This window comes from Cryptomeria japonica, chromosome 4 (genome assembly GCF_030272615.1).
Source record: "Cryptomeria japonica chromosome 4, Sugi_1.0, whole genome shotgun sequence".
Classification (NCBI taxonomy): Eukaryota; Viridiplantae; Streptophyta; class Pinopsida; order Cupressales; family Cupressaceae; genus Cryptomeria; species Cryptomeria japonica.
This window is the reverse complement of record NC_081408.1, coordinates 121,422,493-121,566,671: the sequence shown is the minus strand read 5'-3', so window position 1 is coordinate 121,566,671 and position 144,179 is coordinate 121,422,493.

Genomic DNA, 144,179 nt, shown 5'->3' with positions numbered 1-144,179 from the left:
ATGGATAATGACATTCATAGAGGATTTAGAAATAATATTTTAATTGTTTGTGAAAAGATTCATATGTGCAAATTGATAATTGTTAATTGAGTTTCAGGGCTAATATGTGTTGCATGAGTTCCGCTTAGCGTTACAACTTTCGAGAGTAAGTCGGAGCCTAGGGGGGAGAACTTAGTGCCCTTACCCTAGTCAACTTTGTAAAACCAATTTGACCTTGGTTGAATTTTTTGTGGCATTCTTGAATGGCTGATTTACCGTTATGTAATGTTGTAGTCAGATATTGTGATTACTGTGCGTACCTGTTAATGTGCTTTCACATCAACTCTTATGTAAGTTTAATTGTTCTCCTGATTCTTGTTATTAATCTCGAGCTAACACTTTTATTATATATATATTTGTATGCTTGTGTGACTAATGGTTGCAGGAGATTGTAGGAACAATACCACCTAAGTGCGAGGTTCGTCTTCATTGAGATTCGTAGGGTTGAGTATACCTCTTTCATCCTTAGAATTTGGGTTAGGTGGTTGTAAAACCATCGTGTTACCATAGTCATGCTCAAGTGAGTGTCACCTGCAGTCCATCAGTTTCCCTTTTCATTTGGGTTTGCGGGTCATGTATTTGGTTAGCATTCTTGGGTTGCATGTCTTGCATGTGGTAAAAATTGAGTATTTTATCCTACGTGTTTAATTTGATTTAATGTGTTCATTTACGCATTAGTAATTGAGGAATTTAAAATAAATAGGTTTCTTTTATGTGATTAATCATTAATTAAAAAGATCGCTCTATTTATGTTTGTAGCAAGTTTAAGTATTTAATTCGATTTAAGGTGTTCACTTACGCATTAGTAATTGAGGAATTAAAATAAATTAATGTTGTAGCAAGTTTAATTTAATCATTAATTTAAAATCATGAATTTATTTAGTTTATGCACTTTAAAAAGGGAAGATTTAAAGTTATTCAAAATAAAAATAATTTAATCCCTTTTTGCTGTTTGGAATAGAAAGGTTAATTTTAATTATTTAAGAAAATCAATTTTTATTAGAAAGCAAGTTTAATTTATATATATATTTGATATAGTGTGAAAGATTGATTTTGGGAGTTTAATTTAATTAAAATATTTTACCTTCATCAATATTGCGAAATATAAATGTTAGCCTTGTTAATATTGAGAGAATTAAAATTAAATGAGAAAGAGGCATTTTAATTTTAATTAGAAAAGAAAGTTAAATCATTTAATAGTTGAAAAGAATGATTTTCTTTCTTTTTTATTTAAAAAGTGTTTAAATTCAAAATTAGGAGATTAGGTCAAATTTTATTCCATTTAACCTAGTTTGGAAAATATTTTTAGGGTTGTTGATTTTTTTTGGGGGAAAAATATTTTTGGATGGAGAAAATTGGGGATTTTGGGGAAGGAAGGATTTCTATAGCTGCAGGTTGGACTCGTCTTCAAAATCTTGCCAGGAATGCGAAATGAGGTAGGATTCAAATGCATCTCTTGATTTTTTGTGATATTGGGTGTTAAATTTTGATACTAAATGTAAAGTACTAATGCCAATAGCTAATAAGATGAGAGGGGGGGGGTAAATCATTAAAACTTAATCTTCCATAAAATCAACAGATTCAACCTTGGTAACATATACTTCAGCAATATAACCAAAAACTGCTAAACATGCAAACACATATAACACCAGATTTAATGTGGAAACCTAGATAGGGAAAACCACTGTGGGATTTTGGACCCACTAAGAAATATACTCTTCTAGAGTATGCTCAGTTAAAAGTAAATCCTGTTAAAGATTACAAACACATTGCTAGATGTGACCCGGTTAAGGGATTTCCCTCAGATCTGTTAGGATCTTCACTTTGTTAGAAGTGACCTTGTTAAAGGATTTCAAACACTCATTTAGAATGTTACCTTGCTAGAGGGTTTACAAATAAGACTATTAAGTCCACTCGGTTAAGAGATTTTCTATCACTTACAAAATAACAGTAATAAAATATATCTGCAACTTCACATCTAAAATGCTAAAGCAGATTCTTATTTGCTCTAAACAATCTACTCATAAGACTTATCTAGTCTTCTGCTAGGCTCCTTACTCTGTTATTCAAATAGGTATCCAAGCTTCTATGCTCGGTAATCACTATGTAGCATCCCTATGCTTACACTTGCCCACATTCCTTGTTCATCAATGATTTCTTATTTATAAACAATTCTAACCGTTTAATCTCCTTGATCACATTTCCCATGATCAATCTTAGCCATCAGATATTCAAACTTGACTAGGTTCAATGCATCCTTCGATCTGAAAATGTTTTACCTTGCCTAGGGACTTGTAGTCCTTTCTTGGAACTTGTGCAAGGTTATTGCAGTTCAATCTGCATTGTAGATCTTCCTGTCGATTTTTCATTGCCATAGATCCTTAACAAACTTCATGCACGGCATACCAATCATTTATACATCTCCAGCTAATCATTGTCCTTCATTAAATAATGCTTTCATTCATCCAATGCACTCTATCATAACTTAGTTGCAACTTAGTAAATACTAAACTTTACTCGGTAGACATTCTGCCTTCATTAACTGATATTAATAACCTTAGGGTTTACCGACTAGGTTCTTTGTTCGGTGACATAGTATAGTATTAACCTTACAATCAACAACATTTGTAGGATATCAAAAACAATCTAAACATCATGATCTCATCATTGTCTAACTTAGTAATAGTTGCCCATTGAATAACTTATTTCTCCCCTTATTCATCACATTCTTTCTGTGTCACTTACCGACCACTTAATACTCATCAAAATATGCTTCTTAAGGTATGGCAACATCATACTAAATTAGAAAATCAATTTCTTGACATCAATGACAAAATAATGTTATAAATATAGTTATCATCCTTTTTTAGTTATATCAATAATCTCTCTTTTTACTGAAAATGCCAACAATCTCCCCCTTTGGCATTGATGGCAAAACCAACTTTTAAATGGTAATACCAACAAGATATTCAAATTGATTTGGATTCAAATTGTTGTAAGACTTCTCCTGTTAGCCTTGAGTTGTAGACTTCTTTCTGAAATCTTCTCCCTTTTTCTAATCTTCTTCCCCTGTCATTAGTCTTTCATTCTTCATTTAGGGCTTTATCATTTAGTCAACCATTTAGTCTTCTCCCCCTTTGACAACAATGCCAAAAAGTAAAAGAACTAAATCATGATTTCTTCCTCTGTGAAGTGATTTGCCTTGTTGTGTATCTTGTCTCTAATTCCTATTTCCTGCACAACTTTAGAAGACCTTCTAAAGTGCATAAATCAGCATCAATCCACACATATTATTCTATAGATTCATCAAATTGATGCTTTCACTGAACTCTATCAGTGAGTAGAAGATAGGGGTAGGACCCCTAACTTGCTTCTGAGATACTCAAAAGTGTCCCTTGGCAGTGGCTTTGTGAAGATGTCTGCTAATTGCGAAGATGTCTGCTAATTGCTCCTTTGAACTGATATATTCCAGCACAACTTTCTTCTCTTGAACTTCTTCCCTGAGATAATGATACTTTATAGATATATGCTTTATCTTAGAGTGCATTACCAGGTTCTTTGAAATGTTAATGGCACTAGTATTATCACAGAATATAGTTACTGGCTCGATAACTTTTTCATTTATAGCTTCCAACAATTGTTTTATACATGCTATATTTGTGCAATTTAATGTTGTAGCAAGATATTCAGCTTCTGCTGTTGACTGTGAAATACATCCTTGTTTCTTGCTAAGCCAACTTACTAGTCTTTCTCCTAAAAAGAAAGCTCTACCACTTGTGTTTTTCTTGTCATCTATGTTGCCTACCCAATCAGCATCAATATAAACTTTTAAATCAAAATCATTTCTCTTTTCATATACTAAGCCATAGTCTTCAGTGCCTCTTAGGTATCTGAAAATTCTCTTGATTGTTGTCCTATGGGTTTCCTTAGGATTTGTAGAAAATATTGCAACAATACCTACTGCATGTGCTATATCCGGTCTACTATGCACAACATATTGTAACTTCCCAATCATAGATCGGTAAAGTGTCTCCTCAACAGATGCAGATTCATCATTCTTTGAGAGTTTACAGTTAGTAGTCATAGGAGTACTTACTAGTTTAGAATCCTCCATTCAAAATTTCTTCAATATTTCCTTTATGTACTTGGATTGAGTAATGAAAATCTCATCTTTCATTTGTAGTATCTGTAAACCTATAAAATATTTTCTCATCGATTAATGACATCTCAAATTCTTTGCTCATTTCATTTCCAAAGTTCTTGCAAAGAGAGTCATTTCCATAAAATATAATGTCATCAACAAATATGGTTGAGATCAGTATTCCATTATCCTCATCACTCTTCATGTACATGTTGTTGTTTTCACTTGTCCTTATAAAACAAATCTTGATCAAATAAGAGTACAGTCTCTCATACCATGCTCTAGGTGCTTGTTTCAGACCATATAAAGCTTTGTTTAGTTTACATACCTGATCTTTACTCTTGTCTTCAACAAATCCTTCAGGATGTTCAATGTAAACTTCTTCTTCTAGTATACCATTCAAAAATGTAGATTTAACATCCATTTGATATACCTTGAAATTTTTGAAAGCAGCATATGCCAACAATGTTCTTACTCCCTCAAGTCTAGCCACAGGTGCAAAGGTTTCACCATAATCTATTCCTTCTTCTTGAGCATAACCTTTGCAAACTAGTCTAGCTTTGTTATGAATGACCTCACCTTTTTCATTAAGCTTTTCTCTAAAAATCTACTTTGTACCGATTACATTTTTGTCCTTCGGTCTTGGAATCAATGTCCATGTATCATTCTTCTTGATTTGATCAATCTCTTTTGTCATAGCATTTACCCAATCTTCATTGTTAAATGCCTCTTTTACTATTCTCGGTTAAAATTCAGATATCAGACATGTGTTCTGTCTCAGTTTGTTCCTTGTCATCACTAGATCATCCTTATCACCTATAATCTGACTTGATGCATGATGTCTTTTGACATATTTGGCTAATATAGGCTTGGTAGGTTCTGTAGGATCTTCTTCATCACTCGGTAACTGGACATTCTCTTCATTTTCTTTAGTAGCTTTCTCGATAGGACTTCTTAGTTGAACATAAACAAATTCCTCATAATCTTCTGGTTCTTTGGAATTTCCTTAATCATTTCTTTCTACAAATTTATCAATTTTTACATTTGCACTTTCTACTATTTTGTTAGATGATTTGATCAGACATTTAAATGCTTTACTTCTAGAAGAATAACCTAGAAATGTTCCTTCCTCACTTTTCTAATCAAACTTTCTATTTCTGTCATCTTTGTGAACATAGCATCTACTTCCAAATATTTTAAAATAACTTACATTAGGTTTCTTGTCATACCAGATCTCATATGGTGTCTTCATAGTCCCTTTCTTCAGTTGAACTCAGTTCAGGGTGTAAACTGTAGTGTTGATTGCTTCTCTCCAAAATGTTTGAGGTACCCTCTTTTCTATCATCAGGGTTCTCACACAATCTACAATTGATAGGTTTCTTCTCTTGGCCATTCCATTTTGCTGAGGTGTTCTTGGTGCAGACACTTGCCTTTTTATACCATGATCATTGTAGAATAAGTTAAATTCATCAGAAGTGAACTCTCCTCCTCTATAAGATCTAAGACATTTCAGTTGTCTCCCGGTTTCATTTTCAACTCTTTCCTTGTACCATTTGAACATTTGAAAAGCTTCTGATTTTTCTTTTAAAAACATAACTGACATCATCCTTGAGTAATCATCCACAAATAATATGAAATATTTATCACCATAATAACTTTGAACTTTCATAGGGCCACATAGATTAGTGTGTACTAGATATAAAATTCATTTAGAAGTGTAGGACTTACTTGTAAAGCTTGATCTTGTCATCTTACCCATCTGGCATCCTTGACACATGGCATTCTTAGGCTTTTCTAGACTTGGTAGACCTCTTACTTGGTGCTTCTTACTTAATTTGATCAAATTATCAAAATTTACATGACAAAACCTTTTATGCCATAACCAGGTATCATCTATCTTTGCATAAAGACACTTGTCTGAGTTGAGTCAAATTGAAATGTATTACCTTTTGTTTGTGTCCTAGTAGCAGCTAGCTTTCCATGCTTGTCATGAACTTTGACATTTCCTTTTTGAAATTCTATTTGGTATCCCGTATTGTTTAGTTGTTATACACTCAACAAATTGTATTTCAAACCTTCAACCCAGTATACATCATCACATTTAGCATTGTCAAGAAGTGTTATAGATCCTTTACCTTTCACCAAACATGGTGCATCATTACCAAATCTTACATAGCCTCCATCATAGTCTTCTAATTTAAAAAAATTGTGTTTATCACCAGTCATGTGATGTGAGCATCCATTGTCTATGATCCAAGAATTATTATTATGTATTTGAGATACTAGGGATTTCTCTTCATACCTTTCTTCATCAAATCCATCTTTAATAGCCACATAAACAACTTCCTCAGTATCATTTTCATCAGATTTGTCATCGTTGGATTCTTCATCAGCTATTAAGCATGTCTTTCTATCTATCCTTCTAAAGTCTCGGTGCCCTCTGTATTGGTTGTCTTTCTACCTATCTTCTCAGTATTCTCTCTTTTCACTAGATTCTTTGTCAGGATAGTTAGAAGCCATATATCCTATTTTATCACAATTAAAACATTTAAAGGTAGCTTTCCTTTATACTTACCTTTTCCTCTCGGTAACCTTTTGGCTAATAATGCTTCAAACTCTTCTTGCTTCTTGATTTCCTCATACAATTTGTGCACTTTTTCCATGTTCTTGTGAAATCTTTCACTTGCTCCACTATGATCCCCTTCAGAGTACTTACTCATTCTATCATTGTAATCATCAGATTCACCAATATGAAAAGAGCTGAATGCAAATTCTACTTTATTTACTGAAGACCCACTGTTATCAAAATTACTTAACTCAAATGCATGTAGCTTACCAATAGTAGCATCCAAAGAAACTATCATGTTAGGTACAAACCTCAATTGATTGATTGCAGAGACTCGAGTAGCATAAGCTGGTAGAAGGGTTCTCAACAACTTACTTGTTACATCCTTTTCTTCAATAGTTCCTCCTGCTCCTTTAATTTGATTGACAATCTCCTTTAATCTTGTACTATACTGGGTTATGTTCTCACCTTCATTCATTCTCATGGATTCAAGTTGTCCTCTTAGACTATCTACTTTTTCTCTTTGAACATGTTCATCACCGCCATATACAGATGTGAGCTTAGTCCACATTGCTTTTGCATCATTACAACCTTCTAGATCATTAAACTCCAAGTTGGTCAATGCTGATGTTATTTCAATTATAGCTTGAGTATGTTCTTGCTTTGCCTTTATCTCTTCCAAGGTCATTGGATTAGTGCTCGGTGTAATGTAATCATTCTCTAGATAATATGTTGCATATTCTCCAATTCTTTATAAATGCAGCTTCATCCTTTTCTGCCATGTGGAGAAACTTGACTTGTTCAGCTTTGGTGCATCTCTTTTATACATCTTCAGATCTTTGCCTCAAGTACCTTTAAACTTTTCTTCTAGAGTCCAAAGCTCTGATACCAATTGTTAAATTCTGATACTAAATGTAAAGTACTGAGGCTAATAGCTAACAAGATGAGAGGGGAGGGTGAATCATAAAAACTTAATCTTCCATAAAATCAACAGATTCAACCTCGGTAACATATACTTCAGCAATATAGCCAAAAATTGCTAAACATGCAAACACATAAACATCACAACCATCAAAACACATATAACACCATATTTAACGTGGAAACCCAAATAGGGAAAAACCATTGTGGGATTTTGGACCCATTAAGAAATATACTCTTCTAGAGTATGCTCGGTTAAAAGCAAATCCTGTTAAAGATTACAAACACATTGTTAGATGTGACCGGGTTAAGGGGTTTCCCTCAGATCTGTTAGGATCTTCACTTTGTTAAAAGTGACCTTGTTAAAGGATTTCAAACACTCATTCAGAATGTTACCTTGCTAGAGGGTTTACAAATAAGACTGTTAAGTCCACTCAGTTAAGAGATTTTCTGTCACTTACAAAATAACAGTAATAAAATATATCTGCAACTTCACATCTAAAATGCTAAAGAAAATTCGTATTTTCTCTAAACAATCTATTCATAAGACTTATCTAGTCTTCTGCTAGGCTCCTTACTCTATTATTCAAATAGGTATCCAAGCTTCTGTGCTCGATAATCACTATGTAGCATCCCTGTGCTTACACTTGCCCACATCCCTTGTTCATCAATGATTTCTTATTTATAAACAATTCTAACTACTTAATCTCCTTGATCACATTTCCCATGATCAATCTTAGCCATCAGACATTCAAACTTGACTAGGTTCAATGCATCCTTCGATCTAAAAATGTTTTACCTTGCCTAGGGACTTGTAGTCCTTTCTTGGAACTTGTCCAAGGTTATTGTGGTTCAATTTGCGCTATAGATCTTCCTGCTGATTTTTCATTGCCATAGATCCTTAACAAACTTCATGCATGGCATACCAATCATTTATACATCTCCAGCTGATCATTGTCCTTCATTAAATAATGCTTTCATTCATCCAATGCACTCTGTCATAACTTGGTTACAACTCGGTAAATACTAAACTTTACTCGGTAGACATTCCACCTTCATTAACCGATATCGATAACCTTAGGGTTTACCAACTAGGTTCGTTGGGGTTTTACCGACTAGGTTCTTTGCTCGATGACATAGTATAGTATTAACCTTACAATCAACAACATTTGTAGGATATCAAAAACAATCTAAACAACATGATCTCATCATTGTCTAACTCGGTAATAGTTGCCCATTGAATAACTTATTTCTACCCTTATTCATCACATTCTTTCTGTGTCACTTACCGACCACTTAATACTCATCAAAACATGCTTCTTAAGATATGGCAACATGATACTGAATCAGAAAATCAATTTCTTGACATCAATGACAAAATAATGTTATAAAGATAGTTATCATCCTTTTTCAGTTATATCAATAATCTCTCTTTTTACTGAAAATGCCAACATTGGGTTTGTCTCTTCAAAAAAAAGAGGGAAAGGTTTTTCTTGAAGATTTCTTGCTTTAAACCTCCATGAATGTTCTTAAAATTTTGGTTTTAGTTTGGAAAAATTGGTTGTTTTTGGGTGAAGATTGTTAAAATGGAGTAGATAAATGGGAGTAAATCCATGTTAGGAAGCCAAATATGTTTTGTGGTTGAGCAAATCTTGCCCATTTGAAAGTTATTGTGTATTTGGAAAATCATTATCTTGCTGGGAAAATTTCTCATATTGTTGTTTTTTGAACATTTTGAAAAATAAATGGGACTGTGAATCAAAGGAATTGGGGGTTTTAGTTTATTATTGTTTTAGTTTACTTTTATTTCATTTGAGGGTTTTGTTTGAGATTATCAAAAAAAAAAACATATACATGTCTGAAGATTGAAAACGAAATTTACCTCTCAGAAAATTCTGAGTTTGAGACTGCAAATTTGGGGGTATAGTTTATTTTATTTTATCCCATGGGGGGTTGTTGTTTTAATTTAAAATTTTATTGATTTTAACAAATAAATAAATAAATAAATAAATAAAGTAGGGTTGGAGGGCAGAGGAGCTGAGGGTTCTACCTGCACCCTCCTCCCTACGAAATTCCGTAGAGACCTGCACCCCATGGTGGCCGTAAGGTTTCCCTACGCTCGCGGTGGCCATAGGGGCCTCTGCACCCACTGTGGTGGCCACAGGTGGGGGGAGTTGTGGTGCCTTCCACCACTCCCATGATGGGAGGTGGGCCCCACAGGGTTTCCCCACCCTTTTTTTTAAAGTTGTTTTCAAAAAATATATATATATATAAATAAATAAAAACTTATTTTAATGAAAGTTTATTATAATGGTATTTTTATTATTTTCTTAATTATTAATTATTATTAATATATAGTTTATTAATGAGGGTTAATAGATATGTATTAATTAATAATTAATTTGAAGGTGGTGTATTATTAAGTTATTTTTAATATATACAGTTTATTAATGGGGATTAATATAAATATATATTAATCGGTATTTAATTTGGAATTGTGTATTAGTAAATTATTAATGGTTATATGTTATTATCCAGGGGTTAATAAACATTTACTAGTTAATAATTATTTTGGGTAATTGGAAAATAGGAATATTATATCATGGGGTATTTTGGAAACTTAAATAATATACTTTTGGAAATATTGGGAGTTAAATAAAGTATCGTTTGAAAATTTTGGCAAGTAAATGAAATTTTTATTTAGTAGAATAAATTGTTAATTTATATTTTTCTTTGAATTGGGAAATAGGCAAGATTGAACTAGTGCAATTGTGGTATTGAATTTACCTTGTAATGGCATTTTGTTTCTGTTGTTGTATTTTGAGAACTTAGATCATTTAGAAAACTTGATCAACATTTAGTGTTTAAATCAATAAGGGAAAAGATTGCCTCTACCGATTAATGCCTATGCAAGTTTAATTTTTGTATTCGCTTTTGCTCAAAGTAATGGCAAGACCTTGATATGTTCGTTTGAACCCTGTCATCTAGTTGACCTGTGGTTAGTCATAGTTGGTCAGGTCCCTAATTAGAGTATCGTTAGACAAGAGACCTTTGTAATTTCTTTTAATATGTTCCGTTGGATCCGTTTCTATGTAGGGATCATTTATGTATTTATTGACCGAAGTTGTCATTTGTATATTGGTTATGTTCACTTGAATGGCAGGATTGTAAATAACGTGAACCTTATGTACCTTAAACTTATTTAATTGTCAGAGGGGTCTTGCAGTTGAGAAGACCCAGAGATGTAGCCCTCTAGGGGTGAACTCTGAGATCATTTCAGTGTTATGTGATGCTTTTGTTTCTCATGTTTCATGGTTACTGCTAGCATGTATGGATGACAATTTGATAGAATATGTAAGTGGATTGGATGAGATTTATCATAATACTTGTATGCAGTCATCTCTTAAATGTGATAAATTGGATCATGAAAGGATGTAGCTTTGAATAATAGAATGTAATCTATTTCAGTTATTGATAATGCAATTAAGAATGCATTTAAAGAACTCACTAGGTTATGAAGAAATTAAAGCATGTAATGAAATTAAATGCATGGTATATGGTTAAGGAAAAGTTTGAATGAAATGACTGGATAACCATTGTTGGATGAATTCATCTTATTAGCTATATTTTAACTATAATGAATGAACTCAATTGGTTACCTATATTTTAACCATAATAAATGAACTCCATCTTATTAGCTATATTTTAACTATGATGGATGAACTCAATGGGTTATTTACATTTTAACCTTAATAAATGAACTTCATCATATTAGCTATTTTGGTATCTAAAATGGATGGACTCATCAAGTTAACTATATTTTAACCTTAAGGGATGAATTCATATGTTAGCTATGTTTTAACCTCTATGGGTAGATATCCTCATGTTAGACTCATCTTCAACCATAATGGATGAGCACGTCCTACTATCTATAATGTTAATTTACTAAACAAATTATATCCATATTTTAAATAATAATATGTAATTAAGATAACCTGCTTAATTGGATCTAATGTCATGAATTTAGTTAGGTGTTAAGTTACGTAATCACATTGGGAAATCCTTTAGGTTTGTTTAGGTCTTCCACTGTGTTATCGAAGCTTTAGATAACTCCAATGTATTTTAATGTTGTGTCTTAAAAAATAAAAAAAATAAAATAAAATAAAATAAAATATTGCACTCCTTGAGTGTGTTTTAGCTTTAACCCTATGGGGTTTCCCGGTGAGGCATAACAAAACTGATTTAGTTTCTAATGTAAGAGCTTAGAAAAGTTTTGATTGAACTCAGTGATTGATAGAAAACTGTGATTGATAGGATTTTAAATGATTTGATAGCTTAAGTTGCTTCAATTTGATTTAATAGATAGATAGCATAGATTGCTTCAGTTTGATTTGATAGATAATTGATGATTTGATGATTGATTGATTTCTCTTGATAAAATAGGAGAAACTTTTTGTTCTCCATTGTTGGGAGAAATTACCGACAGTATGACATTTAGTTCCAGAGCTGACCTAGGCTAATATTAGACATATAGATGTCTGTGGTTTATGCCATTTATTGTATATGCCTGAGATTACGCACAATGGAGGATTATTGACAGCGTTGGCCAAGAGATGGCACAACGAGCATAACACTTTCCACCTGCCAACGGGTGAGATTAATGTTACCCTTGAGGATGTCTATAGGATTCTGCACATCCCAGTGACTAGTGAGTTAGTGCAGTATGATTTTCAAGATCATGTTGGTATAGAGGCTTGCAGAGTCGTGTTTGCTGATGAGAGCATTGGTAGAGGAGAGATCCGATGGGTTGATATGGTGATGTATTACGAGACTCTTCCTATGATTCTTGCTGGTTTGATTGGAGGATTCATTTATCTTGATAGGAGATCACAAGGTTTTTCCATTGGATGGGGTGAGATTCTCTTGAGTATGATGGAGCATTGTACTCGATATGCATGAGGTGTTTGCATGTTGGCACATTTATATCATGATCTTCATCAGGTAGTGTATGATGAGAGTGCGAGTTTGTCTACAAGATGCACTTTATTGCAGATCTGGTGCTAGGAGAACATTATTGTTACGCAACCTATCCATCACAAAGTTCATGGAGAGAGACAACCATGTGTATTTCTATGCAGGTATCCTTACTCAACATAAGCTGGGTAAGATGGAATATTGGCGTTGGGTGTTAGATTCATTGGATAGCATCACTTGGAGACCATATATTGATTGTGAGCCATGGATGGATGATGCACAGACATTACCATTTATCATACAGAGTAGATATCTCATTGGTCTAACACCTTACATTGTTGAGGGATAGTTGATTGGTAGTATTTTGAGATAGTTTGGGATGATCTAGCCTATGCCTACTGGTGTGATGATATATGCTCGGCAATATAGAGATAGGAGAGATTGGGGACCTTTGTTGTCATTTGAGATTGCTCATGCAGAGTTTGTTGCTATTCTGAGGGTGGATTATGATGAGTTACATATTCCTCATCCTAGGGTTACTGCAGATCATGCTTAGTATTTATTAGCTCATCCATTTCCTTGCATTACTGATCCAACAAATCCTCCTCCCAGCTTAGGAGATGAGGATGGGGATGGAGGTGGTGGTGGTAGGGGATTGAGAGTCCGTGGAGGACCATTTGGACCGTCTGGTAGGATTGAGAGAGTATGTCCTATAAGTGAGAGGGATGTTGGATGGCTCGGGAGAGATCATGGTAGGGAAGGCATGAGATTACTAAGAGGATTACCATTGATAGGAGGAAGGGTAACTGGACTGGATTGGGGTTGTGGGAGAGGTATTGATTTTGGATAGATTTAGCGAGATCCTAGGGTTATTGCAGCACATGGTGGAGATGATGAGGATCCTAAGGATCATGTTCCCTTTATTAGATGATGGATTCAGAGAGTTACTTGAACCAAGATTCCAACAGTTGGCTAGGTTGGTGGTGAGGGGATTGGGGTTCATGCACCACAGCAGGATTTGCTAGTGCAAGATGCACCAAAGCATGATATGCCAGAGCAGGATGCACTAGAGCATGATGTGCCAGAGTAGGATACCATTGATAGTTTGAGAGCACAGATTGATCAGCTTCAAGCACAGGTGTAGACTCTTATGACTGAGAGGGATAGAGTTGTTAGGAGATAGCAGGATACTCAGGGCCTTCTTGATCACATTCAACAGATTAGATCGGGTACTCTCTTGGCTGATACTGTTAGAACATTAGTTTGGGCTGGGAAGGAGATTTCCCACTAGTGATGATGATATGAGGAGGTAGTTGCAGAGAGCCAGAGAGCAGGTAGTTATCATACCACCGTGTTGATGGACACTAGTAGTGGTGGGGTCATGGGACCTCCTCAGAGGAGTGGTGATCATGGGAGACATGCATCTGGAGGATCTTCTCTTCCACAACCATAGAGATGGACAAAGTCAAGTGGTAGTGGTATAGGACAACCATGACTTGGTTTGGAGCATTTGTATTGTTTATCTGATATCATTGTATACTTCGACTTTTATTGTTTTATGATGATCTATATGCAAACATGGACTCTATATGATGATCTTTCTTTATGCATGTTACTCTATTTTATGATGATCTATATGCTTTGATTATATGGATGTAGTGATTAGATGGATGATTATATTTATGTATGTTACTCTATTTTATGATGATGCTTTATATGATGATGCAATGATAAATTCTTTTGTTGATTTTTTGATTTTTGATGATCTTGGATGCAAATGAAAATGATTACTAACTTAAATGATATGTAAATGATTCAAATGCAACAATCTATATGGAAATGCAAATGAATGATTGATTGTTTTAATGTTTATGATGATGTAAATGAATCTAAGTGCAAAGATGCAACTAAATGATCTGTATGAAATGATAATGCAAATAGTAATGATGATACACTACATGATGAATGAAATGCACTTAATTGAAATGCAAAATTAGGTAATGATTAAAATGAAACTAAATGAAAATGGATGATGATTGAAATGATTGTAAAGATGAATGCACCTATAATGATCAATGCAAATTGTTTTTGTTTGTCCAAGTATACTCAATCTTTATTTATGACCATTGATTTGTTAATGAAATGATATGCTTATAATGCAACTGACAAGTGAATGCTTATAATGCAGATGAATAGTAAGCTAACTAAAAATTGTACTACCATTCTTCATATGCTATCTTATAATAGTGCTTGATTTCATCATTGAGCTTTAAAATGTTGTAAGAAAATACAAGCAACTTGACATAATGATTCAAGATGACTTGAGTATTTCTTACATGGATTATGATATAGCAAGTTAATACAAGCAACTTGATATAATGGATCAAGTTGACCTGAGTATTGCTTGCAAAATAGACAAGGATTATCCCCTTTCCTACATGCCTTGGAACATCCTCCTTGATCTTTTGTTGATTATATCCTTAGACAAGTACATTTCGTAGTAAGAGATAAACCACAAACAACAGTCAAAGAAAAATAATCATGCCCCATCATAGCTTCTCTAGTCATAGACATCCTTGAGTTGTATAAAGTACATGATTAGCAATAAAATCAAGATATAAACACTGAATCTTGCATGTCATTCACATGTTCTAATGGTCATTAACTGATATAATCATCTTGATGAATGATCTTTGATAATCCTTTATTACTTGTTGATTGATTCTTCATTTTCTAAGTTTCACAATTTAGTTGTTGATAAAATGCCTTGATTGACTTGTTGCTTTGTTGCTCGTTATCTGTTTCAAAATCCTACGTGTTTTTGGTTTTTCTAAGTTTTTCAAATGTTTTGGATTTTCAAAGATTTAAAATATCACCTTAGCAAAAGGAAATAGGATTTTGCTCCTAGTGGAAACAAAAATTTATTATGGATGTGTCAATTGATCAAGATCCAAATCATGGCAGGATACAAATGCAGATATTATTGATTCTAGTAAAATCTAAGGCAGTGACTATGACAAGTGTGTCAAAGATTGATAGTTTTTAGTAAGCTGCATGTTTCTTGCTAAATGGTTCAGAGCAATGGATGCAAAAGATGAAATGGATAAGCTAAGATAGATAAAAGCGATAGATGTTGTAGGATAGAGTGGATATGTGTGCAAAGTGATCTCATAGATGGGGGAGCTTGCTTCTTAGACATTGCCTCTTTACCAAGTTTTTACCATCTAAATTTATTGCATTTTTGGATTTTATATGCTTTTTATTGATTTTTTTTTCAGGACTTTATATGCTTTTTATTGATTTTTTTCAAAACTTTATATGCTTTTTATTCATTTTTTCAGGACTTTATATGCTTTTTATTGATTTTTTCAAGACTTTATATCTCAAGCATAGAATTTCTTGAGATGGATAGAATTAATAGGTTCATCAAACCAATAACCTTTAGGGGTAGATAACTTGTATGCTCCTGATCTACATGCTACTACTATGACAAAAGGTCCTAGCCAATTTGGTTCAAATTTTCCCTTCTTTTCTCAGTCTTGCTGATTTCTTGGATTCTCCCTTAGAACTATATCTCCAATCTAGAAAATATGTGGCTTGACTTTGTGGTTATAGCTTCTTGCCATTCTTTGTTGGTATACTTTCAAATGTTCTATTGCATTTTGGCAATGTTCTTGGATCAATTCTAATTCTTGGAGTCGAGAGACTCGTTCTTCTTCTTCTGGTATAAGACCATGCAAGGATACTCATAGAGAAGGCATCTCTACTTCTATAGGTAATATGGATTCTGATCCATATACCAAACAATATGGAGTTTCCCCTATTGGAGTACGGACACTAGTTTGGTATGCCCAAAGAGCAGGATTTTTGTTGAATGTGCCAATCTTTTCCAGCTTCATTAACTATTTTCTTCAATATTTTTAAGATAGTTTTGTTTGATACCTTAGCTTGACCGTTTCCCTATGGATAATATGGCATAGAGAACCTATGTCAGATATGAAATTGTTCACATAGCTCTTTCACATCTTGATTTTTGAATGGTCTTCCATTATTAGTGATAATGGTCATAGGAACTCCATAGCGACAGATTATGTAATTCAAAATGAATGGTGATATTTTTTTTCCTGTCACTGTTGTTAAAGGCACTGCTTCAATCCACTTAGTAAAATATTCAGTAGTAACTAGAATGAACTTATGTCCATTAGAAGATGAGGGATTGATGTTTTCCACCAAATCAAGGCCCCAATGTGAAAATGGCCATGATCCTGTCATAGGATATAACTCTTGCACTGGCACATGAATTAGATTTCCATGGATCTGACATTCTTTACATTTCCTAGCATAGGTGAATGAGTCTGTTTCCATAGTAGGCCAGAAGTAAACCACTTGCGTGTGTACCACAAATATCTGCATGAATGTCATTAAGAACTCTCTTAGATTCATCTTTTTCAAGACATCTCAATAATGTACCATCTAGACCACGCCTATATAGGATATCAACAATAATGGTATAGTGAGAGGACTGATGGATAAAGTTTCTTCATTGATTACAAGATAATTCAAGAGGTAGGATACGATCTTTCAAATATTTATAGGTTTGTCCGTATAAGGATTGACTGGTTCCTAATATATTGCAAATTCGATAGGTATGTTGGGATTGAATGGTAGGGGTTAAGATATCTTCCATGAGAAATTTGTAATGCTGTTGATTCTCCTTATTTTGCAAGAGAAATGCTATTGTAGCCATTGCATCTGCTGCTTTATTCTAATTTTTGGGAATCTAGGTGAATGTGATTTCTTTAAAATGTCCTTTAAACTCCTCCACTAGCTATTTGTATGGCATAAGCTTATCATCCTTTCTTTGATATTCATCATTTATTTGATTAGTGATAAGTTGTGAATCACCATAGACATGGAGTTCTTTGACATTCCATTCAATGGCCATTTTAAGCCCTATAGCCAACGCTTCATACTCTGCAATATTATTGGTGCATGGAAACTGTAGTCTATATGATTTCAAACTTGTATGTCCTTGAGGTGTGATGAAAAAGATTCCTGCACCTGAACCATATTGGGTATAAGAACCATCAAAGTACAATTCCTAAAAGTTTGTACTTACTATCAAGATATCTACATCAGGAAATTCAATGTGTAAAGGCATGTCATTTGGTAGAGGTGCATCAGCTAATTGATCAGTGATGACTTGTCCCTTGATAGCTTTCCGGTCAACATATTCTATGTCAAATTCACTTAGTATCATAACCCATTTGGCTAGTCTCCTTGTCAATGTTGATTTACTCAATAAATATTTGAGAGGATCTATCTTTGCTATTAGTTTCATAGAATGAATTGACATATAATGTCACAGCTTCTTAGTTGCAAATACAATTGCTAGACATATCTTTTCAATTGAGGAATAATTTAATTCGTAGCCAACAAGTGTTATACTGATATAATAAACTGCTCTTTCCTTTCCTTCATCATCATGCTGAGCTAGAAGAGCACCTAATGATACACTTGTTATGGAGACATAGAGTAACAATGGTTTCCCTTTGGTTGGTGATATCAATACTAGAGGACTCATAAGATATTCTTTTATTTGCAAGAAAGCTTCTTCACATTTTAGATCCCATTTGAATGGAACATTTTTATGTAGAAGATGGGTAAATGGAAGGCATCTATCGCCCAACTGAGAAACAAATCTCTTGATTGATTGCAATCTTCCTTGTAAAGATCACAATTGACTTATGTTCTTAGGTGACTCCATCTCCATGATAGATTTGAATTTTTCAGGATCTACTTCAATGCCACGAGCTGATATAATGTACCCAAGGAGCTTTCTAGAGGTTACCTGAAATGCACATTTCTTTGGATTTAATCTCAATTGATATCTTTCTAGCCTATCAAAAATCTTGCTTAAAATGTTCAAATGTTCTTTTCCTGTGTGGGACTTTGCAAGTATGTCATCGACATAATCTTCCTTGAATGTATGCATCATATCATGGAAAATTGTCATCATAGCCCTTTGATAAGTCGCTCCTGCATTCTTAAGCCCAAATGGCATAACATTCCAGTAATGTATTCTCCATGCACAAGTGAAAGTTGTCTTCTCTTGATCTTCAGGTGCGATTCTTATTTGATTATATCCCAAGAAGCCATCCATTAATGAAAACATCTCATGTTCTGCTGATAAGTCCACTATGATATCAATGTTTGGTAGCAGGAAATCATCTTTTGGACATGCTTTATTCAGATCTCTAAAATTTGTACAGATCCTTATGCTCTTATCTGGCTTTGACACTGGTACAATACTTGAAACCCATTCTAGATAAGCAACTGGCCTTATGAAACCCACCTCTAATAGTTTCTTCAGCTCGGTTTTTACAAGAAGAGAGATGTACGAATGCATCTTTTTTAGCTTCTGCTTAATGGGTTTTGCTTTTAAATCCACATTAAGATGATGCATGATAAGATCTGGGTTAAGTCCTGGCATATCTGCATAAGACCAAGCAAAATTTGTTTGTCTTTGCGTAAATAATTTCATGTATTCTTTCCTCTCTTTTTTTGATAATGAGGCAGCAAAATGAAGTATTTTAGGATCCTTTGATGTACCAATGTTTACTACTTTTGTTGGTTCTATCAGGATAGAAGATCTCTCTTGAAAATATGCAGGAAGAATGTCAAACCTTTCATCTTCTGGTGCCTCAGAGAGGTTTTCAACATTAGATACATCCTTTGTTTTCCCTTTTGATTGATCTAATGTTGCCATAAAATGCTCTTCAACAATAGGTCTCTTTCCTTGTTTGATTTCATTTTTGCGACTGGAAAGTTTGGCATTCTCCTGACTATGAGAAATATCACTTGATTCTACAATGGAAGATATCTTAGGATGGATAGGTTCAATAGCATTAAGGTACACGGCTAAATCATGATCATTGAAAAAGACATCCAGTTCAAGGTTGTCTAGATTATCCCAATCAATTAGTTCAGGATGAAGAAGGGGTAAATCATAATCATTGTCATCATTAGGTGTTTCAATGTTCATGACATAATGATCATAACTTGGCGTAGAATAGGTATTGTCATAGATTAAATGTTTTTGAGAATTTTCTTTCTCAAGCATTTCTGAATTAGTCTTAAAAAAATTTATATTAGCATTTTGTAGTTCACACTCATGTGGTTCTTCAATTGACATTTGTCCCTTAAATGAATGGATTATATCCACACGCACATCTTTGATACTACAAATTCCTTCTTGATTGACCTCATTTGCATTTAAAAGTTGACATACTTGTGCACATAGTAAAGTGGATTCTTTTTATAAATTTTGTCTCTTTTCAAACTCAACTTCTTCTGGACTAATAGTCAATCCAACTTGACTATCTCTTAGTTCTTCTATGGTTCTTCCATATCTAATCTTTGTTTTCTCTTCTTGTGGCATTGCTTCCTTGTCTTTTTTGTTCCCTTTTCTTTTTGCATACACCTCTTTTCTCTGAATTCTGAGTTTCTCTTGTCTTCTTTCTAACTTCATCTTTTGTTCTGCAATAGACAAGTCTTCTTTTGTGATGGCTACTTGATCTTCATTGTGTTCCTTACTTTATGTAGTGGATAATGCATCTGGACCCCATTCATATTCATTGGAATCTATTTCTGAATCCTTATCTAAAACTACTCCACTATACCATACTGGAATATCATATGGTGCAAAAAGTTCTTTGATTTCTGTCATTTCTATTTTTACTACTTTTGGAATATCTTTTTCAAATTTTGCCTTTGTTTCTATTTATAGAACTTGTTGACAAGATTTTTCTTTATCTTTGATGGTAGTCTCCTCTTCTTTCTTTTCATGTTCTTCTTGCTTCTTTTGTTTATTGGTTACTATTTCAGCTGCTTGATGTAGCTTTTCTTGCCAATTTTCTTCTTTAGAAACTAATTTCTTTCTCCATTTTTGTTGTTGATGATTATGTTTCTTTTGATTGGATTTTAGATATCCAAGTCCATATTTATCTTCTATGGATTGTGAGTGCGAACAAATAGGTTATGAAATACCTTGATGTTTCTTACCAATTGGTCCTTTTCCTTCATATCCCATCTTTTGCATCATTTCATATCCTTTGCCATATTGTTTTATGGGAATATTGACTTCTGTTGTTGTTTCTATAGTTTCATCTTCATCCTTGTACAACCAACCAAGAATGTCTTTGTCTTCATTTTCTTCTTCAAGAGTTCCAGCACTAACAAAGGTTCCTTTAAACATATGTTTTGATTTTCCTAATATCTTTGATTGAATATCTGTAGGCTTTCCATATGACATAGGGGAAAGTGGAAAATTTTGCAAAGAACACTTTCCCATTCCTTTATCATTTAGCTTGAGCTTTTCTTCAAAATTTTCCCATAGCTTTGCTTGAATTTCTTTAGTAGGATATACTGATTCTTTGTTATGCAGAACTCTTGTATCTTATGATGGTTTCAAATTATTGTAGTATTGATTGGAATCTGCATTTATAGTGATTTTTTTTCCTTCATGAGGAAATTTCACACATTGATGATGTGTAGAAGGAACTGCTTGCATCTTGTGAATCCATGGTCTCCCTAGAAGAATGTTTTAAGAGAGGTTCAAATCTAAGACTTGACATGATGTATCCTTTTCCACTGGTCCTATTCTTATTGGTAGTACAATAGTTCTTTTAGAAGAACGCCTTGCTTCATCATAAGCCTATTAGGATTCCCACAGATACTGAGAGGGGGGGTGAATCAGTATCTAACCGATGAGTTGATTTTCTTAACTTAAAACATGTAGAACAAATTAAAACTATGTACTGGTAAACAGAAAGTAATGCAATGAATAGAGATAGAAACAACAACATGAAAAACACACCATAACACAATAGTTTAATGAGGAAACCTAGTGTGGGAAAAACCTCAGAGGGATTTGTGACCCATAATATTCACTTACTAGCCAATAAGAGAATATTACTACTACAAGAGGGGCCTGCACATGCAGGAAGGCCAAGTGCCTAGAGCTCACTGCTCAATTACAAAATGGAAGTCTCACTGACTTAAAAAATGGATTATATAAATCCAATGTGATGTACTGCTTCAAAATAGCATCTACTATGCCAGATCCAGTACCAGTTTATAGCTCTGCTTCTTACATAAACCCTTAACCTATAATTCGCATAATAGGTCTGTCTTATTTCACCTAATTACATTCCTCCATGCTTACATAATTATTCTTACAATGTTATATGATGAACTCTCTTATATAAGAGTCATTTTACAATCTTGCCAAGTCGACTTACAATGATTTTAAAATAATAAACAAAATATATTATCAACAAAATTCCTATCGGCTTCTGTGTCAGTATGCTTCCTTTCACTACCGGTGCTGATGGTCTGTGTGCCGATGTAGAGTCTAATCTTGCTAGTGCCGTTGGATTGCCTTGTCGATGTCATAGGATTGTAAGGTTGCCATCAATGACAAAACCTTCAATCACCTACAATGTCTCATTGGAGTGTGCATTTGCCAACAATCTCCCCCTTTGGCATCGATGGCAACACTTACGAGAAAATTCAAAAGTGTATCCAAAAATTGAAGTCCAAAAAAAATGTTACCAAAAATGTGTACCAAAAGAATATGTGAACTCCCCCTGAGCAGATGAATCTTTTGCTGATTATTTTCTCACAACACTACTCCCCCTTTGGCATCAGTGACAAAGGTTGTCAAGGTGTCAATAGAGTGTGGTTTCCTATCTTAACCTTGTAATCAGTTGGTTACAATTTGAAAAAGATTCGCCAAAACTAAATTCAGGCTTTCAAGAAACTTTTTACTATCTTTTATTATTGCCTCTGTTCTTTGAACTGTACCGGTGAGGTGTTGCATTTTCTCTGCCGGTGTTTTCTGTCCTTGTACTAATGCATTAGATATTTCTTTCCTTAAGGATGTGAGGTAGTCCAACTTTGGACTTAATCTCCATTTCAGATCCTTTGCCTTACTTTTTATTTTCTCCTTTTCTCTTTCTAGCTTTAGTAGTTCTTCCTCAAAACCTGTTATCTTCTGCTCAAAAACTGATAATGAATCAGATGAGTTAATAAAATTGTTAGTAAAATGCAATAAGAATTTGAAATGTCTATGATTGGTGAAATAAGATTCTTTTTAGGATTGCAGATTTCACATACTGACAAAGGTATATTCTTGAGTCAATCTAAATACTTAAAAGAGTTACTAAAGAAATTTGGGATGGAAAACTCTAAACCGGTAAGCACACCTATGACTACAAATGACAAACTATCTTTAAGGGATGAATCTACACCTGTTAATCCAATAAGGTACAAATCTATGATAGGAGGTTTACTGTATTTGACACAAACAAGACCTGATATTATGAATGTAGTATGTATTGTTTCAAGATTTCAGAGTAATCCTAGAGAAAATCATGAATCAGTAGTAAAAAGGATTTTCCAGTACTTACAAGGCACTACAAATCTTGGATTATGCTATCCTAAAGATGAAAACTTTGACCTATGTGCGTACACAGATGCAAATTGGGCAAGAGATGTCCATGATAGAAAAAACACCACCAGCGGAGCATTTTTTCTTGGAAGAAGACTAGTTTCTTGGTTGAGTAAGAAATAGAGTTGTACGTTTTTATCAACAGCAGAATCAAAATATGTTGCAGCAACAACTAATTGTACACAGGTACTATGGCTTAAAAAAATGTTGAAAGAATTAAAAGTAAAATGCAAGTAACCTATAACTATCTGTTGTGACAACACAACAACAATTGATATATCTAAGAATCCGGTATTACATTCTAAAACAAAACATGTTTCCATCAAACTAAATTTTCTAAGGGAAAATGTTGAAGCAAAAGAAATAAAACTGGTTTATGTGAATACTTAAGAACAACTTGCAGATATTTTTACTAAACCTTTGCCAAAGGAGACTTTTGAATATCTTACAAAACAGCTTGAGGTCATACCCCCACCGGTAGATACTTAGAGAGTTGATCTGTCTATCATCAACTGGTAGAATTAACAGAGAAATATTTTTACTCCGTCTTTGATGAGGAAGCTACTTCTTAGGGGGAGTAGTTGGTATTTTGAAATTAATTGGTATTTTGCATATGAACTTGGTTTGGTTGCAACTTTGGCATTTGATGTCAAAGGGGGAGTGATATCTATAGAAAAACACATTATCTTTTGGGAAGAGATTGGTACAAAAAAACATAAGGAAACTCATGTTACTCTCAGGGGGAGAGATTGTTACTTCAGGGAGATTGTTGGTTTTTGTATTTGGCATTTCTATTTTGACACTTTGATGGTTTTTCCATCTTGTGTTACCATCAATGCCAAAGGGGGAGATTGTTGGTATTTTGGTATGGTTTTGTCATTGATGTCAACACCTACTAAAACTCTAGCACTTTGGAGATCCAACAACATTCACTGGCAAGCGACTTTTGCACAGTCACTGGTATATGGTACATCGGCAGGATATAATGATCACCAGTACTTAGAATGGCATGGAAAACACCTGGTAATGTTGAAGACATTGTTTGGACATATTATCTTTGAGAATTGTTTATTGGCATATTCATATTTGCATATTTACTATTACCGAGAAATAGGTCCAGGTTACACACTGGTAGGTTTATCTTTTCCAGATCAGCACGACATGCTATGGAGATAATTAATTATTGTTGTAAATGCATTAACCTGACATGTTAATCGATTATTACATTGGATATTATATTGTTTTTAAAATGATTTTATTGTAAATATCTTGTAGAGCCGACCTACTAAAATTGGTCTTAGGTTATGGTATAAATGTAAGATCTTATTTGTAAGATCAGATGAGGAATGTGAAAAGGATTTATAAGGAGGTATATGTGAGATTAAGCAGAGCTATACATGCAGACATAGTTTGAAGGTGAAGCTAGGTTTTTGTGAAAGCATATCAGAACTACACCGATACTGAATCCAACATATGAAGATGCTTTTTTGAGTAGTACATTCTTATTGGATTTAACCATCCAATTGTAGTCAGTGTGACTCCCATTTGTGTTTGAGCAGTAAGCTCTAGGTGCTTGGCCTTTCTGCATGTGTAGACCCCATTTATGTACACTTACTATCTTTAGTAGTATCATGTGATTGTGGGTAAGGTTTCCCACCATGGTTTTTCCCCTTACAGGGTTTCCACATACAAATATTGGTGTTATGTGTTGTGGATGACTTTGTCTTTTTTTCATGCATTAATCTTTACTAGTATTGCATTAATTTGTTAAATCTGTCCACCAGTATAATAGACTGGTTCACTAGTATTAAGCAGTAAATTGGTTAAGTTGTTTTTGGTTTAAATTTATTAAGACAACGTATTCACCCCCCCCCCCCCCTCTCAGTTGTCTCCGGGACCTAACAAAGCCTTAATGGTTATTTTATTTTTCAGGTCTACTGCATTCTCTAAATATCCCAATGCTTTTATCAAACTTAATGCACAAATGTTTAAGCTGACTCCTCCATCTATGAGCACACGTTTGACATGATTTCTATTTATGGAGACTTCAACATGTAAGGGAGCATTGTGAGGATGTTGTAAGGATGCATCATCATTTTCAGAAAATGATAAGCAATGAGGAGCTATAAGGTGTCCTACCATATTTTGGAACTGATCTACATCCAAATCTTTTGAAACTGTTGTTTCCACTAAAGCTTTCTCCAAAATGTCCTTCTACATAGGTGAAATCTTGAGAAGTTCTAGAATTGATATTTGAGCAGGTATTCTTTGTAATTTCTCTACTAAATTGTATTTTTGTGGATTGGGTGTTGGGTCTTTTGTTATACCTAGAAAGGTAACCTTTGCTTTGCTTCTCACGATAACATTGATTGGTTCTGAAGATGAATTTTCATTAACAATGATTACATTCACCACATCATCATATGTATAAGTGTAAATCACTTTGGCTTTTCCTTTGTCATCTTTTAATTGGGATGATTCGCCTTTGTCATAATTTGGAAGTGGAGTTTTGAAAGCCAAATGTGATTCATTTGTCTTATGGATATCCACTGTAATGGTTCCATTATCGATTAGATCTTGGATAAGGTGCTTCAATCACTGACAATCATTTTTTAGGTGTCCTTTATTCCGATGATAATTGCAAAATTGATTGTCATTCCACCAATTAGGCTTGACTGGTGGTTCATAATTTCTTGCTTCTGGTAGAACAATTAATTTGTTGGCAAGCAAAGTTTTTAGAGTTGATTCCAAAGATTCTCCAATGTTTGTGAATTTCCTTCAAGGATTGGAGAAAAAGGACTTAGCTTTATTGTTTTATGGATTGTTATTGCTTGGGTTTTGACTTGATAGATTGAAAATTGGTTGTTTTTGTTTTGTAGTACTATTATCATCATTCCCTTCATTGCTGACATTTCTATTCTTTGACCAGGACTTGGGTTTGTCATTGTTGTTGTTGTTGTTGTTGTATGAATTATTGTAGATTTTTAGTTCTCCTTTCTTTACCATTGTGTTCTCTATTTTCAGACCATTCTAAATCATTTTGGCAAAAGAGGGAGGACATTGCATCCTTAGTCGATAACTCATTTCATTGATAAGATTATCAATGAAGATGTCCATCTTTTCTTGATCAGGTACATCTTGGGGATACCTATTAAACATGCGCTTCCATTATTGTAAGAAAATCATAAAAGATTCACCATTCTTTTGTTTAACATTGCAGACATCCAACATTGTTATTTCATTCCTTATATTATATGAGTATTGTGAAATAAACCTATTCACAAGTTCTTGAAAGGATTTGATTCTGGATGGTAATCTTGAAAACCACTCCATTGTCCATTTAGACTCCTAGGAAAAAGACACATAAGGTAAGTTTCATCATGAGAAAATTCCATGCTCATAGTACAAAACTCCCTAATGTGATCTTGAGGATCAGATTTTCCATCGTATTTGTCATATTTAGGAATCTCGCAATGTTGTGGAAATGGTATCATATTCAGATTTTTATCAAAAGGATATGGGCATATATCTTCTAATGAATACTTCTTGGAGCTTGTCCCATTTTGCATGTCTTGTATCTATTGTTGTAGAGTTTGTATCTGTTGAGTAAGGTTTGACAACAGATTATCCACATAGTTTTTCTTTGTTTCTTCATGAGTTTTCTTATCACTATGCTCTTTTCTTTTGTCATCCCTTTCTTTCCTTATTTCTTCATTGTTTTCTTTGTTCGCATCTTTGTTATTTTTCTCATCCGTGTTTTGGGTGTTACTTGTCTCCACATCTTGTTTCAAGCTTTCTATGTTAAAGTCTTGTGGTAGTTTAGCTCCAGATTTTGCCAACATCAAGAGATATTTTTCTTTTTGTTTTGCTAACAATTTTTCCATTAGCCTATCAAATTTGAAATCTTGCTCAAGGTCTCTAATGGTGCTATTGACTGCTTCTTCATCAACAGCGGTAAATCCAAAAGTATGGAATATAGGAGTATCTTCTTCCTTCATTTGTTGTTGTTTTCTAAGTTGTTCATGTTGGGCTCTAGTCTAAACTAGCACGCGATTATCTCAAAGTTGTTGAAAGTTTTAAAGGACAAAGTCAATAGATGATTATTGGTTTTGGAAGATATGCTTTGTTGATCTTACCACTATTGTTTGTTCATTGGGATAGAGCATCTCTTTGTTGAAAGGCACGTCTTTGTAAAGTTTCACCGTCAAATTCTATATTGTAGCCACATAAGTAGTGAGGAAAACAGTGTAGGAATGTCCTATGTTTCAATAAGATCTTATGATTGATATACAAGAATCTTATCCTTTTTTAAGTAGCTTTATAACTGGGTTTTCTTTTCTTAAGGTGATACTTAAAAGTCATATAAGCATTTGTCAATTCACAAGTTTGTTTGATTCCAATGTTGGTGCGATTTTGGTTTTGATATAACCTAGGTTCAAAATAGGAAAGATATATCCAAGATTAGGAACCTAGTATAGATTTTATCAAGCTTCGTGATAGAGGATTTGATTATCCTGATGAGAAACTTTGACAAAGATGTTGATTTTTTTGCACTTAAGATAGTTGAATCAATAGCTTGTTGAATGTTGATGTTTATAGAAGCTTTTGAGTATAACTTATTGGATTAGTAACCTAGTTGTTTGAGCTAGTTTTGAAAAGTATGTGATGGTTTAGAGACAAACCTACTTCAAGAATTATTTTGATGTTGATGTTTTGACACTTTGATTTTGATCTGGTGTTTCAAGTGTTGGAAATCTTTTTGTATTCCCCTCTTCGATCAAACTTTTTCAACAATTTGTTGGATTTTTTCTAACTTGTAGATGATAATTTTCTTCAATTTTTGACAATTTGGAACGTGTTACAAACATAGAAGACACAATGTTTAATAAACAAAATGCACAAGCAAGTACAATCCCTATGGCAAGTTGAGACAATAGTTGTTGAATCTCACATGGGGTTTCCCCTGAGGCTATGCTATTCAAAGTGGATATTTAGATGCTTGACCCCACTGGTTCCACTCTCGGTACTCACTTCTTTGGGGCAGCCAAGCACCAGTTTCCATGAAAACTACCCATGGCAAACTTTATATCTCTACTAGGAACCATATGTGTGTGAGCCGCTTCAGAGGTCCGACCTCCTGTGCCAATAACTAGAAGGATTTTGGCAGCTAGTACAAGTGGTTTTTAGTAAAGGCTTTCAGTCATGTGGCCATACATGCAGTACTTTCAGCTCCGTAAATACTGAAGGTTCCTAGCCTATAGAGGTTACGCTCCTAGGGTTTATGGGGAAACATAGTGTCGGTATGAAATTATTAGCACATGTTGCTTGGGACTTTCGTCAGAACACGATTTATTTTTAGTGGATTGGAAGGACTCAATATTAGCCTGTTTCCACTTTAGGTTGTTCCCCTCTCACTGGCCCCCTCAAGGCAGCTCAAGAAGGCAGGCCCTCTAAAGGATTAAATTTCTTCAAAGTAAAGAAAGCGTAAAAGAGTGGGTTTGGCTTTTTGGTCACCCAATTAAGCGAAGAGCATATACCTACCACTTTCAAGACACGAAATACAAGTGTTATTTTTAACCTTTTCAAAGCAATTTGTTGGCTAAGTCCTATTTGGAGATTTTTCTCCAACAAGCATGGTGTTTGTTTTAGCCCTTTTAAAGTCTATGTGCAACTATTTTAGAGAAAATACTAAAAATGCAAGTTGCATGTTGTTAATTCATCCTCTTAGTTAAACTAGATGAACAAGATTATGATATATTACTTCCCAAATGAAGACTTTTAATTAACTAGATGATGAAATGCATAAAATCCACCTTAAATATCATCCTGCACATGCATGTTAGTAGTCTGTAAAATCTAATTTCTTGGACATTTGGACATGCAAAAAAAATTGTCAGTTTATAAACAAAAGTGCTAATCTAACATATGCACTGTCTTTTTGCTCAAAAGTGCTAACCTATAGATCAAAAGTGCTAACCTAGACTACAAAAGTGTTGCTCTGTGGATACAAAAGCGTGATTTTTTTGATGTATGCACTAACCTAGGACACAAATGCGTGAACTTGTAATGTAAATGCATAGATTTTAAGACAAAAGCGCTAACCTAGAATGCTTATGTGTTAACCTATGCTACAAATGCGCTAGCCTAGAAGGCAAATGTGCTAACCTCTAGAACAAAATCATTGTGAGAATTCACACATGTGTGAATCTACATTACAAATGCATTAATTTTACTATTTACGAGATTTTTAAAGGTATATGCAAGGTCTATAAGCCCCACGGTGGGTGCCAAAATGTGTCAACTTGAATTTCATCCTCAGAATGCTTCCTGCAATAAGTTATTTTCACAAAATACAAATGAAAATGCTACAGGAAATCCAAATTTCAACCAATGAAACTACATGAAGTACATATGAAATAAAATACTAATATTACTGTCAGGTAGGAAATAGGAAATCATCACAAGCGAGTATCAAAATACTAGACATTAACTCAATCACGAAAACACATCATGCAATGATCTAATCCTAAACAACACTCAATAGAGACATGAGATAAAAGCATTCAAAAACAAAAGATTATGCAAACCATAGACATGACTTGAACGCTCCTTCATGCAGCTCCATTGTTCTTCTTTCCTCTTCAAATGGTTGGATTGTGGATCTCACCTACAAGTGCACACACACAATTGAAAGCAAGTAGACAAGATTACTGATCAAGAGTACTAGAAATTCGATAGTCTGATTACCAATTAGCAGCTAGGGATTTGATTGAAGAAATTCATCCAATTTATAGAAGAATTGGAGAAATGACAAGATTAGCATGATGCAATTCAAATTGAAATTGCAAATCAACATGACAAATTATGACAAATTATGACAAATTGACATGAAAATTAGGAATTAAGAATTAGGTAAATTAATTAATAATTTGTCATTTATTAATTAATTCACAAAAAGAGGAATAATTAGCCAATTAAATGAATATTTAATTGCAATGAGAAGACTTAGGATAAATAATTAATTTATTAATCCTAGAGGAAGAAAATGACACACAAGGTTAAATGATTAAATCATGAAACCCTAGAAGATGAATTAGCAATGCGAGAATGACAATTAGGTCTTGACAATAGATAATTAATGTCGATTCAATCATGATTTTGAATTGATAAATGACCAGTGTTGATAAATGATTTGATTGAGGTTGGTTGACAAAAATCAATGACAAATTTACCAAATTGACATGATTGAAAAGGACAAGGATCGATGACGAATCGATCGCAATACGACAAGATTGACAAGTTGATAAGAGATTGACAAGATCGACCCAAATCATGACTGAAGATTGTTGTCGACAAGACCAAATTCGAAAGTGAGATAGATGAAGAATGTAGAAGAATGACTCGATGCTCACAAATGATAAAAACCAAGTGCGAATCATAGGAGAAATGTTAATGCGACGCAAAAACCTAAAATGAGGCAATGCGCAAATGTTAAAGAATGACCTCACAAGCATTGACCATTTTTAGGTGTCTAGATAATTAATGTCGATTCGATCATGATTTTGAATTGATAAATGACCAGTGTTGATAAATGATTTGATTGAGGTTGGTTGACAAAAATCAATGACAAATTGACCAAATTGACATGATTGAAAAGGACAACGATCGATGATGAATCAATCGCAATATGACAAGATTGACAAGTTGATAAGAGATTGACAAGATCGACCAAAATCATGACTGAAGATTGTTGTTGACAAGACCAAATTCGAAAGTGAGATAGATGAAGAATGTAGAAGAATGACTCGATGCTCGCAAATGATAAAAACCAAGTGCGAATCATAGGAGAAGTGTTAATGCGACGCAAAAACCTAAAATGAGGCAATGCGCAAATGTTAAAGTATGACCTCGCAAGCGTTGACCATTTTTAGGTGTCTACATTTTGCCCCTCTTTGAGACAATGCAATTTTAAGCGTTGTTTCAAAGAACAATAATGAAAATGCCCCAAACAATGACAATGACATATGCATGCCCCCTCGAGGAATTGGCTGGAAACATGCAAAAAAGAGGCCAATTGATCGATAAAAATGATAGGATTGAACGGACTGACAATCAGAGATCGGATACATGAAGGACAAGCAATTTAAGATGCACAAGACCACGACCAACATAAGATGGAGAGGATGCATGTCCATCTATGCAATGACAAAGAGCTATAAATGAGACCAAGAGAGTGAAAATTGCTCATTTGCACTAGCTAAAGAGGAGGATTTGTTGCTCTGGACAAGGACACTTGCAAAGAGATGGCAAACATTCCAATGGTGGATCACCTTGGAGAACATGTACGCACATTCAGATGACCGAATGATGCAAGAGCCGCGGTATGGATCTCAAAAACCCATGTTTTCAATTTCGTGAATTTTGAATGCTTGCGGGACATTGCGGGGATGAGGAGGACAGAGGGAGCACCCAGTGATAGAGGCACGTACTCCTTAGGACAGACAGATGAAATATGTAGTTTGATATTATGTAGTCAGCCTGCGGGCCATACTTAGGACAGACAGTCCAATTTTGTACTCTGATTTTATTATGATATGTGATATGATATGCATCGATATGATGGGATGCAATGTGTTATGATTTGTAGTTATTTTTCTATGGATGGATGATTTATGCACTGTTTATGAACATGTATGGATGTATTTTTATGTATTTTTGATGTATTTATGAAATGAAATGGATAAAATGCTTGATGTAATATGTGATGGAATGCAAATGTACTAACCAATGAATGCAAGATATAGCATATGTGTTTGGATATCGGAGCACTAGACTGAACTGACTATCCGGACTGAAGGAAGAAATGTTAGCAAGAAGAAATGAGATAGGGGAGAGTTAGAGACAAAGAAAAACTTGCTTTTAGTAATGCACTTTGTAGGTGAGAACCTTTATTTTTATGTAGCAAAATGGATGCGTAGCATCATGGCATTGAAGGCCAGAGCTGAAATGCAATCCTTTTTGCAAAAGACAGACACGTCACAGACAAAAGACAATCACAATCAAAAAAGAAAGAGACCATGAACCATCCCAGTCACTCTAAATCACTCAGTGACATCATCGAGCAACATAGGAACATGATCGAAGCCAAAGATAAATCAATAAAAGGATAAGATACACAAATTCAAGTAAATCAGACAAACATCTTGATCTTCATTGTCAAAAGTTGAAAGTGCTGATAGGACGATCATGCTGTCTGGTTTCAGGAAATGCGGTACCCCGTCTAAGACAGGACACAGTCTGGTTTCGAGTATACCACACCCTGTATAAGACCCATGATAATAGGAACAAGGACAAATGATTTTGATACTGATATTCGATTGATATGACAATTGTGATCAGTTTGAATGTTTGGTTTTGATTGAAAAAGTTCATCTATTTAAGCGTGATTTCATTAAAGCGCAACGTTGGATTGCGAGTCATTGGAGGAATGCTTCAGTGATCTGTCGATGCATAAAGGGAATACTTTATTGCAAAATGCGTGTTTTTGTGAGTTTTATAATTTTTTGTTCATTTTTTTTCAGGACTTTATTTGATTTTTAGAGATTTTTTCAAGACATTTTTCAATTTGTATGACTTTTTTTAGGACATTATTTGATTTTTATGAATTTTTTCAGGACATTATTTGATTTTTATGAATTTTTTCAGGACATTATTCGATTTTTATGAATTTTTTCAGGACATTATTTGATTTTTATGAATTTTTCAGGACATTTTTCAAAATTTTTTTTTGGACTATTTCAGGACATTTTTCAATTTTTTTGAATTATTTCAAGACATTTTTCAAATTTTTTTTGGATTTTTCTTAGGACATTTTCCAATTTTTATGATCTTTGCATGACATTGTTTGATTTTTATGATTTTTGCCCCCAATGTCTAGCAAGGCAAGGAATATGACAGGTGAATAAATAGGCTTGCTGAAATGTTGGTGGATAGAGGGAAGACAAAGGCCTTTTATTATGGAGACAATATGGATGCAATTTCCAAGGGCTATTGCGTGATGGGACAAGAGACTGGATATGACAATGTAAAGCAGTGACATAGCATGAGGGACATGTCAAGAGGTTTTTGAAACCATGTTTAAATTTTGTGTCCTTATGTCAGATCAAGATCAAGGAATGAAAAAGAGGGTATGGATAGTGATAAGATATGGATAGGATAAGAAAGAACAAGAATGGATAAAGGACATGGACTGAAGGTCGGGATTGGCTAACGGATAGTGGCAGAAAGTTGCAATAAGCCAAGGAATATGGATGAAAGGTTGTAATAAGCAAATGGATAAATGATCAAAAGCTATGATGGACTGAAAGCTACAAAAAAGATACATGATGCTCATGAAGATCGTCAGCCTTGTCAAGATCAAAGGTGGAAAGGGAAAATGGACATGAGGGATGATAGGATAATGAAGGGCAATAGGATATGAAGGAGGAAATCTGCCCCCAAGTGTGGTGTGCAAGAAGTTCATAAATTACACATGACGCCTGCTTGCCAGGTTTTCATCATGGTACTACCCAAGGCGCCTGTTTACCAGGTTTTCACCAGTGGATGAATTATTTTTCTTTTACTATTTTTTTTCTTTTGTCTTTTTTTTTTTTTTTTTTTTTGTATTTTGACTTTTCCAATAGAAGATGGACACATGATAGGGGATGGAAGAAGGACTCAAGCATCTTTTTGTTTGGATAGTAGCCTTAAAAAAAAAAATGGACCATGACCTTTAAAAGTATGCTCAAAGACGTTGGTAGGATAAGGACATGGAAAATAAGATGAAACTAAGGCAAGGATTTATGGAAAGGATTGGACCAGAGGGATGGAAGGATGGAAAATATGCATTGGATAATGGATAGGGTATTAGAAGAATTGGGCTTTAGTGGATGGAAATGAAGGAAAGATCAACATTGGCACACACCTTGAGGGGTAATGGACTGATGGAGGAAGAGTGGGTTTTGGATATGGAGATTTTGATGAAGGAATAGCTAGGGATTTTGGCACATAAGGGCCCAAAATGGATGAAGGAGGTGATGTAGAAATAGACTTGGAAGGTTTGGATGGAGGAATAGCAATTTTGGATGCCAAGTTTGATGTTTTTCTTTGTGCTTCAAGGAGCTTCTTGGGAATCCACATGGTTTTTGATGTTTCATGCTTTTGTGGTTCCTTGGAGTGCATTACTTGCACAAGGGATTTAGAATCCCATATATATTTTGACTTTGCTTTATTTTGCTCAGTGGGCCTTTGTGGCCTTTTGGATATTTCCTTTTCTTTATAGATCATATTTCTCTTTATTTTAACATGTCGATTAGATTGGACATGTTGATCCTTGAATACATGTGGATTTCTAGACTTACGACTTTTATGCTTGGCATCCAGATTGCTTGGAAGAGGGAATGAATGTCGGTGTGGATGGGAATGATATGGAGGCCTGTGGGATTGATGGAAAGTTCTCCAAGATGTGTGCCTTTGCTGATGTTTCATAGGAGATGGAGGGATATAGGGACCTAGAATGGATGGAAGTGATGATGGGGAAGGTGGACATTTGGATTTTGACTTTGAAGGGATACCAATGCCTTGAGTGTGAGCTTTGTAGCCATGACCATTAGTATACTCTTTGATATGAAGGGGTTCTTGCTTGTGAAGGTCTACCCCTTTGCCATTATGAATATCTTGACTTGTAGGATACTCTTTTCTTTGGGAAGAAGATGCGAGTCCATTATGAGTTGGATATGATATGAGAGAAATAATGAGATCTTGAAGTGGATCAGATTGCACCAAAGTGGAAGAACCCATTATGCATGTCAAGGGTTCATGAACATCTTGCACTGACATGTTAGAATCATGAGGGGTATCAGGATCATGAGGGGGATTAGGATCATTTAGTGGACATGGTTCAATGATAGGCTCTTCAAGAGATGGAATGGGAGAAATAATGGGATCATCAAAAGAAATGAGACCTTGGAGTGTATATGGAGCATTAAGACAAGGAGATGGAGGAACAAGTGGATCTTGTGGAGGATCTGAAGGAATAATTTGATCTTGACAAGGAGGAAGATCATTGGAATCCTCTTTAAAGGTGCTTTGCTCTGGACTTTTAATGGGATCATCGGAAAGGATGGGAGGGATATCTTGATCTTGTTTAGGAAGTGGAATGTCAATGGGATTTGAAAGGACATTTTTTTCATGAAATGGAAGGGGATCGTTTGGGATTGGATGGACTGGGATATCTTGATCTTGCTCGGGGAATGGAGTGTCAATAGGACTTTGGATAGGATGGAAAAGAATAGGGGAATTATCATGAGTGTCTGGGGAAATGGGATCTTGGTCAACAATTGGATGGGATGATAAGGTTTCAAGATCTTGATCTTGATCTGTTCTAAGACATGTTTCTTTATGCTCTAAATTATCCTCTTGACATGGGGTTAGACTTTGGCTATGCATGGAGGATTCTGACAAGGAATCAATGTTTTGGCACGAAGGGGATGCACTTTGAACATTTGTGATGGATTCTGGCAAGGAATCAATTCTTGAACATGAGGAAGAGGGACTTCGAGTGGGGTCCTCTAAAATAGGTAATGGCATTAAAGTGCATGGTGGCATTCGATCTTGTATTTCTAAAACATGACAAGGATGTGCATCATGAATTGGATTATATTGGCAATCAATTATGGATAGCTCTTGGATAATTGCATCCTTGGGTGTATTGTTTGATGAGGACAATATGGAAGGTTCTTGTGAAACTTCTAAAGGTGTAGGGATAGATGCCACTGGAGAGTCAATTTGTTTATTGGGGGATGAGGCATTGCTAGACATAAGTGTATTATCTTGATCTTCCTCAATAAACTCACTTGGTAGTTTCCCTAAGAGCATTGCAATAAAGCCACCTTTCTTTCAAGGTTTTGACATGGTTGTATCTGGAGTTTGAACTTGTTTGGCAAGAATTTGGTCCTAGTTTAATGTCATGTTTTGATATTGGACTAGATTCAATTGTTCCAACATGTTTGAAACTTTGCTTGGTGTGTGCTGCAACCTTTGTTTTTGAATGTTTGGTGGCGGTTGTTGACATTGATATGTTGATTGAACTTATTGATATTCCACCATTGGTTGAACTATTTGTGGACAATGTATAGTTGGTTGGACATATTGTTGAAATTGGACCATTGATTGTGTTGGTTGCATATGTTGGACCATTGGTTGTGATGGTTGAAAATCTGATTGATAGTAAACACCTTGTTCTTGTTGTGGAGGCACATAATGTTGAAATTGATGTTGTCTCCTTTCTTGTAATTGTTTCATCATCTCTATTTGGGAGAGGAGAGCTGGTATGTCTGATCGTTCAAGAAGAGATCTTACATCAATTGACTCAATCATTGGATTTCGACTTGGAATTTTTCGAAACATTTTGGACATTTGTGATCTATTCTTCTCAATGTTTTTCACTCTTTGTTCCAATATGTCTTGTTCTTGAGCTAGCTTCTCCTCTAATTTTTGTATTTGGAGACTTGTTTCATCATAAAGAGTTTGATCAATATAGCCTTGTTGTTGGGTTGGATAGAAGTGTGATTGCATTGTCGGTTGATATGTCAAACTTTGTTGCATCATTGGTGCTTGGAACCTTGTTTCAATAGACATGTCACTATGCAAATGCAATATTTTTGGAAATTTTCAAGGATAATGTATGATATGCAACTAAATGCAAACTAAATAGATGGAAATGCAATCTATGGCAAGAATGCAATCTATGTTTTTGGTTGCTTTTCAAGATTTTGATAAAAATTTTGGAATGTAAATCTAAAAGAGACCCTTAGGAAATTGAAATGATGTCTAGACCTCAAAGGACAAAAGGACCAAGTGACAAAAGGACAAGATGACAATGTCTCCCCTATATTCTTGGATACTAAGCTAGGTTTGACCAAATGACATTGATGACAAAAAGACAAAATGTTTTGATAAGGTCTAGACTTCCTAACAATGACTTAGGGTTTATCAAAGATTTGGATTACTCAAGTATGACAAAACCTAGCTTTGAGACTATATGCAAAAGGACAATTAATATGCAAATGATCTTAATATGATATGATAATGACCTAAGCTTAATGAAGAAACCTAGGGTATGCAAATATGAATGTATGACAATGGTGTGACTTTAATGCAAGAGGACACATGCAAAATGGATGACTCTTATTGATATGCAAAGGATTATGACTTAGGTGAAATCTAACCTTGATACTTGACAATGAGCTTTGCAAAATGCAACCTAGGATGAACCTAAATGTAAGTGACATGAATGTTAAGACAAGATTTGGAACAATGTTTGATCATCATATTGGAAGATGTGCTTTGAACCTTGTTGAACTTTTGTTGGTGAATGTCTCTTGTGTTTAATCTTATGTTAGATCAATTTGTTTTGCTTTTTTTTTGAAATGGGATGCAATTCAACTTTTGACAAGCAAAGAATACAAGATATTACAACTTAGACTCAAGACAATCATGCTCATTTCCACATTTCTTATGGTAGGCAAAGACATTAGGTACTTGAGAGGTAGACTCATTATGAGATTCAAGGAGAATACATAGATGCTTGACCCCACGGGCTCCCCTCCACGGCACTCACTTCTCAGGGCAGCCAAGCATCAGTCCCCATGGAAATCTCCCCATGGCGAACTTAGTATCTCTTCCAAGTATCCGAATTTGTCCTTCTCAAGCAACTAGAAGGGTTTTTGGCCTCTAAAAACAAGGTATGTAGTAAGGATTTCTATTAAGCGTTACTCCTTGATGTCACGCAAGCGTGATTGAGACATTAAGCCCATCAAGATACCAAACAAATGTAGTCGCGCAAGCACGATTTAGACCAAGAGGCCCTACTTAGATGTTGATATGAGAAAGAGTCCAAGGGTCATCACTTCCCAAGTAACTGCAATTCCCATGTAACACTTCCTTCAAAGCTTTCGCTCATCGGGTATTTTTTTATAGTGAGTTATAATGCCAAGGAATTCTAGCCGTACTCACTTTGGGTCATTCCCTTCTCATGATTATCACTTGCTTGCAAAAGCAAAGTGGTCGAGAAGGCAGGCCCTCTAAAGGAGACACACAATCAACAACACAAGCATGGTATCGAAGATCTGGATTTCTGATCACCCTAAGAAGGATGAGAGCATACTCTCCTACTCCAATGTCATACTCAACAATCAAAGCAAACAAATGTTCATTCCAACCTATTTAAAAATCACTAGGTGCCTAAAAATTAAATACAAACACAAAGTTTGATTGTTTCTCCAAGGCAACCTGCAAAAACCCAAGTTAGAAGTTTGATTTGTTGTCTTTGACTATCGATTCTGCATAACACATTGTGTAGGGGAAAAAGCGAGACTAGGTTAACATGCCCTAATCCTACCTTTTGACACACATTACGGAATACGAAAGAGCCTAGAGGTATCACACAATTGGCTACTTCTTCTTGTGAAAGAGAGAGCCACGAGCTACCTATTAGGATTTCTATTCCTTTGTTGTAATTAAAAGATAAAATGATACAAGTTCAAGTCCTAATCCCAAAATGCATGTACGAACTAATAACAAGATTACAGAATTGAGATTAAACAATGAACAGCTATAAATACAAGGATGAAATAAGAATGCAGATGCATACCCAGAGTCAAAATCTGATTGAAAATATTTAGGACAGGGGCGCGGGCACCATTGTCCTGATACTGTGCCGAAAACTGCACCTGAAACTGCTGTCTTGCACTCTGGAAACTGTCAAAAATGCTATCTGTCAGGAGGACCAGGGCGCCCAGTGCCTCTGTCCCAGGAACCAGGGTACCCCACGCCCCTGTCTAGGTCTTTTACTCTACAATTTGGTGTGGAGTGTTGTCTTGACCTACTTTTCCCGGATCTGTAACCTGCAGCGTCGTCCGAGTCCCGAAACCTACACTTATATCTGAAAAGGGTGTGGGCGGCTATATAGGGTTTTGCCTTAGTCAAACCCCCACTTCGATGATTTCCACCTCCATGAATAGCCAAGTTGTATTGTACAATGTATTGTGTGTGCAGACCTTGTGTGTGTGCAAGATCCTAAAATGCAAGCAAGCAAACTAGAGCAACCTAAAAAGTAAACCCTAATTGCTTGTAAATGACGATGTAAATGCTCTAAATCGAGGTGAAAAGTGATCTAAAGAATGAATAAGTGATGTATTGAAGCCTATGCAAAGACATGAAAACAACATGAAATCATACCCAACCCCCAAGGGAAGAGTACAAGCCAATCTTTAGTCGGTAATCTCCTATTGTTCTTCAATGTCTTCCAAGCCCTAAACGGATGAATGAAATTGATAAATGCTTGATAGAGGGATGTTGAATTTTGTTGAAGTCTTCAAAGATCTGCTCTTTCGCTACATATGAGGTTCTTGAAAACAAAATCCGATCTCTTCAAATGAAGAAAGAGAGCTCTTATGTATGAAACCCTAGGTCGTAATTTCATCTTTTGGCCAACCTAGAGATTGAATTTCCCACCAATTTCTTGGGGTTAAGCTTTATTTTATGATTGGATTGTGCTCCAAAAATTTTGGGAAAAATGTCTGGGACCATGTGCACTCCGGGTGCCACGGTCCTGACAACTTTTCACCAAATTTTCAGGGTCGTCGGATATGATGATTTTAGAGAGAATCCCGAAGTTACAGGTGATTTCGAGATGTTTTGACCCCTGAAACTAAGCCCCCAAGTTCAAAATAGGACTTAATTAGGGTTTTTGATTGAATGATGTATTGGAGGAATAAAATGAAAAGGGCACACTTTAACGAAAGGGCCCAACTTTATGATGTAGAGGATGATGAAATAGGACCTTAGACCTAATTAATTTGATTAATGAAGTGCTAAAAGAGAAATGCAATGCAAAATGTAAAATGCACCAAGGTGGGTGCTAAACTAGGTGTGAAATTGTACCACCCTAGCAAGTGCGTACAATTTACGACGCTACATTTAGCCCCCACTTTAGTAGTCATATGAGTACTACGTGCATATGCAAGCTAAAGTACAGAAAAGTAAACATCATTTGAAAAAGGATATATCCATAAGTTGTCGGACAAAGCCCCCAGTGGTATCTATAGTACACAGTTAGGAACCGCACCCTACAAAACACAAGTTAGATCACAAAATCACCTAATGCTTACTAAGGAAAGTGATGAAATCTATGAGTAGCTATATGCCCCCCCTATTTCGACTTGCTTATTAGGGAGGTGAAACAGGGTAGCATGTTTACTTATGACAAATTGTGTAAGAGAGTATTGATGAGGGATGTTCACTGAATAGGCTTCGTCAGAGGACTTTTTGGAACATCCCGAGAGTAGGGGAATGAAAATATGATTCCTACGCAACAAACGGCTCAAAAATCGCATCTCCCAAACTCAAGTTATGATGAAATGAGTGATAGAGGAAAATTAGGGTTTCGAAAGTAAAGGTAAAGGAATGAAAGTATAAACTTTGAAAGTGACATTTGCATTTGTCACTTTGTTGATTTTAGAATATTGTTCATTGCAACGGAGCCCACATAGCCATCATCATGCCTTCACAATGACCAAAGTGTCCCACGAGGATTGAGATCCTGCACCAGGTCGTGATCGACGATGAGCCACTAGACAAGGTGAGTTGACTGAACATTGACTTTTGATTTCCTGCATTTGACTTTCTATGATCATTTGCGAGCCCTGGAATCTGACCCTGGGTCTCACCCAGGGTGCCATGGTCCCTTCAGGGCACCATGGTCCCTTCAGGGCGCCATGGTCCCTGATAGGGTGCCATGGTTCCCTCAGGGTGCCATGGTCCCTGACAGGGCACCATGGTCCCAATCAAGACTTGGTGAGAGATATCAGGGTTAGCATACGATGTTTGACAGTTTGCATGAATGATTTTGATGATTGAGTACTGATTATAGTTATGATTTTGTGTTGTAGGGTCTCCCATACATGAGAGAGCATACGGCGGGATAGATTCTTCGCAGTCTGCGAGATTAGATTCCCCAGCTGACTCAGGCAGAGAGAGACACATTGTCGATTGTGGGTTTATGGTATGCGATCCTCATGCCAACCATTCGGTTCCATCCTGCAATGCTGATGGCACTGATGGAGCGATGGGATCCTAACACATGTACATTCCATCTTCCAGTAGGGGAGTAGACGGTTACACTTGAGGATGTGTACCACATACTTCATCTTCTTATTAGAGGAGCTATTGTGACATATGCGACCGATCGGTCTGTGGAGGACCATCAGAGGGAGCAGGTATATTACATAGGGAGAGTCATGCCGAGCAAGACAAGAGGTCGCATCATGGTCAGCTGGCTCTTACATCCTACGGGAGAGGTACCCCTTATGAGACGTCTTATGATCGCTATCATAGCACTAGCTATCTACCCTAATGGGCGAGGTATGCACATGCATGGGGGTCTCACATGGTGCATCAGAGCTATGGAGAGACATAGGAGAGTGTATTCTTGGGGTCGGAGCATGCTTGCACATCTCTATCATGACCTTGAGGAGTATATGTTTGGACAGGGTTGTAGCTTGATGACATGCACACTTCTGCAGGTGTGGATATTTGAGCACTTCACATGCACCAGGCCTATCGGCTTTCCGATGTGTATGGCTAGTGAGCGACCTAGGGTGTATGGAGATTTGCTATATTGGAGAGTGATTTTTGATAGATTGACAGCCGAGGTGACCGTATGGAGACCCTATCTGCGGATGCACAGATGGGATGGGATGGAGAGACAATTAGCATGCCTACAGAGGAACCGCCTACTGCGGGGATGATTTTCACATATCATAGTCCCATTCTACTTCGACCAAGTACAGAGGTAGTTTGGGCTAGAGTAGTGCGTTCCAGCCGATGTCCCCATCTATACTCGACACTCACGAGTCCTTCCCAGACCTAGAGCAGTAGCGAGACTGATGATAGATGACATCAAGACTATAGATATAGAGGGATCTAATCAGGATGTGGTTACTGATTACTCTGCAGAGCCTGGAGCATAGCGCAGATATGTCTCATGGTTTATGAGATCATATCTAGGGCCTATCTTTCCACTAGATCACCTGACAGGCCATCCAGGCCCATGGAGACATGGAGACTAGGATGAGGACCAGGGATCCAGGTCAGAGGAGCTAGAGGAGGGAGAGGGTCATGAGGAGGTAGGAGATCCTGATCCACCCATAGGAGATCATCCTAGTGCCGAGGAGGAGGAGGATGATGACACAGATAGAGATGAGGAGAATGAGGATGCAGGTGAGGATGTAGATGAGGATGAGGATGAGGATGAGGATGAAGATGAGGAGGAGGAGGAGGATAGAGATGATGAGGAGGGGTCAGATGCAGCTCCCCACCATTCAGGAGATGATACCATAGCCCTGGATCCTCCTCTTATTCCCCAAAAGGGGGAACATGAGGCGATACAGAGACCTGTTTCTAGTACCGTCCAGCCTACACCCATCATGCATAGATTATTTGAGCATGGGGAGCGTAGTAGTTCCCAATCACAAATGCTACCATATCATGATCCCTACTAGCGTGAGGGAGATCCAGGTATAGTAGGTTTATATTGATTGACTAATGTTTTGATGATATAAAATGGTACTAATACAAAAATCTATTTTACTGCTACAGCTAATGTACAGGAGTGGCGTTCCTTAGTTTAGCAAGCAGTGACAGACATTTCCACGATGGCACAGATCCCTAGTTCCTCCTAGATTGCTTATAGGCCTCAGGGGAACGCAGGTCGGCATGAGGACTTGTTTTCCCCATTTCGAGTACAGGTAGACATATGGAGGGAGAGAGAGAGAGTTCTATCGGAGAACCTTCAGCAGGCACAACGAGATCTAGCAGCAGCTCAGGCCGAGGCTACCTCCTATCGCGTGATCCTTATGGATAGGGATCATAGGAGTTCCTCTCGAAGTCACTCGTGGTCTACATCATGCTACACACCTATGGGTCCACCTGCACGACCGGATCAGGAGGGAGCATCTAGTCGTCACTCTCCAGCCACCAGCCCTAGGGATAGGAGATGATTTTATGATGTAGGATAGGTCATATTTTGGATGTATAATGACCTACATTTGTATACAATCCACACACATATATATATATATACATTCTTCTCTTTTGTCTCAAATGTCTTATCCTTAATGCCTAAAACCATGTATATTTTGCTTTGATTAAATCTAATACATTTGGTAGATGTACATGTATGTTCAGGATTTAATTTCCATGTGGTTCATTTCTCAATGCTCCATGATTAAATGGATACATGTGTGACTTAATTAAAATATTTAATCAAGTACTACATTGATGATAGGGAAGAAATATGCATTAAGTCTAAGAATCATATAACTAATGTGATTTAATTTTGAACTTAAACACAACATGATACGATTCTACTTAACACATAAAGACATTGTATAATATGCTAGCATAATGGAAATGTAAATCTTTTACAATTTACATAAATGAATTCAAGACAAACTATAAAGTAAAGAAACACGCTTGTCAAGAACGAAGCAATATAGATTAAACACCATGACATTTAATTCTATTTTGCTATAATTAGGAGATACTAACATATTACCCAATGTTGAAGAACTAAAAAGAAGATAAATAAGGAATGAAGAATTAAGCATAATATCTACGCAAGTGCATAGCATTGATAGGTTCTTTAAGAGGCATACCGTCTACATCCGCTATTTTGTAAGCACCTGATCCATAATCTTCAATAACGATATATGATCCAAGCCAATTAGGACTAAATTTTCCCTTTTCTGCAGGTAAGGCATTCACATTGCGCTGATTCTCATAGAGGACTAAGTCACCTACTGAGAAGGAATGTTGAATAACCTTATCATTATAGCTTCGTTGTAGAGTTTTGTGATACGCTTGAATATTCTCAAGAGCATTTATATGCTCTTCGTCAAGCATCTCAAGCTGTTGAAGTTATTGTTCTCTATAAGAGTCATCATCTACTATACCTTTGAGAGAAACCCTAAGTGATGGAATCTCTAACTCTAAAGGCATAATAGCGTCAGCACCATAAACAAGATTATAAGGAGTAGTTCCTGTAGCAATTCGTACACTCGTTCGGTATGCCCAAAGAGCATAGATTAGCTGATTACTCCAATCCTTACCATGCTTATTCATGGTTTTGCGAAGAATTTGTTCAATTATCTTATTGGATGATTCGGCTTGACCATTTGATTGAGGATAGTATGGTGTAGAAAATCGATGTTTGATATGATACTTCTCGAGGAATTTCTTCACGTCCTTGTTCTTAAATGATGTCCCATTATCTAAGATTATAGTGGAAGGTATCTCGAATCGAGAAATGATGTTTTCTAGAAGAAATTGACAAATCACTTCAGCAGTAGTAGAGCGAAGGGGAATAGCTTCTACCCACTTCGTAAAGTAATCTATTGCAGTTATAATGAAGGTGTGTCCTTGAGATGAAGGAGGAGAGATTTTACCAATGAGATCCAAACCCCATGCGGAGAAACACCAAGAAGCTACTTGAGAATGGAGTTCTTGGGCAGGAGCATGAATCAGATTATTGTGTTGTTGACATTGATGACATTTCTTAACAAATGAAAAAGAATCCTTCTACATAGTTTGCCAATAGTATCCCATACGAAGCAATCTTTGAACCAAGGATTTGTGTCCAAAATGCCCCCCACAAGCACCTGAATGTGCCTCTTCAAGAGCAACGGGGATTTTTGATTTGTTAAGACAGCGAAGGAGAAGACCGTCATAACCCCTTCGGTAAAGGACATTAGAAAGAATGAAATATCTAGCAGATGGCTTGCGGATTCTAGCCCTAGTGTTCCTATTGGTGGAATCAGGAAAGGTACCATCGGTCAAATATCTTATGATATGCGAATACCATTCATCTGAGTCTACAAAGTCACAACATGTTACCAAGCTAGAATCGTTTACAATAGCTGGAGAAATAAGGTTGTGAATAACAAATTTAAGATCAATGACAGGGTCCTCTAAAGATACAAGAGAAGCCACACATGCCATTGCGTCCGCATGTCAATTATCTTTTCGAGGAACAGGTTCCATGGTATAAGAATCAAATTTTTGTAATAAAGAGATAGCAAGATCTTTATATTGTGATAATTTGTCTTGTTTTGCTTGATACAGTCCTGTTACTTGTCTTATAATCAATTGAGAATATCCATAAATATGTATGTGCTTTATATTCAGAGCTAAGGCTACTTTTATTCCCGCTATAAGAGCCTCATACTCAGCAATGTTATTGGTACATAGGAAATTTAGATGATAGGATAAGGGAATAGATTTCCTTGTAGGAGAAATCAGAACAACACCTGCCCCCGATCTTGTACGACACTTAGAACCATCAAAGTATAATTCCCAAGTTTCATCTTTTTCTATAGAAAAAATGAAGTCATCGAGGAAAGACTCAGAATTAGGGAAGGAGAAAGGTGAAGGGGCCTCAACTAAGTGGTCGGTCAATGCTTGCCCTTTAATTGCTCTTTGTGAAACAAATTTAAGGTCAAATTCAGTTAACATCATAACCCACTTAGCTAGGCATCCTGATAAATCAGTTTTAGAGAAAAGATGCTTCAAAGGATCAAACTTTAGCATGACGTGGACTTCTGAATTTAAAAGATAATGTCTCAATTTCTGAGTCGCAAACACCAAGACCAAGCATTGTCTTTCTATCATAGAATATCGGGTCTCATAATCGAGTAAGGTACGACTTATGTAATAAACCAGACATTCCTTACCATCTTTATCATGTTGTGCCAACAATGCTGCGAGAGCATGAGAGGAAGCAACTGTATACAGAAGGAAGGGTTTAGAAGGTTCCACAGGTTGAAGAATAGGAGGACTAGCCAAATACACTTTTAAATCTTCAAATGCTTGCTGACAATCTTCATTCCATTGAAAAATGATATTCTTTTTGAGAAGTTGAGTAAAAGGAAAGGTACGATCCACAAGTTGAGATACGAACCTACGAATAGCTTGAATCTTTCCTTGTAAGCTTTTAAGTTGAGACACATTTCTAGGAGGTGGCATGTTGACAATAGCATCTATTTTCTTAGTGTCCACCTTGATCCCACGATGTGAAACTATGAATCCTAATAGTTTTCCACTATCCACACTAAAAACACATTTTTGGGGATTCAAGTGAATGTGATATTTACGAATTCTTTCAAAGATTTGATGAAGGATTTTAATATGATCTATGTGAAGAATGGAGTTGGCTAAAATATCATCAACATAATCCTCTAAAATCTTATGCATGTAATCATGAAAGATAAGGGTCATCGCTCGTTGATAAGTTGCACCGGCATTTTTAAGTCCAAAAGGCATCATTATCCAACAAAACCTACCCCAAGGGGTGGTGAAAGCGGTTTTGAATTGATCTTGAGGGTTAATGAAAATTTGATTGTATCCTGAAAAACCATCCATGAAGGTTAACAAGGCATGTCCTACCACAGAATCAACTATCATGTCAATGTTTGGAAGAGGGAAATCATCTTTTAAAGAAGCCCTATTTAAATCTCGAAAATCAATACACATTCTTATTTTATTATCTGGTTTAGCCACAGCGACAATATTTGAAATCCATGGGGAATAGTCAATAGGGCAGATAAATCCAGCCTCCAATAACTTTTCAATCTCAGCCTTAACAAGCAGAGCCACCTTAGGATTCATTTTTTGAATCTTTTGTTTCACGGGCTTAGCATCAGGAACTAAGACAATATTATGAGTGACAATCTTAGGATCTATACTAGGCATGTCAAAGTATGTCCAAGCAAAGATCTTGGGGAATTCATGCAATAAATCTTCATATTGTTTTTGTTCCTCTTCATCCAAACATTTTCCAATTTTAATGACTTTTTCTTTATTGCAAGGATCCATCTTAACATCAGTGATGTCACTTATAAGAAGATTACTTTGTTGAGGAGTATCCTTTAACTGAGGGAATTCTTTCACAATCTCATCATTATCGATCTCTTTTCCAAAATAGGCTTCAGTGTTCAAACAATAAGGGAGTCCCCTATTGTGATGATAATGAGGAAGAGTGTCATATGCTCCCAAGAATTCAGCTAAAGCATCATCGGTAGGGAAGACATCCAAAGCATAGGCACATGAAGGATCCCCATCAATATACTCAGGGTGTTGCATTGATAGAGATGTAGAAATAGCATTAACACTAATGCATGGTCTTTTAGAAGCTTTAGTGCGTTTGCAGGGATTATAGCCAAGTCCAAAGGCATAATTGTGAAAATTATTCTCTAGAGGAACTTTTATCCCTTGTTCGTGAGCACCACAACCATTTCCATGATACCCATGCTTAGCAAAAATGCAAAAACCGTGACCATAACGATCAGCCATTTCAGAAAGAGAAGGTGGTTTTTCATAAGACAAAGAATCAAACTCTTCAGAATTAGAGGTGTGAGGAGAAGAAGTTTGAGAAGCGGCCACAAAATTATTACTCATAGGTTCAGGTAAGATTGACTAATTTTTAGCTTCTTCTTTCTTTCCAACTTTAAGCTCTCTAGAAGGAACCTTATATTCACCTACAAAGGTGGGATTGAAATCAAGAGATCCCCAATCATCTTCTGTGAGAATCTTCTCAGGATCAAAATCCTTCTTATGTGTAGATTCAAGTCGAGAAGAATCTTCTTCAGGAGCTCCAGACTCATCCAAAGAATTTTGATCATCAGAGAGAAAGGATTCATCGATAGGTATCTTGTTTAAAGAGTCATCACTAGATGAGGATGGCTTAGAAGAACCCCCTTTGGAAGTAGATGTTTGTAGACAAGCTTGGAAATTAGTATCACCTATCAAGGTATATGTCTTGTTGTTATAAATAAATTTAACTTGTCTATGCAATGTAGAGGGGACAACTTGCATACTGTGAATCCAAGGTCTCCCTAATAACAAGTTGTATGTTAAATTTCCCGACATAACATGGATAGGAGTAGGCAAAGTAACAGGTCCCACTGTGAGAGGTAAGGTGATAATACCTAATGAAGTCTTAGCCACATTGTCAAAGCCTCGAATGGGACGAGAGTTAGGCTCAATGAGGGATGTATCCACATTCATTTTATGCAATAGATTAATGCTACACACATTAAGGCCAGAGCCATTATCTACTAGTGTTCGTCTTATAGCAGTGTCTTTCATGATAACCACAATCATCAAGGGATCATATTGATGTTGAATTTCACTTGTAGGCAACTCATCTTGGGTAAACACAATTTGAGCCTTAGGATTCATCACAGAGTTAACCAAAGATGCTATATTACTAGATGTATTCGATGGAGGAACATTCAAATCTTTCAAGGCATCTTGTAACATTCCATGATGAGCGGAAGAAGTTTGAATCAAATCCCAGAGGGATATCTTAGCAGGGGTAGCTTTAAGTTGTTCTATGAGATCATATTCCTTACCCATAACTTGTGAAATACGGGGAGCTTGTGGAAGAATTGGTTGAGGATTAGGAAGAGAAACTAGAATAACAGGAGGAGGATTAGGCTGCCTATTATTTCTGGTGTGATAAGTATGGGCAACCACATGGTAACTCTCTCTAGTTAATTGCTTGGCATAACTATAAGGACTTATAGGTTTTCTTCCCTGCATAGTGATGATTGGTTTATTCAGAGTACGAAAGGAATCATGATCATACCCTCCTTGGACAGCAAGGAGAGGTGATTTAGGAACTTGAAAGGTGGGAGAAGGATAAGCACCTTGGACTTCAAAGAGAGGCTTATTATTCTCATTCAAGTTTATCATGTTAACCAATTTAGAAGTCTTGTTCTTGTTTAAAGATTTCGATAAAGCCTCAAAGTCATCAAGAGCATCATCCAACAAAGCATGATCATATCGATTAAAAGGTTTATCTTTTGATTCAAAAGGAGACATCTCCTCATAGAGGGGATTATTGAAAACAACCATGTTACTAGATTTAGTGGAAGAGTTGATAGGAATGTACCCTTGAGAGGAACCATTCAACTTATCTTTCTCATCACACCTAAATGGCATAGTAACAAGGTTTATGAGTTTTTGGTAAAATGAAGGTTTGGCATCTTTAGGGTTCAAAAACTCATCTAAAGATTCATCTAATTCATCTTGGCTATACTCATAATAATCATCATAAGCATGAACATTTTGCAAATAAAAATCTGACATTCTGAAATAAAGGTTGCATAAAATTTAAACACACAATGCAAAGAAACACACACTTTTTTTTTTTTTTTCTTTTCTTTTTAATGAAAATGAAATGAAAACACACTAAATCTAGATCTAGATCTAACAAATGCAATGCAAGAGGAAGAAATGATAGATTCACGTCGGGTTCACCAAAATGTGTAGGGCAAAAAGCGAGACTAGGTTAACATGCCCTAATCCTACCTTTTGACACACATTACGGAATATGAAAGAGCCTAGAGGTATCACATAATTGGCTACTTCTTCTTGTGAAAGAGAGAGCCATGGGCTACCTATTAGGATTTCTATTCCTTTGTTATAATTGAAAGATAAAATGATACAAGTTCAAGTCCTAATCCCAAAATGCATGTACGAACTAATAACAAGATTGCAGAATTGAGATTAAACAATGAACAGTTGTAAATACAAGGATGAAATAAGAATGCAGATGCGTACCCAGAGTCAAAATCTGATTGAAAATGTTCGGGATGGGGGCGCGGGTGCCACTGTCCTGATACTGTGCCAGAAACTGCACCTGAAACTATTGTCTTGCACTCTGGAAACTGTCGAAAATGCTATCTGTCAGGAGGACCAGGGTGCCCAGTGCCTCTGTCCCAGGGACCAGGGCACCCAGCGCCCCTGTCCTGGCAGGACCAGGGCACCCCATTCCCCTGTCCAGGTCTTTTGCTCTGCAATTTGGTGTGGAGTGCTGTCTCAACTTGCTTTTCCCAGATCTGTAACCTACAGCGTCGTCCGAGTCCCGAAACCTGCACTTATATCTAAAAAGGGTGTGGGCGGCTATATAGGGTTTTGCCTTAGTCAAACCCCCGCTTCGGTGATTTCCACCTCCATGAATAGCCAAGTTGTATTGTAAAATGTATTGTGTGTGCAGACCTTGTGTGTGTGCAAGATCCTAAAATGCAAGCAAGCAAACTAGAGCAACCTAGAAAGTAAACCCTAATTGCTTGTAAATGACGATGTAAATGCTCTAAATCGAGATGCAAAGTGATCTAAAGCATGAATAAGTGATGTATTTAAGCCTATGCAAAGACATGAAAACAACATGAAATCATAACCAACCCCCAAGGGAGGGGTACAAGCCATTCTTCAGTCAGTAATCTCCTATTGTTCTTCCTAAACGGATGAATGAAATCGATAAATGCTTGATAGAGGGATGTTGAATGTTGTTGAAGTCTTCAAAGATCTGCTCTTTCGCTGCATATGAGGTTCCTGAAAACAAAATCCGATCCCTTCAAATGAAGAAAGAGAGCTCTTATGTATGAAACCCTAGGTCATAATTTCATCTTTTGGCCAACCTAGAGATTGAATTTCCTGCCAATTTCTTGGGGTTAAGCTTTATTTTATGATTGGATTGTGCTCCTAAAATTTTGGGAAAAATGTTTGGGACCATGTGCACTCCGGGCGCCACGGTCCTGACAACTTTTCATAAAATTTTCAAGGCCATCGTATATGATGATTTTAGAGAGAATCCTGAAGTTACAGGTGATTTCGAGATGTTTTGACCCCCGAAACCAAGCCCCCAAGTTCAAAATAGGACTTAATTAGGGTTTTTGATTGAATGATGTATTGGAGGAATAAAATGAAAATGGCACACTTTAATGAAAGGGACCAACTTTATGATGTAGAGGATGATGAAATAGGACCTTAGACCTAATTAATTTGATTAATTAAGTGCTAAAAGAGAAATGCAATGCAAAATGTAAAATGCACCAAGGCGGGTGCTAAACTAGGTGTGAAATTGTACCACCCTAGCAAGTGCGTACAATTTACAACGCTACACACATGTTAGTAGTTTTATTTATTGTCTTTGCCATGCGTATGCCAAGATTTTGCACAGATAATTAGTACCAAAATCCAAAGCACAGAAAACAGAATGCAAAAACACAACAAATTTCAAGTAAACACTGCATTTTTTTACCTCTGTTCTGGACTTTACATAGGCACAGGACTTATGACACAGGCGCAGAACCCATGACAGAGGCACAAAATATCCTCTACACAAGTGTAGAATGCTCAACATAGGCGCAAGTTGTCTTACACAGGCGCAGAAGTCTCTAGAATACCCTGCATGGCCCTTTTTTTGGGTTTTTGACCTGCAAATCAACTTCAAAGCACTCAAAAACATAGTAAAGGGATTAGAAGGTTAGTCTTCATGTCGGGTTCACCAATTAATGTGAGGTAGGAAATAGGAAATCATCACAAGCGAGTATCAAAATACTAGACATTAACTCAATCACGAAAACACATCATACAATGATCTAATCCTAAACAACACTCAATAGAGACATGAGATAAAAGCATTCAAAAACAAAAGATTATGGAAACCATAGACATGACTTGAACACTCCTTCATGCGGCTCCATTTTTCTTCTTTCCTCTTCAAATGGTTGGATTGTGGATCTCACCTACAAGTGCACACACACAATTGAAAGCAAGTAGACAAGATTACTGATCAAGAGTAATAGAAATTCGATAGTCTGATTACCAATTAGCGGCTAGGGATTTGATTGAAGAAATTCATCCAATTTATAGAAGAATTGGAGAAATGAAAAGCTTAGCATGATGCAATTCAAATGGAAATTGCAAATCAACATGACAAATTATGACAAATTATGACAAATTATGACAAATTGACATGAAAATTAGGAATTAAGAATTAGGTAAATTAATTAATAATTTGTCATTTATTAATTAATTCACAAAAAGAGGAATAATTAGCCAATTAAATGAACATTTAATTGCAATGAGAAGACTTAGGATAAATATTTAATTTATTAATCCTAGAGGAAGAAAATGACACACAAGGTTAAATGATTAAATCATAAAACCCTAGAAGATGAATTAGCAATGAGAGAATGACAATTAGGTCTTCACAATAGATAATTAATGTCAATTCGATCATGATTTTGAATTGATAAATGACCAGTGTTGATAAATGATTTGATTGAGGTTGGTTGACAAAAATCAATGACAAATTGACCAAATTGACATGATTGAAAAGGACAAGGATCGATGACGAATCGATCGCAATATGACAAGATTGACAAGTTGATAAGAGATTGAGAAGATCGACCAAAGTCATGACTGAAGATTGTTGTCGACAAGACCAAATTCGAAAGTGAGATAGATGAAGAATGTAGAAGAATGACTTGATGCTTGCAAATGATAAAAACCAAGTGCGAATCATAGGAGAAATGTTAATGCGACGCAAAAACCTAAAATGAGGCAATGTGCAAATGTTAAAGTATGACCTCACAAGCGTTGACCATTTTTAGGTGTCTACAATTACCTTCATGGCTTATGTCCCATTGTGCCCTAACTCCACTGTTCTTTGTTGTAGATGGTGTGTTCTCAGACAATGCACTGATGGCTTCCAAGATGGCATATGAGGAATGGACTGATAACTTGTAGTTAACTGGTACTATGATATGCAATACTACATGATTATGCTAAAATGCTAATTGCTAAATGCTAATTGCTATTTTCTATTTTCTATTTGCTAATTGCTAAATGCTTCAAAAACTCACGAACACATAAGATTGATTTGAAGACTAACTCTCTCTCAACTGAAGCTCTTGGTTTTATAGACTTTGAGAGGATTAGATGATGTGGCTCAGATCAATGGTCATGATCAAATCTATAGATTTGGATGGTTGTGAGAAAAGGTGAAGGTTGAGAGAAAGGGGAAAGGAGAAGACAAGTGTCACTCATCTCACCTTGACTAGGTTGCTGATTGAGAGAATCTAGAGATGGTTGGAGGAAATTTAGGCATGAGAGGACAAGTGGACTCAAGTCCTTCCTAAGATGTAGGGATGTTGGAGAGAATATAGGAAATGGTTAGGAAATATGTGTACATACACAATTTTCATTAATTTTGGAGGTTGAGGATAAATGATGAATTAATATTTAAGAAATTTTAATTTCCTTAGCCACATGTTTGATGAGTTGGCAAAGGGAAGATGAAGTAGAGATAGAGGGTGAGTTGAATAAGGGATATTAAATAATTAGAAATTATTTAATATTTGAGACTATAGAATATGAGAATTGCTATTAAATATTGGATATTTATTTTCTTGGAGAAAATAATTAAATATTAGATAATTAACTTGGTTAGAAGGATAATTAAATATTAGATATTTAATTAATTAGAAGAATAGGAATAATTAAATATTAGTTATTTAATTAATTAGAAGAATAAGATAGATGAATTAATTAATAAAATATTAATTAATGGATATGTGCACCAAGTTGTGGTACCAAAAGGGGGTCTTAAGATGCCACTTTTTTTCTGAAATCAGCAAATTCTGAACTTCAACGACAAATTGAACATAGTTACACTCCAAATTAGAATATGCAACAAGAACAAGAGTTAGAGTGCTTCGAGTCTTCTTTCTAAACTACTAATTTTTTTTGAAAATGGTGGAGATTAAGGGCTTCAAAAAGGGGGGCCACAAAAAGTGGTCCTATTTTTATACAAAAAACATAACATAGTGTCTATTGCGGCCCCCCTAAAAATTTAACTTTTTTTTGAATTTTTAAAATCACTTCAGTGAGAAATTAGCTAACACCTTGTAGTTTATGTCAGAGTTTTCAGCTAATTTTTTAATGAGTACATAATTTTTCACTAATTTTCATAGTGGACACACCTTGAAAAGTGGAAATTTGAGCGTGCTCCGCCTGAAAATCATTGAAAACTAATTGAAAATCAAATTTTTTTTTTTTTAAATTGTGTAGAATGGAGTCTAGTTTCTAAAAATGTATGTTTCTTCAAAATCCAATGAACATGTAAAAAACTATAACCAAACTAGTGCATGTTGGTTTTTGACAAAAAAAGGACACACTAACAAAAGAAATTATAGATGAAAGCCTTAATGAAATCAAAATGTGAAAAAAATTACATGCTTGGATAGCTAGGAGAGAGCTTGAATTTGCTATGGTGTTTTGTTTTAGTTTCATTGAAACACATACAAACTTGATGGAGAGCATGGCCAAAAATATGTTAAATTTTTTAATCTTCTGATAAAAACACATCTTAGGCCTAAAATGGTCGTCCAATCCTTTGGGTTGGATGCCCAAGTACAATCCAACCCAAAGGGTTGGTGGTTTCCAAAGAAAACCATTTGGCAAGTGCCAAATATGGTGCTCTCCCTATTTGGTGCTCACCAAATGCTCTGCATTATCCAATTTCATATTTTGGGAATATTTTTCAACTTGGGCACAAGTCATACCCACCTGACAGGAGAATATATACATGAAATATAACATTTAAGTATAAGAAAGGACTTATACTTTAAGTTATATTACATGTATATATTGGCAGGATGTTTGAGAGTGGTTTTAGCTCTATAGGAGTTATAATGTAGATTCTACTTTTTAGAGCATCATATTAAATTTCAGACTTAGTCAAATTTCAGTAATCAACATGCTCCTATTAGCATTTTTTATCTCTATATCTCACTCTCTTTATCTTCCCAAAACTCTAGACCTATCTCTCTCCCTCTCTTGTCTCTCTCACTTCTCTCTCCCTTCTCTAGGTATATCCCATCCTCTCTACCTTTCATTCCTTCCTTATATCCCCATTTCTATCCTTAACTCCCTCCCTCTCTCTTCTTCTCTCTCACCCTCTTATTGTTTCTCTCCCTTCCCACTACTTTCTCTTGGTCTCTACCTATCCCTTCAATCCTCTCTATCCCCATACCTAGGGCTCTCTCTCCCTCCCTATTCACCTCACTACCTCTCCCTCCCTATATTATAAGCCACCTCTCTCTCCCCCTCTAGGTTTCTCACTTATCTAATTGTCCACCCTCTAGTTCTCTCCCTCCCTCACCACCTTTCTCTCCCTTCCCCTTACCCCTATCTATTTATGAACTATATCCCTCTCTTGTCTCTCTCTCCAAACCTATCTATCTCCTCATTTGCTAGGTCTCTCACTCCCTCCATGTCCACCTCTCCATTCATCCCCTCTTACCCATCTCTTTGTTCTTATATCTCTTCTCTTCTCCATCCTTCCCCTCTCTAGTTCTCTCCCTTCCTTTCTTCCCCTCTCCCTCTCTATCTCCGTCCCCCCCTCTCTTCTCTCTTCCTCTCTTATTATCTATCTTCATTTTCTAGGTCATTACCTCTCCATTCCACCCTCTCTATGTTTCTCCCCTTCCTCTCCACCTATCTACCTCTACATATAGGTCTCATTACCCACCTCTCTTTATCCCCCTCTATCTATCTCACTCCTTTCTTGCCATCTAGGTCTCTCACCTATCTATACATCCCCTTTATAGTTATCTCCCTCCCTCTCTACCTCTCTCTCTCTCTCCCTCCTCCTTAACTCTATCCCTTTATGAACTCCCTCCTCTTCTCTTCCTCCCCTTACCTCTTTATCTCTTTCTTCCATAGGTCTATCAATCTCTCCATGTCTAACTCTCCATTCATCCCCTCTTACTCCTCTCTTTTTTATTTTGTTTCTCCTCTTCTATCTACCCCCCCCCCTCTTTAGGTATATCCCTCCTTTATCCTCACCCTCTCTATCTCCTCATCCATACACACCCCCATATATATCTCACTCCCCCACTTTTTTATTCTCTCTCTACATTCTAGGTCATCAACTATCTCTCCCTTCTCTAGGTTTATCACTTCCTTCTTCTCCACCTATCTACCTCTACATCATGTCTCATTACTTACCTCTCTCTCTCCCCCTCTATCTATCTCAATCCTCTCTCTTGTCATCTAGAGGTCTCTCATCTCTCCTTCCCCATATAGTTCTCTCACCTATAAATTTGTCCCCTCTTTAGTTCTCTCCCATTAGGACATCATATGGTCCTAAGGGGTCATATGGTATCCATAGATAGACCTAGATAGGGAGAGATAGAAGTGACATAGATAGAGGGGGATATAGAGAGGTGGGTAATTATACAAGGATGCATAATTAGAGAGGTAGAGGGGAAGGGTGTAACATAAAGAAGAGAGAGAGATGAGGGTAAGGAGGGATGGGGGATTGAGATGGAGAGAGGAAGAAAGGGAGAGAAACCTAGAGAGGGCAGAGATAGGTGAGAGAGAGAGAGATAGAAATAAGTATCAATTCAACCAATACCCCCAACCTTATGTAAGGGAGAGACTGAGAGACCAAGAGAGGGAAGAGGTAGATAGGTAAGGGAGGGAGAGAAGAAAATAAGAGAGAAAGAGGGGTAAGGAGTTAGAGAGGAAAGAATTATAGACATAGATAGGGAGAGAGAGAAATGACATAGATAAAGGGGGATATAGAGAGGTGAGAGATCTAGAACCTAGGAAGAAAGAGGTGAGAGACCTAGGGAGGAAAGATAGAGGGATCATTTGGGGTCCTAAGGGGCCACACGTGTTAGAACACCATATGACCCTTTACAACACCATATGACCCATTAGAACATCATATGGTCCTAAGGGGTCATATGGTGTCCTAAGAGGTCATAAGGTGTTTTTAGGGGTCATATGGGGTTCTAAGGGGCCACTCATGTGTTAAAAAACCATAAGACCTCTTAGGACACCATAAGACCCATTAGGATATCATATGGTCGTAAGGGGTCATATCATGTGCTAAGGGGTCATATGGTGTCGTTAGGGGTCATATGGGGTCCTAAGGGGCCACACGTGTTAGAATACCATATGACCCCTTAGGACATCATTTTGTCCTAAGGGGTCATACGGTGTCCTAAGGGGTCATGTCGTGTACTAGGATATTAAAATGGGTCATATGGTATCTTAGGGGGTCATATGGTGTCCTAAGGGGTCATATTGCATCCCTAGGGGTCGTGTGGGGTCCTAAGGGATCATATGGTTTCATGAGGGTCATATAGTGTCCTAAGGGGTCATATGGTGTCATTAGAGGTCATATGGTGTCCTAAGGGGTCATATGGTGTCGTTAGGGGTCATTTGGGGTCCTAAAGGGCCACACATGTGTTAGAACACCATATGACCCCATATGACTCCCTTGCTTCTCTCTCATTCTCCTCTCTCTTCCCTCTCCAAGTCTCTCCTATGTAATATTTCTTTCTCTCTCACCTTCCCTCCTTATCACCATATTTATCCTTACCTCACTCCATCTCTATTTATTCTCTTTATCACTGCCTCTCCCTCCCAACTTCTCTCTCCATCCTTATGTTTCTCCTTCCCTCCATCTCTACCTCTCTACCACTCCCTCTTTGTATCATTACGTAGCTCTCTCTCCCCCTCTATCTCCCTCACCTCTATCTTTCCATCTCTCTTCCTAGGCTCTAGATCTCTCACCTCTATATCTTTCTCCTCTCTAATTATTTCCTCTCCACCTCCTTACCCATCTTTCTCTCTTTGTTAACTTATCACTCTTATTTTCTTCTCTCTCCCCCTCACCTATCTACCTCTTCTCTCTCTATCTAAATATGGTCATATGGTGTCCTAAGAGGTCATATGGTGTCCTGAGGGGTCATATGAAGTCCTAAGGGGTCATATGGTGCCCTAAGGGTCATATAGTGTCCTAAGGGGTCATATGGTATCCTCAGGGATCATGTCATGTACTAGGATGTTTAAAGGGGTCATATGTTTTCCTAAGGGGTCATGTCATGTACTAGGATGTTAGAAGGGGTCATGTGGTGTTTTGAGGGCTCATATGGTGTCCTAAGGAGTCATATGGGGTCCTAAGGGGCCACACGTGTTAGAACACCATATGACCCTTTAGGACATCATGTGATCCTAAGGGTTCATATGGTGTCCTAAGGGGTCATATAGTGTCCTAAGGGGTCATGTCATGTACTAGGATGTTAAAATAGATCATATGGTGTCCTAAGGGGTTATACTATGTCTTAAGGAGTCATATTGTGTCATGAGGGGTCCTATGGGTCCCTATGGGGTCGTATGGTGTCCTAAGGGGTCATATGGTGTCATTAGGGGTCATTTGGGGTCCTAAGGGGCCACACATGTGTTAGAGCACCATATGACCCCTTAGGACACCATATGAACCATTAGGACATCATATGGTCTTGAGGGGTCATATGGTGTTGTTATGGGTCATACAAGGTCGTAAGGGGCGACACATATGTTAGAACACCATATGACTACTTAGGACACCATATGACCCATTAGGATATCATATGGTTCTAAGGGGTCATATGGTGTTGCTAGGGGTCATATGTGGTCCTAAGAGGCCACAAATATTTTAGAACACCATATGACCCCTTAGGACACCATATGACCCATTGGGACATCATTTGGCCATAAGGGGTCATATGGTGTCCTAAGGGGTCATATCATGTACTAGGATGTTAAAAGTGGTCATATGGTGTTGTTAGGGGACATATGGGGTCCTAAGGGGTCATATGGTGTCCTCAGAGGTCATATGGGGTCCTAAAGGGCCATACATGTGTTAAGACACCATATGACCCCTTCAGACACCATATGACCCCTTAGGACATCATATTGTCCTAAGAGGTCATATGGCATGCTAAGGGGTCATGTCGTACATACCAAATGTTAAAAAGGGTCATATGGTGTCCTGAGGAGTCATGTGGGGTCCTAAGGGACCATACATGTGTTAGAACACCATATGACCCCTAAGGACACCATATGACCCCTTAAGACATCATATTGTCTTAAGGGGTCATATGGTGTCTTAAGTGGTCATGTCATGTACTAGGAGGTTAAAAGGGGTCATATGGTGTCTTAAGGGGTTATATGGTGTCATAAGGGGTCATATGGTGTCATTAGGGGTCATATGGGATCCTAAGGGGAGGGATATGTGATGACCTAGAGAGGGGAGGGAGAGAGAAGAGGAGAGAGGGAAGAATAAAGAGAAAGAGAGAGCTAAGAAGAGCGGGAGAGATGGGCAAGGAGTGATTGAGAAAGAGAGAGGGAAGGGGTAGATAGTCAAGGGAGAGAGAGAAGAAAATAAGATATATAAGTTCACAAAGAGAGAAAGAGGGGTAAGCAGGTGGAGAGGAAAGAATTAGAGATGAGAGAGATATAGAGCTGAGAGACCAAGGGTAGAAAGATAGAGGTGAGGGAGATAGAGGGGGAGAGAGAGGTGGGTAATGATACAAAGGAGTGGTATAGAGGTAAAGATGGAGGGAAGGAGAAAAATATGTATGTAAAGAGAGGTTGGGAGGGGTAGGTAGTGATGAAGAGAACAAAGAGAGAGTGGAGAGAAAAAATAGGAGGAGAAGAGAGATGGAGGGAGGGAAGAATTGATATGGGTATAAGGAGGGTTGGTGAGAGAGAGGGAAAAAGTATAGGAGAAGCCTAGAGAGAGGAGAGAGAGAAGAAATAAAGAGAAGAGAGGGAGAGTAATAGGTCTAGAGTTTATGGGAGATAAAGAGGTGCTGAGAGAGATAAGAAAAGGAGAGATTTCATAAAGGGAGATGGGTAAGAAGCAATGGAGAGAGAGAGAGAGGTGGAGAGGAAGGGAGAGAACTAGAGAGGGGATAGATAGAGAGATGAGATATGTAGAGGGTGAGAGAGAGGTTAAATACCTAGATGGGAGAGAGAGGTGAGAGATAGATAGAGGGGCATAGAGATAGGTGCCTAATGAGACATGGATGTATATATATAGAGGTAGAGAGAGAATGAGGGAGAAACCTAGAAATTTTTGAGAGGGAGGGAGTGAAAGTAGGAGGGAGAGGTGATGACCTAGACAATGGAGAGAGGGAATAGATAAAAGAGGAAAGAGATGATTAAAAGAGCATGGATGGAGAGGTAGACACAGAGGGAGTCAAAGACAGTGAATGAGGAGATAGATAGGTGTGGAGAGAGAGAGAGAGAGAGAAAGTTCATAAATGGATAGGGGTAAGGGGGAAGGAAGAGAAAGGTGGAGATAGAAGGAGATAACTAGAGGGTGGACAATTAGATAGGTGAGAAACATAAAGGAGGAGAGTGAGGTGGGTAATAATATAAGGAGGGAGGGAGGGAAGGTGAGACCTAGATATGGGGAGAGAGAGCATAGAAGGGATAGGCATTAACCAAGAGAATGGAAAGGGAGGGGAAAATAATATTAAGAGAATGACAGAGAAGAAGAGAAAGGGAAGGAGTCAAGGATAGAAATGTGATAAGGGATGAAAGGTAGAGAGGGTGGGATATACCTAGAGAGAAGAGAGAGAAGTGAGAGAGATAAGAGCAGGAGAGAGATATAGAGATAAAAAATGCTAATAGGAGCATGCTGATTACTGAAATTCGACATGCTGAACACTAAAATTTGATTAAGTCTGAAATTTTATATGATCCTCTAAAAACTAGAATCTACATTGTAACTCCTATAGAGCTGAAACCACTCTCAAACATCCTGCCAATATTTCATGTATATATTGATCTCCTGCCCAGTGGGTATAACTTGTGCCCAAGATGAAAAATGTTCCCAAAATGAAAAAATGGATAATGCAGAGCATTTGGCAGGTGCCAAATTTGGCGCTCACCAAATGCAAAAAAATTGACTTTTCACATTTGGCGAGCGCCAAATTTGGCGCACGCCAAACATGAAAATTCAAAATTTTGAATAGGGCGAGCACCATATTTGGCGCTCACCAAATAGTTTGCATTGGAGAATACGAACCCAAAGGTTTGGATGACCTTTTCATGTCAATGACACATTTTTGTGAAAAGATAAAAAGTGGTACCTTTTTAGTACCACAACTTGGTGCACATACCCTAATAGAAAGACATGAAATGAATTAAATAAATTAATCTTTTCAAATTAACTATTTAATAGAAGAATAATCATTAAATAAATATAAAATATTTATTTAATCACTCATAGCCATTTTTATGTGTATACAAACTTAATAAAGATGGTATGGTAATCACGAACAAAGAAAGATTAGTTTGTAAAGGATATTCATAGAAAGAGGGAATTGATTACAATGAAACCTTTGCACCGGTAGCTATAATTAAGGTAGTTAGACTATTTCTTGCATTTGCAGTTCATAAGAACTACAAAGTTGATCAGATGGATGTAAAATGTGCATTTTTGAATGGTGATCTTGAAGAAGAAGTTTACATTGAACAACCTGATGGATTTTCAATGACCAATAATAAAGATATGGTTTACGGATTAAGGAAAGCTTTGTATGGATTGAAATAAGATCCTAGAGCTTGGTATGCTAGATTGGAAAAATATCTTTTTAAGCTTGGTTACACTAAAGGTAATGTCAACAAAAACTTATATTACAAAGTGACTAATGATGACATCTTGGTTATTGATGTTTTTGTTGATGATATCATTTTTACAGGTAAAGATGGATTATGTAAGGAATTTTCTAAAAAGATGGAGGAAAAATTTGAAATGTCTATGATTGGTGAGATAAAATTCTTCATAGGATTATTGATTTTGTTAGGATTCTGAAAGATACTGAGAGGGGGGGGTGAATCAGTATCTAACTGGTGAAAGGATTTTCTTGACTTATTAAACAAAATGCATTCCAAAATAGTGTACTAGTAAACCAAAATTAATGCAGTAAATAAGAGAAGTAAACATAACATAGAAATCACACCATAACACAATATTTTTGGCGAGGAAACCCGATGGGAAAAAACTTGTTGGGATTTGTGATCCACAATATTCTCTCACTGGCCAATAAGTGAATATTACTAACAAAATGAGGGCCTGCACATGCAGGAAGGCCAAGTGCCTAGAGCTCACTGCTCAATTACAAAGAAGTCATACTGACTTATAAAGATGGATTATACAAATCCAAGATGATGTAATGCTACAAAAGGGCATCTGTTATGCCAAATCCAGTACTAGTTTAAGCTCTACAATAATCATAAACCTTACTTTACAATCTGCCTAAATATTCGTACATAATATCCATCACATATCCTATTACAAATGTTCTACAAGATCTCATACTTATATATGAGCCTTACTACAATATGCATTGTCGACTTTCAAAAAGATATTACAATTAATTACATTTTGCAATAAATAAAATCATGTCGACCAGGGTGTCGGTAATCAATCTTTTCAGTGTCGGTGAACTGTATGTTGGTGTAGAGTCTATTGGTGCCAGTACCTGTCAACATCATATGATTTTAAGGTTGCCATCAATGACAATACCTTCAATCACCTACAATTTCTCATTGGAGTGTGCATTTTCCAACAATCTCCCCCTTTGGCATTGATGGCAACACTCATGACAAAAACCCAAAAAGTGTATCCAAAAAGCTGTCAAAACTGTGTTACCAAAATGTGTTACCAAAATGTGTTACCAAAACTGAGTGCTCCCCCTAAGAAGATGATCTGTCATTTCCTTTTTCTCATCCTCAACTACTCCTCCTTTGGCATCAATGACAAAGGTTGTCATTCAATGTCAATTGAGTTTAGTTCCTGTTTGGTTCCCTATAATCGGTGGGTTACAATCTGATAGATGTCCGCCAATGCAAAATTTAGACTGTTGTTGAACCTCTCATTGTCCCTTATTGTTGCTTCTGTTCTCTGAATTGTACTGGTGAGTGTGTGCATTTTCTCTTCCAGTGTCTTAAGTCCTGGAACAAGAGCCTCATAAATCTCTTTTCTCAAAGAGATGAGGTTATCTTTTTTGGGACCTAGTTTGCACTTCAAATCCTTTGCCTTAGATTTTATTCTTTCTTTATCTTTTTCGAGTTTTTCAATTTTCTCATCAAAAAATGCAATTTCCAGTTCAACAACGATTATTGAATCTGATGAACCTATAAAATTGTCTACAATATCATTTATTTCCTTCTATGCTTTGCTGATCTCTATATCAATGTCCTATGTCAAAATGTTAGTTTTACATGTATCTCTATACAATTTCTTGAAATCCAAAATTGTTCTACCAAGTTCTGATAATAATGTAGCTATATGTGCCTTATTCTTCTTGATTGTTTGCTCAAAGAATTTTTCCTTTTCCTTATTCATTTTCTATCTGAATGTGTCTTCATCTATTTGGTCCAGTGTTATTAGGTTGCCGGTTATATACTTAGACATGGTGTCTAATTGGCTCAAAGAATCTTTATTTTCTATGTTACACTTAGGAGCTATCATCTTCAAAATTGGTAAAGTGTCATCTATAGCCTTATAAGCTTGTGCATTACACTATGTGATTTTATTTATAGAATCTAATAGTACCTCTGTTATATTTGTTGGCCTAAATTCAGTCATGAATGTATCGGATGATTGTCCAACTATTTTTACAATCTGTAAACCGCTGGTGGTAGTGATAGCTCTGCTTTCCTCTTTCTCCAGAGGGTCAGTTTGAGTTTGCATTTCTACTACCAAAGACTTAGCCTTGTCAGATGCAGTACCAATTTAAGCTCTACAATAATCATAAACCTTACTTTACAATCTGCCTGAATATTCTCACATAATATCCATCACATATCCTATTACAAATGTTCTACAAGATTTTATACTTATATATGAGCCTTATTACAATATGCCTTGTCAACTTTCAAAAAGGTATTACAATTAATTATATTTTGTAATAAATAAAATCCTTTCAGCATCCTTTTGGTGTCGGTGAACTGTATGTCTGTCTAGAGTCTGTCGGTGTCGGTACCTCTCGGTATCATATGATTGTAAGGTTGCCATCAATGACAATACCTTCAATCACCTAAAATTTCTCATTGGAGTGTGCATTTTCCAATAGATTTCACAAACTGATAAAGGTGTATTCATATGCCAAACAAAATATTTGAAGTAACTACTGAAGAAATTTGGTATAGAAAATTCTAAACCAGTAAGTACTCCTATGACTACAATTAATAAATTGTCATTGAAGGATGATTTAGCTCTGATTAATCTGACAATATACAAATCTATGATTGGAGGTTTAATGTATTTGACACAAACAAGACTTGATATAATGAATGAATTTTGTATTGTTTCAAGATTTCAGAGTAATCCTAAAGAAAATCATGAATCAGCAGTAAAAAGGATTTTCCGATACCTACAAGGCACAACAAATCTTGGTTTATGGTATCCTAAAGATGAAAATTTGGATTTATGTGGATACACCAATGCAAATTGGGTAGGAGATGTGGATGACAGAAAGAGTACCACTGGTGCAATATTCTTTCTTGGTAGCGGATTGATTTCATGGTTAAGCAAGAAGCAGAGTTGTACATTGTTATCAACAACAGAATCAGAATATGTTGTAGCAGAAACTAATTGTACTTGGGTATTATGGATTAAACAAATGTTGAAGGACATAAAGGTAAAATGAAAAGAACCAATAATCATTTACTGTGATAATTCAGTAACAATTGATATATCAAAGAATTTGGTATGTCACTCTAAGACTAAGCATGTTTCTATTAAGTATAACTTTCTGAAAGAGAATGTTGAAGCAAATGAAGTGAAATTGGTTTTTGTGAATACTAAAGAGAATATTGCAGACATCTTTACAAAGCCTCTATCTAAGGACTCTTTTGAATATCTCAAAGAGCAGCTTGGAGTAGTACCCTCACCAGCAAAGGCTTAGTTGATTGAAGACTGGCATCAAACCGATAGAAACTAATCAAGAAACCTTTTTTTGGCTTTGATGGAGGAGAGCTACTTCTTAGGTGGAGTAGTTGGTTATATATTCTGATATACTTTCTTTAATGCTTTGGAATTTGATGTCAAAGGTGGAGAGATATCTATGGAAAAACATTATCCTATTACAGAGATTATTCATTGGGGGAGAGATATACACTCTTTGCATTTTGGTTTTTGAATCTTGGTATTGATCTCTATTTTGGGAGACTTTGGGTTTTTAGTTTTTGGCATTTAACTTTATCACTTACATGTTTTTCCATCTAGTAGTGCCATCAATGCCAAAGGGTGAGATTGTTGGTATTACGGATGTGTTGCATTAGTTTTGTCATTGATGTCAACACTTATCCTTTTGGAGATGTATGTGATGCAGAGCCCTCCTTGTATCCTACAAAACACTCCAATATGTATGACACTAACCCCTCAAGACTTCAATAGGATCCTATCAAGGCAAGGTTATACAACATTAGTTCAACATCTCACAATCTCCAAGACTCATACTTACTCAAATTGGGCAATTTACTCCATCATGCACCATGAAGCATCCAAGGGTTCCTGATCATTACCACACCTATTTTGGGTCAGACATGACTCACATGGCCTAGATCAAACACTGGTTTTAAGGATTCAACACCATACCCTATAGCACCTTTACTACTAAGCCTATTTGCTAGTATCCCTTTGAAATGGGTAAAGGGAACTTAAGTCCAAAGTTTCCCAAACATCCTAGAAAAAAATCATAGATTCAAATACCCTTTTTAGTCTTACACAATTCCCCAAAAGGAAAGGTCAAATCCTGACAAGGAAAGGTCTGAACCTGATGAAGGACAACTATCCTGAAGGGCTAATTAGGTCTCTATTTATGAAGAAAATATATTCAAATGAACAAACCATATAAGAAAAACCCCATGAGAATGTGGGAAACCATAAAATATCATGGATTCCAGGGTTACACACCTGGACTCATCGTCATTTGTCTTCTAGGGTAGCTTTACTATTTAAGGACTAGGTAGCCACATAGAGATGTCTACCTAGGGTTGGAACAAACACACACCTCCCTTTCTCCTCCTAAAAAATACTTTTGGAATCTTAGATTAAATAGGCCAAAATTTAATTTCACTCAATCCCATGAGTTTTAGATAGATAAAGTGAAATTTATGGCCATGGAGAAGCAAAACCCTAGGTAAACCCTGGTTTTCTGGGTACCTACAACAAAATTGGAATAACATGAGAAAAACAAACAATATGAACCTCAAACCAAATCCAAATAAAATGTGATTCACTAATCTAACAAAATCACATCATTAGGGATTAATCCCAATCTGTACAATGTCGTACCCCATGCCAAAACTCCAAAATTGCAGGAAATACTTATAATTTTATTAGTTTGCAGTCATCAACACTTCCCTCCATATAGTATCACCTTGGGAATTGGATCCTAAAGGTGTATATACCTCTCCAAAACTTCTCTCAATTGAAAATAAGAGGTTAGAGCTATTGGGCAAGTTCAAACAAACAAAAATTCAAAAATTGCATAAAAGTTGCTAATGACAAATTTGGACAACTTTTGACAAAGTTGTCAAAATGTTATTCCTTGCCTCCTAATGCCTTGGGTTAAGACTAACCCCTCCTAAAACATCCTAGAAGCACCAAAACCACTAGGATAACTATTTCCTACACACACTTGATCCTCTTTTGTCCATAAGTCTTAATTGGCTTATCAAGATGCTAAAATAGGAGTTTGGCTCATAAGATGGGGTCTCTTATTACAAACACACAATGCATGATTGAAAAACATGTAAAACATCCTAAGAAATGTTTGATTCCTTATCCTTCCTCCTCTGAGCCTGATTGATCAACTTGAATGGTTTCTCCTACACCATACTCCCCGAAAGAAGAAATTTCAAGTCCACTTGAGATGAGAGCCTGCAGGTCTACACCATGGTCTTTGATATGTTGTTCTATCATCCAAATTGCTTCAAAATTAGGTTGTCCCTTCCAAACCATCAAATACTCCATATATACATTGTTCCTTATTCTCTTTGCAACCTTCATGTCTAAAACCTTATGCAACTTTGGCGGTTCATGTTTAGGAATGTCATCATCCGCCATAACCTAAATTGTTTTTTCTCCTACATCAACACTACATTTGTAAATAGTTAAGTCACATACATTAAAGATAGGTGAAAAACCAAGATCTGGTTGGAGTTGAAGTTCATAAGTATTTTGGCCACATTTTTTCAAGATTTGACAGGGTCCAATCTTTCTTTGCGTAAGCTTTGTATATCTGCCTTTTGGAAGTCTTTCCTTCTTCAAGTGAACCCATACCAAGTCTCCCACATCAAATTAGACATCTCTCTTCTTCTTGTTAGCATGAGCTTTATATCTTACTGTAGATTGTTGAAGGTGAGATTTAACTTGGTCATGGATCTCCTTTATGGTGGTAGCAAAGGTTTCCCCATCAGCACTAATGACTTCTCCTTGAGGTAGTTCTCTTAACTCTATCACACCCCTTGGGTGGATGCCATTTACAACCTGGAAGGGTGATTTACTAGTACTTATGTTCACTATATCATTATACGAAAAATATGCCTGAGACAATATGTTATCCCATCTCTCTCCATGTTGTCTAGTCAAACACCTTAGCACATTTCCCAATGACCTATTTACAACTTCAGTTTGGCCATCCATTTGGGGATGGTAGGCTGAGGAGAAGGCCCAATTTGTACCAAGCTTATTCCTAAGGGTCCTCCAGAATTGTCCAATAAATTTCACATCCCTATTAGAGACTATGGTCAAAGGCAAACCATGTATCTAGACAATCTCCTTGAAGAACAAATCTGCAACATAGGAAGCATCACAAGTGGTTTTACATGGCAAGAAATGTGCCATTTTACTGAACCTATCCTCCATTAAAAAAACACTATCATATCCTTTCCTTGTCCTAGGCAATTCTATAAAAAAATCCATACTTATGCTTTCCCATGGTCTTGAAGGAATGTGTAAAGGCTAGTATAGTCCTGCATTTGTGGACTTCCCCTTTGCCTTTTGACATATCACACATGTCTCCACAAACCTCTTGAAATCCATCTGTAGTTTGGGCCAAAAGTAGTGCCTCTTCACCAAATCTAGTTTCTTGTCAAAGCCAAAGTGGCCTGCCATTTCTCCACAATGTTTCTCTTTGATTATATTTAGTCTCATAAAGTGTTTGGGTATGAATAACTATGCACCCTTAAACAACAATCCATTTTGAATAAAAAATTTAGAGAAATCAACATGAAACCACTCATCAAATGAAGCGCATACCTTATAGATCTCTCCAAAGTCTTCATCATCCTCATACATGGCTTTCCAGGAGTTTGTTCCAACACTCTCCAACTGGATCTAATTTGTAGTTAGGACTTTTCTGCTCAAAGCATTTGGCACCTTATTCTTGACCCCTTTCTTATGCTTAAGAGTGAAAGTGAAGGATTGTAGGGTCTCCACTCACTTCATATGCCTATGATTCAACTTTTCCTGGCTATTTATAAAACCAAGGGCTTGATTGTCTGTGAAGACTATAAATTCTTTTGGTAACAAGTAGTGTCTCCACTTTTTCAAGGATTGTACTAGAGCATACATCTCTAGGTTATAGGATGAATACCTCCTCTTTGCCTCATTTAACTTCTCACTGAAGAAGGAAATAGGCCTTCCTTCCTAACTAAGCACTGCCCGAATACACATGTGACTAGCATCACACTCCACCTAGAAGATCTTTTTAAAATTAGGTAGGGCAAGGACCGACTGCTCTGCAACTTTTCTCTTCAATGTTTCAAAGGAGTTATCTACCTCTTCTGTCCAACTGAACCTACACTTTTCTCCTCCCTTTATGGTATCAAGCATAGGAGCACAACTATGGCTAAAGCCTCTTATAAAATTCCTATCAAGTGTGCCTAAGCCATGAAAGATTCTATCATTCATTATTCTAGGTGTAGGCCAAGACAATATGGCACTCACCTTTTCTTGTTCTATTTTCAACTCACCATATGAGATTACAAATCCTAAGTAAATGATCTCTTCCTACATAAAGAAACACTTTTCCAAATTGATCATTAATTTTTCTTCATACAATCTTCTTAGGACCAGGTCTACATGTTTTAGGTACTCTCCTTTGATTTGACTAAAAATTAGAATGTCATCTAGGTAGACTATGACAAATTTTCCTATGAAATCCCTCAAGACTTCAATCATTAACCTCATAAAGGTACTAGGTGCATTAGATAAGCCAAACGGCATTACCTTCCACTCATACAATCCCTCATTTTTTTAAAATGTAGTCTTCCACTCATCTCCCGACCTAATCCTAATCTGATGATAGCCACTTTTCAAGTCAATTTTTTTTAAATATCTAGCACCCCCCAAGCAATGTAACAAATCCTCAATCCTAGGCATTGGAAATATATACCTAATAGTAATTTTGTTGATAGCCCTTGAGTTGGTGCAAAGCCTCCAAGTGCCTTCCTTTTTGGGTGCCAAGACTACAGGGACTGCACATGGGCTCAAACTTTTGCCAATCAGTCTAGACTCCAACAATTCTTCAACCTATTTTGCCATCTCAACATTTTGATCCAGTGTGAACTTGTATGCTGCTTTATTAGGAAAGGTGGATCCAGGTATAAGATCTATGCAATGGTTTATATCCCTCATGGGAGGTAGTGACCTTGGCATGCCATTAGAGATGACACCCTTGTATTTGTTTAGTAGTTGTTTAACTATAGGGTCAACCAACCTCAATTTGTCTTCTTTCTTGTCTTTAGACTTCTCCACCTTTGTCACTATTGGACTAGGAATAAGGGCATAACAAATAATGCCTTCATCTTCTATGTTCTTCATGAATTTCTTTCCTCCTAACACCAACACCTTGGGCTCCTTTGGTTTGGTTTCCTCCTCACTCTCCATCAAAGGTAACGAATCAATCACTTTACCACCTCTGGTGATGGAATATGTGTTCCTATCACCATCATGTTGTGCCTTCAAATGAAATTGCCATGGTCTCCCAAATAGGAGCTGGCAAGCATCCATATTTGCAATGTCAAACAACAATCTATCCTTATAGGTTCCAATATGGAATTCTACCCAAGCCTACTCTTCCACAATAGCTTGCTAACCTTGGGTGAGCCATGAGACCTTGTACGGGTAAGGGTGAGGTAGTCTCCTCAACTTTATCTTCTCCACCATTTCTAGAGACACAAAGTTTTTAGTTGAACTGCAATCTATTAGAACATTGCATACCTTTCCACCCGCTTTGCAACTGGTCTTGAATAGAGACTTTTTTCTATGGGGGCTCTTTGTCAGCCATCTTCATGGTAGTTACTGATCTTCAAATCATCAAAGCTTCACCTCTTTCAGGGTAGCCATAACTATCATGGGTATTGACACTTTGGTATGTATTTGCACTTGCCACACTTTGGCAATCAACTTCTAGAACCAAGATACTTCTCCTTTCCCCCATGGAACTAGTAGGCTTGTCAGGACATCTGTTGGCCATGTGCCCTTCTTGATTGTAGTTATAACATCTGATTGGACCTCTACCTTGAGATCTTCCCCTAAATGGTGGTCTTCTTCCTCCGAGGTTACCTCTCTAATTGTATCCTCCATTGTGATTGGAACTACTCTCTCCTTTAGTGTCTTCTCTATTGGTTTCACCTTGGTTTCCAAAACCATTTCCCTTACCTCTGAAAAAACTTCTTCCAAACCTCTACTGTCTTCCTCTTCCTTTATTGTTCTGCTCTTGCCTCCTTTTGTTTTTCTCTTCCACCTTGATGGTGAGTTGATGTCATTTACTAATTGTATCTGGGCTAAGGAGGTTTAGTTCTTCTTGAATGTTGTACCTTAATCCATTTAGGTACTGGGCAAATTTTTCACTCTCTTCCTCCTTTGTCTTAGACTTCATATATAGCCTTTGGAACTCCTCAATGTAAGAGTTCACATCCATCTCCTTCTTCTTGATATTTTGTCTCCTTGTATGAAGTTGAATTTCATAATCCTTGTGTACATAGGCCTCCTTTACTAAGGCAACCATCCTTTTCCAAGAAACAATCTTGGATTTTTGTCCTTCTCTCTTTCCTCTTGGAAAAATTTCCACCCAGTTAGGGCAACTCCCTTCAATTTGTACTTAGCAATATTCACCTTTTGGTGACCTGGAACATCTTCACATTCAAAGAAACTAGACATGGAGTCTATCCAATCTACCACTACATCTAGTTCCATATTCCCAATGAAAATTGGCAAATCAATCTTCTACTCCATGGTTCTCCTCTCCATGGATTTTAGGGCATTAAGGAAGTGCCTCTGGTCAGGAGGAATCATCTCTTCCTCTGGTGTAGGGATCTCATCTTCATCCCCTTCTTCACCACTACTAGTGCCTCCATATTCCTTCACATCTACTCTACACCTCAACCTCTCTAACTCCTTTTGCATGGCCTTGTAAGCATTGGCCTACTCTCTTACAATCTTTTCCAATTCCATGTTGGTGATTGGTCCCCTAGGTACTTCTTCTTCTCCCTCTACCATTTATCATATCTCTATTTCTTTACCAAAGCTGTTACTAGCTCTGATACCACTTTATGTAGAGCCCTCCTTGTATCCTTCCAAACACTCCAAGATGTATGACACTGACCCCTCAAGACTTCAATAGGATCCTATCAAGGCAAGGCTCTACAACATTAGTTCAATATCTCACAATCTCCAAGACTCATACTTACTCAAATTGGGTAATTTACTCCATCATGCACCATGAAGCATCCAAGGGTTCTTGACCATTACCACACCTATTTTGGGTGAGACATGACTCACATGGACTAGATCAAACACCGATTTTAATGATTCAACACCATATCCTATAGTACCTTCACAATTAAGCCTATTTGCTAGTAGCCCTTTGAAATGGGTAAAGGGACTGTAGTCACATAAATCTGTCCATTTTAATTAAATGAATATTTCGTATTTATTTGATTAAAAATCCACTAGCCACCAGTTAATTAAATTAATATTTAATTAATTCATCCCCAAACATTCTTCTATTAATTAAATAAATTATTCAATTTATTTTAATTAATTCATTAAATCCAATTCCAATCAATTAAATAAATAAATCAATTTATTTAATTAAAATCCCCCTTTCCCTCTTTTAAATAAATTAACATTTATTTAAATCATTTTAAATCCCCACCCCACTTGCATTTTCCTACAAATGCAACTTGCACACATTTATTGAAATAAATGAATTTTTATTTTAAATAAAATCCTATTTTCCCTCACCCACCAAATCCACTTGCAAAATCTAATCACCTTCTAGATTCTTCTAACCCCTTCCTAATTAGCCTAATCCATCCCCTAATTATTGTCACATTCCTAAGCAAAATGGAGTCACTTCTCAAAGACCCCAAAGTCTTGGATAACCATTGAAGGTTTTCAACCTTCAACCACCAAAAACCCCAAAGTCTTTGAAAACCATTGAAGGCTTCCAACTTTCAACCACTTGATCCCCCAAAGTCTTCAATAACCATTAATGGTTAATTCAACCCTCCCACATGGTTAAAACATTTGTTTGACTCAACCTCTATCCAACCACAAAGGTCTCATCAAGCATTTAATACTTTGACCATGATTATCTCTTAATCATTTGCACAAAGGTTTATCCTTAGATTAACTCCTAATCCAGTGGGTAATCCTAATTTAGGCTTGACTCTTAGCCTTTAGATAACCATGAAGTCTTCTCAAGCATTCAATGCCTCCAACCTCTTCTCTCAACCCAATCCTGTGTTGACACTTGTCACTATTTTATTGGTGCAAATTGTGCACATGGATTCCCAACTTTCAAGCTTGACCCTTGATTAAACCATTCAATCTTGGCCATCCATTGCTCCATTTTTCCTATAAATAGAGCCCATTCCTTCATAATCCAGATCCTGAAAACTTGTAAGCATTTAGACTATAGCCATTTTAGAGAGCATTTAGCATAGCATAACTAAATATTGTCTTTTGGTTAAAACACATCATTTTAGCATTAAAATAGCTTTTCATTTCATGTTTAGAGCTATTCTACAATCTCAATCCTCCATAAGCATCCATAGTGCAAAAAGCTGCTGAGAGCTACACTATTTTGGAACTTGGAGAGGAGAGGAACAAGGGAGAAAGAGCTAATATCATGTTAAGAGATAGTTGGAGATATCTCATTGTCTTACTTCTTTAGTTAGATTCATTAACATGTTTTTAGTGTCTCCTTTGGAATGCCTTCGTATGTTTTGGTTTTTTATTGATTAACTCTAACATCTTGTGTGATTTTGTGTTGTTTGATCAAGAACTAACCTTGTGCCATTTAGGAGGGCATCATTTGGTGAACCCGACGTGAATCGAACACGCAACCTTCTGATTTTTTTTGTTAAAATTAACATTTTGCTTGTTGAAATTGCCACACAGGTCACGCTTCGGCGCTATTGAACGCGTTTTAGCGCTTTTGCAACAATTTCTTTTAGCGCTATTGACCCTAAGATAGCGCTATTGAAAATGTTCCAGCGCTATTGACAACATTTCAGCGCTATTGTCCAAGTTTCAGCGCTATTGACACAATTCAGTGCTATTGTCCAAGTTTCAGCGCTATTGACACAATTCAGCGCTTTTGTCTTCTCGGATTTATTTCTTCTTTCAGCGCTACTGTGTATAATAGCGCTTCTGATACCGCAGATTAGCGCTGTTGTATAAATTAGCGCTTTTGTAAAAAAAAAAAAAAGCAGAATAGCGCTATTGCGACAGAGTGTTGTCCAATTTGCTTTGTAACCCAAAATCAGCATTTAGGCTTGTGTAAGCCCACACTAATGTTTTGACTATTGACCAGGTGCAGGTTCTAATCTTTTTGTGTGCAGGGAAAGGAGTTAGTAGATGCTTTAAAAAAATCTTTCTTTTTACTTTCTTTAAAAAGTTGGTTAAAAAGAATTCATTTTTCCCTTATTGCATAAGTTAAAATAAACCTCACATCTCATTTTGGAGTGCATAAAATAAACCTCAAATTTGTTTTTGGTGCTTAAAACAAAATTCATCTTTCTTTATTGCAAGGTAAAAAGAACAACAAAATTCAAACATTTGTTTTCTTGCAAGTTAGGAAACACACTTTATTTGGTGCTTAAAACCAAACAATTCCATTTTCTTGCATCAAATCTAAAAATCACAAGCCACACTTCAATTTTTGGTGCTGTAAAAAGAACAATCCACTTGTCTTGATTTTTTTTGGCAAAAACAAATTTTCCTTCAAGCAAAAACGTGTTTTTCATTAAGTTGACCAGAATTTCCAAATTCTAGATTACAAAACACATTGCCTTTGGAGTTAAAAAGAACACCATGGTTGTTGGAGCAACATCTCCAAATAGTTAGATCATCTTTGCAAATGTTGGATTAAAAAGAACAAGTGAATTTCGCGTTTGGCACGCTTGTGCACAAAAGTCAGTCGAGTGGACCTACTTCTAACACACACTATCCTCTCCCTTGGCTCTCGTGGTCCTAGGTGCAAGAGAAAAGTTTTAGTAACGCTCAAATTTTATCTTTTTAAGAGAGGCCTGCCAAGGGATCGATACTCTTGGGAACGACCTCGAGCGGTAAATCCTTCGAGCCGCTATAGAAATCAGGTGAGAGCGAAAGCTGTAGCCTTGGGTATAGCTATTCCTATAGTGTAACTGGTCGAAAGGACAAATGGGCCCCACCACCAGTTACAAGGCTCTTAAGTGAGTCACTACAGAATGAACTTATGTCCAAAGCCATCGAACATGACTAAACACCTTTAAGTAGTAGCCCACCTGTTCTATTGATTGAGGATATTTGAGGTATAATTTAGTGCAAGAGCATAGATGGTTTTGCTCCCAAGATACTCACCATACATATTTCCTTGAGTAGAAACATAGCTTTTTGAAAGGTCACTTGTGGCTTGATAAAAGTGGTGACTCCCCCATCATAGGGATCATCTATTTGTTATGCTCGCGCAAGACTTAGTATATCACATCCTTACCTGCCACGGCGGGATTCATAAGGTATGTAGTACCAAAGTTGAAGAAATATCAAGATGTGGGCTAAATTTATCACAACTAGCCATTTGACCATAGGGATAAAGAGTGTTTGAAGTGTGTTCGTTTTACAGACCTAGAGTAAATTGAGCCGACTTCAGGCTTTGGAATTACACCTTAAAATACATCTAAAGGAAGGGTCAGAAACAAGTCCAAGGATTGGGTTAATCTAGACCCATACTCATTTGTGCCTTTGAGGCTACAATCTTGTGTTTGTGTGCTTGCTTTGTTTTTTTGTCAAAGAAAAATCAGAAAATCAATCCCAAAAACAAAGTATTCATCCAACATCTGTCAACACAACCAAAAATACCAAAAACAAAGTGCAAACAAACAAAGAATCACATTTTATGACCATTCTTCACATCTTGCGAAAGAAGAACTGTCATCAGAATATCACCTTGAAAAGGAGACCATTGAGCTCAAAGGCTTTAATCAAAAGGAGGAAATTCTTCTATATCAATAGACAAATATTTGTCTCACATAGAGTCTTTCTACATCGCATGCGTCTATACCTTCAAGGTAAAACAAATGAGTTTGATTCAGAATTATTGAACCGCAGAGCTTTTATGCAATATAGAGCTTTGAGTTATCACAAAAATCAAGGAGGAAAGATTAATCCCAATTTCTTCCCAAACATCTGTATCACCTACAACACAGCTCGAGAAGTGCCACCAACCCCTGAAAGGGAAGAAGAAGAGTTTGTCCCATTTGTGACACAAAGTTTTTATTGAAAGTTGAAAACATTTTCATCCATCATCCCACTCATACATCATCACTTCATCATCAATTCATCCCAAAACTCTCAAAACATTAAGAGGTTCTTGTCCCAAGTTCTCTTTTAGATATTGCTTGAAATCAAACACATCACATCACTTTTTAGATTGTTTCTACATCTAGGATAAGCTCATCCTAAGAGACACATCTACGCAGGTTAAAACTAGTTCATGAGTGAATCCTCTCATTGCTAGGTAGTCAAAATCTATAACACATCTCAGATTTCTCTACACCTTATCACATCAAAACTTATCAAAACAAACAAGCAATTCAAAGAAAGAATTTCGGTTACATTTACCTTTAGAGTGTTAGAGACCTACATACCACCAATCCACTAAAACATCCATCCTTCATCAAACAACTCATCATCATCTTCAATCAACTTCAAAAACAAACTTGCAAACAAAATGGCTCAAACCCGATCACGATCAAGGCAACGAGAAATAGAAATTGAGGAAGAAGAGGACAACCTCAATGAATTTCAAGAAGCACTTGGAGGAAATGTGAATGATGAAAACCCAAGTACTCCCACTCCTTCAACAATCGAAAGGGTTCAGCATAACCCTCATTTTAACAGATTATTTGATGAAATATTAAGGAGCAATGCGGATGCTCACTTTTTAAGACTCGCTCAAGAAGGAGCCAAACTCCCCTCTGACTTTGATCTTCCTCAATTAAGACAAGCATCAGAAAGACAAAGTCACCATGAGGAGGAAAGGCGTAGAGATCCCATCAGATATAACATCCCTCGAGGTAACCCACCACCTCCTCCTCCTAATGAAATGGAGATGTTGCGACAACAAGTTGAGAATCTCGCCCAACAACTTCATAGTGGTGTTAAGACCAGTCAATTCTCACTTAATGACATCTGTCCCTATCCCTTTGATAGGAATCTTTATATGCCACCCTTTCCACGTGGGTTCGAAACACCAAAATTCGAAAAATATAGAGGAAAGGGAGATCCCCGCGATCATGTCCGAGAATTTCATTCCGCTTGTCTCGAAGTCGCATATGAAGACACATACTTAATGCGCCTTTTTCCCCAAAGCTTGGGAGGAACAACCACATCATGGTTTTCCCGACTACCAGGTGGCATAAGAACATTTGAGGAACTCATCCAGAAGTTCCTATCTCATTACTCTTATAATATTGAACGCGACATCACCATGGCTGATCTATGCAACACCAAACAAAAACTAGGTGAATTATTCTCAGTATTCCTGCAACGATGGCACCAAATGTCTAGCAGATGTTCTCTTCAGTTACCTGAATGAGAACTAGTGGAAATTTTCATTTCCAACTTAAACGAAGAAATGGAATTTCACCTGGATGTCAAAGATACCGATTCTTTTAACGATATGATCACCAAGGGTATAAAATGTGAAAGGGAACTCATCAAAAAAGGACTCATCAAAATCTTTAATGAACCCAAAGATGGTCCTCGCCCGCGTTTCAATAGTGATAAACCGAACTTCTAGAACAAGAATAAGAATATCGTCAATGATGGGGTTGTGGATGCTCGAACTATCCAAAATGCACAACCTGTGGTTCGATTTGCAGGACAAAATCCTCCACCTCAAAATAACACAAATGTTCCTCCTAATCAAGGTCGCATCACATCTCATGATGAACCAAGACCCCGTCCACAAAAACAAAAATGCACATACACTCCCTTAGGGGAACCCATTGAAACAGTGATGCGACAACTCATTTCTCAGAATTTGATCACTCTACCTAAGCTATCAAACTATGAGCCTCAGGTCAAACCGGCATGGTGGAGAGATACTGAACATTGTGAATTCCATCAAGGAAGAGGACACAAGACAAGTAATTGTCATCGATTGAAAGATCTCATTCAGGATCTTATTGATCGGGGAGAAATTGAAATTGAAGGGCATGACCCAAAAATGACCAATAATGATCATCAGATGTTCAAGAATCCACTTCCATCGCAAGATCAAAGGGGTCCTTCCACGTCCAGACGAGGTCCTGATACCACTGATTATACGCAAGCTGCGTATAATTACACTGTCAATCACCTGTATGATGCCAGTGAACAAATTGCAACTATCACCTTCAAAAATCCCACCTCAAATTGCAATGTTGTTACACGTCGTGGCAAGGTCACCATCAAGGCAGCTCCACAAGGCACCACCTCCATCCCAAAGCAGTACAATCTTGTGGAACAATTAGACAAAACACTTGCGCTTATATCCATTTTGGAGCTATTGCGTCTATCACCCTCTCATAAAACTATCTTGGATCAAGCACTCCAAGAAGCGTCAGTCCCTGCAAACCTGAACACGGACCAATTTCAAGCCATGGTTGGAAATCTAAAGTCATCACCTTGTCTCACTTTTTCCGAAAGTGACAACTCTTCTTTCCAACAACCTCATAACGCCTCACTCCACATTGAAGGCTTTGTCAACCAACACAGGATCAAGCGAGTCTTGATCGATAATGGAGCAGGCCTAAACATTTGTACACTACAATTGGTCACAGCATTGGGATATGCAATAGAATCAGTGGATCCTCGCAAGAAGATCACCATCAAGGCCTATGATGATGCAGAGCGTTCATCCAAAGGAGCTGTGGTACTAACAATCCGAGTGGGCCCCGTGGTAAAGCACATAATTTGTCAGGTTCTGGACCTTCCTCTGCCATATAATCTATTATTAGGGAGACCTTGGATACATGCCATGCAAGCTGTGCCATCTACCTACCATCAATGTATCAAGTTCCCACATAACGGTACAGAGATCACAATCCTGGGCGATGCAAATCCTTTTGCATTTTGCCATAATATTAGCCATCAACCAGAGATTACTGTTCCTAATAATAGGGAAGCCATTTCCTCCACATCATATGTAAATCCCGCCTCTCTTGCCAGTTCAAACACCCCTATACCCAAGCAAGAAAAGCTTAAGATGAAAGTCGCAGAGGAAGGTCCTGGAGAATACAACTTAAGTCAGCTCTTTTGTGTGGGACAAATGCCCACTTCTCCTAGAACACATGGTAAACCACAGCAGTTACTCCAGCAACCACTAATCACGCCTGCATGTGCCTTAACGCCTTTCATCCTTGGAAAGAGTCAAGAGGAAGAGACACAAGATGAGGACCTAGCAGACTGGATCTACAAAGATCCCATCACCACTGACAAACCGCAAGTTACACTTCCTACAGAACAATATGGCAAAGGCCTCCTCATTATGAAAAGAATGGGGTATGATGGTCAGAGTGCTTTGGGATCCTGCAAACAAGGACGACATGAACCGCTGTTGCCAGAATTCAAGCCCAAAGGTAATACAGGCCTAGGCTTTGAAAAAGAAGTCCTTCCTAAACTCAGATTCAAAGGAAAACCCAGCAAATCATTTTGCCCACCTACTACAAAGAGGACACCTTTTATAATCAAAGCACCATCAAGCACTATCCCCACTGCCCCATTAAGGCTCACAACTCCACTGCAACCATCACCAGTGCCAAAGATCCCACCAAACGAACCAGTAATCCCATCAGCAACACCATTTGTAGCAACAACTGTATCAGAACCCGCAGCAGCATCTATGGCACCAGCCGTTCCATCAGCAGCCACTGAGTCATCATTACCGATACTTCCAGTAACAAATCCTTTAAACCTCATCACGGTTCCTGCAGCACCGATCACCACAAAGATACATAAACCAATCACACCTGCCGTATTCAACTCCAAAGACATCCCAGTATGGTATAGCAATCGGATGCTGGAAAGTGATTCAGAGACCGACTCACATGAGTGGGAATTTGATTCTGTATAGCTTAACACTTCAGATGAGGAAGACACATCACCACCTCCGCCATGCAAAGACATCCCTATTTACGGAGAAGCACAGATAAAGACCACTTGGGTACCTAAGCTGGAAACATCTTCCACAGACCCTACGTCTCATCCTACACCTGATTCTGACAGGGAGAGTACCATCAATGACCTTCACCACACTGTCTTAACCCTCACTGATACATCTCCCGCACTTAACCTAATCGATGAAGTAATGCCCATTATCCACCCTGAACTCATTGAATGGAACCAACCAAATCCCCCATGTCTTGACCTCTTCCAGAATGATGAGGCTATCATTGACTTTTTGGAATTAAGGGATAATCTACCAAGCGGGGATCACAAAGCTGGATTCGCCATTCAACTTAATAGCGCAGCATACTTCGGGGTGGATGCCAAACCCTTCAGCTGCAAAAATATAACAATGAAACATGGATCTTCCAGTGAAAACCACACTGTGGCACTGTTTGATCCCACAAAAGTAAAAAGAAAGAGCGTATCCAACGGTGAAAACCTCTTTGAGGCACCTGAGGATGAAGGGTTTGACATTCTCCCTGCTAATGCACAACAGGAACGATCTACGATTCTTATTGAGGAGACCAAAGAATACAATGTGGGGACTCCTGAAAATCCTCATATCATACATCTGGCATCTCTTCTCACTCCAGAGGAACAGCCTCAATTTATAGAGTTCTTCCAACAGCGTCAGATCAACTTTGCATGGTCATATGCAGACATGCCTAGGCTTGACCCTGACTTAGTCATGCATCATCTCACAGTAGCAAAAGGAGCCAAACCTGTCAAGCAGAAGCTTCGTAAGATGCATCCTCAGATTGTCGTGCTAGTCAAAACTCAACTTAAGAAACTCCTGGATGTTGGTTTCATTAGACCAATTGATTATGCAGAATGGATCTCCAATATTGTGCCAGTTGGCAAACCAAAAGGGGGCATTCGCATTTGTATAGACTTCAGAGATCTAAATAAAGCATGTCCTAAGGATGATTTCCCCCTACCAAATATTGACATCATAGTGGATCTAACAGCAGGACATGCCATGCTTTCACTCATGGATGGCTTTTCAGGATACAATCAAATAAAGATCGCACCAGAGGACCAACATAAGACAGCCTTCACATGTCCATGGGGCACATACTGCTGGAATGTAATGCCTTTTGGTCTAAAGAATGCAGGAGCGACCTATCAAAGAGCAATGACCACCATCTTCCATGACATGATGCATACTATAATGGAAGATTATGTGGATGATTTACTAGCAAAATCACTTACTAGAGAAGGACATCTTCACATCTTAGATAAAATCTTTGATAGACTGGAACAATACCATGTTCGACTCAACCCAAAGAAATGTGTCTTCGGAGTGACCTCCGGGAAGCTTCTAGGATACATTGTCTCAAGCAAAGGCATTGAGGTCGATCCAGCAAAGGTTAAGGCAATCATGGACATGCCACCTCCAAAGAATATCAGTCAGCTAAGGACACTACAAGGACGGCTTCAATCCATCCGAAGATTCATTGCACAATTGGCTGATAAGTGTCACCCATTCACACACCTTCTACACAAGAACATCCGCTTTCAATGGGATGACAAATGCCAGCAAGCATTTCAGGAACTTAAAGACTATCTCATGAATCCACCATTGTTGATGCCACCAGATCCAAGTAGACCGTTGTTACTCTATATCTCAGCAACAAGTACAGCACTGGGTGTACTACTGGCACAACATAATGTAGAAGGAAGAGAGTGTGCTATATACTACATCTCTCGTACACTGATTGGCTATGAACTCAATTACACACCTATTGAGCGAGCTTGCCTAGTAGTAATCTTAGCAGCCACAAAATTAAGACACTATCTGTTAACACAAAAGGTACAACTCATCGCAAAGATTGATCCACTCAAGTATTTACTCAGCAAAGCAGCATTGACAGGTCGCTTGGCCAAATGGGTAATGATTCTAAGTGAATTTGACATTGAGTATGTGGACCGTAAAGCTATCAAAGGGCAGGTCATTGCAGATCAGTTGGCCGATGCACCACTCATAGGTGATCATCCTCTCATTTCCAATTTCCCAGATGAAGAGATATTCATGATTACAGAAGCACAGTCATGGAAATTATACTTTGATGGTTCATACACTAGGCACGGCTCGGGGGCAGGCATTCTGTTTATCACACCTCAAGGTGATAGCATCCCGAAGTCTTACAGGCTCACATTTCCATGCACAAACAACATAGCAGAGTATGAGGCCTTGATCATAGGACTCAGATTAGCCATACAATGGAAATTAAAAGAATTGCAAGTATATGGCGATTCCCAACTAGTCATTCGACAAGCAACCGATGAGTATCAGACCAAAGATGATAAACTCATGCCATACAAGCAAATGGTGGACACTCTAAAGACATCATTTACTACTATCACTTTTGAGCAGATACCAAGAGATCAGAATCGAGCTGCTGACGCTATGGCTACTATCGCATCTCTCCTAGATCTTCCACAAAATTCACCACGCTACGAGTTCTTGGTAGAACAGCTTTGGATCCCCGCTTATGATATCCCTGAATCTGAAATGATATGTCGCCTTGTTGGTTCTGAATCCCCATGGTACGGTGAGTTCTACACCTATCTTCGCGATCGTACCCTTCCTCCCAACCAATCAAATAACCAACGAAAAGCCTTCATTCGCCAAACTGCTCGATATACCATTATTGCCGAAACCCTATACCGACGTAGTCTTGATGGTACTCTCCTTCGATGTCTGGAACAAGGTGAGATAACAAAGGCTTTGGAAGAGGTACATGAAGGAATTTGCGGGACTCACTCAAGTGGTCCATCACTAGCCAAAAAGATCATGCGAGCTGGATACTATTGGCCATCTATGGAAAAGGATTCCTACTACTTTGTCAGGAAATGCAAGAAATGTCAAGTTCATGGCGACCTGATACATGCACCGGCCCAGGAACTGCAACCAATCATGACACCATGGCCTTTCTGTCAATGGGGCCTTGACCTTGTGGGTAAGATTCATCCATCTTCATCCAATGGCCATAAATTCATTATTACCGCCACCGAATATTTCACCAAGTGGATCAAAGCTGTTCCACTTACCCAAGTCACCGGCAAGCAGATCGCCTCATTCATCCTCAATTACATCATCTGCCGGTATGGTGTGCCCATGTCCATTGTCACAGATAACGGTCTCCCTTTCAAAAATCAGGATGTCCGTGAACTTTGTGAGAAATTTCATATCCAACACCGCTTTTCCACTCCCTATTACCCACAAGGCAATGGTCAGGCCGAAGCGTCCAATAAAAACATATTGAGAATCCTAAAGAAGACAGTCAATGATGCCGGTCGTGATTGGCATGTTCAATTGAATCCAGCATTATGGGCATATCAAACTAGCATTCGAACCCCTACAGGTGCAACTCCTTATTCATTAGTCTATGGTGCAGAAGCTATCTTACCTATTGAGGTTGAGATACCATCATTATGAGTTTCCTTGCATAATCTCATCGATGATGAAGCATACAGAGTATCCCGTCTTCAGGACTTAGAGTTACTTGATGAGAAACGACAAGCTGCATACAATCACCTCAAAGCCTATCAGCAGCGCATGAGTAGAAGTTACAATCACCGAGTTAGATCTCGTACATTTGAGGTAGGTGATCTTGTTCTTCGAGAAAATCCTCGCAACCAACCAAACAAAGAACATCAAGGCAAGTTTGAATCAAACTGGCTGGGCCCATATGTTGTCACTGCTGTATTCGGGTCTGGGGCATATCAGTTGGCTACTTCAGAAGGAGAACCGCTCACAGATCCAATCAATAGCATGCACCTCAAACGGTTTTATACCTAAGGTGTACAGAGCATCAGGATCTCCCGCATATCAGAAAATATCAAAAACATTCAGAAAATGTCCTGAAGAAAATACAAAAACATTCAGAAAAGTAAAGAAAAATCATGCATCCAAACGGTGAACAAACACTCCGGTGGCACCTTGGGTAAGTACGATGGTGAAAACCTGGCAAACAGGCGCCACTTGTAAAAACAATGGCTCCAGTATCTTTCAGGCTCGTTGCGATCACATTCATGCACATACACATCCATCCAAACTAGGGCTTGTTATTTGATCTGCAATTAAGAAAGTACTCCACGCGTCTAGCATCCCACCTTTTCATAGTCAGGTCTACAAACTGGGGGCAATACCCTTACCCTCGTGATGGAAGTGGATTCTACATTGTCTTATATATCATTACGCTCTTCATTCAGGCAATCATCAGAAAATACCAAAAATATTCAAAAATGACTCTCAAAATACCAAAAACATTTAAAAAAGACTCTCAAAATACCAAAAACATTCAAAAATGACTCTCAAAATACCAAAAACATTCAGAAAATGTCCTGAAGAAAATACCAAAAAAACATTCAAAACAATTCAAAATCCAAAAAACATCGGAAAACCCATCAAAAATCACACAAAAACATGGCAACACCTTGTACATATTCATCCTATGCAGATACCAAACAAGCATTGACAAACTACTCACACACTGACCATCTACCAATCAAACCAACACAATCAACATCAACAATCCAAAACTATCTTTAAAAACAAGGATGCATCCTTCCTTACCAAAACAAAGACAAGATGACATTTTCTTTGACAAGAAAATTATGTTAAGCTATCAAATACTTGGTTGATTTGTGAGTACAATCGTTTGTTTATCTGTATCGGGATCTTTTCAGCATTGTTTTGTTTTGTTTGCACATCATTTCCGATGAAGTTTTGGGGCATGTACTACTGGTGTCTACGTGGGAAGTTCACTACGCTACGTGATCTTATGCAAAAAGAAATCATAGATCACTACGGCTTGCTGACTACAGCGTATACCTCGACCATATGGACATGAACCATTACCAAGGATCCTTATTCTTTATTCTTTATGTATATATACTGTTTGGTTGCAGGTACAATGCTCATTCTTTGGTTCCTCTTCCTCCAAATTGGATAAAGGTTTTATTTTCTTAGTACGGTATGAACTTGTCTTAGGATATGATCAGCCTAAGATCAAGGAGGATGATCCAAGTCATGCACGAAAGGAGATAATCCTTGTCTGTTCTGCAAGCAATACTCTGGTCGACTTGACCCTTATATCAAGTCGTTTGTATTAACTTGCTATATTAAAATCCATGAAAGAAATACTCAGGTCATCTTGAATTATTGTGTCAAGATGCTTGTATTCTCTTTCCAACATTTTAAAGCTCAATGATGAAAATAGAGCACTATGGATCGTCATTTCACCTCATCTGTTTATATCTTGCATTCCGTTGCATATCACCCATCCATTCATTCATATGTAGGCTTTTACATGCAAAAATGACTAATCAAAACTGGTCTTGGATACAATCACGACCGAGTATTCTGATACATCATCAATGCATTATGCAAAGTCTTAAAACAACCTTGCATTCCTCATAATCATATCATCCTTGCATTTAGGTGCATCTTGCATTACGTCCATTCATGTCATTTTTACACATAAACATTGCATATAAGTTCATTATTGACATTAGTTGCAGTAAAATCATTTTCATCATTGCATCAATCATCAATAATTAGATCCATTCATGGGATTAAATTGTCTTTGATTATATTAAATCATTTAATAAGCATTCATCTTATATCAATTATCCATTATCATTTTATTAAACTTTTCATCATTTATCCTTTGCATTCATTTCTTTATAGATAAAAGATGCATTCATTCATTTCTAAGTATCTTATAATGTTCATTTTAGGATTCATTCACATTGCATTTATTATCATTACATTAAAAGTACAGTTATTATCCCCATTAGTTATCATATCATCCCATTATCATTTGTCATTACCAACATATTTAAAACGCATTTAGAATCATTCATTTAGGCATTATCATATAAACACTTGTACTTTACATTTGTTTATTCATCTACATTCATTTTAAATATCATCATATAAACACTTGTCCTTTACATTTGTTTATTCATCTGCATTTATCATATAAACATTTGCACTTAAACATTTTGTTCATCCATATTACATTCATCTAAACACATCTAGATGCATATCCATACATAAAATCATTCATCTAACCATTACATTAACATCATCACATAAATCGTCTCATCATTACATCGCAAAAGGAAATATCATAAAATCCAGTATATGCATATCTCATCATAGGCATTCCATACATAAAGCATTACATCAAAAATCAAAATACATCATATACATCAAAAATCCTATTCATAAAATCCAGTATATGCATATATCATCATGGCATTCCATACATAAAGCATTACATCAAAATTCACATACATCATAAACATCTCAACCTGCATTCATATGTCAGTATCTAACATCATAAATCATCATAAAAACATGCATAAAAGAAACATCTCATCAAATGCATCCATGAACACATATACCTCTAAGCAATAAATCATCATCATGCATAAGCGTCCATACATACTCAAATGCATCTCATCACAATATGGGATCTCCTCATATATATCATCTCATATATCAGAGTACAATGAAGTCTACAAAATCGGCTACCAAAGAGCCATCCAAGATACAGTCCAAAAATAGACAATGATACAATACATGTATGCAAAAATGCTCTCTCAGATGCCGCTCTGGCCAGATGCTGTACCAGCACCACCCCTACCTACTCCACCACTGGTCCCAGCACCACCTGATCCATCTCTCCGTGGAGGCCTCATCGAACCCCCACTCCCTCCTGCATCTCCTGATCTATCCCGCCTCAAAGGACCCATCACTCCCCCACTGCTCTGCATCCTCTGTGATCGCTCGGATCTTGACTGTCGCATCTGGGTATAACTGAGAGCTCGCTGACTGAATGGAACCACCTACTCATATAAACCTCGCCAGTACTCTATCTCAGCCTGCGCTCGCCCAAACTGCCTCATAGTCTCCCCTGACGGACCCTGTGCTCCTGCTCGGACTCTCTCCTGCAGCTCCGCCAATCTCTCCACTGCTGTATCTCTCTCCCGCAGCACCACTATCAGCTCTGACTCACGTGCAAATAGCTGCACATCTCTAGCTGCTACCTCCGCCTCTAATCTCTCTACCCGGGCCTGCAAATAACCTATCATGTGCTCCCGCAGATCCCCAGTCGCTCCCTCCCCCATGTCCATGGCTGCCGCACCTGTATCACCCCCTCCACTCGGTCCCTCCTCTGCCCCACACTCCCCTGCACCACCCTCGCCTTCACCTGTATCCATCGGGATCTCTCTCTCCATCCCCCTCCCACTCAGCTGCACTCCTCCCTGCATCAAAGGTCCCTGTGATATCTGCAGTGGTAACCCCCCTCTCCCTCTCTGCTGTCTCGGCATCCCCATCCCTCCTCCACCTCCTCCACCTCCTCCACCACCTCCTCCTCCACCACCACCTCCTCCATCTCCTCCACCTCCTCCACCACCTCCTCCACCACCACCCCCTCTCCGTCCCCATCCCCTCTCATCCTCGAATGCTGGGATCGGCTCCGCTGGATCTGATATCCGTCGAATCGGGTGCGCCGCCCGATACTGGGTATACTCTGCTGTAACCCCTGCATCAACGACCCTCGGTCGTAGATCCCATGGCCTCGCCTGCAGTGTCCGGAACTCTGCCAATGCCTGATCATACGGTAGCACTGGACCCCATGCATACCGCTCTCGAATAACTCGAGCATACTCTCCCGATCCGCTCGGCAGACCCTACTGCCGTCCAAACTACCTCATCACCCGTCCTGGCACCTGTCTCTCTACGTGATAAGAGGTCCTCCCAATGAGGAATCGGGTCATAAAGCAATACGGCAGTGCCTCTGCATCATCCTCCCATGGCTCACACTCTAAGTATGGCCACCAGATCACTGCATCTAGGTCATCCAATGCCCGCCGCCACCACTCTAGCTTCCCCAAGTGGGGCTGGCTCATCATACCACTATACATAAACATATAGGGCTGGTCCACGGCTCAGAATCTCAGACTCACTGGTCGAGTCACTGGTAGATGCTCCCATGCCCACACATGCAGCAGCGTCATGCCTACTGCAAGCGAACCTCTCCCCCAGTACACTACCTCGTGTAACTCCTGGTACATGTGCGCTAGCACGCACGGCCCCCAGGCATATCGAGTCCCCTCTGTCACCATCATCTCAATCACCTGTCCCCATCCGACTGCCAATCCATGTGACCGCCTGTCTGGACATAGAAGCCCTCCCACGATCCCTGACAATACTGCTGAAAGGGGCTCATATAGTGCCGCTATATCCTCCCATGCGATCGAGCCATCATCGATGTATACATCCTCATCAAATATCCGCTAACAGGACACCGTCCCCCAAGATCGATCATATGTCACCAGCTGCCCTCGAATCAGAATCTGAAGAATACGCCACACGTCCTCCAAAGTCACCGTCATCTCGCCCTGAGCCAGATGGAACGTGCATGTCTCACTATGCCATCGCTCTGCTAAAGCTGTAATCAGGCCGTGATTCATCCGAATCACGGGCATATGCATCACCTCATAGAGCCCAGTCGCCGCAATGCAATCTATCTCTATCTGAGTCAAACGATCTCGCAACCCCTGTGTCGCGGGGTGGCGCTCGCGTAACTGCAACACGCGCAGATCCTCCTGCACATAGACGTTCATCCCAACACCATCAGTTGTTTTGTTATCAAACTTTCTTAAGTTTAAACCTAGACTATCATCAGATACTTTGATCAAGTATCTTCGGGTCTCAACAGGTAAGCAATCATGGCCGCCTAGACTTCAATAGATATTTATCCTAACAAATGACCTAAGTCTCATCGGGCTGCTATGGTTCAAAACAACTCCCACTTCACCTCACCATCCATCCATAGCTAGGCATCAGGAGATTTGTTTTGTCCGAAACTGGGGCATCTTGTTATCCTAAGGCAAAAGTGCTATTTAATCTACAATAGCGCTCATTCTGAACAATAGCGCTACAACAACATCAATAGCGCTCAAACAGCCCTACAATAGCGCTACAAAAACAAAAGCGCTAAAACCATTCTACAAAAGCGCTATTACAAGCCAATAGCGCTCAATTAACTACACCATAGCGCTAATTCATCAAAAGCACTAAAACCGCTATACAATAGCGCTATTAAATATCAATAGCGCTCAATTGATCCTACCGTAGCGCTAATTTATCAAAAGCGCTCAAACTTGCCTGCAAAAGCGCTAAATACATGCAAAAGCGCTAAAACTATCCTACAAAAGTGCTATTGCGGCACAATAGCGCTAATTCATGGAGCAAAAGCGCTAAAAACCTAGTTCCAGCGCTCTTGCTCCGACTTGACTTGAACTTAGTTAAAAACATACCAAAAATGCATAAAAAGTGAGTTTTCGAATTTGCGTACCGCTGGTCCATAGTCGGCTGGGCGCTGGTGCCGGCGGACTCGCTCAAATCGGTGCTCGGTGATCAGAAATGGCATCGTCGCTCCTCCTTGCTCTTCCAAATGTCACTGTCAGAGCTATAGTTTTCAACTGGTCGCGGTCACAAATGATCCTACTTTACCCCCTTTCACTCCATTTATACCCCTCACCGTCACCGTAACTTCGCCCCGCTCATCGCCGTGGTCCTCGTGCACTTCCCGAGCCCCCCATTTCTCCATGTTTCCCCCAATTTCTTCTATTTTTCCCCAGTATACCTAATTTCTTCTATTCCACCACCCTGCCAATTTTCATTCTTTTTCGAGAGATCGCCCGATTTTTCAAAATTTTTCGGCCCATCTCTCGAGGGGGCATACCACCCATTAAATTAACATTTTAATGGGGCATTTCTTCACACCAGTTTTTCTTTCTTTGAAACGATGCGATAAACTGCACCGTCTCAAAGAGGGGCAAATGTAGTCACATAAATCTGTCCATTTTAATTAAATGAATATTTCGTATTTATTTGATTAAAAATCCACTAGCCACCAGTTAATTAAATTAATATTTAATTAATTCATCCCCAAATATTCTTCTATTAATTAAATAAATTATTCAATTTATTTTAATTAATTCATTAAATCCAATTCCAATCAATTAAATAAATAAATCAATTTATTTAATTAAAATCCCCCTTTCCCTCTTTTAAATAAATTAACATTTATTTAAATCATTTAAATCCCCACCCCACTTGCATTTTCCTACAAATGCAACTTGCACACATTTATTGAAATAAATGAATTTTTATTTTAAATAAAATCCTATTTTCCTTCACCCACCAAATCCACTTGCAAAATCTAATCACCTTCTAGATTCTTCTAACCCCTTCCTAATTAGCCTAATCCATCCCCTAATTATTGTCACATTCCTAAGCAAAATGGAGTCACTTCTCAAAGACCCCAAAGTCTTGGATAACCATTGAAGGTTTTCAACCTTCAACCACCAAAAACCCCAAAGTCTTTGAAAACCATTGAAGGCTTCCAACTTTCAACCACTTAATCCCCCAAAGTCTTCAATAACCATTAATGGTTAATTCAACCCTCCCACATGGTTAAAACATTTGTTTGACTCAACCTCTATCCAACCACAAAGGTCTCATCAAGCATTTAATACTTTGACCATGATTATCTCTTAATCATTTGCACAAAGGTTTATCCTTAGATTAACTCCTAATCCAGTGGGTAATCCTAATTTAGGCTTGACTCTTAGCCTTTAGATAACCATGAAGTCTTCTCAAGCATTCAATGCCTCCAACCTCTTCTCTCAACCCAATCCTGTGTTGACACTTGTCACTATTTTATTGGTGCAAATTGTGCACATGGATTCCCAACTTTCAAGCTTGACCCTTGATTAAACCATTCAATCTTGGCCATCCATTGCTCCATTTTTCCTATAAATAGAGCCCATTCCTTCATAATCCAGATCCTGAAAACTTGTAAGCATTTAGACTATAGCCATTTTAGAGAGCATTTAGCATAGCATAACTAAATATTGTCTTTTGGTTAAAACACATCATTTTAGCATTAAAATAGTTTTTCATTTCATGTTTAGAGCTATTCTACAATCTCAATCCTCCATAAGCATCCATAGTGCAAAAAGTTGCTGAGAGCTACACTATTTTGGAACTTGGAGAGGAGAGGAACAAGGGAGAAAGAGCTAATATCATGTTAAGAGATAGTTGGAGATATCTCATTGTCTTACTTCTTTAGTTAGATTCATTAACATGTTTTTAGTGTCTCCTTTGGAATGCCTTCGTATGTTTTGGTTTTTGATTGATTAACTCTAACATCTTGTGTGATTTTGTGTTGTTTGATCAAGAACTAACCTTGTGCCATTTAGGAGGGCATCAGGGACCTTAAGTCCAAAATTCCCCAAACACCCTAGCAAAAAAATCACATATTCAAATACCCTTTTTGGTCTTACAAGGTTCCCTAAAAGGAAAGGTCAGGGTCTGACAAGGAAAGGTCTGAACATGATGAAGGACAACTATCCTAAAGGGCTAATTAGGCCTCCATTTGTGAAGCAACTATATAAAAATTACTAAACCATATAAGCATAACCCCATGAGTATGTGGGGAACCATAAACCATCATGTATTCTATTGGTCTCAAAAAATACACCCAAGTTTGCCTACAATATTTCTATGAAATAGCCAATCTCAATCAATGAAAAGTATCAGGGATTGGACAAAATAACATGGGATCCTAATGATCCTCCTACACTTCAGGTTTTGCAAGACCTAGGGGGGAACACCATTTGATGCATAAAATACAACCAATGATAGACATATGGCATCAATAAAAGCAAATTAATCTCACGGGGCTCAACAACAAAGAGGTTACTATAGATGGGCTAGATCTACATTGATATCTCAACAAGATTGGAGCATGAGATAGGTGGAACATACTAAAACTATAAACATAAAAGAAAATGGATACTTGATATTTAAAACTCTCTGAGAATCCCTAGAATCTACAAGACTGGTGCCTTATCCAAGGGCATGGAGTCATACATCAAACTATAAATGGAAACCTCTATTTCAAATCCTATTTATTGAGAAAGATATCCCTGTATTAATGCCTGACATTAATAAATTCTAAACTCAAATAGAGGATCATACATATCCAAACATTATCCTGAATTCAAAATGATTGCTCATAGAATTTAAACCCTTCCTTGAAGAGTACCTAAGAACACCCATTATGATGCAAAGTGCACACAATAGGAAGTGTCAAATAGGCTCACAGTCTTTCAGACTCAAAAGGTGACTATTCCAACCTAGTCTACCTTACCCGCTCTTGGAAAGGAAGTGTAAGACCACCCTCACACAACCCTAAGACCTATCCAAGGCCAAACCCAATCCCTTATGGGTTACTCAACTTAGACTCAAAAGTTGATTCAGTGACTCAATCCCTTAATGAGGCTCAAACAAGGAAAATGCCTCAAATCCACTCTCTGATGATAAAAAGAAGTAGGGACACCTTCTATGACCCTAAACAACCAAAATCCAACAATTGGTTTGACTCCCCAAACCCTACAATGCCAACTCCACTTTTTAGGCCTACTAGGTTACTAGGTCTCACAACTGGAAATTGGGTAACAAAAGACTGATTTCCCAAAAAACTTGCTGCTGTTTTGACTGATTTGGGACCTCTTCAAGGTGAAAATACAACTCCCAAAAGGGCAGAGTCTCAATCCACTCCTGCACCACCAAACCCTACACAGTTCACAGGCCTAATTGGCCAGAATAGGCATGGAACACAAGCATAAAGTTTAATGATGGGTACATAAGACTAGGGAAGTGATTTGGGAAGGTGTATTCACCTTTATAAAACAAGATTAAATGGTTTTTATAACCTTTTGTGCTGCTTTCCCTAATTGTTACCTCCATATACCGATTTGCTGGTTGAATACATGAGGATATTCAACCTACAATCTGATCATAGAACCTTGAAGATGACCTTTCCAGATCTTGAGCATTTGGAAACATAAAATAAATTTGGACACCTTGAAAATCCCAAAGGGGTGTGAGTTAATGCCTTTGGGAATGCAAGATAATGCCCATTTAGTGCCAAAACCCTTAAAACCCTAGGTTTCTACAGCTATTTTAGAAAAAACTCAATAACTCTCTCAATTCAACTCCAAATTTTCTCAAATTAGACTCATTTGAAAGGTATCTTACATGTCTATGTAACCATGGACCTATTTTTTGATTTTACAGTCTGTACAAATTCGTACAATCACATTTTTGCTCAGAAAACTGGTTTTTATTCAGAATTTTCAAGTGTAATCTTCATACAAACTTCTCCAAAACTCTTCCAACCCCTTGGGAATCAATGTGAGGGAATAAATAGGAATCCTCCATTAGTTTAAACCAAATTGAGGGGGTTGGGATAGTTAGAATCAATATTTAACAACTTTTCAAAAAAGTTGTCAAAGTTGCTAAATGTTGTCATAGCAACTTTTGCATTTTTTGCATTTTTTGCATTCTAGGACTCCTAAATGATTTCAGACTTCTAAATGGTTCCAAAATGTCTAAAATTACTACTAAACATCATAAATCTACCTCCTAATGCCAAAACTCATTAATATGAGAAAATACCCTATTGGACCTAGAAGGATCCTAGTGGACTAAGGCTAACTCTAGGTTTATAGAATGACCTTAGAGTTCCTTGACCACACAAAAAGGATCAATTAAACCTATGGATGATTGAAATTCATCCTTATTACATCATGCAAACTGAAAACAAAAAACTTGAAAGGAAAAATCATGTTCATGTCTAGGTGCCCTGCACCACATTACACTCGCACTTTGAGAGGACAAACCCAAACTCCCTTAAAGATTGGATTCATTGAAAATAAGAGAAGGCCTAGAGACAATCCAATAAACTATATATATGCCTTACATATATGTGACCTGCAATAGAAAACACTTACAACAAGAAGATACTCTATTTCTTGAAAAGGGACATTGTATTACAAATTTGGCAAAAAGCTCAGAGTTGGAAACTGAGATTATGGAGCCTTGCTCACAAAACTCTGGAACCTTTACAAAATGAGAAGACTCTCGAATAAGAAGGCAGGGAGGACAAAATTCAGATTTCATTCTTTGAAAATAGCAACTACCCTATCCTTCAACAATAATTGTCTTGCACAACTTGGCCTACAGAATGTCCAATCTCTCTAACTGAAAAATCCAATCTGAGATCCCAAGGTAACTGCCCCAAATATATTTTATGTGGGTTACACTTGACTGCAGAATTGGATTCATCAGATTGAGAGATTTCTAAAGATATACAAGACTTATATATCAGGCAAAAAATAAATTACCGGCCATCAATCCCTCTGCAGGTCGGTTGTTTAAGTTTCTACCTGCTCACCACAGTCAAAAATCATATTTAAATCTTTGGATTTTGCTGCGTAGGAATCTATCATGCATCTCCACCATGTGGCATCATCTAGTTCACTGTCAAAATGAAACCCTTTGTTTCTTCCTTGGCTCTTCTTTTCTTTATTTCCTCCAAACTATTTTCTTTCTCTATCAAGCCCCACCACTTGGTCACCAAGTCGCGGCCTTTAGCCACCGAGCAACTTCATGTTGTGACTTGGCAACAACCATTGATCTTCCTCGGATTACCGTTGATCTATCCTGAATTTCCCATTCTTTGCCTCAGCTAAGAGGCTCCCTTTATCACTTTCTCTTCTGGCTAGTCTGACACATGGCACAACCTAACTTGCCCTTGGATCCATCTAGACACCCACCACACCTGCCACCTAGACAGTCGCTATGTTGCATGTGATAACCATTGGGCACTTTGACATGGTATTATAGCGATGGTCGTAGATCTTCCCTCAAGTTGCTTGATCCTTAATGCCTGGGCCACTTTCCTTTTAGCGCACATGCCTTGTTGCCAAGTTACATGGGATATTTGGCAAGCACTTTCACATCGTGACATGGCAACAACCATTAGATCATCTTGCCCAACTGTTGATCTTCCTAAACCTGCTTGACGTTTACTTTTTTGAATGGCTTTCACCTATGCCATGATATCAATGCGTGGTATCTTTGGATTCGCTCTCTGATCTACCTGGACTACCAGGTCATCTCCACCAGACCCACCATCTCCTTTGGCTTGCTCGGCTTCAACCTTTCGACCAAACTTCCTCTTCAGCTATCCATTTTTGTGTGTCATTGAAACCGTAGTTTCATTGATGCCTTCACTAACCACTAGAATGAACAACCTACCTTAGCTGCCTACACTAACTGTTGGCCATGGTTCACTGCTAGTGGTTTGTCACCAAGTCACGACCTTTATTTGGCAAGCATTTTTACACCGTGATAGCCCTTGGATCCATCTTGATCATCGTTGATCGCCCTTGATCTGCTCGACCCTTAGTCCCTCTAAATGGATTCATCCATCTGCCATCTATTCTATCGCGTCACCACTGGACCTTCCACCTCATCAACTATGTGTCACCATGTGGCACCTCATGACTCACTCAATGCTTACCTCGGCAACACCTAGCCTGCCAGCTTATCAGTCACCAAGTTGCGGTTGTTAATAGTTAGGCACTTTCATCTTGCAGTATAGCGATTGTGATCCGATCTTGTGCAACCTGCCTATTGTTTAATTTCTCCTTTCATTGCAAAATTTTGGGCACTTTCAGATGTGTGCAGGGGGCCCACCGCTTGGTTGATCAGCCATTTGCCAAAAGCCCACAATATTTGACACTTAGAATATGCGCGACCTTGCACATAAATACTGAAATGCTCCTCCCTGTGGCCAATGTGGGATAAAAAATTTCCTTAGCCCTTTTCCAGTGGGTCCCACCACTTAGTCATCATGTCATGGTTATTAACCATCGAGCACTTTTGGGTTGCGATATAGTGATAGCCATGAGATCAGTAGGAACCTGCTCGATCTTTAGGAAACCTGACAAATACATAGGAAAAGTCATAGGACTTAGGAAAAATTAAAAATTATCAAAACCTGCCCAGGTCTAGACTTTAAAAGGGGGATCCTCTTGATGATGCACAGACCCTTCCACTTAAGTGGAAAAAGGCAACGAGAAAAGACCTTTAGTGAAAGAAAGGGACACATTAAACCATGAATGTTGAACCGATTAGCAAATGGTTCAAAATAGATATTATGCATTCCCACTTGTTTTAAAAAATATTGAAACGCCACGACACAAGCAGGGGAAGCGAATGAACCTTGAACCTTGAACCAAAATGGTTCAAGGGTTCAAGTTCAAAGAGAATTACCAAAATGTGCTTTCCTTAACATGAAACAAAACTGGGAAGAGAAATCCATAAAACAAGGCTTCATTGGGTCACCAAATTTTGCATGATTTTTATAGGTCTCAATAGTGGCTCTGACTAGAGATGGTTGGACACAAGACCAACATAAGAATCTAGAATATTTGGTAGAGAAGACCACCCAAAAATAGGGCATTTCTTTTTCTTTTAAAATCTTCAATGAGCTTCACTTTCCAAAACAGGGGTTCCTTATTTTGACCCAACAATAGGGCTTTTTACTAAAAACCACACAACTAAAAGCAAAGCAACTGTACAACAAAATTTATTTACATATATCAAAATTGGAATCAATGCTTACCCCTACCAATCACATGATTCTCATTTCCATGAACTAAAGGTAAGCTAGAAATTTCATTTATATTTGCCTGATCACAAACTCGAAAACTTCTCATTAGCATATCACATAGAAGATAATCAGCATGTTGGTAGTCATTCAATATTTGAAAGAAAGGGACACATTGAACCATGAACCTTGAACTGATTAGCAAATGGTTCAAAATAGAAATTATGCATTCCCACTTGCTTTAAAAAACATTACAAAGCCACGACACAAGAAGGGGAAGTGATTGAACCTTGAACCGTGAACCAAAATGGTTCAAGGGTTCAAGTTCAAAGCAAATTACAAAAATGCGCTTTCCTTACCATGAAACAAAATTGCTAAGAGAAAACCATAAAACAAGGCTTCATTGGGTCACCAAATTTAGCATGATTTTTATAGTTCCCAACAGTGTCTCTGACTGGGGATGGTTGGATGCAAGACCAACACAATAATCTAGAATCTTTGGCAGAGCAGACCACCCAAAAATAGGGCATTTCTTTTTCTTTTAAAATTTTCAATGAGCTTCACTCTCCAAAATAGGGGTTCCTTATTTCGACCCAACAACAAGGCTTTTTATTGAAAACCACACAGCTGAAAGCAAAGCAACGATACAACAAAATTTATTTACATATGGCCCCTCGCCATCAAAATTGGAATCAATGCTTACCCCTATCAAACACATGATTATCATTTCCATGAACTGAAGGTAAGCTAGAAATTTCATTTACATTTGCCTGATCACAAACTCGACAACTTCTCATCAGCATATCACATAGAAGATAATCAACATGCTAGTAGTCATTCAATCTTTGAAAGAAAGGGACACATTGAAATATCAACCTTGAACCGATTAGAAAATGGTTCAAAATAGACATTACGCATTCCCACTTTCTTTAAAAAACATTACAAAGCCATGACACAAGCAGGGGAAGTGATTGAACCTTGAACCTTGAACCAGAATGGTTCAAGGGTTCAAGTTAAAAGTGAATTACAAAAATGTGCTTGCCTTAGCATGAAACAAAACTATGACGAGAAATCCATAAAATAATGCTTCATTGGGTCACCAAATTTAGCATGATTTTAATAGGTCCCAATAGATTCCAGGGTTACACCTCTGGAATCATCGCCATTTGTCTTCTAGGGTAGCTTTGTTGTTTAAGGACTACGTAACCACATAGAGATGTCTACCTAGGGTTGGAACAAAAACACACCTCCCTTTCTCCTCTTGCAAAATGTTTTTGGAATCTTAGAGTACATAGGCCAAACTTGCATTTCACCCAATCCCATGAGTTTCAGATAGATAAAGTGCAAGTTATGGCCATGGAGAAGCAAAAACCTAGGTAAACCCTAGTTTTTTGGGTACCTACAACAAAATTGGAATAACAGGAGAAAAACACACAGTCCAAACCTTAAACCAAAGCCAAATCAAAGGAGATTCACTACTCTAATGAAATTACATCATTGGGGATTGATCCCAATCCGTACAATGTCGTACCCCATGCCAAAACTCCAGAATTGCAGGAAAAACTCAAAATTTTATTAGTTTGTAGTCATCAACACTTTCTTCCATATAGTGTCCCCTTGGGTTAGAGCCATTGGGGAAGTTCAAACAAACAAAAATTTAAAAATTGCATAAAAGTTGCTAATGACAACTTTTGACAACTTTTAAAATGTCATTCCTCGCCTCCTAATGCCTTGGGCTAAGACTAACCCCTCCTAAAAATCCCTAGAAGCACCAAAACCACTAGGATAACTATTTCCTACACACACTTGATCCCCTTTTGTCCAAAAATCCTAATTGGCTTATCAAGATGCCAAAATAGGAGTTTGGCTCACAAGATGGGGTTTTTTATTACAAGCACACAATGCATGATTGAAACACATGTAAAACATCCTAAGACATGATTGATGCCTATCCTTCCTCCTCTGAGCCTGATTGATCATCTTCAAGGGTTGCTCCTGCACCACTATGGTTATGTTACGGGCACATTGTGTTCACTGGTAAAGTTAGTGACTTATGCACAATCACCAGTATATGCTCACCGATAGGTTATATGGTTCACCGGTACTGATGATGATTTATTATCATCTAGAGATCACTTGATTATATTGAAAACATGGTTTGGATACTTGGTTTTGGTGTTTTGGTAATTGGGCTAATTGAGTTGACATTTTTGTTATTACTGACAAATAGGTCAAGGTTATGGACCAGTACATGTTATCTATTCTAGATCAGAAAAACACGTTATGGAGATGATTTGTTATTGGTTATTGTATTGAAGACAACATCTTGTATTGCATCAATAGTTATTTTGTAATTGATTTGAATGTAATATTCTTAGTGAGTCGGCCTTAGTATTTGGTCTTAGGTTTTGTATAAATGTAAGATCTCATTTGTGAGATGGAGATGTAATAGTGTGTGGTATTTGGTATATGTGAATATTGAAGATCATATGAGAAAAGCTTAGAGAAAATAAAGCAGACATCATTTGAAGGTTAGAGGAAGGTTTGAAGGTGTTTTTTAGAGCTTAAACCAGTATTGAATCCAATAATTCAGATGCAATTTGAAGTAGTACATTATTCAAGGATCTGACCATCCTACTATAGTCATTGTGACTCCCATTTGAGCAGTGTGCTCTAGGCAGTTGGCCTTTCTGCATGTGCAGGCCCCATTTGTATACACATACTATCTGCAGTAGTATCATCTGATTGTGGGTAAGGTTTACCACCGTTGTTTTTCCCCTTGCAGGGTTTCCACATCAAAAATCTATGTGTTATGTGTTGTGGATGTTATTTCTATTTCTATTTCATGCATTAAGTTCCACCTGTATTGATATTCACGGTTAATCTGTTAACTGGCGTTAAGATTGGTTTTATCGGTATTAAGTATTCAATTGAAGTAATTTATAATTAGGTTGAAATTTATTGACAACTGATTCACCCCCCTCTTAGTTTTCCTTTTGGTTCCTAACAAATTAATCCTATATTAAGAGAGATAGCTAAAGAGGAATTATATAAATGATTAAATATTGGATTTATATAACCTATATCAGATAGTCAATGGGTGTCACCTCTAGTCATAGTTCCAAAGAAAGGAGGTAAATGGCGGGTATGTGTGGATTATATAGCTTTGAACTTAGCAACTAGGAAGGATCATTTTTCATTACCATTTATGGATCAAGTATTAGACTCCTTGGTAGGGAAGCGGTACTTTTCATTCCTGGATGGATTCAATGGCTACAACCAGATTCAAATTGCTCCCAAGGATCATGAAAAGACTACATTTACTTGTCCTTGGGAAACATATGCATATTATGTTCTTCCTTTTGGGTTATGTAATGCTCCAGCTACTTTACAAAGAGCAGTAATAAGCATATTTTTAGATATTTCCTAGGACAACATGGAGATCTATATGGATGATTTTACCACTTATAGTTTAGAATTTAAAGAAGCATTGAAGAATCTGAAGAAAGTTTTGCAACGGTGTGAATACAACTTATCATTGAACAGTGGAAAGTACTTTATGATGATGCAGGAAGGCATAGTTCTTGGTCATCATATCTCTATAGCTGAAATACAAGTTGACCCAACCAAAATAGAAGTCATTCAAAACCTCCCTACACCTATAAAGAAAAAGGATTTTAGAAAAATTGCAGGACCTTTATATTGTCTTTTGACCAAGGATATGGAATTTAATTGGACTTCCTCATGCCATGAAACTTTTTTTAAGCTCAAACATGAATTGACTCAAGAACCAGTGCTCAAGGGTCCAAACTAGTCATTAACTTTTCATATTCATACAGATGCATCAAATTATATCATAGGAGAAGTTTTGGGACAAAAGATTGACAACTTGGAGAATGCAATTTATTTCATCAACAAAAACATGCAGGGACCTGAGCTTAATTATACTGTTACCAAAAAGGAGATGTTAGCAGTTATATATGCAATCAACAAATTTAGGAATTATGTCACAAGATATTAGATATATGTGTACATTGATCATATATCAATCATATATTAATGAACAAACCTTCAATTATAGAAAGATTGACTAAATGGTTACTATTGATGTAGGAATTTGATATTACAATTGTTGATAAGTCGGGTAAATCCAATATACTTGCGGATTATCTTTCTAGGCTTCAATTGTAGGATGATCCTGTAGCCATAGGTGATGCTTTCCCATATGAATATTTGTTCCTGATTAAAGAACACACTCCCCAATATGCTGATATTGCAAATTATTTAGCTTCTAATAAGATGCCCACTCATTTTTCTCCTAAAGAAAGAAGATTGTTAAAAGATTTAATTTCTCATAGATTGTTGATTGTTTATTTTATAGTGGACGTGACCAAGTCATGAGAAGATGTTTTAGAGAGGATGAAACATATGATATCCTTAATGCATGTCATGATGAGCCATGTGGAGGACATTTTTCTGCTAAGACAACAACACTTAAAATACTTGGCATGGGATATTATTGGCCAACATTATATATGATGGTATGATGAAAGAATAAGAATCTAGTAAACTACTGAGAGGGGGGCTGAATTAGTATATAGAAAGTATCATACTAGCTTCACCAGTCTCAAAATCAATTTGTCAATGTAAACTTAGATCTATCAATGTAATATCATTGTCAAGATAGAAACTCTTAAGATAAATCGGTTGACTATTACAAAAAATTCACACTAAACAACTTCAAACTTATAAACATCCAAATGCTTTTCCATATGTCAATAAAGATTCATTCCTCAATGCTTCCAGTTATCATGACTTATGAAAGTGTATTAAGTAGTTAAGCAAATTAACCATAAGAACATAACCATAAAAATATTCACCACTTTGACACAAATATTTTTGACATGGAAACCCAAATGGGAAAAAAGACGGTGAGATGAGACTCACGAGATAAATATCTAAACTCTTCTGAAGTTTGCCCTATTAGGAGCCTAGCCTGTTAAAGCTTTACAAAAGTTTTGTTAAGAATGGATCCTGTTAGGGACCACCCAGTTAAGGGATCAATCTATAATGCCTTGTTAGAAGCAATACCTTGTAAGGAGTAACCTGGGTAGAGGATTTGAAAATCCAAGCTAATGGATCACCTTGTTAGAGGATTTTAATAGCATCAAGCTTGTTAAAGCTTACCTGGTTAGGGGATTTAAATTGTGTTGTAATTGTTAGAAAATAACATGAATTTTATGATATATTTGAATAACACTACACTTGCTTGATAAGATCCTTTTCATGCTCCTTATCTACCTTTACTCAAACTACAGATACATCATCCAGTTCGGCAACCACACACTCAACTGATCTTTGCCAACATTGAAACTAAACAACTATCGATCTTATAAACAAATCAATTAGGTCGATAACACAACAAAAATTTAATTCTCATAGAGATTACAAACAAGTTAGTTCAAGTAAGATCATTAGATTACATAGCAATCTTTGCACATAAATCAAGAAAACCTCAATCGCTCCTTGATCACCGCTTCATAGAACTTAGTAACTCATCATGTGTTTTGCATTATATGCAATATACTTGCTCATTCCCTAGATAAAAAATTATTCCATCAATGTGTGAAAATCACTTGAAATTGTCTTCATGCAATAATCATATGTGTCATAATCATTACCGCTCATCATAAGATCATAAACTAATATAACCAATTCACCAAACTTAATTAGTTAGGATTTAACGGTCACCGGTTCAACTATCCAATACATAGCAATACCGATTCACTCCACAAACTTATATACCAGTTATAGTTTCCTTCACTTAGCTCTTCCTACCGGTTACAAAACAATATTACAACAATATCAATAATATCATTACTAGTTAATTGACATCAATGACAACATAACATATCATTAATTCAATCTTCATGCAAATGCCAACAATCTCCCCCTTTGGCATTGATGGCAATACAAATATCAATACCATTGATTGGTCTCCATGTCTTCAGCTTGTTACTGTTTCTTCTTGCCAGAATCACATAGTTCTTCTCCCCCTTTGATAGCAATTCCAAATTGAAAGTAAAACATGTATTGTCAAATTTCACTATTCAACATCAAAAACATGCAACTTGATGCTCCTCCTATGGAATAACTCCACTTCTACACCAATCCTTTTGTCAAATTATGCTAGTAGCTCTGAGACTAATGTAATTTACATCATGCTCAACTAACTTCATGAAGGGGTACAACCCCTAGCTGACTTCTAAGATACGTAAAAGTAGTCTTAGGTAGAGGTTTAGTAAAGATATCTGCAAGTTGCTCCTTGGTAGAAACATGCTCCAAGATCACATCTTTACTCTGCACTTTGTTGGAACTCATAAAAAATTGAGTTGATTCTTGAGGCTCATTTCAAAGAAGTGTAAAATGAAGCTGACATTCTCCTCGTGAGCCTAAGAAAGGTAAAGGCATTTAAAAAAAAAAAACTTCCAAACAAATGCGATTGTTAGGTGTAAAACCAAATCTTTGCCACCCTTGCTGGCATTCTCCCCCACATGCAGTGAAGAGGGTTTTAAAAGGCCAGAGAAACCTCCAAGTAAATGTCACTAGGCATAAACATTTATCCCACATTGGTTGTGGGAAGGAAATATTTCATATTTAAATTCAAAGCCCCATGCATATTAAGTGTCAAAGATTACGAGATTTTGGCAAGAGGTGGCTCATGGCCTAGTGGACCCCGCATGTGCACGCATCTCAAAGAATCTAAAATTTTGGGACAAGCTAGCGAGAAGAGATTAAAAATTGAACAGATCAAGAAGATCGGGTGGAGATCTGAGGCAGAACAATGGTTGTCGCTAAACTGCAATGGGAAGCTACTCGTTAGAGTATCCATCATGACTAGGCAATAAGGCAGGCCCAGGTCCAATAGAAGGTCAAACCTAAAGTGACATGGTGGTTAACGTGGCACCTAGTTGGATCCAAAGGCTGACATGTGGTAGGCCTGACAGAAAGGGTGAGCAGAAAAAAAAAACTTGAGCCCTCGTGACCAAAGCGAGTCTCCAGCTCGCTAGCATAAAATGCTAACACCCAAAAAACTTGAGACCTCACGAGCGAGCAGATCCAAAGTGATCCAATGGTGGTCGCTAGGTCATGGTGAGAAACTGGTAGTTGGCATATCCCTTGCGACCCCGTGACAAAGAAGAGCTCCATTTTGGTCATGAGTCCAAGCCATGCTGAGGCGGTAGGATATGGGCCTCGGAATGAACTAGATGGTGCCACATGTCGGGCCCGTCAGAAGGAAGAGTGATAAAGGAAGTCACTTAGGTGAATTAAAGGTCAGGCAAGTCAAGGTTGATTAGTGGTGATCTGAGGCACATCAATGGCTATTGCCAAGTTGCAACAAAAATATGCTCGGTGGCTAATAGTCACGACTTTGTGACCAAGCAAAGGGGTCCAGTAGAGAAGAAGAGCAGTCTGGAGGAAGTAAAGAAAAGAAGAGCCAAGGAAGAAACAAAGGGCTTCATTCCAACGGTAAACCCAGGAGGTACTGAGGTGGAAGGACATGGGCCCTAGAATGAATCAGATGATGCCACATGGAAGAGATGCATGACAGATGCTAGTGCGGCAAAAGCCAAAGATTTAAATATGATTTCTGACTGTGGTGAGTAGGTAGAAATTTAAATGGCTGACCTGCAGAGGGATTGGTGGTTGGGGATTTATTTTTTACCGATATATAAGTGTTATATATCATTGGAAATCTCTAGATCCAAGGAATCCAATTCTATAGTCAAGTGTAGCCCATGGAAAATATATTTGGGGCAATTACCTTGGGATCTCAGAATTTATTTCTCAGTCAGAAAGATTGCATTTTCTACAGGCCAAGTGTGTGAGCAGTTAATGTTGAAAGATAGGGTAGTTGCTATGGTCAGAGAGGATGAGATATGATTTGGTCCTCCCCTACGTTCTTATTGGAGAGCCTTCTCATTTTGTAGAGTTTCTAGATTGTTGTGAGCAAGGCTCCATAATCTCAGTTTCCATTTTCTAAGTTTTTTCCCAAATTTGTATAGTGAATGTTCCTTTTCAAGCAATAGAGTATCTTCTTGCTGTAAACATTTTCTGTTGTAGATCACATATATGTAAGGCATATATATAGTTTATTGGATTGTCTCTGGGCCTTTCCTCATTTTCAATGAATCCAATCTTCAAGGAAGTTTGGGTTTGTCCTCTCAAAGTGGGAGTGTAATAGCTATTCTTAGGTACTTTTCAAGAAAGAGTATAAATTCTATGAGAAATCATTTTGGATTTAGGATAATATCTAGATATGTATGATCCTTTGTTTGAGTTTAGAATGTATTAATGTCAGGCATTAATATAGGGATATCTTTCTTAATAAATTGGATTTGCAATAGAGGTTTTCATTTTCAGTTTGATGTATGACTCCATGCCCTTGGATAAGGCATTGATCTTACAGATTCTAGGGATTCTCAGAGATTTTAAAATATCAAATATTCTTTTAGTTTTATGTTTGTAGTTTTAGTTTGTTCCATCTATCTCATGCTCCAATCTTGTTGATATGTCAATGTAGATCTAGCCCATCTGCAGTAACCTCCTTGTTGTTGAGCCCTATGAGATTTATCTACTTTATTTGATGCCATATGTTTGTAATTGGTTGTATTTTATGCATCGAAGGGTGTCCCCCCCTAGGTCTTGCAGAACCTAAAGTGTAGGAGAATCATTAGGATCCTATGTTATGTTGTCCAAGCCCTAAGGTATTTCATTGATTGAGATTGGATATTTCATAGATAGATTGTAGGTGAACTTGGGTTTCTCATTTTTTAGAACAACACACTTTTTCCCTTAAGAAATAATACTTCAATTCAATATGCTTGGTTTGTGCATGCAAAATAGGATTCTTGGAAATATTTATGTCACATGTATTATCACATAAAATCTTTACAGGTTCTAATATCTTCACCTTAAAACCTTCCAAAACATGTCACATCTAGATAGCCCAGGTACAATTCATGTAAGCTGCAACATACTCAGCTTCAGTAGTAGATTGTGATGTACAACTTTGCTTGTTACTACTCCATGAAACAAGTCTTCCTCCAAGAAAAAAATCTCCACTGGTTGTGATTTTCCGATCATCAACATTTCCTGCCCAATCTACACCTGTGTACACCTTCAAGTCAAAGTTTCCTCCATATGGATATCATAATCCATAATCAACAGTACCTTTCACATTTTTATTTATCGGTCGGGGTAATAGGTTCCTTGTTTTTTTATTTTCAATTTGATCTAATTCCTCCTCCATAGGTTTAACCCAATTATCACCACCAAATACTTCCTTAGCAGTTCTTGGTTCAATAGTGGAGATCATGCAAGAATTCTCTATGATTATTCTTCTGGTTAGTACTCTAACATCTTTATCCCTAATAATCCATTTAGGATTATGATTAAGTCTCACATATCTTGGAATAACATGATCATTATCTCCAGGTTCATCTTAATCATTATCATCATCTTCTTCTAAATTTATCTGTATCGGTTGAACTGGTTCATTAGTATTTGCTTTACTAGTTTCAGACTTCACAGTTTTTGGTTCCAAAAATAAAATGCAAGGATCTTCATACTTTTTTTCCAAACTGGTTTCATCTAAGACTTGAGGATATTCATCCACTTAAACATCAGTACTGTCAATAATTCTCCATGTCTGGTTGTTAAAACACTTGTAGGCCTTACTCTTGGTGGAATAGCCAAGAAATATACCTTGATCACTTTTAGCCTCAAATTGGCTAAATAATCACCTATCTTAATAAAATATTTTCTTCCAAATATCTTGAAATAACTAACATAAGGTGATCTTCCATACTAGTATTCATAATGAGTCTTGACCTTACCTCTTTTTACCAGAACCCGGTTCATAGTGTAGATAGTTGTCTTGACAACTTCTCTCTGAAAACAATTTGCTACACCTCCTTGAATCAACATCGTCCTAACAACTTCAACAATAGATCAGTTGTTTTTTTGTGCGATACCATTTTGTTGTGGTGTCCTTGGTGCAAAAAGTTGTCATTTGATACCATTTACTTCACAATATCTAGTGAATTCCTCAGAAGTAAATTCATCACCTCGATCTATCCACAGACATTTTATCTTCTTACTACTCTCCTTCTCAGCTAAGGCACTAATACCTTGAACTTACTAAAAGCTTTAGTCTTATCCTTCAAGAGTGTAATCCACATCATCCTTGAGCAATCATCAATGAAGATCATAAAATATTTGGCACCTTGAATACTTTTTGTCCTTATTGGTCCCCAAAGATCTATATGAACCAAATCTAATAGATGTTCCACTTAAAAATATTTTCTCTTGAAAGTTGAGGATATCATCTTTCCCAACTGAGATTCCTTACATAGAGCATTAATGGTTTTTTCCAATTGAGGCAAACCTCTCACTATCTGGGACTTACTTACTTTAACAATGTTATCAAAGTTTATATGACAATCTCCTATGCTAAAGCCAACTATCATCTATTTTTGCAATTAAATAGTTGCTGACTTTAGGATTAAGATGAAACAAGTTACCTTTATTTTGCTTCTCACTTGCAATCAACTCACCTTTTCTCCCATAGATTTTGTACATACCATTATTAAACTCCAATGGGCATCCTTTGTCATTGAGTTGTGCCATAATCAAAAGATTGTGATTTAGACCTTCAACCTAGTAGACATCATCTGCACTGCTCTTTCCATTAGGAGAAATAGTTCCCTTACCTTTAACCATGCAGGGTGATTCATTACCAAATCTTACAACTCCACCATCAAATTCCTTTAAAGAAATAAATTTTCTATGATCACCAGTCATGTGATTGTTGGCATATGATGAAGAAGTGACAATGTATGTTGTCATTAATGTCAATAGGTGAACCGGTATGAACTAGTATGAAGATTTAAAGTGGTTATGGTCAACCAAGATGGAGTAAACTGGTGTCGGGGTTCACTAAGTGTGACTACCAGTTGGTAGTCTTTGTTCAGCTCTAGGGTTTCCCAGTTGGCTTATGTGGTGCAACCGATGACATTCTGTGATGAGTTAGTATATCTACCTCAGGAATGCGTGATGTTCTGAGTGGTGTATGAAGAGCGCATGATGAGTTACTAATTTCTAGATGCAGTGAATATTGGATGATGTAGAATGACTTGAGACCTATTTTAGATCACTTCATTATATGCAATGGATCTAACGGTGAGGATTGGACCGCTCGTAATTGTAAACCTAAAATGTTTAGGTTTTAGGGTTTATGCTACTGACCTAATTGTTGTCTATACGATTGATGATGCTTGTTATTGTTTGGGTTGGCAAATGATGTGTTTGTGTGTTGAGATACTTGCCAAACTAGAGTGTGGAATCTACAGAGTGTGATTGCAGAGGAGAGGAGCTGAAAAAAATCTTCCTTAGCAAGTAGTGTTATTATCATATCAAAGCTTTACCTATTGACTTCTAACCATTTCAACAAAAGGAAAATCCCTTGATCGGGTAGCTTTAACAAGCTTGTTGCAAATCCTCTATCTAGGTGACTCAAGTTCATTGAGTTCTTTAAATCCTCTAGCAAGGTAACCTTTAATAGGGTTTATAGCCATCCCTTAATCAGGTGATCTCTAACAGGATCAGTTCCTAACAAAACATTATTGTAATTTTTTTAACCAGACTAAGCTCCTAATAGAGCGGACTTCAAAAGAGTTCAAAACAAGCTTGTGGGTATTCATCCACACCATGGTTTTTCCCATTTGGGTTTCCACATGAAAAAATTGTGTGTTATGGGTTGTGAGTTTTCATGTGATGATTGAGTAGTTGTTGATTAAGTTAGTTATGCATGTAGTGCTAAATGATTGTGGTATTGTTGATATAAGTCATGCTTGATTATATCAGGAAGTAGTCATCAAGATTTAAGATCTTTCAAATGTTGTCTAAAGTATCTAGTTTAACCGGTATACCCATGGTTAAGTTTAGTGGTGAAGACAACTGGTCAGTATTGTTTTAATATGATAAAGTGTTGAGAAAGTTTTTTTTTGTACTAATTCACCCCCCCTCTCAATACCAATTAGGGTATTATTTATTCATCAGTATTCATCAATTAGTATCAGAGCTACTCTAGGTCCTCGATGATAAATGCTTAACTGCTCGAGGCAAAAGATCCTAATTTAATGATGAAGAGGGAAGGTCCTAAGTTCAATAGGGATAGTTTTAAAATATGGAAGGACAAAATGAAGATTTATATCAAGATTTTGGGTGCTCAACACTGGAGCTATGTTGAGAATACCTATGTAATCCCCACTAGCACTCTAACCAATGATTAGAAAAGAGAGATTCAAGAAAATGGGCAAGTCATGGAAACCCTTATTAGCAGCTTGTCTGATATTGAGCTCATTGATGTACAAGATAAGGAAAATCCTAAGGATGTATGGGAGACACTAGATGGTGGTGACGAGCATGTCAAGCAAGCTAAGGAAGAAAGCCTCAGAGGAAAATTTGAAGACATGAGGATGGTTGAAAATGAGACCATTCAACAATATGGCATAAGGATCAAGACTCTAGTTGGAGATATCAAGAGCACTGGTGGAACAACTGATGATGCCACCATTGTCAGTAAAGTTATAAGATCATTGTTACTGGTCTATGCAATCAAGGTTGCTGCTATTCAGGAGTTAAGGTCTATCGACAAGACAAAGGTATGTATAGACTCTATCACTGTAAAATTGATTGCATATGAATTGAATAGCTATGATGGTAGTGTTCAGAAGATAGAGTCAGCCTTTAGAGCATTTGTTTCCTCTACACCAACTAGGAAATTAAAACAAGTCAGCACTAGTTATGAATCTAGGCCAAGTAGAGACATAGATGATGAGGATATTCTAATGGAGTTTGAAGTTCTTCTTGCCAAAAGACTTCCAAAAGGCACCATAAAATACAGAGGTAAGCTTCCTCTAAAATTTTTTTCCTATAATAAGATAGGACATATAGTTGTTAACTATCCTAACAATGATAATAAGGATAAACCAGAAAGGTTTAGAAAGTATAAAGGAGGAGGTAGGAGAAATTGTCTTGTTGCAGTAGATGAAGGTGTTACTGATGAAGAATTTGAGGATGAAGAGAAGAGGACATAGTGTTTGTAGCTGTAAAGGAAGAGGTGTCTGATCAGAAAGCCCTTATATCTTGCATTGACAACTATAATGAGTGGATCATTGATAGCAGGTGTTCTCACCACATGACTGGTGACCGGAGAAATTTTTTGTCTCTAGAAGAATATGATGGAGGTGTTGTCATGTTTGGAAATGATGCACCTTGCATGGTGAAAGGAAAAGGATCCATCTCACTAAATGGAAAAAGTAGTGTAGATGATGTCTACTGGGTGGAAGGCCTTAAGCACAACCTTTTGAGTGTTGCTTAGTTGAACAACAAAGGACTCATTCTGGAGTTCAAAGGTGGAGTCTATAGAATAATTGGAAAGAGTGGTGAATTTATTACCACCGATAAGCAAACCAGAGGAAACCTGTTTTAGCTAAATGCTAAGATTAATCAGTGCCTAATGGCAAAGTTTGATGACAGTTGGATATGGCATAGGAGACTTTTTCATATGAATTTTGATAAAATTGTAAAGGTGAGTAAGATCAAGGCAGTAAGAGGATTATCTTTGCTGAACAAACCAGAGAATTCTTTATGCATAGAATGTCAACTTGGGAAGATGTCTTCCTCAAAATTCAAAGGTAATTGTTTTTCAGCAGAGAACTTACTTGATCTAGTGCACACCTATTTGTGTGGTCCAATGAAAACTAGAAGCATTCAAGGTGATTAGTACTTCATGATTCTTATTGATGACTGCTCAAGAATGATGTGGGTCACATTCTTGAAAGACAAGTCTGAGGCATTTGGAAAGTTCAAAGCCTTCAGAGCATTGGTGGAAAAGAAGAGTGGCAGAAGAATACAATGCTTAAGAACTGATCAAGGAGGTGAATTCACTTCTGATGAATTCAACAAGTACTATGAAGAGAATGACATCAAGAGGTAGTTTTTTGCCCCAAGGACACCACAACAGAATTGCATAGCAAAAAGGAATAACAAGACTATAGTTGAAGTGGCCAGAACTATGTTGATCCAAGGAAAGGTTGCTCACACTTTTTGGAGAGAAGCAGTGAGCATTGGAGTCTATACCATGAATCAGGTACTCATCAAGAAAGGTAAAGATGAAATACCCTATGAGGACTATTACAGGAGAACTCCTAATGTGAGTTATTTCAAAGTGTTTGGTAGTAAATGCTATATCAGGAGAGGTGAGCATTTGAGTAAGTTTGATGCTAAATGTGATGAAGGAATATTTTTGGGATATTCCACTAAAAGAAAAGCTCTCAAATGCTACAACAACAAGACTCAAAAAATTATTGAGAGTATCAATGTCAGGGTTGATGAATCCCCTGAGGAGCCTAAGGAAACATGTAGCAATCAAGTAAAAGATGAATTGGGTGTAGCCTTCTAGGAACCGATCAATAAGGAAACAAGTTGCAAACACCAGAAAGACCTCAGTGTTCCTATACTGGTAGAAGATGCAGTAGGTGAAGAAGAAGATGAAGTGGAAGAAGAAGAGGAAAAGAAAGAAAAACCAGCTAGGGTCATTCCTAGGCATGTGAAACTACATCATGATCTGAAGCAAATCATAGGAGATAAAGATATAGGGATACTCAGAAGGAGATAGGTGAAAGAAAACTCTTGCATGATTTCAGAATTTGAGCCTAAGACCACTAGAGAGGCACTTACCAATGAAGACTGGATAAAGGCAATGGAAGAGGAGCTAGACCAGATAAAAAAGAATGCAACATGATCCTTGGTACCCAAACCCGGAACACAAGAATGCAATAGGTACCAAATGGGTCTTTAGGAATAAGATGAATGAAGAAGGCACAATGGTAAGGAACAAGGAAAGACTTGTATGCAAGGGATATGCTCAGGAAGAGGGAGAAGACTATGGAGAAACCTTTTCCCTAGTGGCCAGACTTGAAGGTGTTCGAATGCTACTTGCATTTGTAGCATTCAAGGGATTTAAGGTATAGCAGATGGATGTGAAGTCTGCATTCCTGAATGGAATCCTAGAAGAAGAAGTGTATATTGAACAACCAGATGGATTTGCTTTGTTAGAATATAGTAACATGGTGTGTAGATTATACAAGGCCTTGTATGGATTGAAACAAGCACCAAGGGCATGGTATGAATGGTTACACTCTCATCTTGTGAAGATAAGATTTTAGATAACAAGTGAGGACAACAACATCTACCTGAAACCTAAAGGTGATCAAATTCTAATCTATGAAGTATTTGTAGATGACATAATATTCGAAGGAGATGATGGAATGAGCCATGCATTCACAAATGAAATGGAGAAAGAGTTTGAGATGTCTCTTATTGGAGAGATAGAGTTCTTCATTGGTCTAAAGATTCAACAGATGAAGGAGGGTATATTCATTACCCAGTCCAAGTATATCAAAGAGGTATTGAAGACCTTTGGCATGGAGGAGAGAAAACTGATAGGAACATCGATGGTGATCGGCTTCAAATTAACAAAGGAGGATGATATAGCGTTGGTGGATGAGAAGGAGTACCGGTCGATGAGTGGTAAGATGCACTATATGGTTCACAACAAGTCAGATATTACTCATGTAGTGGGCATAGTAGCCCATTTTCAAAAGAGTGCAAGAGAATCCCACTTGGTAGTGGTAAATAGGATTCTTAGATATGTGAAAGGGACAGTTGATTATGGATTGTGGTATCCATACAATGGTGACTTTTGTCTCAAAGTGTTTACTGATGTAGATTGGGCAGGTAATGTGGATGATAGGAAGAGCACAACCGGTGGAGCGTTCTTCCTTGGTGGAAGACTAGTCTCATGGATGAGCAAGAAGCAAAGTTGTATTTCCTAATCTACAACTGAAGTAGAGTATGTGGTAGCATTTATAAACTATACTTAGGTAATCTAGATGAAGCATGTATTGAATGGCTTCAAAGTGCCTATATTTGAATTGGTGAGTATTTTCTATGATAATACTAGTGCAATCAATATTTCCAAAAATCCAGTATTGCATGCTAGGACAAAGAACATTGAACTCAAGTATCATTTCTTGAGAGAAAAAGTTTAGAATAAATAGGTTGTATTAGAACATGTTTCCAATAAGGAGCAACTAGCAGACATATTCACTAATCCCTTACCGAAGACTACATTTACCTATTTGAGAGGTAAATTAAGGGTTCTGCCCCTTCATGAAGTAAACTAAAGTTATGTGTTCCACATCACTCGGGTACTATCATGTTATATCTTATAGGGTTGATGTGTTGAAAGATGCTACTCCATAGGGGGAGCAACATAGTGGAGCTTGGAAGCTTGTGCCTCCACTTTGGCATTGCTATCAAAGGGGGAGAAGATATTTGATGAAGAAGATATATTGTTTGGGAGAAGATATTGAGCATGTACACACTGACCAGTCCAGATGGTGGTGGTAGCTAACCATTCCAGATGGTTGTGGTACCAGTCCAGATGGTGGTGGTAGTGATTATTTGAAACTGAATTGGATGTTACTAAGCAATGGTACACTGAGTATTGCCATCAATGCCAAAGGGGGAGATTGTTGGCATATGATGAAGCGGTGACAATGTATGTTATCATTGATGTCAATAGGTGAATCAATATGAACTGGTATGAATATTGGAAGTGGTTATGGTCAACCTGGATGGACTGGATCAGTGTCAGGGTTCACTAAGTGTGACTACCAGTTTGTAGTCTCTATTCAGCTCTAGGGTTTCCAGTTTGGCTTATGTGGTGCAACTGATGACATTATGTGATGAGTTAGTTAAGAGATAAGGATGAAGATCGAATGCATTGAATGTCTACCTCGAGAATGCGTGACGTTATGAGTGGTGTATGAAGAGCGCATGATGGGTTACTAATTTCTAGTTGTGGTGAAGATTGGACAATGTAGAATGACTTGAGATCTATTTTAGATCGCTTCATTCTATGCAGTTAGATCTAATGGTCAGGATTGGACCACTTGTAATTGTAAACCTAAAATGTTTAGGGTTTAGGGTTTATGCTACTGACCTAATTGTTGTCTATAGGGTTGATGATGTTTGTTATTGTTTGGGTTGGCAAATGATGTGTTTGTGTGTTGAGATACTTGCCAAACCAGAGTGTGATTGCAAAGGAGAGGAGCTGAAAAGGATCTACCTTAGCAAGTAGTTCAATTATCAGATCAAATCTTTACCTATTGACTTCTAACCATTTCAACAAAAGGAAAATCCCTTGATCGAGTAGCTTTAACAGGCTTGTTGCAAATCCTCTAACTAGGTGACTCAAGTTCATTGAGTTCTTTAAATCCTCTAGCGAAGTAACCTTTAATAGGGTTTCAACCTTTAACAAGGTTTATAGCCATCCCTTAACCGGGTGATCTCTAACAGGATCAGTTCCTATCAAAACCTTATTGTAAAGTCTTTAACTAGACTAGGCTCCTAATATAGCTGACTTCAAAAGATTTCAAAACAAGCTTGTGGGTATTCATCCCCACTGTGGTTTTTCCCATTTGGGTTTCCACATGAAAAAATCTGTGTTATGGGTTGTGAGTTTTCATGTGATGATTAAGTAGTTGTTGATTAAGTTAGTTATGCATGAAGTACTAAATGATTGTGGTAAATTGTTGATACAACTCATGCTTGATTATATGAGGAAGTAGTCATCAAGATTTAAGATCTGTCAAATGTTGTCTGAAGTATACCCAATGGTTAAGTTCAGTGGTGAAGACAACCAGTCTAGTATACCAATGGTTAAGTTCAATGGTGAAGACAACTAGTCAGTATTGTTTTAATATGATAAAGTGTTGAGAAAGTTTTTTTCTTTACTGATTGACTCCCCCCTCTCAGTACTAGGTAGGGTATTATTTGTTCATCATTATTCATCAAAGATGTGAACAACCACTATCAATGATCCAATCATTAGAGTTATCCATCCTGAATACTAATGTCGTCTGATCTGATATCTCTTCTTTAATGGCTACAAACACAATATCTTCATTAGTATCACCATCAAATTCCTCATCAGTGTTACCACCATCAATAACAATAAGACAATCTATTTTGCCTTTCCCCTTATACTTCTTGAATATCTCTCATTTGTGCTCATTATCACCATTAGGACAGTTAGCAGCCATGTGTCCAATAGCATTGCATGCAAAACATTTCAAAGGTAATTTACCTCTATATTTAAAAGTGCCTCTGGGAAACTACTTGGCCAACAATGCTTCAAGCTCAACTAAATTGTCTTCTTTGTCAACTTCTCTATTAGATCTAGATGCATAACTGTGACTAACATCTCTACTTTTCGTCACAGATGGGTTAGGAACAAAATCTCTAAATGCAAACTGATTTCTATACACTACCATCATAACCATTTAATTCAAATGCAGTAAGCTTGCCAATGATGGGGTCAATGGTTACCTTAGTTTTGTCAATAGACTTTACCTCTTGAATAGCTGCAACTTAGATAGCGTAGACCAATAGTAGGGTTCACTATGGCATCTTCCACTTTACATCTTGCACTCTTAATTTTATCGACTATCTCTTTTATCCTTTGACCATACTACTAGATATTCTCACCTTCAGCCATTTGCATTTCATAAAACTTTCCTCTTAGACTCTCTTCTTTAGCAATATTAACATGTTCATCACCACTATAAATCTCTTCAAGTTTTTTCCATACCTCATATGCATTCTCTAGACCATGAACATCTACATACTCTGCATCAAACAAAGAACTGATAATAGCCTCTAATGCTTGATTATTTTTTGGTTTCTCTTTCTTTTGACCATCAATCATAATCTCAGTAGGTACAACATATTGAGTAACAACATGTTCCCAGTATTCATTTCCAAGACTCTTGATATAAATTTTCATTATGTCAGTCCATATCCTATAATTCTTTCTATTAAACTTTGGACCTTCCTTCTTCATCATGATCTACAAGATCTTTACCTCAAGCTGTAAAGCTTAGACCTTAGAGGACTTGATATGCTCTGATACCAATTGATAGTATGGTGAAACAATAAGAATCCAATCAACTACTGAAAGGGGGGGTGAATTAGTAGATAGAAAAACTGATACTAACTTCACCAATCTCAAAATCAATCTCTCAATGTAAAGATAGAACTATCAATATAATATCACTGTCAAGATAGAAACTCTTAAGATAAACTAGTTGACTGTTACAAAAAATTAACAGTAAACAACTCCAAACTTATACACATCCAAATGCTTTTCCATATGTCAGTAGAGCTTCATTTCTCAATGCTTTCAGTTATCACGACTTTTCAAAGGGTATTAAGTAGTTAAGAAAATCAACCATAAGAACATAACCACAAAAACATTCACCACTTTGACACAAATATTTTTGATGTGGAAAACCAAATGAGAAAAATCACAGTGAGATGAGACTCACAACATAAATATTTGAACTCTTCTAAAGTTTTTTTTGTTAGGAGCCTAGCCTGTTAAAGATTTACAAAAGTCCTGTTAAGAACAAATCATGTCAGGGATCACCCAGTTAAGGGATTGACTATAATGCCTTGTTAGAAGCAATACCCTATAAGGAGTAACCTCGGTAGAGGATTTGAAAATCCAAGCTAATGGATCACCTTTTTAGAGGATTTGAAAAGAACCAAGCTTGTTAGTGTAGTACCCATGCCCTAATCAGATTTTAAAACCCAATTTGACCTTGGTTGACTTTTTAAGTGGCTTTCTTGAATAGTTAATTTACCATGTTGTGATGTTATAGTCATGTATTATGCTTAATGTGTATACCATAAATGTTGATTTTGCATCGATTGTTATGTATGATTATTTGTCCTTTTGATTCATGTTATTAACCCTCGGGCTAACAATTTCATTGAAAATATATATGTATGCACGTGCGGTTCATTGTTGTAGGAGATTGCAGGTGGAGACTATGACATGGTCTCCTTAGCCTTCCCTTGGGGAAAGGGAGGCCCACATGGGTCTACCCTTATATTTCAGGGTTTTCTTTTTGTTAATCAACAAAACCAAAATATTATAAATAGAGTTTTCAATATCATTTAATTTAAAAAAAAAAAATTTAAATAGTTTTTTTAATGATAATTTTTAATTAGTAATTGTTAATTAATGTGTATAATTAATTGGTATATATATATTAATTAATGTTTAATTTATATTTTTTAATAGATACAAGGAAATAATATAGCACTTGAAAATTGGAAAAAGAAATATTATATTATTTGTTATTCCTAGAAATTAATCAATATATTAGTTGGAAATTTTTGAAATTAAATAATATGTTATTTGGGGAATTGAAGGTGGATAGATATAGTTAGGAATTTGATGGCATTTTCTTTTAATGAAATATGGATCTTAGATGAGAAAATACATTTATTAATGTTTGTTTGTATGTATTGGTATAAATGGCAGGATCATATAATTGCAATTTTGGTATTGAAACTATTATGTAATGGTGATTTTATTCAAATATTGTATTTGGGAATTTAGATCAATTAGAAAAATTGATCGATATGCATTTTTAAACGATATGGAAAATGATTGTCATTACAGATTTATGTCAATGTGTGGTTAATTTTCTGTATTCGTATTTGATTAAAAAATGCCAAGTCCTTGACTGTGAGTGTTGGATATTGTCATATGGTTATTTTGTATCTGGTTATGTCCTTGATCTCGAGTATTGACTATTTTCATGTGATTGTTTTGTATCTGGTCTTGTTCGTTAATGCAAGTGTTGGATGTTATTATGTGGTTGACTATAGTTGGCCATGTCTCTAGTCAGGGAATCGTCAATTAGTGCACCTCATGTGAGGACTTGTTTGGCTAAGTAGGTTTTCCTATCATATTGAACTTTTTATGCTTGTCCTTGTTTATACCTTGGTTTAAGAGTTTCTTTTGATTGCAGTTTAGTGTCAGATGAGATAGTGTCTTTCGAGTGGGGGTTGTGCCCAAAGTAGTAGTAGGGTAAACCATCGAAAGTGTGTCTAAATAAGTGATAACTTAATAGTTTATTAGGAAGTTTAGTAGATAAAAACACTAAGTAAGATAATTGTGCCTCCCACATGGGATGAGTTTTAGTACAGACTCAGAAAGTAGTGAGAAGGCCTAAAATGGCAAACCAACAACCTTGTCTTCACGAAAGGATGTGTTGGGTCCACATGAGACTTGGATGGGTCGGATATTTGGGAAAGGTTGCTAGGGTAGCCTAGTGGATGGGGTCGGGACCTATGGAGGCCTGTCAGGGTAACCATACCAAGTTATGTGACGACACTCGTCCCTTATGTTCACTAGTGTGTAGTTTATGTTGTCCTTGCTAGGAGCACTATTGTGGAGTCATATCTCATTGCTTATACCTTTGAGAGTACCTGATATTCTTGTTAGATCATAAGTTGCTTATGATGGGATGCAAGGACTTAGTTTCATGGGTGCTCTAGTTGTTCTTTTGTATTTGCTTCTTATCATGTTTTAGATGGATCCTTTTCCTTCTTCTAGGATCATTCATGTATCTTTTGACCGGTGTGGTCATATGTATTATTTGTATGTATGCCTTATTGATAGGTTGTAATAGATGTGAACCTTATGTATTCTTCACCCTATTATTTATTATAAGGGTCTTCTAGTTGAGAAGACCCAAAGATGTATCCCATTAGGGGTGAACTCCGATATCAATTTGGTGCTATGTGGTGGGTATGTATAGGATCATGGTGTGCCAAAATAGGCCCTTAACTAGCAATGAAATTTCAAAAAATCAGAGTTATACAACTTGACATGAAAATTTGAATAAGTTGTGAACTTATTTTAAAATATGTAAGAAGAGAATATATAGAAAAATTGAATGTAGTTTCTAAGCTAGTAGCAGTTTTTTGAAAAAAAAATCCTATTTATCCAAGGGGTTGAGCTTAGTTGGTTAAAGCATTGAGTTTTCATTGTGGAGACCCAAGTTCAACTCCCATGAGGGACACCTTTGTGTAGAATTCTAAGTTGTGACTCTTGGTCTTCCATTGGTTGTATAAAGTGGATTTCTAAGTTGTGACCCTTGGTCTTCCAATTGTTGTTTCTAGTTTGGTGCTCGAAAGGAGATAGTATTTGTAATAACTATGAGGCCCTACCCTGACTCATTCTAGCATTTCAGTCATCTTATATGTTGAGACTATTTTGGATACTTTATTTTATGCATTTTTGATTTTAGAACTTATATGATTCCATGATTTGGGATAACATTGATGTATGTTGATGCTTCATTTATGTGCATTATGATATAGATCTCTATATGATTCTAGAATAGGATGAATTTGAGATAGTGTATGTCATTATTGAATTTGTAGGAGTTTACTATGATGATAGAAATAGGATTCATGTTTATGTATGGATCAAGATTATGAGAATTATGATGATTTCACATGAGGAGTTATTTAAGATGTATTGAATTGTTTTAAATGTACATTGTATGCAGAGTGTTTAATGTGTATTCTTATTCATGTATTTAATATGATATGAGGTTATTTGAAATTACTGATGTGTAATTGAGATGTGTAGGAATTTATCCATGTGACCATGGAAATATTATGGAGAACCAAACCTAGACTTATGTACATGCATAAAACTAGGGTTTGTCTATTTGGAGAGACAACACCCCGTTTGTGTCGTATTTTATTCATAATAGTAAATGATGCATGTGTGTTAAATGTTATTTAATTGATTTATTTAAATCCAACAAGAGACAAGATTTCATGTGCAATTTTGTAAAAGTATTTTCTTGTGTCACTTGACATGTGTGGATTTATGTTGAATTTTTAAATTTGTCTCTTGGAGGAAATTGTTTAACTATAGCTTTTTCAATTAATGTAATGTGATTGCATAATTGACTTGGGAAGAGAATCTTAGGGGTAGTCAACTTAGGTTTGACCCGAAAATAAACTTCAGGGCGGTTAAAAAAGGGTTAAATGGACACCTAGGGGTAGTTTAATAGGGTTTCCTAAAGCCCATAAGGTATACCTTAGGGTTAGGGGTAATTTTAGGCAAGTTTCAACTCCCATGTGACCCTTTAGACACCTTAAAAAGTGGCTTTTCTAAGTTGTGTGAAAATTGAAATTAGAAGGCTTGAGTTAAGTTGTAACCTTCCTTTTTGAATGAGAGTTCCCTTTCCCATTTTACCTTACCTTCCTTTTTAGTTTTAGAAACTTGTGAGAACTCTCACTTGTGTCTTCTTAAGAAAGAATGAGAGATTTTGTGGGTAATCACCCACTCTCCATTTTTGGAGACAAAAAAATTTGAAAGGAAAAAGTTAGATTTGGAATTAAGAATTTGGCTAAGTGTACAAAGGAAAGACTTGTGGAATTGGGCTGCTCATCCTCAACAAAACTAGCATACCCTTGAGCAGTTAAAGGTTGGTTTCACCTTTCTTGTAATGTTTTCTTATTGCATGTTGTTTTGAAAGAAATGCTTGTGTAAAAGACTAGTTTCCTTGCATGTATTTCTGGAAATTTATTTGGTGTTTTGTGCTTATGCATTGCATGTGTTTTGGGAGTAATCAAGACCTCCTACTCTTGGGAGAGAGGATGGTCTTGTGGGTGGTAGAAGTGATAGCCCTCGAGTGAGAGGCTCTCGTTATGAGAGTGATCACAAGGGGTTTTATGTGACCCTTGCTGCATGGCTTGTTTATGCATTGGGGGTCATATGTAGGGAAATAAGGCATGAATGCCTTGGGGCGCATAAGGAATATGGGGTTGTTATACTTGATGTATGTGGTTTGCCATGAGGTGGTTTTATGTTTTTCCATACTTGCAGTCTCCTCAGGGTACTTGGTCCACTACCACCCTTGAAAAGACATCACAAATGTGTGGTACAGTGTAGCCTGGGTTGGGATTGTGTTTGAGTTTGTGTATCCCCTTGTCTTTTGTGTTTGCATGTGTGTTACATGTCTAGGGCTTAGTTCTCCGAGCTCGGGGGTGGCTACTAGTTAGCCTAAGCTGGGAGGTGAGCACTCCATGGTCATAGTTTTTTATTTAATGCAGGTTGTTGAAAGGAGAGAAAAAGGGCAAGTAGAAGTGGTTGGTTATAATCAGTTGCAGAAAATGATTGAGAAATAAAATACTGATATTTTAAGTTGCAAAGTTGTAAAGGAAAACTATATGTTGTATTATTTGGAAAAGCATGTATTTATTTTGGTTTAAAGTCCCCATATAATAGAAATGAGGGACTAGTTTGGGTATTCCACCCATTTTGTAAAATAAGCTATATTGTATGCCAAATTTGTTTAAATAAATGCATTATCACAGTTAATTTGATTATTGCATAGATGAAAAGATTTCGTTGGATATCAGTTGCATTGTTCTTATAATGTTATTTCTTGCATGTGAGTTTATTTTGGAAATAAAAGCTCTACTTATATCCTTATGCATATCACCAAGTTTTAAATCAATTGAATCTAGTATAATAATGTTGTTGGTTGTAATTGTTTAATTCTGTCATTTTCTTATTGCAGAAAATAAAAAAATCAAGATTTTTATATAGACTTTTCTAAAGTTTTGATTTTAATAAAATCTTGCTTCACCTAGTTGCTGTTAAATTTGTTTAACATTTTGTCCTCTCTATAGTTGATGTTAGCATTATTAAATACTACCATTTGCTATGTACAGAAAATAAAATCTTAGAAAACAGAGTCAAGGAAATAAATAAAATCCTTGAGTTGTTGTTTTAAGTGATTTAATTCTGCCTTTTACATCATTTTTACTGAAGGAAAATCAATATCTAAATAACCTATCTATTTCTTTTTAGCAACTAATATTTTGATAAAAGGGAAATAAACACAATGATTTAAATCTCAATATAGCATCAAAACTGTTAAATAAGTTCCAGAATAAAAGCACTTGTATATTTATTGTATAGCAGCTTTATACCCTAGTTATAACATGTATTTATTTTTGAAAAAATATATATATACAATTATGCGTATATATATTATATATATAACAAATTTTCATGCCTATGTCTATCAGTAAAGGAAATCATTCTTAGAAATAAACAAAATATACTTAGTTATATGTGTATATATATATATATATTATATATCTATATATATATATTATATTTTTAAATTAGAAAAAAAATAAAATTATTAAACAAACTTTAAAAGAAATAAAAAATTATTTCATGCATTTTTTTTTGGGGGGGGGGCTCGGTCGGGGCTGAACCCACTGTGTCCTGCACAGTGGTCGGTGGCCGAGCCCACTGTGCACTACACAGTGGCTGGTGGGGCCGAGCCCACTGTGCAATGCACAGTGGACGGCGAGGGCCGAAACGACTGTGCATTGCACAGTGGGTGGTATTGGCCACGTCATCCCCCTAACATTGCCCCCTCCCATGCCATGGTCGCTGCTTCCAGGGTCTCGATCGACCCTGCAAAACCAAATTTCAAAGCAAGAAAAAAAAAGAGGAAACCCTAGCCTGAGTAGGGCTAGGGTAAAAATGTGTTGATAAAAATAAGTTTTAAATAAAAATAATCTGAGAGCCTATTTTTATAATAAAAAAAAAGGATTAGGGTTGCATGGGCAATACCCTAGGAAATTGAATATATATGTGTGTGTGTGTGTGTGTGTGTGTCTATATATATATATAATATAATATTATATTATTATAGGGTTGTAAATAGATATATGAATATGTATATATAAATAATTATATAAAGGTGGAGATGTTATGAAATAAATATTAAATGGGTTAATGTTTATTCTTTTATAACTTAAAAATGATTAAGAAATAAATATTAATGGGGATTAATATTTATTCTTTTTTTAAATTAAAAATATTGACATGTCATAAATTAAATATTAACAAGGCCAAATATTCATTGTATTGGGATGTTATGAATTGGAATTTTACTGCAGTTAATATTTAATTGTGAATCTAAATGGAATGAGATATTTACAAATTGAAAACGATAGATTATTATTAAATTTTAATTAAATGAATTTAGGCATTTGGATATTAAATGACTAGGGAAGTTAACATTTAAAGGTGGTTTAATGGGCTAAAGGGTTTAATTTTTAACTCTCCTAGATGTGGATGCCTGTGATTAAACTCTATAGGAAAATATGCATTTGCAATTATGATTGACCCTTTAGTTGACCTAGTTTAATTTACTATTTAATTATTGACAAGTAGATTGAAAACACTCTTAAAACTAATCATTACAACTCTGCTTTTATTTAAATAAGTCTGATTACTTGAGCTAGTTAACTCTAACATAGTTAAGACAAGACATGCTATCGCGTTCTTGCCCTAAAATTTGGGCATGACAATAAGTTTGATCGAAAGGAGCTGGTATTTGTAATAAGTTTGTAACATGGATACTCAAATGAGCAAAAAATGAGCTTTCTGATTCTATAATACTTAATACAAAAAAAATCCTATTTGATGAAAATTTTTAATTCCAATGTAGTGGTACTAAAATTTTAGGAAAAAGATAAGAAGTAGATGTATGTATGACCACCCTAATCACAATCAAATCATAATATTTTATTTATAATATTTATAATATAAGTATTTGACTCATGGTCGGATGTGACACATATTTTTTTATAATTTTTTATAAAGTAAATACTTATTTATGAATTTTTTACTACAACTTTTCAGAAATTCAGAAACTCCTATGTCTAACCACCTTAACTTGGTCAAAACCTTAAGGATTTTTTTTTTTTTAATTTCTCCCTACGATAGATGAAGCATAGGATGTGATGCATATTTTGGATTCAAAAAAATGTTATGAGTGTTTTTCAATCAGTCTATCAATGAGGAATTTTGTCAGAATTGAATTAAAAAATAAAGAATAATTATTTATTAAAGTCGAAATAAGATAAGCCTTATATTGTTAGAAATCTGAGAACGTCCTTAAAACACCCTTTTTGTTTTCTCATTTTTGGCTATAAAAAAAGTCGTCATCCACTCGTGTAAAGTCTGGAAAATCAAGGAATACTAAAAACCACATTTTTTCAATTGGCTTTCTAGGCTTGCCAGTTTTAAGCCAAATCCAAAGAATTCCCAAGCCAAAATTTCAAATTTCAAATTTGTACAACAAAAATTAGATATCTGATAAAATCAAATATCTGGTACAATTGGATATCTGATTTTAATAAGTAAATTCACTAACTAAATTCGCACATTAATCTATTGTTTATTAATATATTAATATATAATATTTTAATATATTAATTTATAAATAAATTATGATATGATATTAGGGAGAAGGAGAGGATGGAGTGGGGAGAGAGAGAGAGAGAGAGAGAGAGAGAGGGGGAGGGGGAAGGGATAGAGAGATATAGAGATTAGGGGAGAGGGAGAGAGAGATTATGGATCCTATAGTGTCCTAAGGGGTCATATTGTGTCCTACGACCCCTTAGGACACTATATAACCCCTTAAGACACCAACTTGTGTCGTTATGGGTCATATTATATCCTAAGGGGTCATCTTATATCATATGACCCCTTTAAGACACCATAGGACCCCTTAGGACATAATATGACCCTTTTGTTATGGGTCATATGACCCCTTATGATACCATATGGTGTCGTTAAGGGTCATATGGTGTCCTAAGGGGTCATAGGACACCATATGATCCCTAAGGACAACATATGACCCCTTTAAGATACCATAGGACCCCTTAGGACATAATATGACCCTTTCATTATGGGTCATATAACCCCTTATGACACCATATGGTGTCGTTAAGGGTCATATGGTGTCCTAAGGGGTCATAGGACACCATATGACCCCTAAGGATAGCATATGACCCCTTTTGACACCATATTGGGTCATTATGGGTCCTATGATGTCCTAAGGGGTCATATTATGTCCTACCACCCCTTAGGACACCATATGACCCCTTAAAACATAAAATTGTGTTGTTATGGGTCATATTGTGTCCTAACAAGTCATATTGTTTTATATGACCCCTTTAAGACACCATATGACCCCTTAGGACACAATATGAACCTTTACAACTCTATATGATGTCATTATGGGTCATATGACCTCTTATGGCACCATAAGGTGTCATTAGAGGTCATATGGTGTCCTAAGGGGTGATGGGACACCATTGACCCCTAAGGAAAACATATGACCCTTTATTACACTATATTGAGTCATTATGGGTCCTATAGTGTCCTAAGGGGTCGTATTGTGTGCTATGACCCCTTAGGACACTATGTGACCCCTTAAGACACCAAATTGTGTTGTTATGGGTCATATTGTGTCCTAAAAGGTCATATTATGTCATATGACCCCTTTAAAGACACCATATGACCTTGTAATATATAATATGACCCTTTATGACTCTATATGGTGTCGTTATGGGTCATATGACCCTTTATGACACTATATCATGTTGTTAGGGGTTGTTATGGGTCATAAGACCCCTTATGACACCATATGGTATCATTATTGGTTATATGGTGTCCTAAGGGGTCATGGGACACCATATGACCCCTAAGGAAAACATAGGACCCCTTATGACACCATATTGGGTCATTATGGGTCCTATGATGTCCTAAGGGGTCATATTGTGTCCTACGACCCCTTAGGATACCATATAACCCCTTAAGACACCAAACTATGTCGTTATGGGTCATAATGTATCCTAAGGGGTCATATTATGTCATATGACCCCTTTAAGATACCATATGACCCCTTAGGACACAATATGACCCTTTACGACTCTATAGAGTGTCGTTATGGGTCATATGACCCCTTATGACACCATATGGTGTCATTAGGGGTCATATGGTATCCTAAGGGGTCATGGGACACCATATGACCCCTAAGAACAACATGGGACCCCTTTTGACACCATATTGGGTCATTATGGGTCCTATGGTGTCCTAAGGGGTCATATTGTGTCCTACCACCCCTTAGGACACCATATGACCCCTTAAGACACCAAATTGTGTTGTTATGGGTCATTTTGTGTCATAAGTGGTGATATTGTTTCATATGTCCCCTTTAAGACACCATATGATCCCTTAGGACACAATATGACCCTTTATGATTCTATACGATATCGTTATGGGTCATATGACCCCTTATGACACCATTGTTGGTATTATGGATGACTTCATCATGTGTTATATTGGTTTTGTCATTGATGTGAACACTTATCTTTCTAGAGGTCTACATTGTTGATTTGGCATGTTGGTTATATTGGTTTGTTGATGAATTGGTACATTGTGGTCTCGGTATGGATATTGGCTTATGCACAGTTACCAGTATATGTTTCATCGACAGCTCGGGAAGTTGATGATGACTTGTTATCATCTAGAGATCATTTGGTTATGTCTAAGATATGGATTGGATGTTTGCATTTGACATCTTGCATATTGGACTGATAGGGTTCACATATTTGCCTTAACCGGTAGATAGGTCTAGGTTATGAACTGACATAAGAAAACATGTTCTAGATCAGCATGACATATTTTGGAATTTATTTATTGATTGGATAATGTGTAAATTTATTGAGGTCGACATATTATATTGCACCAAGAATTATTTTGTAATTGATTTAAATGTAATACCTTTTAGGAGCCAACCTAATGGTTAGGTCTTAGGTTTTGTTTAAATAATTGTAAGACCTTATATGGAATAGGTGTGCATATGTGTTGAGATTATTGTGAAGAGTGAAAACAAACAGATCATTATGCAAATCATGCAGAGATCATCTGAAGGTTGAAGGCATTTGTGTAAAAAAGTGAAAAGAAGTCTAATAGTTGCATGCACAACACTTCAATTAAGTTATTATATGAATGGTTATATAGATATAAGCATGAATAATAAAACCATAACAAAGTGACTAATTGCCTTCTAAAAGATATGAGTATAAGATTGCTCTTAGATTTTTATAAGCAATACCAGTGACTAGACTACACCAAGATGAAGGATTTAATCTATATGAGCATGAGATTAAACTATATGGATGCAAGATGGATGAATAATTCAAGCAATAATTATTCAAGTAATATGGATTCAAGTAATAATGAATAAACTAAATATGCAGAAAGCTAAACTAAGATGCAATAATCTCAAAAAGAAAGCACAATATCTTCAATGACTCTAGAGAAAAATCAACATAATAATAATCTCCAAGGTGTTTCTCAAGTATCTTTGGGGTGGTTTGAATGAGAGCTGAAGGCTGAATTTATAGAAATTCACAAGAGAGATCAAGAAAAAGCACAATTTAGAATTAATTGAAACAATTGAGAAATCAGGTTTAGTTAACCTTGAGATAGATTACAATTATAGTTTAATTGAAATGCATTTAGATAAGAAGTTCAAGTTGCATTACAAATAAGAATTAATTAATTTCATGCACTTTGTGATAAAAATAGGTAATTCTTTGATTTATTCAAGAAAAAAGTTTTTTCAATGCAACTCAACTTCTTTTTCTCAAAAGCTTTGAGTTCCAATTTTAGAGAGTGATTAATAATTCAATTAATTGTTTTTCTGATTTCAAGTTCTTGATTTAGAAAAAGAAATAATATCTCAAGTTTGATTTCTCTCTCAATTTAATTCTTTTATTTTATTTTCAATTTAACTCTTGCTTTGTGATTAATTCCTCTTTTGTAATAAATTAATTCCTTTTTTTGCATGATTAAATGGCAACTTTATTAATTAATTAAATATGCTAGGATATTTAATAAATTAAACAGGATAATTGATCAAAATGATATTCTTGGAATGATTCAATTAATTAAATAAATATTTAATTAATATAGAATAATTCACTTGCCATGTGACATTTGATGATTGAAGAATTAATTAATGTGCTCAAGATTGATTTAATTGCCTTTGGTTAGGACCTTGGTGATATTTTCGAGATTAGGGGCCCATGGTTTAGATGACCAATTTTAGGGTTTTACAGAAGGAAGGCTATTAAAGGTCATGAAGGTTTTTAGTCCTCATGTGCAAAGCTAAAACCAATAGTGAATCCGACATTGTAGATACTAAATTGAAGCAACGCATTGATTATTGAATTTAACCATCAAACTATGTAGTCAGTGAGACTCCTAATTTTGTGATTGAGCAGTGAGCTCTAGGCGGTTGGCCTTTCTGCATGTGCGAAGCCCATTATTGTATTCACATACTATCTGCAGTAGTATCATCCGATTGTGGGTAAGGTTTCCCACTATTTTTTTTCCCCTTACAGGGTTTCCATATCAAAATATTTTTGTCATGTGTTGTGGATGTTGTTTTGCTTTCTGTTTCATGCATTAAGTTGTACTAATATTACTATAACTATTAATTTGTTTTACTAGCACTGAGTTTTAATTTGGAGTAATTTGTTTTGGGTTGCAATTTATTAACAACTAATTCACCCCCCCTCTCAGTTGTCCTTCCCAATTCCTAACAACCATATGGTGTCGTTAGGGGTCATATGGTGTCCTAAGGGGTTGTGGGGCACCATATGATCCCTTATGACACCATATTGGCTGATAAAGTATAATGTAATGGAAGAAGAAGATACCAAAGAAGTATAAGATGATGTAGATGATGATCACAATCGACAGTTACTCGATGATGATGATGAAGAACCTGATGATGATGAAGAACCTGATGATGATGACGATGATGGTGATGGTGATGGTGATGGTGATGGTGATGGTGATGGTGATGGTGATGGTGATGGTGATGATGATGATGATGATGATGATGATGATGATGATGATGATGATGATGAAGATGATTGTGGTGGTGGTGGTGGTGGTGGTGGTGGTGGTGGTGGTGGTGGTGGTGGTGGTGGTGGTGATAATGATGATGACAATGATGATCATGATGGTCATAATGATGAGTTGGATGAAGAAGAAGATAAATGACATGAATGAAATGTATTAGGTATGCGATTAGTATATTATCTATTTAATATTTATTTCTTGATAGACATTTATTTGACTTATATGGTTACATAGCTAACTCATTATGTACCTTTAAATGTTTTTAATTCATGTTTCACCTCTAGTAGGTCCTAATAGTAGAACTATGCCACCCGAGGAGATGGAGATAGGGAGAGTGACTATTTATGTGATATTTTTAAACTTTGTGTTTATTTATGGAATTTAGATTATTTATTATCTATGTGATGAATGTTAATTTCAAATATATATGTGATGGATTACATGTTTATGATGATACATGTGACATTTTTTGAACTTTGTGTTTATTTATAGAATGTGGATTGTTTATTACCTATGTGATGGATGGTGATTTATGATACATATGTGATGGATTACATGTTTATAATGACACATATGTGATGATTATGATTCTCAATTGATGGTGTTGATTTCATAAATATATTTTGTGTGATGTTGTCACCCTTGGTGGGAACAGGTCATTAACTGCAGGCATTGTCAACCCTTTAGTTGAGGATCCTACATAGTCTACATAAAGTAAAGGAATTAAAAAATTTATAATTATTATGATAACAACATATGTATTTTATTTAATACTCTTTTTATCTACAAAGTTCATGTTGTTCATAATGTGTACTATGTAATTTTTAGCTAACATAAGATAATTGAATTACATGTGCACGAACCTGAACCCCTTTGACGAGGATCTTGCATAGTCTCATGGATCGACATGTATAAGTCAATACATCATATAGAAAAAATATATTTTTTTAAAATTACTTGGAAAAAAAACTTGCTTAGTTTTTCAAACCTCGACATTAGTAGCAAATCTGATATAGTTATCAACACTTGAGGCCCCAATTGGACTTATTCAAATTTTAATCTCAACATCAGCTTTAGGGCCAACTTCTTCATCAACATTACCCTCATTTGAAAAATATCTCTCTCATTACCAACTAACTCTCTCATTTCATGGAGTGCAGGTACCACCAAATAGGTATTTGACAGATGTGTCTTCCTTAAGTGAGGAAAATATAGGAATAGAAAATGAAAGTGAGACATGTATTAGGTCTACAATAGGGAGATCAACTAGAGGTAAAAATATTAGAAGAATTCAATAAATGCATGGAATTTTTCCTTGCTCAAAGGGGGTCATGTTCTTATTTTGATGAGACAAAAGGCAACATTGAGTTTCCCTTGAGGTACAAAAATCTACAGAAACAATGGGTACCCAAGGAACTTCCTCCAATAAACATTGATTTTTGTGTTAACGATAAGATATATCGCATGGCACCTTCGTCGTTACATGGTTTGGGCCTATTTTCCATGGACGACATAAAGATCTGTTACAAAAGAGTTGCTAAATTGATGGAGTTTGTCGGACCTTGTTACAATTACAATAATTGGATGCAGATTGTTCGATATAAAAAGGGTATGCATAGGTATGCACTGTCAGCAAATTATATACAACAAAAAAATAATGATCAAAGTAAATGAGTGGCTATATACATTTATGGAAGGCCCAAAGCAACAAGGAATATTGAAGGTTTTATAAATAGTACATGACTTGGGTCAACTAATAAACAATCCAATTGCATATTTGAGGTGCATGAGGGAAATCATGTATTTGTATGTGCGATAAAATCAATAAGTGTAGGGGAATAGTTGTTAATTGATTATAATTTGAATCATATAGATACAAACAAAGTTACTATCATGGGGGTGGTACGTACTATAACCATTTAAATTAACCAACCTCCAATTAATAATTCCAACATACCATTTTATTATGAAGTTTTTTTTCTAAGTTTATTGTTTTCATTTCACTAACATTTTTTATATTTTTGCTTTGTCATAGGGCGACATGGATCCATCACATAGCATAGACAGGGATGTAGGTCATGACACTTCTACTGAGTAGCTAAAACTCATTGTAATTATACCAATTAGATAGAAGGAAAATGTTACATTATTATTTCATTTTCTTGAGTGTTTTAGAGTAATTTTGTAATTGTTAATGATATTCTTGTCATAGATGGATGTTTGGGGCAAGGGAAAAGGGAGCTGCAGTACCTGAGCATCTCTCTAGGGATGTGGACTCAATAGGATTAAGCGATGATGACATCGCAAATTCCACAAACACTGTATAATTGATAAAAAAAGTCTATTAGAAAAATTAGTAGAGAGATTGTTTCTTTCGCATCTGTGGAGCCTCAAACTAATGAGGTATGAGGGAGGGTGCAAAAATTGATTAGGACAACAAAAAAATTGCAAGTAGTAATGAAAGCTTTAATTATAACAAAAGTTCAATAATGGTTTATATTTTATACTCTTTTATGTCATTAACAAATATGTACGTGTTATTTTTACATCAATTTATGCGTCCTCATCAACCTGGTGGCCATGATCAGGGTATTGTAGGTAGTTCAGGTGATGACAATTTTCTTGGCTTATCACTTGCTCAGCTTATCATTTTGAGTACCAAAAATACATCATACTTGATACTATCAATGTTTATAATAAAGGTTCATCCTTGTTTACAATTCTTGCACTTTTCATATATTTAATGTATTATTTTTCAGGTGTTGTCAATATTCTTGTGCAAATGCCATCAGTGCCTCATCAGAGGTTAGCCCCACCTATATTGTCAACTGCAATGTCAACAACATGCAACATGTAGATATCCTCTATTGCACGTCATATTGGCCCACCCAATGTTGGTAGATCCCTCTTTTTCTCTATCTTCTGTTATGTGTTTATTTTCCTTCAAGCATTCTTTCTTGGGGGCATTTCATAGTGGATTCATTTTCAGTAGCAGGAGATGCACATGAGGATGTGCCAGAGGTGACTACTACTGATAACATACCATAATTTACTGTATCTTCTTGTATTGCTAATATTGGAACGTTGTAGGCCATTTTTGTGGTGAGTGACGAAGAAATGATTCCCTTAAAGATATAGAAGGTCCCAGGTACTATAAAATTATTATTATATATAATCTAATTGTAATTTACTTTCTAATCACTCGTTTTGGACTAATGATCCCATGAATTTTTTTGCAAGAAATGATATTTTTTATTTAAATCTTAATGACATTGCATTTCAAATATTTAGGTCCACCATACATAAAAGGTGGAACATCATATGTGAACTAACCCCAATCCACTATTTTGATTGCATATAATTGCTAGAATAATTTTCCTTTGATCCACTTCTTGAACTATAATAAATGTAGCTTTAGTTCATTTCTAAATCTATCAAGTTTGTTTTTACTTTAAAAGGTGGAATAACCAAAAAAAAAAGGCTAAGAGATGAATTGACAAACTGTATGGTTGAGTTGTTTGGAAATGACACATTCGACAAAACCAGGCTCCTTGAAAAAGATGGCACATATCTTAAGTATGTGAGGGACCAATACAAGACCCATTTAGAGAAGAATGTAAAGAATGAATGTTCCCCAATTATTTCAAAGAGGGAGTGGAAGGACCTAATTTTGGATGCCAAGGAGAGAATTGAAATTGAAAAAAGAAATACACCACCAGATGCCAAAAGAAGGTATGGGATACTATTAAGAATATAATTATGTACTAATTAATTACTCTTTATATTTATATAATCTAACATATTTCAAACTTTTCATATATTGATTGACACGTCAAAGGCAACCAAGGAAAGACAAGAAAATAACGAGCAACACAAAATCAGCTCTGGTGGTTATATGAAACTTGCCCCATGAATTGTAAGTATCAGTAAATAAAATATTACATCAAAATATTTATAAATTAAAAATGATTTTTTCTATCAAACAATGCAAGCAAAATTCACGATACTAAGCAAAAATGCAGGGCTCTAAATTCAATAGAGCACCCATAGAAGATGACAAGAGAATTTCCTACCAGCAAGGCTATACAACCGTGGCTGAATGGCTATGAGAATTGAGTGGGAAAACACAATATTCTGGTGCATTTGTCACATAGGTAAATAAGCTAAATAATTAATTTTTTTCAAATTGAACTTTACCAATAAGCTAATTGATGTTGAGTTCCAATATAAAGTGACTATATCTATTTTAAATAAGAAAGCAATAATAACAATGTGCATGACATTGGAATGCAACTTGCTAATTGTGAAACACCACCTACACATGAAGGTCTAGATGTGCATCCTAGTAGTGGAGGTATTCATTTGCTATTAAAATTTATTTATGTGATTATTAATACAATTAAACATCTTAATTTATAATTATATTAATTAATGCAACCTTTTTTGTTAATATTTTTTAGCATGTAGTTGGTGGTGACCAAGTGGAGCATGATCCGGGTACACCACATCAAGAACATGATGTTTTCAAATCAAGTAAAGAGGACCACTATTATTCGTTTAAACAAATTTAATTGCAATTGGTGTTCAACATTAATGTAACCTTTAGTATTTAAACTCTAGAAGATCTAGAGGGTGTTCAACATGTTGAGGTTGATGCTAGACAAAATGATGTGGCCCCATCAGGTAAAGAGCGCAACAGTTGTGTTCTCCAAATTAATGAAATACTTGTAAAAATAATAAAAAATATTTTGAATTTAACCCATTTCTTTGTTATTGTAGAGGACCCCTCTTCGCTTCAGTGTCCTCATCCTAAGTATAGGAGTAGGCATACATCGAGATCACGAGCAGAGGGCAGAACAAATAAAGAGGGGGGAAATGATGAAGAAAATAATGCTCCACTTATTATTTTCATAGCTTCAAAGAAAACATAAAAAAAGAGATGATTATAATCTACCTTATTTGATAATGACTAATTTTTATGTGTTAATGAAAGTAATTATGTGCTAATGAATGGTTATGAATGATATGTGTTAACTAATATTGATGAATGTTGCATGATAATTAATGTGAATCAATATTATGTGATATTAATGAATGAATGTTAGATGTTAACGAGGAATTTAGAGTGATGTTATGGGGGGGAGGGTCCAAGTGAGCTTCCACCTTCACATGGTTGCCCTATTAAGTAGAGAATATTAAACTATTCTCAAAACCAAGCAAAGCTCAATAAGATAACACACTTTTCAATATTTCATTATGTTGCACAATGAATCTTATTGAATAATGTATATTGAATCTTAATTGCAGGATCCAACAGAGACAACATAAACAACAACACCACAAGTTGCTGGGTATAATGAACTCCCATATTGTCTTGTATGTACACTAATAGTATGAGTTGCTTCTAGTGTTGATATCCATGGCGAGACTGAAAATGTTATGAACATGCCTCATCCTTGTAAGTTTTTTTAGTAGTTGACATTTTCTTTAGCATAACCACTTTTATATGGAATTTATTGTTCTATTTTTTTTTACTATCTACCAAACGTTATTGATACAAGGACTTGCATTGCATCAATTTTTTCAATTAGGTATTATAAAGGGTAGGCTGTATTTGTAAATGTCTCTTTGAGTTCATCCAAATTTTATAACTGTTAACTTGCATCTCATTATTGCTTCATATCTCTATGTTCTATGAGGAGAACACCTATGTTTTTCTTTGCCAATCCTCTAAGATAGTTTATGACTGCTAATAACTATATATTTTGATCATTTTATATTGTATCAGACCCACGATAATAGCGATAATATATCAATAGAATAGATGAATATAAAGTTATTATCTTACTATAATTGTACATTGGACAATGTTCTTTGACTCCATGGTTTCTCTGTGTGAGGATTATTATAACTACATGTTGCTATTACTTGGTGATTCATATGGACTATTATTTAGGCAATCTCCTTATCACTGTTTTATGATCTACATGGTTTCTATCTTATATTTGTCAACCAATCTTAGATTTTCCCTTGATGATAATGTATTTTCTTGCTATTTGTATTCCTCATAATTTGAGTCTTTCTCATACTATTTTTTATACGCTTTCTTGTCACCTAGACTAATGCATAAAGTTCTATCATAAGCTAGATAGTCCCTCATTGTTGAAAAGAAAACCTTAGAATAGTAGCATACTATTTTACCATCTTATAACAAGAATTAGGTAAGGTAAACATTGGATCATTGTGATAAAGAGCATCCACCAATCTCAATAAATTAGGGAGATCTTTATCCCAACTCATCTATACAATAGGGAACAAACCCCAAGCCCTCACTAGCCTACTAGCCCCTCAAGTTGCTTCAACACGCCAAAGACTCACTCCTACTCCCTAGTCCCATACAACCATTGGCATACATCACATAGGGAATTCTCAACTTTCCCAAATATATCTTGAGGTCTTCCAACCCTTGAATCACACCAAATCACAAAATCTTACTCCCTCAAGCCCTTCTCCAATTAGGACTTCTAATGGCTTTTGGACAAAGCTCCTAATGCCAAGCAGGCACACATCAACCCAAGAGTACTCAAATACATCCCTCTATTTTGTCTTTGGTTTCATCTAATTTGATTTTGTTTTGGAAAAGATTCTAATTTTTGTAAGGCACTGTCAAAACCCTTCCTAGGGTTAACAGTGACCATAAATAATGTAATGCATCATTTATAGCCATAGGAAACTACCAAAACTGGTGGAAACTTGTAAAATATCATGCCTTTTCATTTTTTGGTATTTGCAGGGGATCATGAGTAATTTTGGCACGTGCTAGTTGAATGCAAGGGACTGATTTCTAAGTCATAGTCTGAAACACAATGTTTTCATGGAGTTTCAAGTGGTGTGAATACATCGATGGTTCTTGGGGAGTATAGTGAAGGGAAAGAGGAATGTGTGAGGGCCTTATTGACAAGGGCAAGGGTCACCAATTTGAAGAACCAATAACTAAGCAAACATTTGGCTGTCCTAAGTTAACAGTGATTGTGACTATCTTAGCAAAACCAGCGAGACAACAATTTCTTGTTTGCCAAATAGGGTGTGATGGGAAGTTCAATGGTTGGAGTTTTGGGAACATTAGTAAGTGGAATCTATAAAGTCCTAGAATCCTTTTGGAGGCATTAAGGAGAGGGGAGGAAGGCCATGTTCATTATTGTCCCAAGCCTACATGACTGGAACAAAAGGACAACGGTGTAACAATAAGACTTCCTTTATACTTTGGTTGGTTGGTTGATTTTATAATATATATAATAACTATCTTATCTATATTAGAAAATAACTTAGGAATCCCTTTTCTATCCCATAGAGGTAGGGCCCATCCACTATAGAGAGTTCTAACTAATTGCATTTACAAGTATTCTTTGTTCTTTGTAATGTTCCTAGTGTGCAACTTTTTCTTGCAAGTACTACTTATAACTATGAGAAACATCACGAGACATTAGAAGTTGTTGTTGGCATTATCACAGACAAGGGGGAGATTGTTGGCATTCCAATTACAATGAGAGATTGTTGGCATTTCAATAAGGATATTGAGAAGGTTGTTGATGATTATGGATATAACTGATTAAGGATGTTTACTATCTTAATATTATTATTTTGTCATTGATGTCAAGAAATTGATTTTCCAATTTAGTATGATGTTTCCATATCTTAAGAAGTATGTTTTGAAGAGAATTAAGGTGTCCATAAAAGACACAGAAAGAATATGATGAATAAGGAGAGGAATAAGTTATTCACTAGGCAACTATTACCAAGTTAGACAATGATGAGATCATGATGTTTAGATTATTTTGATATCCTACATATGTTGTTGATTGTAAGGTTAATACTATACTATGTTACCGAGCAAAGAACCTAGTCGGTAAACCCTAAGGAACCTAGTCAGTAAACCTTAAGGTTATTGCTATCGATTAATGAAGGTAGAATGTCTACCGAGTGAAGTTTAGTATTCACCGAGTTGCAACCGAGTAATAATAGAATGCATTGAATGATTACAAGCATTATTTAATGATGGAAGCTGATGAGTTGTTTATGATTAGGTGATTGATTCAATGTGTATGAAGTTTGTTAAGAATCTATGGCAATGAAAGATCGACAGGAAGATCTACAACTCAGATTGAACTGCAATACCTTAGCACAAGTCCCAAGAAATGTATGCAAGTTCCAAGGCAAGGTAAAAAAAAATTCAGGTCGAAGGATACATTGAACCTGGTCAAGTTTGAAGATCTGATGGCTATGATTGATCATGGGAAATGTGATCAAGGAGATTAAGCAGTTAGCATATTGTTTATAAATAAGGAATGATTGATAAACAATGTATGCGGGCAAATGTAAGCACAAGGATGCTACATAGTGATTACCGAGCATAGAAGCTTGAAGAACTATTTGGATAATAGAGTATAGAGCCCAACAGAAGGACAAGATAGGCCTTATGACTAGATTGTATTGAGCAAATAAGAATCTACTTCAACATTTTTAGATGTGAAGTCGAATGTATATTTTTATTACTGTTATTTTTTGAAGTAATAGAAAATCTCTTAACCGAGTGGACTTAACAGTCTTATTTGTAAAACCCTCTAGCAAGGTGACATTCTGATTGAGTGTTTAAAATCCTTTAACAAGGTCACTTCTAATAAAGTGAATATCCTAATAGATCTAAGGGAAATCCCTTAACCGGGTCACATCTAGCAATGTGTTTGTAATCTTTAACAGGATTTGCTTTTAACCGAGCATACTCTAGAAGAGTATATTTCTTAGTGGGTCCGAAATGCCACAATGGTTTTTCCCTATTTGGGTTTCCATGTTAAATCTGGTGTTATATGTTTTGTGACCTTATCTGTTTATGAGTTTGCATGCTTTACTATTCTTCTGATAAGGTTGCCGAGGTTGAATCTGTTGTTTTTATGGAAGTTTAAGTTTGTATGATTCACCCCCCTTCTCATCTTGTTAGTTTGACATCTATACTAAACATTTAGTATCAGAACTATCAGTTGTCTCTTCTCAAAATCAATGGAGTAAATAAAAGGGGACATTAGAAGTTGTCTCTTGTCAAAATCAATGGAGTGTTGGATGTTCAAATATCTTTGGCTCCTCCAAAGTAGCATTCTATATAGGTGGGTTTCTTTAGTGGGTTGAGTATTCTATAATTATCTTGTCCCTCAATTTCTTCTCTCATATGTCAATGATGGTATTTTTAACCAATATAAGTTTCTCCTCATCATCCAAGGGTAGTAGATCAATTAAGGATGCAATATTTTAGCCAAGTACCTTTTTGGGGCAAGACACATGGAAAACATTGTGAAGTTGACTACTTGTGGGATAACTCATAAGCCATTTCATGAACCCTTTTTAAATTTTATATGGTCCATAAAACTAGCTTTGAGATTTTCAAATCCAATTCAATTTATAGTATTTTTCTTATAAGGCTATAGGAATTGAAAAACCATATCTCCCACATTTAATGATCTCTTGGTATGGTGTTGATCTGCATACAACTTTTGTTGAATGAGTTTTAAGTGAGCTCAAAATGTCTTGGTTATCTTTCACCAAATCATTGTTGCTAATACCTTGTTGTTAGTAAAATTAGTAGATGATTTATTTTGTTTATTTTCATGCATTTCTTTGTAAGCAATTTAAATATTTTGCACCTAATTCTTGATGGTAATTCTCATGCCTACATATTGTGAAAGTCACTATTCACTGAATACTCATGATTGTTATCCTAAAATTCTATGTTTATTCAATAGTTATTTAACATGGTATTTCACTTCTAATTTACTATTGATGTTCTATTGCGTTTTATAACTTCAAACTTAACAATCACTAAAAGATTTGTATTGTAGTAGGTTTTAGGTTAATATTTAAAATATCTAATTTATTATTGATGTGTTTTGTGCTTTATGAGTTAAAATTTACAATCAACAAAAGCTTTGTATTGTAGTAGGTCTTAGGTTGATAAATGTAGCTTTGAATGCAACTATTGTGTCTTACATATAACATTGTGTGTATGTGCTTGAACGTATCTAGTTCGTGTGTGATTGCATTGTTAGGAGTGTTTAATCTTAGGATTTATTTTCAATAAAAAAAGGATGGAATTATTTATCTCATGTTGAAAGAGCATCTCAACCTTTTACCTAGGAAAACCCAAAAAGACTCATTTAAAATTTTTTAAAGTTTATATAGCTTGAGACGTGATCCACATAATGACATTGTAAATTGCAAGTACATATTGTTCATAGTAGGTTAATTTTTTAATTGCAAGAGATTCCCTTTCTAATTAGAAGAGAAGTTAAAATTAACACCATTGGCTACTCCACACAAATTCATGTTCATAGATTGTATTTGGTTTTTTACTTTGTAGGTGTGGAAGTTGAGTTCAAAATATTTTTCTAATGGAATTTTCATTCCTAGACCATAGAAAATAAGGCTCTTCCACAAAAATAAAAATTTCCTAAAAAATTCACACTTTGGAAGATTATTTGAAAGATTCCTTTACAAAAATTGTAGCTCAAAAAAAAAATTGAATGTATCTAATCTTTAGCATTTGCCCAAAATTTTTGCAAACTATTCTCCCAATAAAACCTGCCAATATAACTTTTAACATAAGCCCTAATGAGTGGATTCCATATGCTTTCTCTGTTTACGATGTGCCTAATTGACCTATTGTCATGGTCCCTACTTCACTACCAACTTCTACCATTTCCTCCACAAGTAATGTTTAGACAATCATTCTAAAGTGAGGTACCAATAGAGCTACTAATTGTTAAGGCCTCCAAGCTAAATTTATCAAATATGATCCAGATTCCTTGGCCTTCCCTTCGACAAATATTTTCAACAAAGTTGTTTGTTCAAGATTTCCTTGATCTTGGTCTCAACATAAATTCATTCTATTTATGGCTCTAGTAATCTCTCCAATCCTAGCAACTATAGGACTATAATGATTGGTCATACATTTGTCAAACTTTTTGCCACAATGTTAGACATGCAATTTTTTTATGAGTACGTAGAGAAAGGTAATGCTCAAGCTTGTGGGAAAGCTAGCTTCAAGGGAGATTATCAAGCGATTGAAGACATATTTACACTCTAGGATATTTTTGAGAAGGCTCACCACCACTCTTCCATAGTCTTTTGTTGTTTATAGAATTTTCAAAGGACTTTGACTCAATTGGGAGACAACTGCTTTTCCAACAAAAATATGATGTCAACATTTTGGATTTTCTTATTAGCATTGATTGTAGGCCTTATGAAATTTATTGGGAAGCTTCAATCTTACAATATCTTCAACTTGATGAGGAGAACAATTGGGATCAAACAAGGGTGTCCTATCTCCAACCCTCTATAACATCTACATTGACAAGTTGGTGGAGCTTCTTTGACTACATACTCATATGGATGATAGTTGCAATTTTAGATGAGGGGTTATTGCCAATCTACTTGTTGATTATATTGTTCTTTCTCATTCTGCCAAAGGTTTTCAACATTACTTTCTTTTTTACTCATCTCTTCATTGGTACTTTAGAGTTGTACATGTCATCATCGATCCCTTTTGCCAACCCCTACCTTCAAACCGCATTCCTATCATTTTTTATTACCCCTCTCAACTTACCACCCTTGGCATTATGAATACCTTTAATGACTACATTAATTTGTATCCTTGTTGTGCCCCTTCAAATGCTTAATGGCCAAAGAGAATTTTTGTAGATAGATAATCCACTTCACATGCTACACATTTTCAAATTTACTTTGTTTGTAGTAATTGAAGTGGGCGATGGTCAATTGAATGTTACTCTCTTTGTTAAGAATATAGTGGCACCATTGCTTTGTGACTTGTATGAGGGTGCAAGGCTCATTTTCATAAGCTGAATTGTGCCACAAGGTATCATTAATAGAGTTTGAGTGATGGGCAATAGGTTGGCCATGCTAAATTAGCTTGATGCCTAGTACATAATCAAATGCATCAATCTAAATATCAAATGATTTTGCAATTTTCACTATAGTAAATGTTAGTACAAAGTAGAGGTGTTGTTTGAGGCCATTAAAAGAATTTTTTTTGTGGATTCCATAGAAATGTTTCCTTGTTCCATATAACATTCTTTAGTGATCAAGGAACATGTGAAAATCCAAGGACTAAACTTTTATATAAGTCCTCAAGTTTGAGAAAGTTGTGCAATTATTTGAGTTTGCATGGGTATGCTAGTATCATGTTACCTTTATTTTTTCAAGATCAACTTGAATGGGAGAGTGGTTGATAATGTAACTAAATTTTCATGGTGCCAAAATTTCATTTATTGAGGTTGGTTTGGAACTTGTGTTGGCATAGCATATGTGGTACATGTGCAATGTGTAACATATGTTCTTCCAATATTCTATGGGATAGGATAGTATTTAATCACCTTAATTTTCTCTGGATCAACATGAATGTAAGTGTGGTTGATTATGTAACCAAGGTGTTAATTTTGTGTGGTACCAAAATGCATTTATCAAGGTTAGCTTGAAACTTGTGTTGATGTAGTGTATTTAGTACTTGTACAACATGTAGCATGTATTCTTTTAAGATCTTGTTAAAGATTAGGATGTAATCCATGTAGACAATGATAACATTTTTTATCAAGCATGAGTGCCACAAGAGCATTAGAAACTGTCAAAAGGAATAGCCATCCATTAATAGAGTCCTCACATTTTGAATATAGTTTTCCAATTTTTTTTTATTGGATCAAAACTTGATGATTGTTGATTTGGTTTAGTGTGCCTAGAGATGACTGAAGTGATTGTTGATGTGTTAAATATATATTTGGAATAAGAGATTTGAGAATCAAGTCAATTTTGCATTGTATGAAGTAGTGCATAGGAAGTCTTATTGATAAAATATCAATGTGGCTTCATGTGGGATTCCAAATGGCATTTAAATTCATCCCAGTATACTTGAAATTGAACTATTTGGGTCCATCTAGTAGGACATGCTAAAAGGGAACCAACAAGTACCATTGTAATTGGAATGAGTATTATTTTGTAATTAACTAACACCTTCCTTAAAGAACTTCAATGTTCTTTTCTTGATGCAGGATTCTTCCAGTTGGATTCCATTTTTTATCAACTTGGTAAAAGGTGGCATGAATTGGAGTTTGAGTTGATAACTCATCTCACTATTTAGATTATCGATAAATATTTCCATGTTTTTCTTTTCAAGTACATCTCAAGGATATCTTGAAACTATGCATCTCCACCGTTGAAGAAACACCATGAATATTTCATTATTTTTTTGTTTGGTGTTACACACATCCAGCATGGTAATTGTGTGTTGAATGTTATAGGAGTTTTGTGTGATAAATTTTTTTACCAACTCATCAAATGATTTGATGAGAGGTGTAAGTGATGGACTTGAAAAGAACTAAGAGGGGGGGGTGAATTAGTGACACCAAAAATGAAACTACTATAGCTAGTAACTGGTAGATGAACTTAATAAATATTTTAACTAAAATGCATATTATCCAAAATGATATAATAAAATTAACAATAAAGAACACATCCACCTTAACACAAATATTTATATGTGGAAAAACCAAATAGGTAAAAACCACAGTGAGATAGAACTCACAAGTTAACTATCTGCACTAATAGATAACTGACTAGTTAAGGTCTAAAAAGTGCTCTGCTAAGAGTGAATTTGGTTAAAGATCCCAAAGCTTGATTAGAAGCTCATGCCCTGTTAAAGGTAGTACCCTATTAGGAGTAACCTCGTTGGAAGATTTAAGAATCCAAGTTAATGGATCACACTATTAGAGGATTTATACATTGAAGCTTGTTAGAGCTTACTTGGTTAGGGGATTTGATTCTGTTGTAATTGTTAGAAAACAATAGGATTGGTTTGATCTGTTCTAAGTAGCACAATACTTTCTTGATTAGATCCTTCTAAATAATCTCAACACTGCTATACAATACACTCTTCATCTTAACACTTATCACTCTTCATGCATACCAACATCATATCATCTCACTCAAATGATTTACTAAGATGCCATTATATAGACATTCATATTTCATGTCGACCTAAGGAAATCACAACATAATTTCCTAGGTACAGTGTATCTAGTCAAGCAATCATAACTCATCACAAAAATTATTGCCAAATTTTTTTTGGTGGGATAACTCATCATGATCTATGGTAACTCATCACAAGATCACAGAATATTGGTTGGAACAATCAATACTAGTTTGAGTTAAATATTAAACCATTATCCTTGAATCTTCTATCATGATCTCCGCTTGATCTCCATCTTGATCTTCATCTTGATATTCATCTTGTCATAACCACAAGATGAATCTCATGCACATACCGTTTGACACAAAGAATACCGGTTAGAGATAAGCACTAAGAATACCAGTTGACAGTGTAAACAATTAAGGTTACACTAGTATACAATATAGTCATATATGCATGTGAGTGTTTCATCAATGACAACATATGATGAATACATTACAATCATCATCATGCCAACAATCTCCCCCTTTGGCATTGATGGCAACACTTAGAAAATTTTATAGTAATACTACTATGTGTGCATACACAACAAATTTACACATATATCCACGTACTCATGCTCCCCCTTAATGCATACTGTAGCGTCCTAAAATTGCGACACTTGCAATTTCGACTGCATTTCGGTCTTCACGATGGCGACGCAACACGCAACCTGAATGGAGACCCTGAAACCTAATTATGACACTGAAAACTGCATTTTCTTGCACCCTGGCCTGAACCTCCTTTGCACCCTGCTGTCCTGGGAGGTGGGACCAGAGCGCCCAGTGCCCTGGTCCTCCAGGACCATGGGGCCCAGTGCCCTGGTCCCTAGGTCCTATTTTGGGTCCGGTCTCTTTTGGACTTCGGGTCTTTATGTTTGCAAATTGGAAAATTATCTTTCTTGGTCGGCCTAAGGTCGGGAAAATCAGTCTATCAGCCCTAAATGACAAGTATATAAACTACATTTTCCTCTCTCATTTGGAGAGATATACATACATGACAAAAAAAAAGCGTGGAAACTATACTCAATCATTCAAGCATTCAAGTATTCTTTCAAGCAATTGATCATTTCAAGTCTCCATTCAAGGCTAAGTGTTGCATTCAAGACAAGGATTCAACCATTGAAGAGGAGATCACTTACAACATACTACTACAACATACAACATACAACATACAACATCTATACCTTCGCACATAAGGATACAAACATTCTTACAACAAGGTATTAGTACTTGTTTTACATTACGGACATTTACATTTACAGCATTGCTCATTTCTTGGTTAATTCCAAAACCGGGGTTTGACCTAAAGGCAAACCCCTAATCCCTAACCCCCCAATCGTCTTCACTTTTCTGTGTGTAGGTTGCAGGTATGCGGCTGAAATTGAAGATCTGGAATCCTTGTGCAGAGATGAACAGATCCCCCTTCGTTTCGCGGATTTTTCAGAGGACCGTGGCGCTCAGGTGCCATCGTCCCGGCAACTTTCGCTCAAATTTGCAGGACAGCGCCGTATCGACATTTTACTGCTAATTCCAGGTCCGCAGCTTCATTCCTATCTTAGTTTATAAGTGAATCTTTCTCACTTTCTATGCATTCCTAGCTTAATTCTTCTATGCATATTCTTTACAAAAGAGGGTAGCCTTGCTGTCATAACCCTTGAAACTCATTTAGCATCCAATCTTGCATTGCCTGGGATTGGATCTTGTGGGTTTCAACCCCTCTTTTGAATGTAAAGTCTCTCCCCTAAGTGAAAACCATCAACCCTAGAGTGAATCTCCCTTCTCTCTCCTTGGAGTTGGAAGAGGGGAGAGCAACTAGGGTTTGATCGCGATTTTCCGCTTTACATTTTGGTGAACCCGACGTGAATATCCTTTCTGATTATTCATGGTTAGATCTGAAAATTAGATTCCTTGATTACATTTCCATGTTGATCTTTTGCAAAATTTTAGAGGTTAATTGCATAAAAAACCCTAAATTTTCTTTTTAGTAATTAAGCTTGTGAAATGTCTAAATGTTAATGCTTGTTTCAGATCTACCCTTCTATTACAA